Source organism: Podarcis vaucheri (assembly GCF_965113315.1).
Source record: "Podarcis vaucheri genome assembly, chromosome: 13".
In the NCBI taxonomy this organism is placed as follows: Eukaryota; Metazoa; Chordata; class Lepidosauria; order Squamata; family Lacertidae; genus Podarcis; species Podarcis vaucheri.
This window is the reverse complement of record NC_138751.1, coordinates 24,226,490-24,340,268: the sequence shown is the minus strand read 5'-3', so window position 1 is coordinate 24,340,268 and position 113,779 is coordinate 24,226,490. Positions and strand designations below refer to the sequence as shown.

The 113,779-nt window shown below is 46.4% G+C and overlaps 4 protein-coding genes and 2 long non-coding RNA genes across 17 annotated transcripts; 4 read left to right on the top strand and 2 right to left on the bottom strand.

The window, feature by feature from the left end:
• Window positions 1-1,239: 1,239 nt before the first annotated feature.
• Window positions 1,240-20,869, top strand: ZNF219 (zinc finger protein 219). The gene is made up of 5 exons (XM_082196609.1): window positions 1,240-1,823; window positions 10,984-11,092; window positions 12,566-13,967; window positions 17,291-17,410; window positions 18,680-20,869. Exons 2-5 carry the CDS (start codon window positions 11,087-11,089, stop codon window positions 19,501-19,503), a joined length of 2,352 nt encoding a protein of 783 aa, XP_082052735.1. The 5' UTR covers window positions 1,240-1,823; window positions 10,984-11,086; the 3' UTR covers window positions 19,504-20,869.
• A 3,053-nt stretch (window positions 20,870-23,922) lies between these two features.
• On the top strand, window positions 23,923-41,184 carry LOC309517384 (tubulin polymerization-promoting protein family member 2-like). Of its 4 annotated transcripts, XM_082196612.1 has the most exons (5): window positions 24,079-24,147; window positions 28,627-28,716; window positions 37,868-38,048; window positions 39,943-40,093; window positions 40,920-41,184. In XM_082196612.1, exons 3-5 carry the CDS (start codon window positions 37,879-37,881, stop codon window positions 41,103-41,105), a joined length of 507 nt encoding a protein of 168 aa, XP_082052738.1. In that variant the 5' UTR covers window positions 24,079-24,147; window positions 28,627-28,716; window positions 37,868-37,878; the 3' UTR covers window positions 41,106-41,184. The 4 variants fall into 4 exon arrangements, with proteins under 4 accessions (XP_082052736.1, XP_082052738.1, XP_082052737.1 ...); XM_082196611.1 differs by lacking the exons at window positions 24,079-24,147; window positions 28,627-28,716 and adding an exon at window positions 33,055-33,173; XM_082196613.1 differs by lacking the exons at window positions 24,079-24,147; window positions 28,627-28,716 and adding an exon at window positions 34,405-34,527.
• Window positions 41,185-41,472: 288 nt separating this feature from the next.
• Window positions 41,473-42,894, bottom strand: LOC309517388. The gene is made up of 2 exons (XR_014213206.1): window positions 42,792-42,894; window positions 41,473-41,891 (listed from the first exon to the last, which is right to left on the bottom strand). It is a non-coding gene; the product is annotated as an uncharacterized lncRNA (long non-coding RNA).
• A 70-nt stretch (window positions 42,895-42,964) lies between these two features.
• On the top strand, window positions 42,965-46,322 carry LOC309517387 (tubulin polymerization-promoting protein family member 2-like). Of its 2 annotated transcripts, none has more exons than XM_082196620.1 (4): window positions 42,965-43,073; window positions 43,659-43,836; window positions 44,614-44,767; window positions 46,064-46,322. In XM_082196620.1, exons 2-4 carry the CDS (start codon window positions 43,664-43,666, stop codon window positions 46,244-46,246), a joined length of 510 nt encoding a protein of 169 aa, XP_082052746.1. In that variant the 5' UTR covers window positions 42,965-43,073; window positions 43,659-43,663; the 3' UTR covers window positions 46,247-46,322. The 2 variants fall into 2 exon arrangements, with proteins under 2 accessions (XP_082052746.1, XP_082052747.1); XM_082196621.1 differs by lacking the exon at window positions 42,965-43,073 and adding an exon at window positions 43,093-43,242.
• A 4,908-nt stretch (window positions 46,323-51,230) lies between these two features.
• NDRG2 (NDRG family member 2) lies at window positions 51,231-93,480 on the bottom strand. Of its 7 annotated transcripts, none has more exons than XM_082196036.1 (17): window positions 93,348-93,480; window positions 84,352-84,434; window positions 82,062-82,106; window positions 75,194-75,299; window positions 72,541-72,661; window positions 72,374-72,436; window positions 70,628-70,688; window positions 69,609-69,695; window positions 67,642-67,698; window positions 65,331-65,434; window positions 61,172-61,216; window positions 57,357-57,408; window positions 57,137-57,184; window positions 55,864-55,899; window positions 55,039-55,090; window positions 54,440-54,478; window positions 51,231-53,261 (listed from the first exon to the last, which is right to left on the bottom strand). In XM_082196036.1, the coding sequence occupies exons 2-17, from the start codon at window positions 84,427-84,429 to the stop codon at window positions 53,101-53,103; spliced, it is 1,155 nt and encodes a 384-aa protein (XP_082052162.1). In that variant the 5' UTR covers window positions 84,430-84,434; window positions 93,348-93,480; the 3' UTR covers window positions 51,231-53,100. The 7 variants fall into 7 exon arrangements, with proteins under 7 accessions (XP_082052162.1, XP_082052160.1, XP_082052161.1 ...); XM_082196034.1 differs by having other exon boundaries at window positions 54,445-54,478; XM_082196035.1 differs by having other exon boundaries at window positions 54,445-54,478; window positions 93,344-93,463.
• A 55-nt stretch (window positions 93,481-93,535) lies between these two features.
• On the top strand, window positions 93,536-105,858 carry LOC309517044. Of its 2 annotated transcripts, XR_014213129.1 has the most exons (5): window positions 93,536-94,206; window positions 94,441-94,641; window positions 96,046-96,153; window positions 101,164-104,353; window positions 105,755-105,858. It is a non-coding gene; the product is annotated as an uncharacterized lncRNA (long non-coding RNA). The 2 variants fall into 2 exon arrangements; XR_014213130.1 differs by having other exon boundaries at window positions 93,536-94,641.
• Window positions 105,859-113,779: the final 7,921 nt, after the last annotated feature.

Here is a 113,779-nt window from a genome sequence, read left to right as displayed (position 1 = left end):
GCATATAGCTCACTGAAGTTAATAGTACTGAGGAAGGAAGGTTAGCTTGTTTGTGTATTTACACCAGTGTGTGCTTAGTGAGGTCCTTCATTCATCCCCATGCTCCCTCCCCACAAGGGTCATTTTCACCATACTGCCATTTACCCTTTAGCCTGCCCTAGCTGGAGCCTCCCCCCACCCATACCCTGATAAGGGGAGGGAAACAATGCCAGGCTGAAACAGCCCCCTCCCCCAACTGCTTTCCTGTCCTTATAAGTATTTGGCTTGTGTGCTCCTGTTCCCACTCTCTCTGAGGCCTACACAGGAGGTGGATAAAAACCTGACCTGTAGTTGCTAGGCAACCAGAATGTTCCTGTTCCTACCCGCTTTCCCTGAACTGACCTGAGTGGCTAAACAGTGAGAGGCCCATCTAGCAGGCCTCATGCCTGAGACCAATACTCCAGGCGTGCCTATCTGCAAACGCAGCCTGACAGTGCCCATAGACCTTGCTTTTCACTCTATGGTTTGGTGGTGGAGAGAGGCTAGCATTTTGCCCTTCCCTGTCTCTTGGCATCACCACAATCCAACAAAGCAGGCGATGCCACTGGGCACATGCCCTCGCCACAAAATGGTTTACAGTGCCAGGATCTCAACAGCTAGCTGTAAATCCGTAAAAGCTTCTAATCTAGACAGTACCCTCCTCTGCCATGGCACTGCTGTATAGATAGGGACAGGCTCTGCCAAGCTGGCCATGCCAACCCAGCATCCCCTTTCTATCATGGGCATCACAGAACAAAGCTAGGCTGTGTCTAGCTAGTGCCAGGCTAGTGTGCTACTCCCCACCCACCCCTGCCAATGACACTCCATCAACCAAAAAGAGCAGACTGCGTCAGGCTTCCCGCCCACCCACCAGTGTACAGCAGAGCAGACAATACTTGTCTGTGCCAAGATGGTGCCCTGCTCTCCCCCCTCCCTGGCTCAGCAGAGCAGCATCCTGCCACCACAACACAGTGGCTCTTAATCTACTTCCATTACGGCCCCTGTGTGCTTGGCTCTGCCACAGGCAGCAAATTCTTGACTATCACTGACCGGCCCCCCACCCCCAAACATCGCCCACAGAGCAGGCTGTGTCCCTCCGCAGGCCACTAGGACGCACAGGCAACCTGGGTTGTGCCAGGGCAGTGCCACCCATCCTCGTGGCGCAATCTTCCTAGGGGCTTAATGGGGTAGGTTTAATCCCACACTGTTCCCTTCCCGCTGCCCCCCCCCCGCGTTGAGACAGTGCCCCTTCTTCCTACTTATTCCCTGCCACCATGGCAAGGAAGATCCAGATTGCCCTTCGCCGTGCCGGGGCAGCGCTTGCTTCCACTCCCGTGGCGATTTTCGTTCCGTTTTGCAATCCACGGCCTAGCAGAGCGCAGAGAGGCAGCAGTGGCAACTCTAGCCCCAGCGTGCCTCTTTCCCCATATTCCTCTCTCTCTCTCTCCCCATAGAGTGCCCCCCTCCCTCGGGGAAGGGCTGCCCCCTCCGCGCCCGGCCGAGCGAGAGCGCACAATGGAGCCGGGCAATCCCTCGCCGCGCAAGGCTCAGAAATGCAAATCGCCGCCGCTGCCTGCGGCTCCGTACAATGGAAGGGAGGGAGGAAGGGAGCGAGAGAGAGGGAGGGAGGAAGGAAGGGAGAGAGAGTGAGAGAGTGAGAGAGAGAGGGAAGGCGAAGAGGAGAGAAGAGGAGAGGGGGGAGCCCCACTGGCGGGGAGGCTGCTCGCCCCGGCCCAGCCCCGACGACGCGGCGGGTCCCCGGAGCGCCCCCCCTCCTCCTCCGCGCCGCCTCGCCGTGCGCCTTGGTGAGTAGCTGCGCTGCGCCGCGCCGTCCGCCCGCCCACCGTGCGCCCCCCTCCCCAGAAAACCCGCCCGACCACTCGGCTCTCCTCTCTCTCTCCCCCACCCCCGGGGCTCCCAGAGCAGGTGCATGGCAGCAGGGGAAGCGAGGCCCGGGCTCCGATCTTCGTCGCGGGGTGGGGTGGGGGGCAAGTCACCCGGCCGCGGGGCTGCAACCGGGCCAAGCTGTGGGGTTGCGCACCGCCTGGGCGGCGCACGGAAACCGCCCGGCCTCGGCCTCAGGCTTCGTTATCCCCGAATGACCCGGTCGATTTCCTCCATGTCTTTCTCTAATAGATCCTTCTCTCCCCACCCCCAGCCCCACTATTCCTCGCCGTCTCTCTCTCTCTCTCTTCCCCCCCGCAACTCCCCAGCCACGTGACTGTGATTGCAACTTAGAAGGGGGGCTCTGCTTCAGAAATCGGAGTAGGGGGAAATGTGGCGCGGGGGGTGGGGGTGGGCCCGTTGGGACCATTTGGGGTGAAGTCGCTTCTGCGGGAGGAAAGGAGGGGGGTTCCTATAGCAGGTGGCTCGGAGCCATGAGGGGTGGCGGGGTGGGGTGAGGTGGGGCGGGAGTGTGTCGCGGCTGGTGCTGCAGCGAGGAGGGCCAGAGGGCCATGCTCTCACTCCATCTCTAGGGCATCCCCCTCTCCCTCAACCCCCCCTCCCCGCCCCACATACTTTGTAAGGGTTGTTCCGAGCTGTCCCACAATCCCACATTTCTGTACCCTTTCAGTGGCACTAAATGGAATGCGCACGCGGGGGGGGGGGGCTGTCCTCCGATGTAATGACCCAAGATTATTGTTATGACTCTCAGAAGCTTGAAACTTAAGTGGGGAGAGGGGTGTCTAAAGGGTGATGACTCGGTAGCCCTTAATCACTGGAACAGCCCCCTTTACTCATCCTAACCCCCACCCCCCCACTGGAATGTGCACTGGAGCATTTGCTAGGCAGCTGCTCCCTTTGTTCAGGGTGTGTGGGGCGGGAAGGGGGGGTCAGCTCTGTGTCTTGCTGGGACAGTCACTCTCTTGTCTCTTCTCACACGCCAAAGCGGGGCTGTGGTGTGAGTGAGGGGACTGGCCTGCTCCCATGGATATATTTCCCCCTCTCCCCCCCCCATACTCCATCGTGGCCTCAAAGTTGGCGGGAGTTGGCTTGAGGCCTGGCAGCCGCCATCCCTATTCCTGGGACCCAGGGGAACCTTGAAAAGCGGCCCCGTTTTTCCTTAGGGTGCCTTCCCCTAAGAAGCAGCCATCTTGTTTGTTTCTGAATAAGACTAAATGGGCACCCAACACACACACACACACACACACCACCCGTTAGGTACAGTTGCACTCTATTATCATGTACCTCTCCCTCCCCATAGTATGCACAAGCAAGCAAGACAGGACTGTCTGCCTCCCTAATACTGAGTAGGCCCAAAAGACTTCATGGTGTGTGTGTGTGTGTGTGTGTGTGTGTGTTTTAAAAAAAGATTAGTCATTTGGGTACTGCTATAGGCCCAGCATGGCAAGGTGCCAAAATGAATCAGCTATCTTTTATGCAGGCTTATGAATACCACCAGCCTTGCATTGCTGCAAGAGAACAAGGCCTCCTGCTTGATTTTGGCAATACCTAGGGGAAGAACAGGCCCGTAATACTCTCTCTGCAAACTAGACCCACCATTATAAGCAACAGAATGTTCTATAATAAAGGTGTCAGGATAGTACCTGGTGTGCTGTTCCAAAATCACGGCTTAGTGTTAGAACCTGTTTTTATATGCCTCCGGGCACAATCATGTGTAAGAGACACTCTGCACATCGTCCAAGGCACTCTGTTATTAGTTCTTAATAACAAAGAAAAGAGTGCCTCAGAGGATGTGCAGAGTGTCTCTTACACTAGCCACAGCAAGCTACCCTCAGCTCTCCCTCCCTGCCACCACATGAGAATACAGGGCAGACCTGCCTTTTCAGAGGCTGACTTACAAACAAGATTAAGGCCTGCCCATTGGGCAAGTGTCCCCTCTTTTGAAGAGCGTTTGCAAGGAAATAATTAGTCAGTATGGTAAACTGTAAGACTTTCTAGATGGCAAGCTTTCAGGTTGCACAGAACACTTGCAGAAAATAATAAAAAGTTGGGCAAGGCAGAGTCTTATTTTCCATCTGAGAAATGTTTCTATGCTTCTCATATGATTGCTGCCTTACTCAGCCTATATGAACCATTTTAGGGCTTGTTCATACAAGGTTATGTTATCCCGAGTTTGTTACTCTGAAATAATATTATTTGTCTACACAAGCAAAGAATTCCAGGGAGTCTCTGCTCACTCTTGCTTACTGTCTCAGTTCATTCAAAGATTGCTAAATTTGCTCTGAGGCACACTGAATTCCACCTAGCAGCTATCACAACCCTATCTTAGTTTACATGACCTGTTAGCCCAGGACGACATGGGAGTCAAAGAGTCTCTGATTTTGTCACAGGTTGTCAAATCTCATTTCAATTCCTTCAACCCCTGATTCACCCCTTGAACCTGTAACAGGCCAGTGTTTATGGAGAGTTGAAGGGTTGCTGTCCTTGAGTAATGAGGACATTTCTCCAGCACAGCCTTAAACTGTTAAAAATAGTCATGCTATTCCCCACCTGTCCCAGAAACCCTGGGAACTGTAGTTCTGTTAGGAATGCTAGGGCTCTCTAACAGAAGTTTGTATTCTTGTTAGACTGCAATTCCCATGATTCCTGGAGTTCGAGAGCTTTGACAGCTAAACTGGTATAAAACAAATAGGAATTTGCAGTAGCGTAGAGGTCCCCTAAGAAGCTTTAAGGATACCATGGTTCCTTTGGGATAAGAATTGCCATCTGTGTTACAGAGAGTGTAAAAGCTGTGAAAGATACATACATACACAGTTGCCATCAGAAGTGAAGTGCATTCCCAGAGAAGTCTTAACTAAATCTGAGGGTAGAGCCTATGGCTTATTTTTATGTAAAATGTGTAGCCTTTAAAGGGATTCTATAAATATTACTACGGTTATTAGTACTACAGTGGTGCCCCGCAAGACGAATGCCTCGCAAGACGAAAAACTCGCTAGACGAAAGGGTTTTGTGTTTTTTGAGCTGAGACGAATTTCCCTATGGGCTTGCTTCGCAAGACGAAAACGTCTTGCAAGTTTGTTTCCTTTTTCTTAACACCGTTAATACAGTTGCGACTTGACTTCGAGGAGCAACTCATAGAACACGGTGTGGTAGCCTTTTCTGAGGTTTTTGAAGACTTTGGTGATTTTTGAAGCTTTTCCAAAACTTTCCCGACACCGTGCTTCGCAAGATGAAAAATTCGCTAGGCGAAAAAACTCGCGGAACGAATTAGTTTCGTCCTGCGAGGCACTACTGTACCTCTGCTACTAATGATGGTGATGGTTGCAGTGCTGTTCACATGCATAATCTTATGATGCTGTATGAATGCTGTGGTTAAATTTTATTTGTTAAAGGTTATAATCTCCTTTTTTTTCTACCAGGTGCTATGGCACATGTCTTTAGCTGTGAATTATTTCTATAAACAGCAGGTGTGTTGACAAAACTGCTCCTGGGCTCCACCGCTCCAGATTGTAGGTGGCAAGACTGAATGTCCATCCATAGGAAAAGATTTCTTTCAGCAAGGGAACTAGATATGAAGAGCTCAAGCCAAACCTCCCTGATCTGCTGGCTTTTGTAGGTGCAGGAAGCATTCAGCCACGTGCACAGGAAGCCAGTTCTGTGAAAAGTATTGCCTTTCCAGTGTGACTATCAACTCCAGACAGACGATTCTCATAGTTGCTCTCTTTTCTTCTGTGAGGTCTGTTGCCCTTCCGGAGGGGAGGGGGGTGTCACATGATAACTATGAATTCACAGCTCTGATTCACACATGCCAAACCTACAGCGAATGTCATCTAAGGTTTCTACCCCCCCTCCCCTTCACCAGAGCCGACTGTTTTGAATCTGCAGTCCTTGGACCACCTTGCTTCTTGTTATAGTCCTTTTTTTTTTTTGCTGGCTTCTGCACAAATCAAAGCTGCTTCCTTTTCTAAGAAGGTGCTTGCAAGCTGTAAAATTGCATTTGGACATTTTCCTTAGAATGCGGGGGTTTTAAGGCACACACACTTAAAGTGACTTGCTACCTCTTTACACGATTTAACCAACCTATTGTTTCTGTAAATCAGTGTGATTAACAGGCTGGTTTTTCATTTTTATGGTTGAAGTGAAGATTCCAGTTCCTGCTTGTAATTGTGAGTACAGAACCAAGAGGTGGTTGTTCATTTCAGATTAATTAATGCAGGATCCTATCTTACGATTCTGCCGGTGTTTTGTTACCTAGATCTGGGAAGGCTTAAGAGCCAGCTGGGATGCATCAATTGTGCTTAGTTCATCAGAGATCCTTGCAGCCTTGAGTGTTTGTACAGTGTTCTAGTAGTGATGTAACCTAAAGCAGAGGTGAGGAACCCCCTTTTAAGAGTGTGGGTCACAATATCAGTTTGGTGGGCCTGACCAGAGAACACAACACAAAGGCACTTTGGTTCACAGGCAAAGGATTGTTATTTATTATGCACAGAAAATGGGCCTCTTCAAACACTCCCCCCCCCAATCAAATGAGGGAAAGAGCAAGAGAGTGCTGCACCTTTTGTTGTGTCACCATGCCTACAGCCCTTCAGGTATTGGGAGCTGAACCCTGCAATGGGGGGAGCCTGTTGAACATGTGTAGGCTCCCTTGTGTGATTGGGAGTCCTTGGAAGATCAGAAATCTGAATTCTGTGGGGGAACCAACACAAATAGAACAGGCTCCCTGCTGCGGAAGTTCAGCCCCTCAACATGTGGAGGGCGGCAAGAGCAATGACATCATGGAGGGGGTTTGGCAAGGGAGCACCCTCTTTGTCCCATCCCTGCTCATCTAAGGACAGTGGAGTCTGGTGAGCTGCTAACCCAATTTGCGCAGGGATTGTTTCACCACACCAGTCCTGCATCCCATTGAAGGCTACTGCTTTGGGGGAAGAGAAAGGTCATATCCCAAGCCAATCACTGTAATGAAGATCCCAGATCAAACCTACTATCAGCTCCAACCCCTTTATAATCAAATTAGCCCTGAAGCCCAGCTCTAATTCCAAATCAGACTGGATGGGTCAGATCCTGAAGACACTGTAGGATTTATGTCACTATAATAGTTAGGACTGCTCCTAAAAAATCTGGGAGTTGCGAGTTGGGTGAGGGTGCAAAAGATGCTTTTTGTTTTCTTTTTAAAGAGATCCCTCACAAAACTACAGGTTTTGGGGAGGAGGGAATGGGATAATTGCTGTGGTGTAGTGTTTAAAGAGTTAGGCTTGTGGAGACCTGGGTTCAGATCTTCATTCAGTTGTGAAACTTACTGCTTGGCTCTGGGATGTACCATTTCTCAGCTAATAGGACTTGTGTTCATTAAAAGGCAGGAAGAAATCCAGGTACTCTCTGCCTGCGAGCTTCTTTGAAGTTGAGGAGGAGGGCAACAAAAGTGCAATAAAAATAAAATAAAATGACTTGTTAATCCAACTGTTGCATAAATGCACTTGTAAGTCTCTCTCTCTCTCTCTCTCTCTCTCTCTCTCTCTCTCTCTCTCTCTCTCGGCTCCTCCTGAATTAGGGTTGTGGGATTTGTAGGAGCAGGGCATGCCTGAAAACTGGGTAGAGGGCCCATTGCAGAGCAAGGGAATAAGTAGTACGAAGAGCGAGCCGCTCATCCTGTTTCCTGGATTCCTAACATGATATTTACAGTCATCATGTATTTGACTTGGCTCCCTGAATGCATCCATACATACTGAGCTTGGTAAAATATTTTAAATAGCTGGGCTCTGGCAGAGCCAATTTTTCAAGGATTTTGTCAGTCTTCTCTTTCCTTTTCCAGGGAGGAAACTATTGCAGGGAATGAGAGGAGAACACCCGCAAACACACCAGCTAGCCTTACCCCACTGCCACTGCCAACACTTGCTGCAATCTACAGGCAGGGGTGGGGAGCCGTAGGCCTCAGGGCCAAATGTGGCCCTCCAAGTGTCAGCCTGGCCCTTTGGGACTCTTCCCCCTGAACCACATCCCCTCCCCTCAGGCCACACCTGGCACCAGCTCTGCTTCACACCCTCCTTGAGTGGCTTTGTGTGACTGGAATGTGCCCTTGAACTCTGAGGTTGCAAAGAGGAGAATGTGAGCCTGAGGAAGGTCCCTACTCCTGAGACGAGGCCACATCCAGACCTGACACATAGGCCTTGCATCAGGAGGCGGCATTGCTTGGCACTCGCAAAGCCCGCACCCCAGCAGGGAGCCCACTGCCAGCCCCTAGAGCCCCCTGGTTTAGCACTGATGCTCCTCCTAACCATTGCTGCCTGTTCAGCTTTTCGGCTGCTGTGTGGATTGAAGGAAGAAGGCAAGCGAAGGGGAGGTGAACCCACACAGGAAACAGGCCCAGTAAGGACACCTTGCCCAGTGACCATTCAAAGCCTGATGTAGGCCAGAGTACTTTTGGGAGGCAACCCTCTGAAAGTAACCATATTTTCTCTCCCCTTTTCTCCAGTTATTGTCTTCTGGTGGGGAGAGAAAGAGGATAGGAGGGCTGTGATTGTTTGCATCTGCTTCAGGAGAAAGGAGGTTCCAAAGAATCCATATTTTGTGGGGTGTTTTTTTGCCATAAATTATAGCTTGAGTTCCACATGCATAGAATTGTAGAAGATGACAGCCTTGCCTCAGGCAGAGTGGGAGCGAGGTTTGGGTAAACATGTTGATCAGACCACACCTGCTTATGGTATTGGGGCATATCACATGTCTGTATCTTGGTGTGCAGTTAGTTCCCTGGCATTTGTCTTCTGCATCATCAGGATTTTAGACTTGAGGTAAAATAAAGCTATGGAGCTTCTTGTCATTAAAAAAAAGGTGGCAACCAGCACTGTGTCAGTCCCTCTATCCCCACCCAGTTTTGCTTGATCTTTCTCCTCTACTTCTGGCATTGTCTTCTCACATCTCTGTCTCTTCTCCTCTCTCCCTTAGAGCTGTGCTTTCTAGCCCCCCATTTCCTTTCCTTTAGCCACTCTGTCTTGTATTCCCCCACCCCGCAAGAGCTTTTCGCCCCTACTGTCCTTTGCTCAGTGCAAAATGTTCCTCACAGCCAAAGTTTAATTGTTCTCACAGAAGCAGACACCCCTGGACACTTGAATGTTTGTGAACATTCCCTGACATCACAGTAGGTCAACTAATGGTTGTCGGGAAAGGAGTAGGGTATAGAGCACTGCTGTTTTGTTTTTTCCCTGTCTCTTACATGCATGATCCCAATTTATTCCTTTTGAGCTGGAATATCTTGAAATGGTGCTCGCAGAAGCCCGAAGAACACCCTATAGAGTTATGCATTTCAATTTCATGAACTGCAGAGCCAAGTGTTTCTGTTTTTATTAGCTTCTGTGGAAGCGTAGGTTTTCTGTTATTCGGAGCCGTGGGTGCATGTTCTGCTGAACTCTGCAAAAACAATGGGATGTTTTACGTGCAAGCACTTGTACCGTGAAGCATTGAGAGACATTTCATGGTATGGGAGTTGTTAACACACACTTTGCCTGTTTGCATCCCGCTCCTTCCTCCAGTGAGCTCTCCACAGTCAGCATAGAAGTTGAGGGTGTGGGGCCCAGAAGGAGAGGCTGCATGGGAGGTCTCAAAGGGATGCACCCAGCCTGTGAGCTAGAGACTCCGCTGAGGCCATCCATTGAGCCAAACCAAGCGCCCCTACCTTTACCCCACAAATTTTCCTTTGGATGATTCATTGGGGTAAGATTTGATGGATTCGACAGGCAGTCAGATCAGGAAATAAATTTCCCCCAGGGATGTTTTGCCCTTCCCTGCATTCTTGTCAGACTTTGTACAAACTCTGCAGTGAAAGAAGATGCAGTTGAGGCTTTTCCCACACTTCTCCTGCCACTCACTCACTCTCTTGGCTTGCAGGGTGGTGAAATAATTTCCTGCTGCAGAAGGTGGGAAAAGAGAGGTTGGGCAGGGCCAAAGGAGGGGCAGCAGTGAAGAGAAGCCATGGCTACGCCCTGTTTTTTACTTCAGAGGCACTAAGCTGCGTGACAGACAAAAATCTGCATTGCAACCTGGCAGTGTATTATCTGGCTTGGCTTCCTTCCTTCAACTTACTGCTGGACCAGTCCTGCTTTAGCATCCCCAGGAATGTTGGTCTGAGACACAACATGGGCAAAATACTTGCAAGGTTCCAAAGGCTCTGTCCCATAGAGATAGAATAAAAACCACTGTGCTGTCAGTTCAAGGTTTACAACTTTCTCACCTCACTCTCTGGTTCCTAAAACAGGTTAAATCCAACTTAAATCATGCACATTGCATGTGGGAATTAGGGTGGGTAGTGTTCTCAAAGCTACCAGCATGAGTTTGACTAAACTGCGGGAGTGGAAGACAGAAGTGCCTGGCGTGCTCTGGTCCATGGGGTCACGAAGAGTCGGACATGACTAAACAACTAAATGACAACATACTCAAACTCATGTCAACAAATCTCTCTGCACTTGAACCCCTTCCCCTGATGTTTGGGGTCTCTTATGTCAGGATTGGAGAACATGATGGTGGTCTTGCCGACGCTGTGGGCTAAAACTCCCAACTGCCCATTGGTCATGCTGTCTGCGGTCAATGGGAGTTGGGAGTCCCAACTTGCAGAGTTCCCTTCCCTGCTCTTACGTATTCAGTGGTGAGCAAAATGCACCCTGGGCAAATCCAGGGGTACTTCAGTCCTACACTGTATAAGTTCCAGGGTTAAGCCTCGGCAGCAGAAATGTGCCAAGATAGCTCTCTGGATGTGGCACAGATTAAGTCCTTGTGAATGAAGAATTAATGGTATTCGTCAAATAGTGAGCACTGCAAAATGGCAACTGTGCGCAGAAGGCCTGAGCTTTTCTTGTTGGAATTCTTTTTTTAGTAGAAGCACGAAAAGCTGCCTGATATACCAAGTCCTATCTAGCTCAGAATTGGCTGGCAGCTGCTTTCCAGGGTTTCAGACAAGGGAGCGTTTCCTCTCCCTATCTGGATATGTTGAGGATTAAACCTGAGATCTCCTGCATGCAAATCAGATGTTTGACCTCTGAGCTAAAGCCCTTCCGTTTCTCCCCTTTCCTGCAGCTCATGCTCCCGCCTACCTGCCTATCAGGTGTGAGATGTCAGGTCACATCCTACGTGCTGCCCTTTCACCAATCAACGACTGAAGCATGTGATCAGGAGCATCATGGAGGTAAGCCAGAAGACCAGAGTTAGGTGTGGCTGCCTAGGAGAGGGACTTAAATGCCCTTGCATGTCAGCCACAGTCTCATCTAGAGATGGGTAAGCTCTCCCAGGCTTATCATGAATTAGTTTGGAAAGTAGGATCTTCTTTCTCCAATCTCTCCCCCCCCCTTCAAATGGGAAGATCTTGTATAATTTTTTCCAAGCTGAAAGTCAAAGCCTAGAAAAATTACTTCCATTCGCCCTCTAATGGATGTAATGGAATGACATGACTTAATTACTTTTAATAGGGGAGGCCACACACACACACACACACACACACACACACACACACACACACACACACACATTGTTGCATTGTTGCCTTTGATACAAATCCTTCCCAGGCAGGCTACATTCAAATCAAAATATAGCAATGAAATTATAGCCAAATAGTATCCTAGCATAGCAGTTCATCAGGATCCTTCCCACAGGGCAGCTGGTGTCATTTGGTATGATTTTTTTTGTTTGGGGTGAGGAAGGATGGTCCATCTGGGACAGGAGAAGCCTCCAATGCCTTTCTCATCTGCATTCTTACAGGCTTCCCATGGGCAACTATGAGAGGAGGTTCTTACACCTGCCTCGTAAGCTCTTGTTCCTTTCCACAGGGCAGTTGGTGTCAATTGGCATGGGGGTGGGATGCATTCCAGTTGGATCAGGAACAGGAGAATGGGCAAAAGCTGAAAGGAGGAGGAAGCTCATTTCCTGTCAAAGAGTCTTTTGGAATGTAATGAAGCACCGTTTCCCCATCACATTCAAGAGGGAAAAACTGTTCCCTGCTGGGGCAGAGGAAGCCAGCAATTGGGGTAAAATCCAGAGAAAGAGTCTGGGGTTGTAAAGGTCATTTCTCCTTTGGTGCCTATGGGCCATTCAAGGTTCTTTTACTAGCCTAGCTCTGGAGAATGTTTCCTTTATCTCTAGTCTCAGCAATGGGTCTTACTGCTCTTCCCCTTGTTGGGTTCCCAGCGAAGCTCCCTCAGCATGACGTCCCTTTGCAGCAAACCTATAGACTGATTGGCTTTCAGTTTTGCAACCTCCACTGTGGCAAAGGATTAGGTTTGGGCACCTAATCCCTGCTGGAAGAGACACTTGAGTCACCCCTTGCCCGTACAAGCGGAGCTTGGCCTTCATATGAGGGAATACCATGTGGCAGTGTTATCAGCTGCTAGTTTGCAAGCTGCTTTTGTAGCAACATAGATGGCCTTGTCTGCTTCCCCTAGGAGCTTGCATGGAGAAGCAGTAGCAGGGAAGGGTGTCTGCAGACTGCCTGCCTGGCCAGTGCTGCTCTGCATAAAGATTTAGCTTCATTCGCTCCTTTCTCCAGCAGTGATGTGAACACTGGAACAGCAGTGGTGTGAAAGAGGATTTTTTTTGGCAGTGTGTGTGTGTGTGTCATTCCATGCTGAGGCTTCCACTGCCTTTCCGCTCCTTCTCGTTCCTGCAGGGTACAGATTACCAGTTGCCTTCTGCCCACTCAGCCAGTGTGACCCTCTCTTCCCCATCCTCCTCCCCCTCTTCCTGTGATGGAGCGGACACCCTGGCTTTCAACGGGGAGCTGGATCTGCAACGCTACTCCAACGGGCCGGGCGGACCGGGGGGTGAGGCCCGCCCGTACCCGTGCCCCATCTGCGGCAAGCGGTTCCGCTTCAACAGCATCCTGGCCCTGCACACGCGCATCCACACCAGCTCCTCCCCTCTCACCTGCCCCTACTGCGGCCACCGGGCAGGGCAGCGTGCCAGCCTGCGCCTCCACTTGCGCTCCCACTGCCCCGAGGCCCGCGCCCGCCTCAGCCACCAGAGCCGCCTGCTGCTTGAGCTGGAGGAGCGGGCGCTTTTGCGGGGGCAAGAGGAGGAGGAGGAGGAGAAGGAGGAGGAGGAAGAGGAGGAGGAGGATGAAGAGGAAGAGGAAGAAGAACAAGCTGCCCCTGCTCCACCTCCACCCCTGCCCACCTTCCGCTGCCCTTTCTGCAAGGGCAAGTTCCGAACCGCCGGCGAGCGGGACCGCCACCTCCGGATCCTCCACCAGCCCTACAAGTGTGGACAGTGCTCCTTTGCCGCCGCCCAGGAGGTGGAACTCCAGTGGCACAACCAGCAAGCCCATGGGCTCCCGGCCGCCCGGCTGCCCACCCCTCCTGCCCCTGTCCCCGCCGCAGCCGCCCCGCCTGCCCCTCCGGCCTCTGCCCCTGCCGCTCCCTCAGCCGCTGCACCCACTGAGTTCCGCTGCCAGGTTTGCGGCCAGGCCTTCACCCAGTCCTGGTTCCTCAAGGGTCACATGCGGAAGCACAAAGACTCCTTTGACCACAAGTGCCAGGTGTGTGGGCGTGGCTTCAAGGAGCCGTGGTTCCTCAAGAACCACATGAAGGTTCATCTCAGCAAGCTAGGCCTCCAGAGTGAACAACGAGGGCCCGGCCCAGGCCGGTCTGCCCAAAGCTTACTCGTCGGCTGCGAGGCCCTCTACCCTTCCCTCCTCTCCCCTCGGCCCACGGATAAGGCCAGCACGGGCAATTTCTTGGGCTATGGCGATGCCAGCTGCGCCGAGCGGCTGCAGGCCACGGCTCGGGCGGTGGAGAGTGGCCAGCAGTGGAGGGAGCGCTCTTACGCAGGAGGTTCCAAGCTGGTGAGAGAGGACCCAGGAGGGAGCCACCGCTGCCCAGATTGCTCCCGGACCTTCGGCACATTCCAACAGATGGCCTTGCACCGACAGAGCCACCTGTCCCGAGAGAGGGAGTGGAGCAAGGGGCAGTCGCTGGGCTCTCACCTTCTCGCAGGACACTGGCTCCCCACAAATGTCAGAGCCTCCACAGCAGCCAACACCAGTCCGTCTCTGCTGACCCAGGAGGAAAAGGGCAAGTATGGACAAGCAGAGCATAGCTGCTTTGGGATTTGGGGGTGGTTTTTTTGTGGGGGCTACCAAAGTGGGTCTCACATATCACAAAGCAACCTCAGATTCTAGACCAACCCGTGCTTTTGAGCTGCTTCCTCTAGCAAAATAAAAAATGAGGATGTGGGTTGGTTACATTCCATAGCTAGGCTGCTTTTAGCTGAAAACTGCATTTCCCCCTTTGTTTTATAAAAGGATATGTGTGAGGGGTGGAGGAAGAGATTAAGGGATATGTCCAGTTGATGGATATGAATAAAGGTCAGGAATAAACTGATAGAATTGTATCGGTAGGCCAAACCCAGCAAAGGAAGCAACATACTGGATGGAAAATGCTTAACAAAACCATATGTTTAAAATAATGATGTTTAGCAACGGCCTGTGTGGTGGGACATGGTTGCCACTATTGGGTAGCATCCAAGGCAGAAGCAGGGCAAGACCCATGTACTTACTGATGTCCACCTTTCCTCCAGCCCTCTAACAGAACTGCACAGGAGGCTGATGATGCCATTGGATATCAGAGCACATCCCACCAAATAGGATACTACTAAATTCTTTAAAACATTAAAGTAACTAGCCTAAAGGGATAGCCAACATGGAGTTGACCAGTTGCTTTTGGACACCAGTTCCCATCAGCCCCATCCAGCTTGGCCCAGTGGTCAGGAGTGATGGGAACTGTAGTCCTTAAATATCTACAGGACACCGCTTTGGTCTAAACACCGGAGTGCATATAATATAAAATACAAAATAAACCAACTAACAAAAACCTTGTAAAGCTACCATGCGTGGAATTCTGGGAAGGGCAACAAGCCTGGCATGCAGTTATCTACAAATTTTACCTCAGAATGAGCAAGAGTTCTGTGATACCCAAACAATAGCTCTCAGTATTCAAAATATTAGTTGGTGTAACTGAAACATTTCCCCACTGCTCTGCACAATTTTGCATGATTGTACGGTGTCTCACCTCTGCCTCCCAGTTAAAACAAGTTTGGGCAAGGGGATGTTGGTGTCATGAGACCTTGTAGCTTTCTGCATAAGCACCCACATGCACCCACACCCAGATTCTGCATGAGGAAAATTCAAACTCTGTGTCTTGAAGGAAATAAACTGCATTGATGCAAATAAATACTTCCCCAAGTGGTTTTACAACATTCCTTCAAAGCACATATCCGCACAACAAATGCATATCTGTTTCACTGTTCTAGAAGCCATACTGTTTTGCTGTTCTCCCAGTAAACCTGGGGAACTGTGATAATTGTTCTGAGAACTTTTCGGGAACCTGTAACTCCTCCCTCCACAGAACAGCAGTTCCTACCAATTCCTGATTAGAGAAAAGGGCTATTAAGCCATTTTAAGCCTATGATGTAGAAATGTCCTAATTCTCAAGTCTGCCACATTGTTTAGCTCTTTAAAAAAAATGTAAGGCATGAATCACATGCTGTGTCACCGCCATGAGGTGATTTTTACCATGTCATTTTTGCATGGTGGATGTGTTGCTTAAATATGCCCTCAGGTGGCGAAAGCTGGGATTTACCACACTGGTTAGAATAATTGGAAACTAGGCTTTGAGGTTATTATGTTTAGTGTAGTAAATTCCATCTCTTTCCACCTGAGGGTGCATTAAAACATGTTCACCATTCCAAAAATATCATGGCCTCATTTTGTGCTTTGTATGCATTTGTGCGTGCATTTCTTCTTCCCCACAAGACCAGCATGAACCAACAGTCAGGCAGCTAACTTGGGCCTCAGTACTGACAAGTACCCAATACTTCCATCATTCTCACTTTCAGCTACCCACAAATATTACTTCTTCTGTCCTTTGGCAGAACCTTTTACAGGAAAGAGAAGGGAAGGAAGCATGGTGAGGTTGCCTAGCAACTTGGAATGGAATAACTAGCAGTTGTGCTTTCCACCCCTCGCTTCTTCATGCAAAAGTTTGAGCTAAACCATAGTTTGGAGTGATGTGAATGAGCTGAAGTGAGCCTCAGGGTCTTGTGGCCGTGCTCTCCCTCTCCTGCTCTTCCATTAGGATGAGTTTGAAAGCTTTTGCCTAACCACAGCTTGTCATCTAAACTGACAAGTTGTGGTTAATGTTAATTATGGTTTGTTTGAAGCAAGCCAATGTGAAACCATGTTGCTGACTTGGTGTATGAGCGTGCAGTATCAATTTTTCCAGTATATATATATATATATATATATATATATATATACACACACACACACACACACAGTGGTGCCCCGCAAGACGAAATTAATTCGTTCCGCAAGTTTTGTCGTCTGGCGAATTTTTCGTCTTGCGAATCACGAAATCCCATAGGAATGCATTGAAAATCAATTAATGCGTTCCTATGGTCAAAAAAAGTCCAAACAAAGCCAAATTTGGTACAACAACAGTTTATTAACTGCTCTTTAAAGTCACACATACTGTAAAGAGCAGTTCAAAAATTGAAGGGAAAATAAATTAACTTTATAAACAAAACATGTCTTTGTTTTTAGACAAAGGAAACAAAGTCGCGAGACGTTTTCGTCTTGCGAAGCAAGCCCATAGGTGAAATTCGTCTTGCGAGGCAAATCGAAAATGGAAAAACCTTTCGTCTAGCGAGTTTTTTGTCTTGCGAGGCATTCGTCTTGCGAGGTACCACTGTACATATGACTAAGAAAAAATAAGTGGAAAAGATGACAACACGGTCAGATGTTAATATAACAAACAAAATATCTCTTTTTTAAAAATCAAACCAACCTATCAAAGTCAACTTCTGTTGTCACAAATGATGATTTTTCTATTTCCATCTCTAAAAACATAAAAAGCCACCATTTTTTTGACACATCACTGCATGGTGTGTGTGATGTTTGTGAACAGTTGCAATGGTTTATTATTATTATTATTCTAAAGCATTCCGTGTTATCTTTACCCAAGGCAGCCGATCTTCTGTCATTGGTGTTTATTTTCAATTCACAACCCACCCACCCCCGTTTAGAGCAGTCATCATTTTTTGCAGCTACTATGTTGGGCTACATTTTGAAACAAAGGTGACAAATTAAGTACAGATCCAGACCTTGCAATGTAGCCGTCATGGTTGTCTTCGAAGGCATGGTGTTGGGGTGAAAAAGTGAGACACCTGTGGCACTTATGGATGTGTGTGTGGGGGGGGGGTAAAAACTATGTTTCTGTAGCTCTAAAGAAGAGCAAAGGGGGCAGAGAATCCATATGTAAAGCATATAGAGAAGGGTCAAGAAACCATGCAGTCCCCTCATACTAAAAATCTTCCCTCCTTGCTGTGTTTTCCCCAGACATGCAAGGGCAGTCGCGCCTGGACGGCTCCCGGCGGGGCACTGGGAAAGACTGTCCCTTCTGTGGGAAGTCCTTCAGATCCTCCCACCATCTAAAGGTGCACCTCCGTGTCCACACAGGTAAGATCAAGATGCGGCAACAGTGGGGTAGGGTTTGCCTAAACCGGTGGAAATGTGCAATAAGGCTGGTACTTGCTAGGTCCCCCCCCCCCCAGTTCTGTATCTTGCAGAGGCATTGCATACCACACGGGTGGAACCTGATAGCATCAGAGGCAGCTCAGACCTCTGTACAGTTGTACCTTGGTTGACGAACGCCTTGCGAGTCAAACCTTTTGGCTCCCGAACGCCGCAAACCTGGAAGTGGATGTTCCGGTTTGTGAATGTTCTTTGGAACCTGAACGGCCGACAGGGCTTCCGCAGCTTCCCATTGGCTGCAGGAGCTTCCTGCAGCCAATTGGAAGCCGTGCCTTGACTTCTGAACGTTTTGGAAGTCAAATGGATTTCCTGAACGGATTCCGTTCGACTTCCGAGGTACAACTGTACTGCCTGTTCCTTTGCTTTCACCAGACATGCAAAGCAGTGGCACAAGTGGAGACATGGAGCAGCATTCTCTGCTGATCTCAGTTTAGGCTGCCTATCCTTTCCGTATGGAAACTCAAAACTGGTTACAAAAAGCCAGCACAAACAAATATATATTATGTATAAAACTACCAATTAAAATGGTAAACTAGATTAGTAGGCTGATAAAATGTTTTTTGAGCTAACAACTTTGGGGGGCATTTATTTATTTATTATTACACTTTATATCCCACCTTTCCTTCAAGGAGCTCAAGGTAACTCACATAGTTCTCGTCTCCATTTTATTCTCCCAACAACCTTGCGGGGTTGTTTAGGCTAAGAGACAGTGGCTGGTCTGTGAGAGCTTCCTTGCAGGGGACTGAAAACATTCACCACACCAGACCGACTTATTTGCAAGGATGTTTCATATTTTGTCTGTTAATTCCTTGCGAGGCTCTCCACCTTAGAGAGGAAATGCAAAGTTGTGGTGCCACAACCCAAAGGCCCTGCTCTGCCTATTCATTGATTTAACCTCCTCAACAGGTAGAACTTGAAGTGGGGCCTTTCCCCATGTGTCTTAAACACTGGGTGAATATTAAGATTCTGATCTGAAGATCACACAGTAGATGGTTGATGCTTTTTGCACAACTCTGCAAGGTTGGCTTTATTCCTGTTTTATAGTTTGGAGAAACTGAGAGAGAATGATTCCCTTGGTTAGTTTGCCTCAGAGGTGGAGCTTGAACCAAGGGCTGCCAGGTCCAAAGTCAACTGTCTAGGAAACTGCATTTATTCGCTGCCTTTCCAACTTGCCTCTACCATTTCTCCTTGCAGGCGAGCGCCCGTACAAATGCCCTCACTGTGACTATGCTGGCACACAGTCTGGCTCTCTCAAGTACCACTTGCAGCGCCATCACCGGGAGCAGAAGAGTGCTGCGGCTGCAGCAGCTGCTGCGGCAGGAACGCTGGAACGGTGCCACATTCCCCTCGCTCCCACCGCAGTCCCTGCCTTTCCCACCACGCAGCTCGCCAAGAGCCACGGGCCCTTCCTGTCTCTCGGGAGCTTGGGTGCAGCTCGGTCCCGCCCATCCCGCCGCAAGCCGCTGCTCAACGGGAAGACCGACTTCCAGCCCCTGGACCTGTCGCTGCGCCCGGCTTTGGCGGGAGGAGCCCTCCACCGCTGCCAGTTCTGCCCCTTCGCCACCTCGGCTCCGGAGCTCATGGAGTTACATCTCCAAGTCCACCACAGCCGGAAAGCCCGAACCCGCCGCTGCTCTCACACTGCCCCTAAACCCCGGGGGGTGGCGGAGGAGGAGCTGCCCGAACCCCAGAGCCCCCAGCTGAAAGCACCCGAGTCTCTAAGTCCAAAAGGGGAGATGACCAAACCTCAGAACCTCTGGCATTCGGAAGACCAGGGAGAGCTTCCCCGGCCTGAGTTGCCCCGCGGGAAGAGGACGCCCAATCGAGCAATAGTTGCCAGCCTCTCTCCTGGAGCCGCACCAGCTAACCAAGATTGGGAGAACCTGTCGCAAGACTCTGAAGAGCCAAGAGCAGAGGAGGAATTGCCTGCCCCCAAGGTCCAAAAGGGCCCACACCAGGAGACATCTAAGACAGGCCAAGGCCTCATGGAATTGCAGCTGGAGCCAGTGCAGGCCTGAGTACGTCTACTCTGCATATATAAACCAGTTTTGAGCCTGTTTAACTGTCATGGCGGCTCTCAAGCAAGGGACCCTGGGAACTGTAGCTCCTTTCTATGAAGCAGCAATCTCTAATAAAGAATTCTCAAGCACCCTACGAATCTACGCTTCCCAGAGTTCACGGGGAGGGTCTTGGATAGCCCCTAGCTTAGTGGTAGAGCCCATGCTTTGCATGCATTAAGGTCCCCGGTTCAGTCCCTTGTATCTCTAGCCAAAAGAGGCAAGGCTTGGAAAGGCCGCTGCCAGAGACCTTGAATGGACACAGCCAATTAAAGCAGAAAACATGGGGCTCGATGGATCAATAAATAGTCCTGCGCAATAAAAGGCAGCTTCACAAGACAGTTGAACCAATTTTAGACCTGTTTACATTTGTAGTATAGACGTGCAGAGACCAGAAGAGGCAGCTAGTAAGATGCCACTCCACAAATGACAGGGTCATGCACCCATCTGTTGAGGGGCGTCAAAATAGAAGGTAGTAGGGTTGTCTTTTTGGAAACAGGTTTCTGTGTCTTTAACAGCAGCGAGGCAGGCGGAAATTCAAGAGGTGCAGATCTTCTCTGTCATGGAACTGTTAACGGTACAGAAGACCTGTCAGGAAAAGTGCCAACCTTGGGATGTAGAAGGGAGAAGCTGTGATAACGGCTGGGGTGTGGAATTGGTTAAGGGGCAGCGATGCTGTTAAAAGTCTTTTTTAGTCAAACAGGGTTTTGGGGTGAGGTGGCTGGAGTCCATTGGATTCCAATGCCTTGTTCTCGCCTCAGTTCTGGGCCTGATGCTGCTTCCTATCAGTGCCACTGTCTGAGAAATTGGGCCCTTTCAGGACCTCATTGTTGGCACAAACATAGGGTTGATAGGCCCCGTAGGGAACAAGACACCTGTGGTGTATACCGTTTTTGTAAAAAGGGGAGCATTTCTGCGGGCACAGCTTTCCCTCTCCGTGGTGCTGCTGCTATGGCGGGAGAAGCTGGCCCTTTCAAAATCCCCCCTTTAATAACACAGGAGCCCTGTCTCCATCAGCCTGTTTACCCTGTCAAGTGCCACAGAGGCAGGGCAGGCCGCACCAGCCACTCTTGGCCTAAGGGGACTTCAAGCACCTGTGTTGGGGCCTGGTCTCCATAGCAACCAGGTGCTACAGTCTCTTGTGTGCGTAGCAAGCAAGCAAACCCAGTGCCAGTATGTTATCTCCGTAGTGACCCAGGAACAGAGCCCTGTTTCTGTAGTGAACTGGCATGTCAGGGAGCTTGACAACTTCTAGAGTTTTCTATTTTTTTATTGTTTTTCTTGTAGAAAATTTGAAACTGGAAATAAAAATTAAAATGAGAAACAACTAACGCTTCATTCAGTGCTTGTGTGAGTTGTGATCAGTGTTCTCAATGCAATCCTTGTCAACAATTTTAAAAGCTGCTGCTTCACATACCTTAAAAAAAAAACAACAGGAAAAAACCCTAGAACAACTGTAGTACTGCCGTAAGCTGACTGTCCTTTAAATGGTGCAAAAATAAGTTTTACCAGATTTTCTGTTTCTGAACATCTGAGAACTGGAAACTAATTCCTAAAATTGTCTGTTCCTGGGTTTGAGCTCAACTAAATCATATTAAAGAATCTCATGGCGCCTTGAAGACTTAACATTATTTGACTATAGCATAAACTTTATTGGGTGGCTTGATGCCTCTAAGTTTAGAGGAGGAACAGAGCCACCAAATAATACGGTAGTAGTTTCTACATCTTCAATATATTTCCAAGGTATGCAGAAGTATATTTGTATGCATTTTTAAAAAATAGCCTGACAAAAGATCTGTGGTCAATGATTTCCAGGACCTACAGAATGAAGGTGTCAGCTTAAAAACAACAACCACCAAATGCTGGAGGTGTCAGGATTTTTTTATATAAAAAAAGAAAGAAGGTGGGAAGAGAATCTGCTTGAATAAATAAAAATGTACAGTATCCTGGAGCAAGGGATGAGGGTGGGGGATGCATGCAATGATTTTTTAAAAAAAGAAACTACACTGGGCTCCTTACGACCTGTTTATTGAGCATTAATTTGCTTGAACAAAGCATATGAGGAGGTTATGGCGATGTCCGATCTTTATTTATTGAGCATCTGTTCTGATTTGTTTGCAGGAAAGTGCAAGAATAAGCATCCTCATTTGTGCTCATTTACATGCCTTCCTGTCAGTCATTTGTCCCCATACTCACATTTTTTAGTGCACGTCACTGACAGTCTCCTAACCACATTTTGTGCCCCTCTCTCATGTATTATTATTGCATCAGAGCTACAGAGCACTGTAATCCATTGTAACTCTGAAAACCTAAATTTCTAGTGTGCAATTTAATCCCCTCTGCGAAAATACAATCTAGAAGTGACTGATGGCAAAGTTTTTCCTTCCCACCCTCTCCCAATGTGTTCCTTCTCTCCTAGCTAAATAGCACAATTTGGAAAGTTTGAAAAACTCCTCCTAAACCTCCCTTCTATATAGGCTGGAGCTCTATATAGTAAGAGTCATTTTAGGAGTTCTACTCAAACCTTTTCTACGGCATTATATCTTGTATCTATCACAAAAACTTCTCTATGATAATTTTGTCATTTTTTTTATTCATCTTGGTCAGTTTATTTGGTGTTAAATACCACCTGTACATCATTATAAGAGTTTTCTCTTAATGTATAACAAGCAGTAAATTCCATATGCTTTTTCCATAACTTCTCCCAAGAAGCCATTATCAATATTATGACCTAAATCTTTACCCCACAGTATCATTCTTGCCTTAGCTAATTAATCTTTAGTATCCCATTCTCATAACATTTTATAACCTCATTTTGAAATAAGATTTTTGTCATATAAAATCATATCACTGTTAGTTGGTTGAAACCAACCTGATACCAGGTCTTTCCTGAATTTCTTTTTCTTCAAAAATAAAATAAAAAATAAAGTTTATACCCATTTTCAGTATAACTTAATATATCTCTATAAGTCCACAATTCACCTTCATAATTATTACATTTTTAGCACAAGTGTCTATGGGGGAGGGAATCAATTTGTCCAAAGATTTTATATCCTTATTCCTTTTCTGTTGAATTCCATTGGCACAGCAAATGGAGGCCACAAGTGGATCTATGAACTTGCCTTTAAGATCTTGCCCTCCGTGACTGCAGTGAGCAACTGTTCTGGCTTATCCTCCAAAGCACATGAAAATGGTCAGCGGCCTTTCCTCCCCTTGAGGCCTGCTAACTATGATGAAGCGTGAGAGAAGATTCCTTTGAGATTTATGGAGTAAATGCCTCATAAAATAGATTATTTAAGCAGCATACAAAGCAAACAAACCATTAAGCACACATAAAAGCCAAACACAAAACTTCCTCAAATGGCCAATGGTGATACAAGATACACAGTATGGGATTGTTGTTTTTTGTTTTTGAATAATGGTGTGTCAGTGTTATTTACAGCCTTGAGTAATTCAGAGGACCATGGGGATTTTCTTGGAATAATAATTGAAAGGTGTGCTCCAAAGTCCTAACAGCTTAGCCTTGACCATACACATGCCTACCTCAAATCAGCTATGTGGGCCTGACTGAACAAGAAAAAGAGGACATGAAACCAAACCTTTTACTGTATTGGGAATAACATGTTCAAAATGCAGAAAGTGACTGTGGACTCCATGTTTTGAGAAAAAGGGAAAGGCCATTTCCAAGACTCTCTCCAATAATTTTTATTGGTTTTACAAAACAAATCACACATTTATCACATTTAAATTTTAAAATCAATCAAGATTCTTCCGAATCTTAGGACTTCCCTCCTCCCCTCTGTGGGTCCTTTATATATCTAAAAAACTGCATATTCTAGTTCATCTGCACTAGAGTCCTCCAAAATAACCAATGTCTTTGTAACATTGCAGAAGTTATTGAAAGCCTGCCAAAGAGCTCAAGTGATTGCAGTACACTGTTCTTTTAAATACAGTCTGGGCAGGGACTAAGAGATGGGAGTTCTCAGTTCAAAATATCGACTCAGCCTTGGACTCACTCAGTAATCTTAGGAAAGTCATCATAATCCCTCTGTGCCTTAACTTCTCACGTGCAAATGGGGATAATAAAGTTTGCCCAGCTTACAGGGTTGCTGTAAGGAGCAGTGAAACGGCGAGTGCAAAGTACATCCTTCCCTTAAAAGTGCAACGGAAATGCTAAGAAATAGTGTTATAATAAAGGAAGAAATAAACTGCGGGCATGCACTGCTTGAATGCGAAAACGACAATGGAAACCCGGTGTTCAATTAATCCGCTCTCCTTCTCTGGGGGTCTGTGTTGCGGACCAGCATCCGGGACCCCCAGCGACCCGGCTTGGGGGAGGAGGGATGCCGCTTACGTCATGGGGATTCCTGGCGCGTCACGCCGGGGGCGTGACCGCAGGCCGTTTAAACTGCAGCGCGGCCCGGGAGCGGCCTCTTTTCGGCTAAGGCTAAAGAAGTGATTTAGAAGGGAGCCTCGGGCTTGATTCAAGCAGAGAGAAGGCGTGCGAGAGGAGGAGGTTGGGAAGCAGGATCTTGGTCCGCCGCTTCCTCTCCTTTTCCGGTTGAATTCAGGACCTTCCATGATGCACCCATTTGGACAGAACATGTGAGGAGTGTTTATAATATTCTCTTGGGGAAACCCAGTCAGATGGGCGGATGATGGTGATGGTGATGGTGATGATGATTATAGATCAAGGTAGAGACGGGGACATGATCACCCCCTGGGGGGCTCTTTTTGGTTGGGATTTGACGATTTGCGTCAACTGGTAGCGTAGTTTTTTACTGGGGAAGGGGAGGCGAGGCTTAGGGTTTTCTCTCTGTTTGAAGCTCTTACTTCCGTGGTGCACAAATGTATAGGGCTGCTAATATTTTTTCATTGGCCCATTTTTTAAAGATCTGTTGGCGTGAGGGATAGCTGCGCCTCCCTGGCAGCCAGGAGGTTGGGTTAGGAGACCACTGGATCACACCCGTGATTCTTGGGACTGTCCACTATACACGTGTGTTTTATTCTAGAGCCATTCATGCAAGATCAATCCGCCTTAAATACTTTGTGTACTCCCATCGCCTTGATTAAAAATATAACAGAGTAGCTGAAGTTGTTTCAGAGGCAACCTTCCTTTCGCGCAGTGCATCTTTCTTAATGCCACGGTCGCTTTACTCTGCTTTTGTTGTTCTGAATATTGGACTAAGGGTCCATAAATCAGAGGAGATTACCACGCCTTCAGTTGCCTTCCTGTTCTTTTGTTTGGGCGGCATCAAGGAGGTTTTCCTTTCACAGTCTAGGGGCAAAGTGGAGATTATAATCTAAAGCAGATGGTGTTTAATTACAAACTCTGGGGTAATAAACATGAAGCAGGGATGTGTGATTGCCTGGAAGGCCCATCCTTCTCACCTTAGTGGCAGTGTCTAAATTTTCCTTCCTTCCTTGGAAAAGGTGTAATTAGGCTCATGGGCTTTTTGTGATGGATGAAATATTCATTGTGGCGATCACACAAAGAATCATTGTTGAAGGAAAAGGTGGGGGTTTTTTTGTCCTGCCTGCTCATGTTCTTCCACAGGAAGATTTCGGTTGTAGAGAAGAAAGAGTTTTCACTGTGGGGAGAGCCAGCAACCAAAGAAAGGCCTTCTCTCAGCCAAGATGTAACTTGCAAAAATGCTGGGCCTTTTAAAGAGGGTTCGTTGCAGTTGTTACATTTTTACACCCTCTGAACAATGGTATCAACAGGCCACTCACCTCTTTCTCAACCTTTTATTGAAACAAGTGGCCTAGCAGGAAGTGGTAGCTTTGATCTAATAAACGATCTTTACCTGTTCGTATTTATATTGATTATATTGATGCGTCTGCATATTTTTATGCAAAAGAAAAGGAACTTCTATTGATGTTTTGAGAGTACATTCAAATTCAGGTGGCAATCTTACACATACATGGGAGTAAGACTGAATTTAATAATTCCGGGTAGACGTATGTAGGATTAGCAGTCAAAGCCTTGCCATATTGCACTGGGTAAGGCAGATGGTGGGGGAACATTTTTCTTCTTCTTTTGCTATGCCAGTTCCAGGCTGACTTGGCCTAGCATCTGTGATAGGAATTTTGAGGTCTTAGATATATGGTAATGTTCATAAGTGTACCAACCAAGCATGTACATACATCAGCACAGGAAGACCGACCTGAAACCATTTTGATTCCCAAACTGACCAAAAGTTTTCCCTGCAGGGGGGGGGGGGTCAGGGAGCCTTCCCATTGTCTCAAGAATTGAGTAATCAGCATTTTAATGGGTGACAGTCTATCAGGAAAGGCAAGCAGAAAATGGGTGACAATCAGGAAAGACAATCAGGAAAGGAAATCAGATAACCTGGCAAACAGGAAAAACAACATTCAAATTTCTGTTTTAGACCGCCTTTTCTGTGATGTAGGTATGATGTATCTGGGGGGTGGTCTTAGGTTACACCCCTTCTGTGATGTATGTATGATGTTTCTGGGGTGGTCTTGATCTACAGGGTGGCAATCTCAAAAGTCTTTATAAGGCCTTGTGCGCCATTGTTCTGGGTTCCTCCTCTTTTCCTGTGTGTAAGGGGAGCACCCTGTTGCAACAGATCAATAAAGATCAAGCTTACTAGCTGCTTTGCGTCTCAATATTCTCTGGTTGGCCTCTGTTATTTTCTCCTACCAATAGGGAACCTACGTAAGGACTCTATATGGGCTCTTGGATACCCCATAAGGGAAAAGGGCAATTTTTGTTTACAACACTTCTTTGTGGAGGAACTGTGGGGCTTAATTAAGATGCATCATCAGTAAGGGGTGCCTCCTGCCCCCCAGAACTTTATTGGGCTAGTGAAGCTGGGACTAACAGAGGGGACCACACCATCCTACCCCAAGCTATCAATATGGTACAGGCTTATTACAGGCTGACAAACCTAACTTTTAAGGTCCTTCAGCCACAGAACTTAACCTCCCATGCAGATCCTTGCACAAGGTTTGTGCTATCATTTTACTTCCATTACTGTATAATAATTTTTATTCTACTTTTCCGTTTTAAAAAAACTGAACATTACTTACAGGGCTTGGAGTATTACATTGAAATACTATCATAAAATGCAAAGGTAGAAACCATATTAAAACAGCAGAATAGATAGTGATATTTGCTTCCAGGTTAGCAGAATAACAATGTAAGCAATTAAACATTTAAAATATTTATTACTGCAACCTTTTCAGGAGGACCCGGTTGTGTTTGGGTTGGGTATTTTATTGGAATTTTTTTTTTTTTGGGGGGGGGTAAAATGGCTGACATACAGTAGTATCTCGGGTTATGAACTGAATTCATTCTGGAGGTCCGTTCTTAACCTGAAACTGTTCTTGACCTGAGGTGTGCTTTCACTAATGGGGCCTCATGCTGCCAGCATGCAATTTCTGTTCTCATCCTGGGGCAAAATTCGCAACCCAGAGCAACTTCCGTACTTCTGGGTTAGCGGAGTTCGTAACCCGAAGCGTTTGTAAACTGAAGCGTTTGTAACCCGAGGTACCACTGTATTGGCCAAGAATTGTTAACGCAGTGACATTGTTAGAACCCCATTAAAGGTTATTATCAACTACCTTATTAACTTGGTCAACAACAAAATATATTTTATTTTATTTTTTATTTTATTATATTTATTTTATATTTATTTATTATATTTATTTATTTAACAAAAAGTAATTTTATTGTGGGGCAAGGAAATTAACTTATATAATACTTTTCTAAAGTTCTTAATTTTTAACAATCTTTGGTAAGGTTTATGTACCGTATTTTTCGCTCTATAACACGCACCCGACCATAACACGCACATAGTTTTTAGAGGAGGAAAATCCGTAGGCATGCCACCCGTAGGCATTCCCTCCATAACACGCACAGACATTTCCCCTTACTTTTTAGGAGGAAAAAAGTGAGTGTTATGGTGCAAAAAATACGGTAAGTGCAAATGATTCACTAAACAGCTCTTTTTATTTTTCTCATGGAATGCCATGCTAATCCTGAAGAGCTGTGTTTTCTTTTGAAAATGGAAGAGCTTCAACTAACTGACGAATAAAAAACTAAGCACAGTAGCTACAGAATTTTAAAGAATTCTTTAAAATAAATTTTAAAAGAAAGTGTTTGTTAAAAAAGTAATTTTGTGGTTCCTACAGTGACCTACAGGGGTCACCAGTGATGTTTGCCATTGCTGACTGCTTTCCCTCTTGTTTGGAAATGCCTGTACTTATGGCAGTTTACCAGTAGGATAATAATAATAATTTTTTGCCCCGTGCATCTGACTGGGTTACCCCAGCCACTTTAGGCATCACACACACACACACACAAACAAAACCTCAAACATTAAAAACGTCCTGATACAGGGCTGCCTTGAGATGTCTTTTAAAAGTTGTATAGTTATTTATCTCCTATACATCTGATAGGAGGGCATTCCACAGGGAGGGTGCTAATACTGAGAAGGCCCTTTGCCTGGTTCCCTGTAACCTCACTTCTCACAGTAAGGGAACTGCCAGAAGGTCCTTGGAGCTGGACCCCTAAGCAGTGGCGTAGCGTGGGTTGTCAGCACCCGGGGCAAGGCAAGTAATTTGCGTTCCCTAACCCGTGGATTTGCGCCCCCTAACCCGTGGATTTGCCCTAACCCCAGATGTTGCGCCCGGTGCGGCCGGCCCCCCCTGACCCCCCACGCTACGCCACTGCCCCTAAGTGTCCAGTCTGAATGATAGGTGTGGAGACACTCCTTCAGGTAGGGTGTACTTTTTAAAGCTAACATGCTAAATTTGCCCCCTGACTACTGAGTGGGACATGTTGTTGTTGTTGTTCCCTGTCCATCTGACTCGATTTCCAGCACATATAAAAACATAATGATATGACAAAAGGAGTAGACTTCCCTTCTGATCTTGCTAACTAATGACACCAAAATAAAAAAATTTAAAGGTAGGCTGCCAAGTACAAAGATATTCTTGTCTTCATAATAGTCAAATAGTAGACTTTCAGTTGGCAATACCTGGTGGCTGATCAGTAGACCAGCATGCTAACTTTAAATTACCCCCTTCTAATGCCCCCTGAAATCTCTTCAACAGACCTGAACTCCAGGGCTTTCGAGGATCAGGAGCGTAATCTGCCCGCAGTGGCCTGTCTACAGTGAGAAAAAGAGGTTGAACCAACAAAAGGTGAGTTTGTCCAGGGTGGTTGTCTACCAGCTCCATTTGGTATCCTGGCTGAGACCGTTCCTGCCTGCACACTGTCTCATTGGCGTGGTACATGCACTGGTTATCTCCTGCTTGGACTACTGCAATGTGCTCTACATAGGGCTACCTTTGAAGGTGACTTTGAAACTATAACTAATCCAAAGAATGGGAAAGATTTATAATGTTTTTAAGAGACCACTGTAAACAAATGAAAACATTAGCAGGACTTTAATAACACTTGTAACGTAACAAATACTTTGGACAATAGAGAGAGACTTAAAATATGGATGATGAAATAATATGCAGTTGAAAATGTTGACAGTAGGACCCATGGAAGGGATGGAGGGAAGTCATGAGATTCAGAGGAATCTCTAAATTTGAGTATGTATTTGATAGTTATAATTTAACATTTGTAAAATCAAATAAAAAATATTTATGCAACTACAATTAATCCAGAATGTGGCTGCCAGACTGGTGATTGGCAGCAGCCACTGGGACCATAAAACACCAGTCCTGAAAGACCTATATTGGCTTCCAATACGTTTCCAAGCAGAATTCAAAGTGTTGGCGCTGACCTTTAAAGTGTATACCTGAAGGAGCGTCTCCACACACATCGTTCAGCCCTGACACTGATGTCTAGTTCCGAGGGCCTTCTGACTGTTCCCTCACTGTGAGAAGTGAGGTTACAGGGAACGAGGCAGAGAGCCTTCTTGGTAGTGGTGCCTGCCCTGTGGAACGCCTCCCATCAGATGTCAAGGAGATAAAGAACTGTACAACTTTTAGAAGACATTTGAAGGCAGCCCTGTATAAGGAAGTTTATACAGGGTTTAATGTTTAATGTTTTATGCTTTTATATTTGTTGGAAGCCGCCTGGAGTGGCTGGGGCAACCCAGTCAGATGGATGGGGTACAAATAATGAAATTATTATTATTATTATTATTTATTATTACAGGGGTAAAGAGACTACGCAAGGCCAAAGCCAATTAGAAGCAAGCGGTCCAAATTTGTTCGTCCTCATTCCCCTCTATGCAGATTCAAATTTTTGTGAAACTCAAAGCCAATCACTAATCAGAGGGACTATTCCAAGGCCTTGTGGGAAGGAGTTCTGGTGGCCCTCTGACCTTGCCCGACACCTGCATTTTAGGAATACAGCAGCTAACAGTTCCCAGTTGGTGATGAATCAACACTCCCAGCCCAAGAAGTCCTTCAGCTGTGAGAATTGCGGGAAGAGCTTCCGGTGGCCTTCCGACCTTGCTAGACATAAACTCCCTTGCCATAGGAGAACATTAAGGACAAGCAAGAAGTCCTATGCCTGTGAGAAGTGTGGGAAAAACTTCCAGTCATCTACTGTCCTTGCCTGTCATAAATGCTCTTGCTGTGGGGAAAAGGTAAAGACTGACCAGAACAGCCCCTCCAAGGCATCCCACATCTGTGGTCTATGTGGGAGGAACTTCCGGTGGCCTTCAGACCTTGCTAGACATGAACTCGTTTGCCACAGGAGAACATTAAGGACAGGCAAGAGCACCCAGTCCCAGAAGTCCTACGTTTGTGAGAAGTGTGGGAAGAACGTCCAGTCAATTACTAAACTTGCTCATCATAAACACTCTTGCTGTGGAGAAAAGGTTAAGACTGACCAGAACAGGCCATCCAAGGCATCCCACATCTGTGGTCTATGTGGGAGGAAATTCCGGTGGCCTTCCGACCTTGCTAGACATGAGCTCGTTTGCCATAGGAGAATGTTACGGGCAAGCAAGAGCACCCAGTCCCAGAAGTCCTACGCCTGTGAGAAGTGTGGGAAAAACTTCCACTCAGTTACTAAACTTGCTCATCATAAATACTCTTGCTGTCACGAAAAGGTAAAGACTGGCCAGAACAGGCCCTCCAAGGCATCCCACATCTGTGGTCTATGTGGGAAGAACTTCCGGTGGCCTTCAGACCTTGCTAGACATGAGCTCGTTTGCCATAGGAGAATGTTACGGACAAGCAAGAGCACCCAGTCCCAGAAGTCCTACGTTTGTGAGAAGTGTGGGAAGGACGTCCAGTCAATTACTAAACTTGCTCATCATAAACACTCTTGCTGTGGAGAAAAGGTAAAGACTGACCAGAACAGCCCCTCCAAGGCATCCTACACCAGTTGTCTATGTGGGAAGAATTTCCGGTGGCCTTCAGACCTTACTCGACATGCGAACACTCACTCTGGAAAGGCATTAACAGAGCAGAGCACAGCCTCCAAGGAGCTTGACATTTGTGATCACACTGGGGAAGGCTTTGACAGTCTTGCCCAACCTAATCTCAGTCACCCTAGGGGGGAACAACAGATTGAAGCACCCGGGCACAACAGCCAGACAACAGAACAGAGTATCAGTATCCATAAGCCCTTTCTTTGTGACCAGTGTGGGCAAGGCTTTCCGTGGCTTTCTGACCTCATTCAACATTTGATTGTTCATCCTGGAGAGCAACTTTATGGCTGTGACATTTCCCACTTGCAACCGATAAAGAACAATGAATCACATCAGGAAAACAATAAGGAGGAAGGCCAGAGTAATTGTGAGGAAGATGTCTCTGTGGAGAACATCTCTGGAGAGTATCTGCAACGCCTTTCCCCCCTGTGTTCTGGGGAACCTTGCAAACCTTTAGCCTGTCAGAAAGCCTGTGAGTGTGGCAAATGCCATTTTAGAGCACACAGTGACCCTGAAGTGCTTCCACCAAACATTGTGTGGGAAATTGGGGTCGAGGGCTTGCCTCATCCCCTGTTCCAAAAGCAGCCTTCTGAGAGTGGGTACTGTGGGACTGATGGCGAGAACGTCAACCCACAGCCCACCGAGCTGTCTCCCTTCCATGTTGACATCAAACCCAGCACTGAGTTGACCCCCATTTTGAGTTCCCGTGAGGCAGTCTCTGTGGAGTGCACTGTCCCAAGCACCTCAAGGGGGCTACAGAGGAAGGCTTCGACTGAAAGCATCACCAGTTCTACTGGGCAACCACAAGCTGTGCCCAGTCAACACCCTAAGGTGCCCCAATTCCTGAGCACTCCAAGCCTGTTAATGGAGGGAGCTTCCTCACTAGTGGAAGGGGACAAGCCTTATGCTTGTCCCAAGTGCCCAAAGCAGTTCAGCTTGACTTCATACCTGTCAAAGCACCTGCTCACCCACCGGGCAGGGAAGCCATATAAATGTTCCACCTGCGGTAAGGTCTTTGCCCAGCGTTCGTATCTGACCAGGCACCAGGAGGTGCACACAGCGAGCTTGGAGCATGAATGCCTCGTTTGCGGAAGCTTCTTCACACGGTCTTCATATCTCAAGAAGCACATGTGCAGGCATAGAAGGTCGGGCCAGCCCAAATCTTAGGTGGCAGGCGATCTTTAAAGGGCAGCTTTACAGCTGTCGCAGGCCCCCTTTTGGATGCACCAGAACATTTCAGGCCTCCTCTTCTCCTCCTTCTAAGTATATGCATTGTCTTTTTTGTGTGTGCAGTGTGCTAACGCTCTCCCTTCGCTGTTGGTGCATTGTGATTGGCTGAGTGTGTCGAAAACACACATGTCCTGAGCTTGATTGGGTCAGCTGAGGGTCAATAGATATATCCTTGTTTTCAGGGCCCTGAAGCTCCCCTGAGGGACATTAGAGAAACCTCAGACTCATGCCCAGTATGTTGGGGTCCTTTACTCGGCCTCCGTCAAACTAGGGATGAGATGGAACAGAGGCAAGCAAGCAGCCACTTTGAGGACTGTTTAAGTTAATTTCAGATTAATTGCATACCACAAAAAACCAAGGATGCCTTTGTGAGGATTCTGAAGGCAGGAGACAGCTTATTTATTTTAGGTGTGAGATAACGTGACAGTGTAAAGCAGGGGTCAGCAACCTTTTTCAGCCGTGGGCCGGTCCCTCAGACCATGTGGTGGACCAGACTATATTTTGAAGAAAAAAATGAACAAATTCCTGTGCCCCACAAATCACCCAGAGATGCATTTTAAATAAAAGGACACATTCTACTCATGTAAAAACATGCTGATGTAAAAACACTCAATGCGTGGGCCGGATTGAGAAGGCGATTGGGCCGCATCCAGCCCATGGGCCTTTGGTTGCTTACCCCAGTGTAAAGACTTATTACGGACTGTCAGAAGGAAAGACCAAGTTGATTAGCTCCCACTCCATTCCATTTTGGTATGGGGAATGTTCATCAATACAAAAGAAGAGTCATTATTTTAAAAAGTACCATCTCTGGTACTCTAGTTTCAGCAAGTTGTCTCCTTCTCTTCATAACCTGGTCCTCAAAACTACAGGGTCAAGAAGATGATGTCACCACTGGCATCATCAACAAGTCATAATCGTCACCTTAAAATATATGCTTCAACCTTCTGGTTTGCTGGAACAGAGCAGCCCTTCCCCTCCCAGGCAATACATAAACAGAACATACAGGGCCTCGACCATCTGCAAGCCCAGGTAAACCCAGCTTCTGGCTAGGGTTGGAGAGAAAAGGCTCAACTTTCTGGTTTCTATGTTCTATGGATGCAGGAATATTTTTTTTCTTTTTTAAAATGAAAGCTGAAAATTCAGGGGAAAGACCTGAAAAATCCTCGTGGGGATTGGGCTCCAGTGCAATGGCTCTGAGGAAAGAGATGATCCCAAAGTTTAAAGGGACACTTTGGGATCAAGAGGTTTCTGGGTTTACCTTGCAGAAAGTGACGAACATACAAATGGATCTTGGAGACCCTAAGACTTATGCTGCTTAATCATCCTTTGTTATAGGGCAGTCTCCCCTACTTTGTCATAGGTATGAAGTACAGTAATACAAAGCGTTCTGGAGGAGAAACCAAATGGTGTTGCAGCTGAACTGAAACTGCAAGCTATTTGTAATGTGTCTGTTAACTATGAAATGACAGGTTGAGAAAATGCTGTTCTTAATAGTGCTTTAAAATATGTTTATTATTGAGGTGTTTGCCATCTTGCCTCCTGAAGGGTAGTTTACAAATAATGCATTACAACAGATGCACTTTGGCAGCAATCCTGTGCACACTTTCCTAGCCGTAAGCCCTTTGGACAAAGTAGGCATTCTACATAGACACATATAGGATTGCATTGTTCATATCTAGCAAGAGTCTAGAGTGAGATTTCATTATTTCAAAATGCCTCCCCACCCCCATGACCTCCAGAGAGGTAGCTGTGTTGGTCTATTGCAACAAAAACAAAGAGCCTTTGGTACCTTAAAATCATTTTATTATGTTATACACTTCTAGGTGTAAACCGGAGTGCCAATCTGAACCTTTGACATGGTTTATTACTGCAGGTCATGGCATTAGTACAGTTGGTATCATTCAATATGAAATATACCCCTAAATGATCTTTCCTGAGCTTGGTCTAGTTCTTAGTGTAAACATGTCCTGGAAGCCACTCATGAGGAGACTTCCTGAGCTCATAAGACTTTTATGTAAAGGTCAGCACAAGTAATGCACTAGTTACCAGCAAAATTTAAGCAATGCTTCCTGTAAAATAATGGATTCCATAGATTATAACCATTTTAATTATGGCTTACTAGAATTATACTCTTTCAACTACCAATTTAGCAGAGTCCATGAAATAGGAATCGGGCAGAAACTTAATAGCAAATGGGTGATAGGAACAAAGAAATATAGGTATTCTAAGAAATTACTCATCTCAAAGACCCCTTCCCCTTTCTATTAGGATGCATTGGCTAAAATTAGTACAGAACATTAGATTTTTCAGTGGTTTGTTGATCAAGGAGCTCCACTTTACGCAGTGTCTTCAAGAAACGAGCACATACTTTGCATCAAGATAGGTATGGCCTTCCCCTTCCCTTTCTAACTTTACTTTTAACTCACTTCCTCTAAATTTCTGGGAACAGGGATTATTTTACACGTTAGGTGTAAAATTTGTGTTTGTGTTGTGAGATTTGCTGCCTTCTTATTTTGTAACTTTGCTGTCCAAAGCAGCACCCATTTATTCTGTTGTTTTCATTTTGTGTAATAAACCAATTCTCCTTCCTCTGGCGTGAGAATTTCTTGTGGGTATAAGGTTAAGGTTAAACACCTTAACAACAAACACATGTTGTAAATAGCAAAAGATCCCCAAAGTCTCTTGGCTTAATATTAAGTGAGCCCATAAGACAACATGGGTTCTGGACACAGATGCAGGTGTTAAATGCACCTCTTGTAGCACATGGACTTCAGTCCATTGAATACGTGCATTATGCTGAGCTAGAGTTAGATGCAAACAGTATTTTTTGGAGGGCTGGGGGAATTGCAAGCAGTGAGGTCAAAGTGAAATGGAATGAAGAAAAGTACAGACGGTGGCTTATATAATTGTTGTTCTTTAGTCGTTTAGTCATGTCCGACTCTTCGTGACCCCATGGACCAGAGCACGCCAGGCACTCCTGTCTTCCACTGCCTCCCGCAGTTTGGTCAAACTCATGTTTATAGCTTCGAGAACACTGTCCAACCATCTCATCCTCTGTCGTCCCCTTCTCCTTGTGCCCTCCATCTTTCCCAACATCAGGGTCTTTTCCCGGGAGCCTTCTCTTTTCATGAGGTGGTCAAAGTATTGGAGCCTCAGCTTCAGGATCTGTCCTTCCAGTGAGCACTCAGGGCTGATTTCCTTAAGAATGGATAGGTTTGATCTTCTTGCAGACCCTGGGACTCTCAAGAGTCTCCTCCAGCACCATAATTCAAAAGCATCAATTCTTCAGCGATCAGCCTTCTTTATGGTCCAGCTCTCACTTCCATACATCACTACTGGGAAAACCATGGCTTTAACTATACGAACCTTTGTTGGCAAGGTGATGTCTCTGCTTTTTAAGATGCTGTCTAGGTTTGTCATTGCTTTTCTCCCAAGAAGCAGGCTTCTTTTAATTTCGTGACTGCTGTCACCATCTGCAGTGATCATGGAGCCGAAGAAAGTAAAATCTCTCACTGCCTCCATTTCTTCCCCTTCTATTTGCCAGGAGGTGAGTTATTCAAGTTATTCTGAGTTATTCAAGCCCCTTCGCCATGGCAAGGCAGTGATCCATGAAGGGGACTTATATAATTAACTGTGGTCAATAAAACGAAGCAGTTGTGAATGTTTTGTGAATGACCACAGTTAATTGTGCAGTTACTACTGGACCTTTCCACATTTCATTTCATTTCATTTCATTTCATTTTATTTTGCTTACAGTTCCAACCCACTATCATGTGCATATATTCCCGGTGCATCTGATGAAGTAGACTTCAGTCATGAGACCAGAAGAAGCCCCTTGCTGGATCAGGCCAAAGGCCCAGTTAGTCCAGGACTTCATTCTCATAGTGACCAGCCAGATTCCCATGGGAAGCCTGCAAGCAGAACCAAGCCCCCCCCCCAATTTGAACTAGTGGTCAAATGCCTAATGCCACATAGAAGCTTATTCCATAATTGTTGGCATCTATCTTGGGAGACAATGGAGGAGTGCACTTTTGGGGATTATGTCAAACCATTGGAGAGTTATAGCACCTTCTGTGGTTGCAGAGACCAATGCTGGAAAGATATGCTCAGTCCCCCCAAGTGTCCCTATTTTCCAGTGACATCCTTGATTTAGAGAAGCCCTGTCCCTGTTTCTGATTTGATCCTGGAATGTCCCACTTTGATGATGATGATGATGATGATGATGATGATGATTGGCGGCTTTACACAGAACATTAAAAACAGAACAAAACTTCAAACATTAAAAACATCCCTGAGCAGGGCTGCCTTCAGATGTCTTCTAAAAGTTGGATAATTGTTTATTTCCTTGACATCTGATGGGAGAGCGTTCCAAAGGGCAGGTGCCACCACCGAGAAAGCCCTCTACCTGGTTGTCCTTATTTTCATTGGAGAAATGTTGGAGGGTATGGAGTTATCCAGCCCCCAAGCCTTCTGAAAACAATCCTGTATAGGGAAGTTTTTGAGTGTTTTATTTTGTTTTTATATATGTTGGAAGCTGCTCAGAGTGGCTGGGGCAACCCAGTAAAATGTGTGGTGTATAGATAGTAAACTTACCATTATGAAATGGGATGCCCCTATTTTCATCAGAGAAATGTTGGAGGGGATGCATGATTTGTTGCAGCCGGGGGAGATTGAGGCGTCCAGTTCTGCTGCTGCAGGTGCCCCATGGCGTTTCTTCTCTCTGCGCTCCTCCACGTGGTTATTCCTCCTCTGGTCACTGCTATGAATACATGACCTGACTGTCTACATGCGTGAAAGCTGATGCCGTAATACATCTTTGTTGTAAATGTATGCAGGTGTGCTTAACTAAAACAGCCCTGCCAATAACTGCTCATACTCAACAGAGAGAGGCCAGATTTAAGCCTTATCTGGTATTCCTGTTCAAGCATCTTTCACAGATGTATTCAACTATCTGGAGGAAAGGGGCTATCTCAAAAGATGGAGCAGACTTGCTCTCTGTTGCTGCAGAAGGCAGAGGGTGGACATCTTTTCAAGGTAGCCGATTCTAGCTGAGGATTAGAAGGAACTTCCTAATACCATGAGCTACTGAATAGTGACGCAGACGATGTAGAAGGTGGCAAGCTGCCCTTCAAGTAGAGACTGCGTGGCCATCTGTCAGGGAAGCTGTAGTTGTAAGATGTCTAATTGAATGTGGGACTGGAGTAGATGACCTCCAAGATACCTCCTGACTTTAAAATTTTGTGAACTCAGGTTTGGGAACACAGTTGGTTCAGGGAACTGGTCATCTCTAGTATCTGGCTGCATCATGAGATGCATTTTACCACATGCTCACAAGAAATGTGAGGGAGCCGGACTGTGATAACCTGCACTAGGTAGGCAGGTGCAACAGATTACCAGATACCATAAAATATTTCCACACCAAGTAACCTTTTGGGGAACAGGTGTATTTATTTACCTATAAAGCTGTGCAGGTGTAACAAAGCGTGTCCCCTAGTTGTGAGACCATCTGGTAATATATTGAATCAGTTTGGGATTCCTAAACAGTCAATTCTGAGAATTCTGGGTCACTTCCATTTATTACCCGTGGCTCCCATTACCGTCATATAATACAAGGACCTCCAGTCCGATATTGAGAGGGGATAGTTCTTCCACCAGCAATATAGAGCCAGAAATAAGTGCAGACCTCTAAACACCCCACTGTCTTCAACCCCCTTCCTCTGCAGTTGTTGGAAACATGTCAGAGCTGGAAAAAACTTTCCGCAAATTTGCCGTGTACGGGGAAACGAGCAGCAGCGGCAATGAAATAACGGGCAAGAACTTCTCCAAGATGTTGAAGGAGTGTGATGTGATGGACGGGAAGTTTGTGACCAGCACTGACGTGGACATTGTCTTCAACAAAGTCAAGTGAGCCATGGGGCGGGAGAAGCAGTGTCTGGTGAGGAATGCTGCAACCACATGGCAAGGCCACTATATTAAGTGGTCACTGCAAGGCTCTGGCCCAGAAATTGCACTTTCTCAGGTACCAAGCCTTTAAACTCTGCAAATAAAAAGTCAGTGTATTAAATCTTAGGACAGGAGTCCCCAAACTTTTTAAACAGTGGGTGAGTTCACTGTCCCTCAGACACTGTTGGGGGCTGGACTATAATTTGAAAAAAAATCCTGAAAAATATGAACAAATTCCTATGCACACTGCACATATTTTATTTGCAGTGCACAAAACCAATGAGACCAATCCTTCCCTTTTATGTTGACTGAAAAGCAGGCGTGTACCCAGGGGTTGGCCCCAGTAAAAGGCGCAGAACAATGGGAGTGCAAAAATTGCACCCCTCTATTCTGGCTCATCTCTGGCAAGGATGCAAGGGACCGAAATAGCTCCTTGAGCTCCTTGCCAAGGGCACAAGGGAGCCTAGGTATGCCTCTCCTGATAAGCCAGCTCTACCAGGTAGCATAGCAGCTGAACTCATTGCTCCTCTCTCACACCAGCCTTCTGCCTTGTCCCATACTTAACTGACTTGTACATGGTGACAGCTCCACCCAACCCACCTAGGTAAAGTCCAAAAGTTCTCATGCGCTCTGGAGGAAAATCCTTTCCCCTTCGATTCCTTGTCAGAATTCCTCCTTGCCAGGAGACTTAAGCACATGGTGAGGCTTCTGCAGCTCCTCACACTGAGGTAAATCTGGCGCGCTGAGGTGTTTCTGTTGAAAAGAACATGCGTACACGAGCGTTCTTTCCAAGGAAACTCCTTGCCGTGCCGGGTTTACCTCAGTGCGCGGGGTCTGCTCAGTCAGTCCCCGTGTGCTGAGGGCCGGATTTATGAGCCTGGCAGGCCGGATCCGGCCCTTGGGCTGTAGTCTGGGGACCCCTGCCTTAGGAGGTTAAACTCGCGCCCCCCAACAACCCCAGCCCACTGAAGATTGAGCACACTCAGAGGCCACAAAATGCTCTTTCTCTTTGAAAAGACATCTGAAGGCAGCCCTGTTTAGGGAAGCTTTTAATGTTTGATGCATTACTGTATTTTAATATTTTGTTGGAAGCCGCCCAGAGTGGCTGGGGAAGCCCAGCCAGATGGGCGGGGTATAAATAATAAATTATTATTATTATTATTATTATTATTATTATTATTATTAGGCTGGAATTCCCTGTGTAGAGGAAATAATGGAATGGAATATCCTAGAAAAAGGTGGGCTAGCTTGCTGGAACCCTGAACAGGAGCACTCTTAATTGAATCCCAATCTTTATTTCAGACAGACCAGCATATAGGAACACTCTATGCGGCAACATTTTGTTGTAGGGCCCACTTGTTCCTCCATAGTCTGATATAGTGGCAAAGAATGTGCAGTATGGTTTGGGTAGTTCTAGGTTAAAATCTCACCTCAGGCATAATCAAGTCACTCTGCTTTCAGCCTCATCCCTGCAATATAGGGATGAGAATAATGGGCTGTTGAGAGAATTACTGAGGTAATCTCCTGTGCAAAACACTTTGCACACTTGAAATGTACTATATGAAATTATTAGGCCATTTCACACAGAACCCATTTATGGCAATATTTTCACCCTCCATTCTGATTTGTGGTACGAAGAAACTGTTTTGAGCAGAGCTGAGGCAGCCTTCTCAGCCACAAAGCATCTAAGGGTCTTTGACTCTTTAACTCGCCTCACAGGGTTGTTGTGAAGATGAAATGAGATAAGGAACTGATCCAAGAGCTTTAGAGAAAGGGTGGGGCACAAATGTAGTTGAACAAATCAAATAGCCGCAGAGGCTAGGAGCTAACAGCGTTCTCCCTCTGCAACCTTAAGGACCAAAGGGGCCCGCAACATGAACTACATCGAGTTCCAGCAAGCCGTTAAGGAACTGAGCAGAAAGTGCTTCCAGGCAAAGTCCCCAGAGGAGGCTTTATTGGCCACATACCAGCTGATGGAGGGCAAAGAACCAGCCAGCACGGGAACAGTGAGTGTGGCTTTCCTATGAAATGAGAGGCAACCACTTGTTAAAAAAATAAATAAATAATGCATTTAAATTAATTAAGTCAGGGAAAAATACACACACACACACACACACACACACACACACACACACACTGCATTTCTGTGGGAGGGCAGGGGAAATGTACAGAATGTAGTACTGAGAATCCCAGCTTTATTTTTATTTTTTTAAGAAAAAAACAGTTTACAATCCTTATGGCTGGGAATATATGGCCCAAAACTGTAGGAACAATAACTCCTACAATCTCAGAAGGAGTTAAGATGGGGAACAAGGCTTCAGCACCCCGCATAAATCAAAGTAATTCATGTAAAATCGCAGGTCCGTAGCAGAAACCATGCAAAATGAGAGAATATTCAAATTCCACTTGATTTGCCTAATTTATAAAGGCTGCAGAATTCACCTCTCGGTGCAGAATTTGGATAGGAAGGAAGCTGCAGCATTGGCCTACAGACCAGCACGGGAACTTCTTTAAAAATGCCGCTGAAGAGGGGTTTATCCTGAAATTATTTGGGCATCGCAAATTTGACGGTCTCCATTTTTTTTTTCCTGCAGATTTTGAATAGCTTGTACCTGTGTTTATTTTTGCGCATCCATGCCACCCCGCTTTCGGTGCCTGACACAAATGCGAAAGGCTTAGAGTTTAGACATTATCTTTGAGGGATGAGGCAACGAACATATCCACGCATTCCCCCACCTCATTATTTTGCATTTTTAAGCATAAGCTCAGCGCTAACCCCTCCTTCCAAGCACCACCACCGCACCACTGACTATCCACTTGCTTGTCTTGCAGAAATCAACCGCGGCTAGTGTTGTGGAGAGGCTGACAGACACCAGCAAATACACAGGCTCCCACAAGGAACGGTTCGATGAAACTGGCAAGGGCAAAGGGCTGGCTGGACGTACGGACCCGGTTGAAAGCCACACTGGCTATGTCTCTGCCTACAAGGGGGCGGGAACCTACGACAAGTACCACTAGATGTGGGGCACAGCCTTCTGAAAACCCTGCCTGTTCCCACTGCCTTGGGAGGGGAAGGCAATAAACAGCTGCTCTGATATGTTGCTCGCCCCTGGGTGTGTTTTTGGCTGTGTCCAGGCCTAATTTCATGCAGGTGGCAAGAAGTGAAAAAACTGGAATGGAGGAAGGGGTGTCAGAAAGAGAGTGGGGGGGGGGAGGGGAAAGGCCTGCAAGGTAACGTCCCCCAAATTAGGAGTAGAGAACTTCTAGGGCGCTGGCCAATGTTGGCCACAATCAACGGACCCAGATTAAAGCCACTTGAAGGCCCAGGGCTATGAGATCTCAGGAAGCCCAAAATTTAGTAGCATCTGCTCATGAGAAACAAAACCTCGTTCTCTTCTTTATCTACTCAATGAAATTAGAACACTGCCAAAATGTTAGCATTGATAAAAAGCTTGTTTCCTTAGATGCTTCCTGCTTTTTTCTTGTTGGAATTGTCTACGTTTGGGCTTTCAAAATTTCATCTTTAAGAAACTCCCATTTATCTTGGACTTCCTTCTCTCTGAGTATTTCTGACCATGGGATCTCACCCAGTAGCTCCTTCAGCTTTTTGAAATTGGCCTTCTTAAAGTCCAGAGTGCATGTCCGACTACATTCAGCTTTCCCTTGCCTCTGTATCCTGAAACCCAGGATAACATGATCACTGCCTCCCAAGTTTCTGAATACTTCCACTTCTTTGATCAGCTCCTCCCTGTTGGTGAGTACCAGGTCCAATATAGATGATCTGCTTGTTGCTTTTTCCATCTTCTGGGAAATGAAATTGTTAGCAAGGCAATGTAAATCCAGGACTGCCAATGTAAATCCAGCACTCCCTCTCAGGGGGCCAATTTGGCCAATGATGCCATTTCCCCCAAAACATTCCCACTGGTGTGCTGGCAAAGCAAGACCACCCACCTATCAATCTCCTGGTGTCATCACGATCTCAGATGATTAATATGTGGGTGGCTGTACCCAGTTATCAAATTTGGCCCACAGGGTGGGTGGATATTAAGATCTGTCCCACTAGGCCAAAAGGTTTACCATCCCATCATTTTCTCCTCTATAAACCCAACATGGTATATTGTTTGATTTCTTTTATATTGACCTACACTTCACATATTGCTTTGAGATTCCTTTCTACTGTATTTGATTTTTATGTCATGCACACGGCAATCTCCATTTACGCAGGGGTTCTGTTTCCGGAAGACACGCACAAGGGATTCCCTTCTTCTGCTCCTGCCCTGTCCCCTTTCAATGCTGAAAAGGCACACGTGTTGGCAGGAGAGCGTGTGCTGATTGCACACAATTGGGGAAGATGCCTGTGCTGATTTTGAGATCTTGTTTGAGATTTGGTCCCCGTTTTGCACATTGTTTTGACAGGCTTTTGTAAAGTACTGGACCTGCACATTGTATCATGTTTTGAAACTCTTACATATGATTTATATTTTCTGCACACCAATCTGAAATTATTTAGAATCTAAAATGATTAAGGAGTTTTCTAAATGGAATAAAATAACAACAAACAAACAAACAAATTGATAGCCGTTGCTCTAAAATGTACCCAAATTTCAAGAGTCTGTAAACCAGCTTGTGAATCTCTGTATAACCAGCAACTCTCTGGGTGCCATCTCAATTTCAAGTATGTACAAGAACAGCTATGTGAAATACCTTCCTTTCTGGTCACGTCTCTCTGTATTTCTTCCTCCAAAATACTGTGATGTTGGGCCAGAGTTGATAACATGATCCGGAAGCTAGAAGGCTTTCATTTTACATGAAAAAACAACCACCACCCTGCCAATCTGCAATGCAGAGCAAACTATGATGTCATAGAGAACTTGACACAGTCACAATGACCACCACAACTTGCACCATCAAGCCAGTGGTGCTTCTGGCTCAGAGCAGGCTATCCTTCCTAGGAGGAACAGGGCAGGAGCAGAACATCTAACTCAGGTAAGCCCAAGCGCAAATTAGAGCAGGGGTGGTGAAAATGTGGACTTCTAGAAGCTATTGGTATACAACTCCCACCACCCTTCATTCATCATTGACTTTTCTGACTGGAACTGATGGGCGTTGGTGGCCAACAATATCCAGAGAGCCACAGGTTCTCCATCCTTGATCGGTATGCATGATTTTATTTGTTTTGTTTTGCTTTGGGTGCTACTTCAAGTTCCAGTTTTTGGGAGTAAGATTCAGGGCAAGAGCGAAAGGCCAACCCTTGTATACAAGTGGTACATTTCAACAGCATTTGTACCTCCTAATATACCTCAGAAAAATAGGTTCTTTTAAGGAATAACCAGGTGTGTGGTTTTATAGACCTATGTGTGCATGAGAGGGGGAGATTTCACTCCAAAATATTTATCCCTGGACCTTCTTACACAGCTGCCAAGGAAGCACAGCATAAAACAATGACACCATCACTACAACATCGCTCACCCTCTGCCTTTTTTAATAACTCAAAGAGGGCTTTCGAGATAGTCTTGCTGGAGGGAACCAGAAACCCACGTCCCTTTTCATTCCCATTTCCCACTATTGCAGGAGGCATGGCATCTGAGCTGGAAAAGGCCTTCCACAGATATGCTGTGTATGGAGACACTGCTGCCACTGGAACTGACATGACGGGCAAGAACTTCTCCAAGATGTTGAAGGAGTGTGGCGTGATGGATGGGAAGCTCGTAACCAGCACTGATGTGGATATCCTCTTCAACAAAGTCAAGTGAGCTGAGGGTGTGAGGGCTGGGTGGACAGGCGTTTTGGGCCAAGCCCATAGCTAAGGGCCACTGGAAGGTTGTCCTGGTCCAAGCCCTGTGTCCTCTCTACTGTGGAACGGCTCAACAATCCTGCAAGCAAAATCAGTTCAGCTGTTATGGAGATCTTCAGTAAGATCATAAGAACCTGCTGAATCAGGCCAGTGACCCACCTAGCCCACCATCCTGTTCTCACAGTGGCTGATCAGATGCTTATGAGAACCCAAAATCAGGCCTTGAATTTGGCAGGAAGCCCATAGGTTAACCCTACTCAGAGCTGACCTAATGAAATTAATGAATCTAAGTTAGCCAGGCCCAAGAACTCTAATGAGTCTATTTTTTAGTAAGACTAGCTTTGGATACATCCCATAAGCAATCCTACACAGGAAGCATAATGAGGTGGCAGAGTCCTGAGCTGGACAGATCTTGGAATGCTTCTGGGTTGTTGTTTTTGGGGTTTTTTAAATTCCTATGCAAGTAGAAAATGAGCACATAAGGAAAACTGCAAGCCTGGAACTTTCCTCATGGATTTACTGGTTTCTACATTCAGGGAGCTGGGTGGTTCCCCCCCCCCCAAACTTGGGATGCCGTTAAAAATGGTTTCTCCCACCTGCGATGTAAAGTGGTGCAAATCCACACCAAGATTCATGTCAGCTGTGGGTATGACACTGTGTGTGGATTTGTGAGCAATTGGGAGGGTCTGCTGTAGCTGGGGCTCAAAGATGATGCTGTTCTCTTGTCTCCAGGAGCAAGGGTGCCCGCAACATCACGTTTCCAGAGTTCCAGGAAGCCCTGAAGGAGCTGAGCACAAAACGCTTCAAAGGAAAGTCACCTGAAGAAGCTTTGGCAGCTACACACCAGATGCTGGAAGGCAAAGAACCAGGCAATGTGGGGGTAACGGTGAGTGACAAGGAGCTTCCCTGTGAAGGAAGAGCACATCCAAACAGTCCTGCTTCCATCCCCCACCCCCAAATTATTGGGCTCTTTTGGGCAAAACCACCACACAAACTGCCAAGGGTGGACCCTAAGGACCTGTCTACAAAACCAAGTTGCCATGAGGCAGGACTGGGAACCTCAGCTCCAGGGGTCAAACGTGGCTGGAATGTGCCCTTGAACTTCAATAATGCCTCTTGCTTATAGGAATGGGGGACAGGCAACAGTGGGTGTAGAAACTAGTCAACTGCACTATCACAGAGCTCTCCTGATGGGGCATTTTTGGTGGTCCCACAGGACCCTGAGGTTCAGCTGACCTTTACCAGCAGCCAAACTCTTATTGTGGCAGGCCCTGCCCTGCAGAACACCTTGCCAACAGAAGTCTGGCAGGAGCCATCCCTGCTCATTTTTGGACTTCTTCTAAAAACTGTGTATCATTCAGACGGACCTTTCGGATTTGCCAGGCAGCTCCTCCTGATGTGCTTGACATTGTTCTTGTTTTTGCTGTAATGCTTTGTTTTTCATCAATATATTTTAGATGAAAGTGCGGTTCATGAATATTTAAAGAAATAATTACATTTGTTGTGGTGCCCACATTTACCTCTGGTTTGGCCAGCCATTGGCATGTGGCCCTCAGAAAGTTTCCCAGATGGTAAAATGGCCCTCAGGCTGAATCCACCCTGCTTTACTATCTCTACATTGGCAGGTGTCAGCACACATGTTATCATCAGGCAGCTGCCAGGGTCCCTACTGTTGTGTGTCCTAATTCACCTCCATTTCCCCCCTGTCCGTTCTTAAATTTTCCACAATGCTCCTCAGCAAGCATTATATGTGGCACAAAATGAAATTGAACAGATGGCTACTTCCAGCCCCTTGGTGCTGCTAGGGTCACTGCCACAACAGCCAGGCCAATTGGGCCTCACCAGACCTCTTCCCCATTATTAGACCTCTTCCCAACATAGAGCAGGAATGGACTCAGTGCAATCCTTAGAGCCCAACCACTTTAGGGATATAGTTCCATCCTACCCATGAGCCTTTGCTGTACAGTCAAGGGTTGTGTGAACCAGCAGCAGTTTGTGCACGTAGTTACCTGCCCCATCCCTAAACTTTCCATAGGCTGGTTTTATCCCATGACTCAGGCCTGCCAGCTTGGTCCAGTGTTGTTGGGGCTGGAGCACCCAGCCCACCCAGCACCTATGCCATGACTAATCAGCACCCACCACAACCATCACCACTTAAGTGTTCTGCTTGCTTGTCTTGCAGAAAACCGTCGCGGCTGGTGCAGTGGACCGGCTGACAGACACCAGCAAATACACAGGCTCCCACAAGGAACGTTTTGACGAAAGCGGCAAGGGCAAGGGCATCGCAGGACGTGCTGATCTGGTCAGTAACAGCGGCTATGTGGGTAACTACAAGGGGGCTGGAACCTACGACAAGTCCCACTAGATGTGGGGCACAGCCTTCTGAAAACTCTGCCTGTTCCCACTGCCTTGGAAGGGTAGACAATAAACATCTGGCCTGATCTGTTGCTCTCCTGCGTCTTGTGTGTGCCTCTGGTGCCTGAAAGAGGAGAGTGGAGGGAAACCCAGCAAGCAGGAGTCAACCACAAGAGCGCTCTCGTCTTCCGTGATTTCTGGTTGCTGGTATTCCAAAGCATCGCTGCCTCCCAACTGTGGTGAAAGAGCACAGTGATCACGGCTAGTAGCCATCAACAGCCATGAATTTACCAAATCCATCCTGTGGGAGCGAGTTCTGTAGTTTAACTATGCACTGGATGAAAAAGTACTTTCTGTCCTGATTCTTTCGACCTTTCCCAGTTGGGTGTCACCTGTGAATTTGATCAGCATCCCCTCAATTCCTTCTTCCAAGTCGTTTATAAAGACGTTGAACAACAAAGGGCCCAGGACAGAACCCTGCGGCACCACACTTGTCACTTTTTCCGAAGCTGTGTGCGGCAGACACCAGCAAATAAAACTTTCTGCATGTTATGCTGCAATTGTGGGGGTCCCTATGCCCCTTTTTGCTGTGCTGTTTCCATCATGGCCAGCAGAGAGCAGCAGCCTACCACCAATAACCCTAGGCAATAAGCGCTCAAGTCAAAAACATGCCAGTACTGGTCTCTCATCTCCATAGGGTGTGTCTGCAGCAGCTGTTTTCCATGGAACAGCTGGTCCAGTCTTTAGCTCATCTTTGTTAGTGTCCCTAATTAGGGCTCGATTTCTTCTGCGGCTCATCATCCCCCGCCCCAATAATGTGATTAGCATTTTTAATAAGGAAATTGCTTTTTCCTGCACCAACAGAACATTTACCGTTCAAACGGACGTATAAGCGAGTGCCAGCATTGCTTCAAGAAAAGCTGGGAAAGGTCAAGAAAAGATGGAAACTAGGGAATGAAGAGTAGAGGACTTTCTACAGGCGCTAGCACCATTACGGTTAAATGCTATGAGTTGTATCTAGTGTTAGACTCATTGGGATTAAGGGGCCTAAATTAGTAAAGTCTGTTAATTTCAGTGGGTATACTCAGTAGAATTGACATTGGATACAGTCAATGGTTGTCCATGAATACTCAGAAGTAAACACCAGTAGAAGTGCCAAGAGGCTTAGTCTCATGATGTAAGTGTGGCTAGACGTTTAGCCATAATTGGCTTCCTCATAGTTTAAATGGACTTGTTCATATTTTGAAGATAAAGCTATTCTGGGGTGTTTGCTAGATTCAATGAGAATGGGAGATACAGCTGTTTCTTCTAACCATGGAAGAAGATTATTTATTAAATTGTAGATGACATTTCCTTTCATATATGTACCTCAGAGGTATTGATACTGAAGTTTTGAGATACCTATTTTGAGATAGGAATAACTGAGTGGTTTTAGAAAATGGAGGATGAATCAATTAAAAATTATTTAATTAGTTAATAGCATAACTTCCACATGACATGCAAAGCATGTTGGAGCCCATGCAGGCTACCTACGTTTCTGTGCGCTGCTCTGGTTCGCCAGAAGCGGCTTAGTCATGCTGGCCACGTGACCCGGAACAGTACACCGGCTCCCTCGGCCAATAAAGCGAGATGAGCGCTGCAACCCTAGAGTCGGGCATGACTGGACCTAATGGTCAGGGGTCCCTTTACCTTAGGCTACCTATTTGGAGACAGAACATGGAGGAGTGTGATATTTCTTTTCACTTTGTTGAGCTGATACTTTAGCTTGATTTGAGCACAGCTGCAGATGAGAGACAAATGCTGTAACATCAAGGCCACCATCCTATACAGTGTTAAGGATGTTTAAGCTCAGGGATTTCAATGGCTTCAAGTGCAAACTTCTTTGAATTGCAGTGGCTTGATCTCTGACAGAACATTACATTCCCACCTTTTCCTTCCTTCTGAAGTGTCAACCCTGCACTCCAGTCTGCTTTTTGGGAAGCTGAGGGACCCTTGTGAATTAGGCAGGAAGATGCAGAGAAGAAGGAAATTGGCAGAAATAATCTTCTCCCACTTACATTAATGGGGGGAGCAGCTAGGATCTGGAGCAAGCCAATGCATCTAAAAGGGAACATAACTCTATGGCTGATTTCCCCTCAAATATACAGAAGCGCCACTTTTTGACTCAGATGGTGGGAGTCGGGGAAGCGTGGTGCCCAAGCCAACTCTAGTTGCACATGGTTAAATGGAAATAGTTGTGTGACAATATAATGCAGATAAGAGGACACCTGCATTCCTTTGTGCTTCCGCAGACCTGAATCAAGTGCACAGCAGCCCGATGCAGATCAATGCAGATTGTTTCCCTACCCCTCATTCCTTCCACTTGCAGATACCCAAATTATGGGTTTGCTAGTCACAAGGAAATTATGCCTGACTGGAAATGGATTGAGCCTAAGAGTCAGGGGATAAGCTGAAAGAGGCTTGTTTTTCACCCATGGCCTAATTCAAAGGTCTCCAACAGGACTGCCTGCCCCCCACCCCCCCAAGGATACCATGGCTTCAGAGGACGTTGTTTGGCATTCCAATCTCAACTTTTTTTGCGCCGCTGCCTTTTTAAACAAAAGGCCTTCCAGCCTTCTTGCTGGAAGCGGAGATGGGGCCCAAATTCAGTTTTTAGTGAAAACATTGGACACAGTCACATGGCCTCGATCTGGGATGAAGGCCCAGGCCTTTGCGGAGACAGGTTCAAAACTTCCCCATTCCACAATGATGGATACTCCTTTTGTTCCTTGAAACTAACAACTAACAAAGGCTTTGACCCTCTCCCCCCCTCTCTCTTTTTGGAAGCAGTGGGGGAGAGGGAGCACTTGGCAGCATGAGTGGTGTTTTGGTCTTGGAGCTGCTTGCTGGAGCACAATGGCAGAGGGAAAAGATTTACACTTTTGGCTCTTGGTGAAAGGTTAGCCCTGCAAAGAGGAATGTCAGCTCCACTGGGAGGAAGGCTTGGATGGAAAACAGATCTGCAATGGGGAATTCTGCTGCAAGGGAGTCTCTAAAATCCCTTCCATGGGTGAGGGTTCTTTGAATGCTCACCTACATAATAAAAACATGCGTAGTAAATTATTAGCTCAGGTATCTGGGTCCAAATTTGCTATCTGCAGGGAGCGTTTTAGTAGGGGGGAGCATTAAACACCCCGTCAACCTGCATGGTACAGTCCAAGCAGGACAGTATCATATTGCTCTACAGGCTCATCCATTCTTTTGTTTCCCTGTGATTTCTAGTCACAGGTCCAAGAAGTTATTCTTTTGTACTGCTGCTTTTCCTGGGAAAACTTGCTGTTTACTACTGAATCAGAATAAATGTCAATCAAGTTTTCTGGGGATTGTCATTTGTTCTGATTTACAAGTAAACAGCGGGTTTCCCTGGGGAAAAGCAAAAACCTCTAGAACCCGTGACTGGAAATCATGACACAAACAGGAGTGTGGATGAGCCTTACCTCTTCCAAGCCCAGATACAATAAAAGAGAGCTTTGGGATCTCCTACAGGAATATCGGCAAAGTTTTTGTTTGCTCATTATTAGACCCGTAAGAAATGATTTGAAGATCAGCAAGTTAAGTTCCCTAAACTTAACACTCTCGTCAAATGAACTGGCTATTCAGATGATTCCCTCACCTGAAATCTGCACGTGTACATGTCTCTCCCCGCAATTCCGTTGCTTAAATAGCACCTGTGGGGCTGAGGTGGTGGGGAAAAGATTTGGAGAAGGGCATGGTGTTAAAGGTTACATACTGCCTTTCAGAGCACCAGATGCCAGTGCTGAAAGCAAAACAAAATGAATTAGCTAAGCATGACATGCAGATCATTGACTTGTGGTCTTCCTTGATGCATCACATCTGGCTTGGCCACCAATTCTATGTAGCATGTACACCAGGCACAGGGAGCCTTTTGCCCTCCAGATGTTGCTGGAACTACAAATCCCATCAGCCCCAGCTAGCAATACCAATGGTCAAAGATGATGGGAACTGTAGTCCAACAGCACCTGAAGGGCCATTGGTTCCTCACCCATGATGCAGACTGTGAAGATGAGCTTCAGTTTTGATGGGAAAACATAGGGGAGTGGATTTCCCCAGCCTTTCATGGCAAAGTGGAGGTTCTAATCACCACTGAGGGTTGTGAGCAATGACCAGTTTTAGATTATTTGGTCTGGGACCAAAGTATTTCCTGCCCCCTCGCAGCATATGATCTCAAAGCCATAAGGAGGGCAGCAGAAACTTTTTGAGTTCTGTGGAAAGAAAAAAAGGATCTGGGGTTTCTATAGAGTCATGGGTAAATGTGGGCAGGCAAGTCTTACCCTACACATCAGTTTCCTACATGGCCTTACCTCTCTGCCTCCCTCCCATAATATGGAGGTAATAATATAGAAGAACTACCTTAGAGACTGTTGTGAAGATAACTGAATGTGTACAAGCTAAGTCTCATAGGTGGCACCTGCAATGAAATGTTAAGAGTGCGCATCCTTACCTCCCAGCCCAAGAGCTCCTGTTCAAAGTTCAGGTCAACTAAGTATTCCTTTAGGATATGGTAAACTGTAAGGGGCTCCATGCTTCCACCCAATTTCCCTTTTCCATTTGACATTCAATATTTCCGGGCTACCAAGCATCCTCAATCTTCAGTGGGCTGGGTTGCCTGCTAATGGGGTTTTGTTTATAGTGTACTTCTGCAAACCTCAGGAAGCATGCTTATTTGGGACTACAAAGCCAGTAGCACTTACCACCAGCTTCACTACTAGGAGATGTGAATTGCTTGTGCATTTCCCCCGAGGCATCCGATTGGCCAGTGCAAGATGGCGGCATGGTGAGGCTGAGCCTCAGTCTCTGTCTCTGACCCACCCTACCTGGCATCTTTGGTGTTTCATTTTCATCACAGTGTGCTGGGAACTTCCCTGTTCTGCAGAAAATGGCCCTGGCTTGTTGCATGAATGGGCCACCTTGGCCATAAGAAAAGAAGCAAAAACTCATTCCTCTAGAGACTTTATTGTTAAGAGTCAGAATTCACCATCAATGGCTCTGGGGGAGAAAAAAAAAAAAACACAGAGCCCACACATTCTCAAATACAACAGGATCCCATTACATTATGGAGTTTAAATTCCAGCTGGAATCCATTTCAAACAATGCCCGTATATACAGGCAGCTGAACCGTTAACCCCCAGTGCCTATTCAGGTTTGCAGAATAGGTAAGGTGACTTTCTAACTGGACCATTGTCTTTTGGGTTCACAAACAACTCTTTATTCTGGGTTTTGACGAAGCGTTCTGTGCCACTCAGAAGTTTACATACTGAATACCCTCACCTACAGCTGATTCCAAGAAAATATTTTACCTTATTTGTTTTGGATTGCTTATTCTGTGAGATCAACATGGCAAACACTATTGATACATTTAGGTTTGTTTTTTTTTTAATACAGCTGATAACATTCAGAGAACTGATACAGTTGGAATCCCGTTACAGAGTTAAGCTGACGCAAAGTTTGCCCTCCACGGCACCACAAGAGCCCTGCTCAAAGCCAGCACCCAGAACCCACTACAGTCAGCCCTTGTTGCAAAAATAATAATTATAATAATAATAATCACAGCCGATAACAATCGGGAGTCTCCTCCACTCATCTCATTACACAAAGCCAGTATAACTGTAGCCTGTTGACATCTGTGCCTGGCACAGTCACAACAAAGCAATCTGGCTCAAGCCTCCAGCAAGTCTCCCCTCCCAGCATCCCCCCTGAAACATCCTGAAAAAGGAACAACCCCACCCTCCCCAACCCCTAATTTTAGCTTTGCCCAGCCTCCCAAAATGCCCCTAACTGCCCAAATCACTCGCTGTCGTAGCAGGAACCGTACATGCACATCACAACGCAGCTACCATCTACAAGGGGTTTCAGGTGGGAAAGAGAATGGCTAAGGTGAGGTGTCTGCATGGGACGGGCAAGGGGAAGATGAGAAACGAAAGCGAGAGAGATGATGGGCAAGGAGGAGCGGCTGAGGGCTCCGTTTCTATTTAAGTGAGAATGGGGAAGAAGAGAAGTTGTCTAGGCCCTGGAGAAGGAGCTCTAACCTCCCAAGACAGACGGAATGGACAGAAATCTCAGGAGATGAGGCGGGTAAGGAGGGCAGAGGGGTGATGGGGGTGGGGTGAAGCAACTGCCAAGCTGGGGGGCACCACGTCAGCATGACAGGAGCATGACAAGTCCTTCTAAGGGGGGCTTGTGCGTCTCTCTTGTGAGGTCCTGCTTTTTTTGCCTACGTACACTCCGGAGGGGACAAAGAGAGAGAGAGCTAGCAAGGCAATCTGTTGCCCATCCAGGCTACTCCAAGAACGAATCACTCAGAAATCAGGGGGAGGAGGAACCATGGTTAGTTATGATCTAGACAGGAGAGAAAGAAAGAAAAAAAGAAACCCAACGCTAATCCAGACTTCCCTTATTAAGGAACCTAAGTGTGCAAAAGGAGGGAGGATTGAGGAGAAATTCAGAACAGGTGCAGGATGATCTAACAGTTTAGAAAATGTATAGTATTCCATCCATACCTCCCTAGGTGCCGAGGGGGGTCACTAAGGGAACCGGGGTGGGGGGCCGACACTAGTCTTGAGGTTACGGGAGAGAAGAGGGCAGGGTTGGCGAGGGAGGGTGTGTATGTGTTGGGTGAGAAGGAAGGGTCAAGGGGAGTTAATGTTTGTTTTAAAAAGAGTACAATTGCATCCCATCTGGGCCTCCCTGGACGTTTAGTACCGTTAGGGGAGATCGTCACATGGCCCAGTGGCCGGAGTGCATTGTGGGATAGCAGAAGAAGTCCTGTTTAGAGGTGGGAGGCGGCCTCGTCCCCTGGCCCGGCGCTCAGCAGGACACCTCCATGGTGGGGGCTGGCGGCTGAGGTGCCCCCGCCTCGCTGCTCTGGGACAGCGTGCGCGAGCGGGAGCGGTTCCCGTCCCCTGAGGCGGCACTGGACAGAGAGGCGGTGCGCGAGCGGGAGAGGCGCGTCATGCAGGACGAAGCCACTGTGGGGAGGAGAAAAGAGAAAGGGGCAGAGTCAGACAAAGCTCCTGCATGTAGCCAGACATAGGTCGCTCCTCCCAGGTCTTGCTCCTCCAAGGCAGGGTGAGCAATCAGTGCAAGGTCAGCACAGTCTTCACATGGCCACTGCAGCTTCTAAGACACATTTGGGACTGAGCACCTTTGGGTGTGAAATACGGATCTGGAACTACCAGGGAATTGTGCAACACTTGCTGGTTTCATATATGTGTACAAGCTCACCTTTCTTCAAATTCCCAGCACCTGTGTGCACTGAGACCCGCAGAGCAAGTTAAGGGCTGACCAGGGCAGTGGGAAGTGAGAAGCATAGACACCATCTCTGGGGGACCCTGGGTTCTGGGGCACCCACAAAATTTTCACTGTGGTTGCCCGTTGGGCCTTTTGGGGCCTATCGCAGTCACAGGAGGGTCTGATGGGGCCCGTTGAGTCATGTGTGCCTCACACTGTGTGATGTCACACACGTGACATCACGCACGCACACCAGGCACCCCCAATGTGAGGCAGAACCCAGTGCAACTGGGTGGGGTAAGGGAGAAAGACCTTGAGGCAGACTCCGCTGGGAAAGGCTCATGCAGCAGATTTCAGATCATGTGAATAACTGGCATAGTCCTCAACAAGGCCTGCGGTCCTGCTCCCTCCATCACTTATTGCCATTTTGCATTGTATCCTTTCTCCAAAACAAAGCCATGCATCATCACCACTTTCTTTCCCCCACCCCCAAATATTTTGCACAGTCAAAGCCTAGATTGGGGTGCAAATTGATCGAATTTGTACATAATTAGGTCATTTGCATAACATGTTGATAATGTGAGCAATTTTGTTTTGGAATGCAAACTTAGGGTTTGCATGGTGCAGAACTGCGGCAGTCCTTGTTGTCCGATAGTGTCGTACAGCATACGACATTATACAAAGGCACATCACCAGCCTTATTGACTTAGGTGCACAACAGAAATCCAAATAAACCAAATTTTGCTTTCTCATTGTCACAGCAAACAGCTCGGTGTGTCCTAACTGGAGGTGGTGTAAGTGTGAGTTTTAGAGAACACGGGAGTGAGGAAGTCACAAGGGAGGGTGTGCAGGCAAGTTGGGGAGAGAGTGTGTCAAAGGGTTATAGGTGGTTGGGTGGAAATACCACAGAAGGTACCTGACCCCTGACTCAGTTTCTTGTCCAGTACATAAGGGACTGAGGAGAAACAGGAAAATATACCTCAGTCTACAAAGAAAAGACACGCCCCCCCACCCGGGACAAGAATTCACCACTGGCCACTTTTCAAGGGTTTTGGTCAGAACTGGCTTCAGTTTCTGGACACCCCCAGTTCCCAGGCAACTTAATCTAAGAGGCCCCCAGGAATGTCACAAGAAGGCGAATGTCAGCTGGGGGAAGGATGGAGGGAACATGGTGCTTGGAAAGAGACAGATCCCTTCGTTACTGCAAGGGGCTATGGGGAGCGCTGTAACTGGGTGCAGGGCCCAGTCAAGGTGGAGACAGTGAACAGGGTCTTCAGATGCTCACAAAGGAAGGAAGAAGATGGATCTCTTAGTGGGTCTCAGCCCTGGCAATCACACAATTGGATCAGCCTCTGATGTTGGCCCTAGTAGTAGTCACAGGAAACCACACAGCTGAGGTATTGAGGGGACGGGTATTCTGAGAAATCTCTGCTCTGGCTCAAACATTCCCAGTAATGCATGCCCTCTGAGGGATGTATGGAGGACGGGGCAGAAGGTCTAAGATCCAATACTCACTGTATCCCATGCCTTGTACGAAGTACTTGAAAGCCTCAGTCAGTTTACCAGGCTGAAGGACGGAAGAGAGGGAAGAGAGAGAGAGCCAAGGAAAACATCAGAGGTGTGCTAACGTCAAGGTGGAAACATAACCAGCCAATCCCTTTTTGCATCATATTTGTAATCTTGCCTCCCTCTTACAAGGTAAGTACTTAAAAAAAAACCCCACACCAATGCTTGGGGTTGGAGGCAGAAGAACCCACAATAAGTTGGAAAATGTCTGGCATGTTACCTCTCCAAGTCAATTTGGGTAAAAACAACAACACACAGTTAAAAAGCAACAATTGGACATAAGTTCAGTCACATTTTGGGAAGGGGTCTACGCCCAGTTTCAGGACAAATACAATTTTTCTATGAATGTTGAGTTTTATTTTTTCTTATCCCAAAAAGTCTGATATTCTGGGGAAGCAGGTTTCTTGTACAAGATCTGCCAATCTATTGCAACTGATTGGTCCTACTAGAAAACAGCAACCGTCCAGAAGCACCCACAGGTATAGATTTGCAAGTTATTGGGACCTTGAAAACTTTTGTGAGATGCATTTGGAGCTGGAGAAACAGCAGCAGGGAAGGGGAAATTAAGCGCTTGCTCTCCAAACTCTATACCACCACTTCCCAAAGTGACTTTTCTATTTAAATTGAAGAAGTGTGCACAAACTTTTGAAGCACGTCCTAGCAGTAGGTACAATGCATTGAGGAACATTAGGGAGGGTTTAACTAAGTGCAGCAGAATAGACAGAATCCAGTCCTGCCCCCAACCCTCCCACCAGTCATGCCAGCCTGTCTCACCTGGGTCAGCTGTGGTTGTCCTCCAGAATCTGCCATCTGAAAGAAACAAAGAGAAACCTAAATGGGGAGCAACTGTCTACAGGCTGGAGAATATGCAAGACTAAGGAGGAAGACCTGGCCATCTCTCTTAAGTGGCCGCCTCCCACTCTTAATGATTCTCTGCAAAGCACAGGTTGTTGTTCAGTGACAGCAGAGGATGAGGAAAATTTGAATTTGGTTAGTATGTGTGCGTGGGAACCTGAGCTGATTTCTGTATAAACATGAATAGACACACCAAAGCTTTGACACCAGTGGAACCTCAGTCACAATCTACCAAGAATACTCCTGTGCCCTACCGCCTAGCACAGAGAATCTGTGTTCAGAAAAATCCTGCCCCTCTCCAAAAGGAAACCTTAAGAAAGCATTTATGCATTCATCCTTCAAAGATTTAAAGTTATATAAACAAAGAAGTAACTGTGGTGTGTGGTGTGTGGGAGGCAGCAAAAAAGATTTAGGCAAACTTTAGGAATCTCAAAAGTGATGTTATGGGGATGGTATCCAAGCCCTGAAAGACAGAGGTAGAGGAAGTGGGAGGTGTCGGGAGACAAAATGATGGTCATAGAAGAAACATGGAGCAACCGGGTTTTTAACACTGAATTTCATGGGTATTCTTAATAGGTTAAATTGCTTTATGTAAGGTGCTTAGAGATTTTTGTTGGTGATTGTATATAAGTCTAGCCTAATGAAATAACAAATGGGAGAAGTGATGATAGAATATTTGATTTCTGCACTTTTTGCCTGTCAAATCTATGAAGACGACCAAATCGGATTGGTGACTTGTATTATCTGAAAATTTCCAGGCAGGACTTCTGAATGGTAACTGGCCTACCTTTAGGCAGATGCAAACAAGTTATTAACAGAGATTGTGGCTAGCTTTCTCTCTCTGACGACAAAGCATGAAAGGAAATCTCTCCTGATCAAACCTATCCTGTATGGCTGCTGTTTCTCATGCATTACAGTTTTTAATCTGGTTATGTTATTTATTTTGTTTGGCTCACATTTAAGTTCCACATTTTAAGGTATCATGTTGTAGATCTCATTTTAGACATTCCTGCTATTTTATATCATTTATGCATTGCAACCCACTGTAATGTATTTTGAATGTTATGCTATGTATCGCTGTTGGCTTAATTTTGTTGAGGTCTACAAAATAACAAAGGTACAGCAGCAAAGTTAATGGAAGCCAAAAGCTAGACTGGCATCCCCTGCAGTGGCCTCGAGAGGCATTGCTTACCTTGAGGAAAGAGGTCTGGGTAGGGTCCAGTTTGGAATTGCACTCCACCTGGCGGGAGAGATAATGGCAGCGTGAGGATAAAGAGCAGAGCCAAAGTGAGACAATAGGCATCTTAGTTCCTGTCAAAACCAGAAAGTAGAGGATGGGCAGAAGGTCCAATGGCTCCATAGTTTTTGGGTGCTGTGGAATTTTTGAGAAGATACCTGGCACCATCACTCACCACTGCATCTTCATGAGGGGCCTGGTCTCCCACCACCAGCATGACAGGACACCTGGCAATGTGGAGAAGAAAAATGTGTCAGAAAGTTAAAGCTGCTGTAAAGGTTGCAACTCAGCTTACTTGGGTCTTGCAAACAGGTGAACAGCTTTTGAGTTGGGGCATCAAGAGCCCTACTTTACATTTCATGAAAAGCTAGACAGCCATGGTGATTCGTAGAAGGGGGTGGAACCCAAACCACAGTATGGTAGTACTTTTATTAGGACCAAGAAAATGTCAAAAAAAATAGCAAGCAAGCTTTTGAGTTCTCCACCAGTCTTGAGCAAGCTAAGCAGGATGGGGGAGCGAAGAATAGAAGAAATGTTTGTAGGTTGAAACAGTCTGAAGATGGGATTCCAGCAGTCTGGGCCCTCCCTTGCAGACTCCTGCTATTTTCAGGTGGGATGCAGTCACAGAGTGGCAAATTCAGGTTGTGCAATCAAAGCCGATAGGGCACTTTTTTTGCACAACGAACTCTGGGATGGGAAAATAGACTTGAAGTATCAGATCACATTTGCTTCCTGCAACACCACACCCCATAATGTCCCCACAAACAAATAAAAACGGATGATCATTAAGCAGGCTGCCCGGAAGCGGCCTACAGGCTACAACAGCCTCCTTCAGCCTATGCTCTCCAGATGTCTTGGATGGCTGCGCTGGCTGGGGCTGATGGGAATTGTAGTCCAAAACATCTGAAGGGCTCCTGAGGTCTCCGGGTTGGGAAGGGCTGTGTTACACTGTCCACAGGAGAGCAGCTGCACTGCAGGAGAACTCTGAAGACTCCCCTCTCCCATACAGGCAGAAAAAGCCAGAGGACAAAAACTGCAGTGAAGGAGTAGCTGTTGGCTGCCTTCCTCCCGCCCTTGCCCCAAGTGACTAATTTTTCCCAGGCACTCAGAGGAAGAGAAGTCGGGGAAGTTAGCTGCTAAGAAAAAAAATAAAATAAGAGGAGATAAACAACAGAGGGGGAGAAGCAGCCAATGATTCCTCCTCCACTCCAATTGATCTCTATCACCTCCCACTCTCTCTGACTCTCGGTGCAGAAGCCATTAGAAATCACAACAAACAGATCTCTCATGTGGTCAATGTAACATGTAGTTATGCTCTCAGGTACTGCTGGTGATATGTCAGGCCTCTCTGGGTGGTGGGGACAGCAGGAATCCTTGCCTCAGTGTCAATCCAGGGCATGTCTATCCTGGAAGTTTGTGGAAAAGGGGACCTGGCAATCAGCTACACACTCTTGCACACTCCATCAGCTCAGACCCAGCCATTTTGTTTGGGGTGCAGAGGTGCTTCCTAAGGTTGCTTAGCAACCACAGTACACTACTGATACCCTCCTGTCTCAGGGTCAGCTCAGACCTAGAGGCCATACAGACCATTTTGGGTGGGTGGAGAGTGGCGTCAAACTTCGAGAGCCACACAGTTTTACTGTCAAAAATCCTCAAGGGAGGACCACACTACCCGCCATCCTGCGAACATTTGAGGAAGCAGGGCAGCCGCCATTTTCCCAGTAGCAGCTCCATCTGCTCCCTCCATCCAATTGTGAACCAGGGGTACAAGACTGCAATTGGGAAGACCCTTAAGGAAGGACCGTAATCTCCCTGCATATAAGGTGTCAATATTGGGAACAGCAAAATTATAATTACTGGTTATTATTCGTTATTGTTGTACTATGTATTTTGGGTCTACAGACTGCAATAAGGCTGTGTGTGAATTTTTCTTTTGCCTGGAGAAGCAATATAGCTTGAGCCAGCCCAGGCCCCTCATGAAACCTGGCACAAGAACCAAGGCCTATATCCAAATTCTACAGAGATGGAGGTCCTCCTTCCCATTAACTTCCCATTCCAGCAGAGTTTTGCTGTTATAAAAGGGTGTGCAGCTGAATTTTGTGTCAATTCAGGGCGTTGGTTTCTTTTTGAAAATAAAATAGCTCAACCAAAAGAACAGCTCGTGGCTCCTCAAAGGAGCAAGGATACAAGAATGGGAAACTCATGAAGATGAGCACACACACAAAAATCAGGGTTATAAACAGCTTTTTCTGGGTCCCTCAGAAGAACATAGTCAGGGCCCCTCCTTTTTATTGTGAATTCATGATGTTGTTGGGGATGTTATATGTGATTCCATTTTCAATACTGTTTGTGCCTGCAAGTTGCAAGGTGGACATACTGCTTCATTTCTAATTGGTGCATGCCCTGTGACTTCCTGCTGAAATCCTTTAACTTTTTATACACAGATTTTCCACTTTATTCCCCCCCCCCCACTTAATTGCCCTATAGCATAAGAGTGACACTCCAAATGGGAATGCCATAACATCAGGGAAGCACTGCAGAACAACTTATCAATGTGTGAACCTCTGGTATATATTCACCACTATTGCACTATTATTGTGCCAATGACATACAGAAATTTAGGAAGCTTCCTTGTACTGAGTCAGACCATTGACCCATCTAGCTCAATCCTGTCTACACTGACTGGCAGTGCCTGTCTAGGAGATGCCAGGGATTGAACTTAGGATTTTATGCATGCAAGACTTTACCACTGAGCTATAGCCCTTCCCAGTGGCAAAATGCACCTTGGGGAATCTGGAGGCGCCCCCCAGTGGCCCTTCTGTGTAGCCCCTGCTTGATGCCTGCAGAATTGGCTCCTTTTCCTCACTGGTGTGCCCAGAAAGCTGGCAGGTGAGCATGTGACAGTAGCGAGGATTTTTGGGGTGGCAGTTACTGGGGTCTTGACAGATGCCCATGGACGCTGACCCACTAAGTTGGGATCAGTGAAAACAACAAGAAGGAACAAAAACTGCAATGCAAGATTGCCTTCGCTCAGACACAACATAAGAAATTGCTGTTTTTAGCATCTCTCTTTCCACATCCCTCTTGCCACCCCTGGGAGTTATTCACAAGGTCACACCTTTTATTTTCGATTAATTAATCATGCAAGCCAGTCCCTGAAGTTTCAGAGTGAAGAAAATAAAAGAATTGCTGGGAAAACAGAGCAAGCTTGTCACTAATTAATCTAAAATAAGATTAATGAGGATGAGAAGCAATGCAGGAATAGGTGGGAAGGCACTGACGCATCTTAAAAAATTCTGCTCTTCCAGCTTTTCCTCCTAGAGATTCTAAAGTACTTATATATGTTTGAATGCAGAAGTGCTTTAAAAGTACAGTCATACCTTGTTGTGCAACCGGGATCCATTCCGGAGCCCCGGCCGCTAGCCGAAAAGGATGCAGGGCAAAGCGCCGCGCCTATGCACGCGTGTGGAGCAGTTTGGGCTTCTGCGCGTGCGTGAAGCGCGATTTATCGCTTCTGTGCATGCATGAGCGGCAAACCCGGAAGTAACCCGTTCCGGTACTTCCAAGTTTGCAGCGGACATTCGCCGGAATGGACGCTAGACAAGGCGGATGTTCGCAGAGGTATTACTGTTCCTATGCCACTGTTCCTATGCCTTTAAGCAATGCTTAATCTGCAGGCTTTAGAAGGTAATAAATTTCACATCCAGTTTCATGAATAGCTGCACTGCTAGCACCCCAAGCCGCTGCTCAAAGGCACAAGAGCAGGCCAGACCAGTTTTCCTGTTCAGCTGGCAACCCTCTTAATGTGCATCTTTTTCAGTGCTGTGCTAGGATGAACTGTGCATCAAGTGTCAACCCGAGCCTCTAATTTGTATTTAAAAAAACCAATTCCCTTTGCTGCTGACAGCATGTGAGCCCTACCAGAAGCAAAGGTGGCAATTTGAGGACACAAATGTGTGAAAGAAAATGCAGGGGCTGGCTGGCACTCACTTGAAAGTGATGTCTCCTCCGCGCTCCAAGCTCAGGTCTCTGCGGCTGTAAGGGGGGAAAGAAGGGAATTGTAAGCTTATTTTTTTTCCAGCCTCCTAAACAAAGACCTCCTTATGCAACCCGCTCCCTGCCCCTGCATACCAATACCATCACTAGGCTCTCCATATGCTGGGCTCCCTTGTTATATAACTCTAGGTCTAAGAGTTGCCAACCCCTAACTCTTCAAAAAAGTGCTCCTCTGTCTTGATCACTGTGGCCCTTCCAAACATCTCCTCTCCATACAATTGTTGAAGGCACATAAATATCCCTCTAACCAAGAGGTTGGCAACCTTGCCAACTTTCAGGACTGAGCGTACTGGTCAAATACGAAGAAAACAAAACAATCCCAGCACAATCAGTCTGAATTCTGCAGCCAATCTACATCCTACACCAAAGCAGAGCATAATTCTCTAACCTGATGAAAATTTGCATCATCCTCTTATTTTGCATTGTTCAGTTGCAACTGTTTTAAAAAGTTTGCATCACTGAGGATACGATCCTGATGCTTTACTCAACGGGTGGGAAGTTGCCACTGGGGCATTTTGGGGTGGCATGCTGAAGCCTTGACTCTCGTGTCACATCTGCATCATGCATTGAAAATACATTGAAAGTGAATGGCTTCCCCCCAAAGAATCCTGGGACCTGTAGTTCACATCTTGCAAAGATACAATTTCCAGCACCCTTAACCATCTACAGTTCCCACGATTCTTTAGTGGAAGCCATGTGTTTTAAAATAGGGTTGCCAAGTGTCCTCTTTTCCCAGGACACACCTTCTTTTTCAGGGGTAAGATTTGGGGCAAATTGCATTCATTTGCTTTGAATGTCTGTCATAGGATCCTCTATTTTGCTCTTCAAAATATGCCATCCCTAATATATGCTACATTGGACCCCTCAGCTGCATTCACCTGGAGCTAGCCCAAGGGAAAGGAAAAAAAACATCATTCCCACCTTATATCCAGGCTTGCAGGGCTTTAGATGTGGGATTGCTTTGCCTTTCTGTTTTTACTAGTCATATGGCGAAGCAAAGAAGTATGCAAGCCATACTCTAATGTTGGGAAATCTTTTTCAGCCACTCATCCAGCACCTGAGATTTCTCAGACCTTCAAACATATTCTCGCAGCCATGAGGCCTGGAAACTTGCTTCTTCCTTTTTCTTTTTATACATAAAGTTAAGATTCTCTGAAGATTGAATTCTACCACCAATATAACATCCTGCATTCCCCCCCCCCCGAGCTGCTGCAGAATGCCAACACACACACACACACTCCTCCCTGTGTCTCATCCCTTTCTCTGGGCCAACCAAATGGTCCAGTGACTAAACAACTGCAGTTATTATTTATCATTATCCCATCTTTTCACAACCACGCACAAGGCAGCTTACGTATGACTGAAATAATACAAAGGCTTCAGTCATCTGCCTTTTAACTTGAACAGTCCATCAGTTCATTGATTTACGTTTAAATAATACACACCAGCATATTGTCAAAACCTTTAAACAGAGCAGCCTTTCTGAGAAGCATGAGGTTAAATTTATGAGTGAGCAAACCCCCCCCCCCCACAAAAAAACAAGTAGCAAGTTCATTAGAATGGCAACTCCTTAAACTGTGTTCCATGAGAGGAAATGAGGATTGAAGGAAATTATTAAGGGCTTCCGTGAACCTAAACCATCTACCCAGGCCCAGGTTCAGAAGGCTCCTTTCAGCTCTGGTACACCAGCAGAACACAACTGTCAGAGCTGCTACCAGGTCCCAGCTCACATAGGACCACGCCACACAGCGTCCACTTTAAAAGAGTCTTTATTGAGTTACAGGTTTCATTTCCGAACTGCAGCGTGCAGCTCTACACCTTCTGCTCTAGGTCGGCGAAGACCCGTCTGAGTCCCCGCCTCTTGCACACCAGCTTAATACCCTAGCCTTGCTCCACCTCCTTCGCCTCTCCCTACGTCTCTGGGTCCTTCTGCCCCCCTGGGCCTCCTCCCTTCTACTCTCCTCTGACGCTGACCCCCCTGATCCTTCTGCCTCCTTGCGGCGGGCTTTAGGACCTGGCTCACTCTCCGGGCTGCTTACTGCTCCAGCTTCCGCTGCATTTGAACTTGGCGCGCGCGCCCAACTCTCTACTTTCCTCTTAACCGTTGCCTCGCTCTCTGAGGAGGGCGTGACCACCCCTGACTCGTGCCCTCCCTCCTGCTGACAGCCTCCGGAACCCGATGCCTGGCTACCTTCCTCCCTGCTGCTCTCAGTGTTGAGCGTGGGTCCCGACTTCCAGCTGCTGCCGCCCTCAGTTATTAGCGTGGGTCCCGACTTCCAGCTGCTGCTCTCTGAATCTCCTCTGTTCCCTTCCTCCTGGGGTGTCCCCCCGGATCCCCCCCTTGCTCTGCTCACTGGGGCTCCCTTTTGGGAGTCCTCTGACTCACTGCTTAGGCTTGGAGATCTCGGGTCGTCATCATCACTCATTCTCCCTTCGGCTTCCTCCCCCTCGCTCTCTGTTTCCACCCTTCTCTGCGTCTCTGCTTCTGAACCCCTGACAACAACTTACATTTAAATTAAAACATGTGAGTTCCCTCAAAGAACCCTGAGAACTATAGTTTTTTGAGGGTGCTGGGAACTGTAGTTCTGTGAGGGTAAATTACAATTTGCAGGATTCTTTGGGCAAAACCACATGCTTGATATATGCTGTTAAGTGTATGGTGTATACACAACATCACTGTGGGTGCCTGTTTTGGGCCCTCTTTAGACTAACACTCATATTGACATCAGACGGTGGCTGTGTTTTTTTACAACAGTGCCCTGGAAGTTGAGTTATGGTGAAATAAAAGGCAGGGTCGTCATCCAGAACTACAAAATTAGCCACACAGAGGCCCTATCCCCAAGACCCTGTAGGAGTGGAGCGGCACCAGATGGCACTTCTCCAAGGGCTCCCTCAACTTTGGAAACAGCCACCCCTTTCCAATCCATTTCAACTGGAGACGGGCGATTCTACTGTGATTCTGCATTGAGTCTGAATGGATGTTCGGCTATTCCCCAAAGGAGAGATGCAGCAGAACCACCCATTTCATCCTTGCATGAATCACACTGCCCTGGGCAGTCAGGAGACATCCTCAGAGCAGTGAGCCATGTGGTAACACACAGGGTGTGCTTCTCTAAAGGCAAGTAGTTCTTTCAATAGAAAAAGCAAGCAGTTAATACAGAACAGAAAACCCGTAGCTGTCAGAAGTCCGAGGAAAGCCTGTGTGGGAATTAAAGAGCGTTTCAGTCACAGGGGGCCTTGCCATTAGGCAGAATGAGGCAATTGCCTCAGGCGGTAAGTGCTGGTGGGGGGAATTTATCATTCTGAGCACCCCCTGGTTGTACCCTTCTGTCACTTGCTATGCAGCCAGTGCTGTGCAGCCACAATGAGCCTGCTGTCCTCAGTCCTTAGTACTGTTAGAAGTGCTAAGCAAAATTGAACTGCCAGCCCAGTTAACCTCTGTATGTGGAATTTCGTGTGCATGCAAATGTCTTGTGCCAGTCCTGGTTCCAGTTATTTATTTAGATACCTTAATATTTATATCCCTGCCAACTACATAACATTGCTAAATTCTAGTCTGCTGGAGAACTAGAGGCCACCAGGGCTTGAGAAGGGAATCTTCACCTATGTTATTGTTATGATTATCATCTACAGCTTTGTTGTTGTTATTCATTTCATTTCTATGCTACTTTATATTTTTAAGAAAAACACCACAAAGCGCTTTACAACCCAAACTAAAACATCGCATGAAACTTTCCAAAATCAAGCATTGCATAAGAAGACAAAATATAGAATAGATGTTCAAAGCAACATAATTGACAAGAAAATAAAATGTCTCTTAAAATTCAAAAGAAGACATTACAGAGGGAACATATTCCTGCGCAGTAAAATCTTATTGGTGTCTGGATCAGCCTTGCCTACCCAGGCTGGCCACTGGATGTACCTAGGCAGGAAGAGGTCTAATAAAAGACTTCCTGCTTAGTCTGGATCTGTTTCTTGCACAACAACTATCTTTCTTGCTCTGGATTGCTGCTGCCAACACAACCGTGACATGCCCTCACGCTGGTCTTTGATGCTGTGTCCCCACCCAGGTAAGTCCTGCCCACACACCCACCTGTTGTAGCTGCTCCAGTAGAGCTGGATATTGGGCAAATTGGTTGCATGACTCAGGACATGCCGCTGTTGTTGCACCAGCTCAGTGTTCTTGGACAGTTCCTCCTGTGGAAGAACATAAACGGGGCGTTAATGCAATATCCTAATCCCACTCAATTAAGACATGCCGCAATTAGTACATGGAAATGCTTATTTCTGTGCTATGAAAAGCTCTGCTATCTGATTTCCACAGATCGGAACAGGCACAAGAACAGACCAAGATATTTTCTTTGGGGAGTTTGGCAGCCCCAATCATTTCTCTCAAATGTAAATTACATTATTATTATTTTGCAAAAATGCAAAGGATGCCAAACATCCCCTCCCCCTAAAAACAACAACACTGGCCTGTCATCAAATCTACACTATTTTTTTTATAAGATGCATAATTGGACACCAACTCCAGCCATCCCTTGTTTAGAGAAAGCAAAACCATCTTCATTCATTTTCATCAAATTTGCAAAACAGGCCGTGCTCTGACCCTCGAGTTTAGATGGTGATTGTTGAGGTAACCGAAGCTGACATTGTGATGTGCCTCTCTTCTTCCCCTTGTTCTCCAGTCATGATTCTGAACACCCAAGGTTGCTAATCCTGGCAAAACTGAGAAATGTGTGTGACATGGATAACACAGAGCCCCTCAGTTCTTCACTCAAACAAGGGAACTATGCTGGCATTTCCCCACATAGAGCCATTTCCCCACATAGTGGCTCAATATTATCATTCTCTATCATATTTATATCCTGCCCTCTTTCCCGAAGGAGCCCAGGGTGGCAAACAATAAGTGACAAAACAAGAAAAATGTCTTTAAAAGCATCTTAAGAAATCATGAGGTAAAGTGAAGTGGTAGCCAGATGGTGGCCTTTGGAGACAGAGACAGCTTCTCCACTGAGGAAGGGTCAAGTGGGAAGTTCTCCTGAGCAAGCCCTATTGAGAAGAGTGGGGACTACCCGAGAGTGCCCACCCTTCATTTGAATGGATCTTTTTCAGAAGAACAGAGGACATTCCATATTTTCTATTCCTTCTGCCCACTTATGTACAGGCAGATGCTATTCCACCCATTATTCTCTTTCTACAGTTTTGTGTACCCTTTCCATCTTTCTTCCCTTTGTTGTTTTCTCCACTTTTTAGAAATTTAGATTTTACTTAGTTCCAGGTTTTTGGTCATAATGCTTAACCCCCCCCCCCCCGGTTTGATAGCATTGATTCCCCACCCCCAACTGTAGTAATTATTACCAATATACCAGTCAACCTGAATACAAATGGAGTGGTGGTGGTACCTAACATTTAAATGTTGGAACAAAATAAATATATGTTGGCCTTAGGTTCACTGAATAGGTCCAGCAAGGCTATTTTTTAAAAAAAAAATATTGAGATTTCTTTTTGTTTTATTACTCTGTAAAGTAACATGCACAACAGTTATACATGCGATTACTTTTGTTATTAAAATAAACACACCCACATAAAACTCACAAATATTACAATCAGTGAGGGTAATTGGGGAAATGCAAGCACTATAGAAAAATTACATAGTTTGGAATAAGGTGCAGGGTAAAGCACAACCATATAATTTCCTGGTAATTTTGCAAAACAAGAGAGAAAATACTTGGAAAGATAATGTTGGGACATTGACGATGGAATGCCTTCTGTACTGATGTGTGACTGCTGCTGACATTATTAGCAGTGCCAGGTTGAAATTTTATTTACCCAGCCATTTTAACGGTTCACATTGATTAGTCTGCCTTATTGTTTTAGCTGCTTCTATACTGACTATACTGAAGATGTCTTGTTTTATTTATGTTATAAAGGTGGCCAATTTTAACCATGCTTATTATATACTGGTAAAGAGCTGTCTATACAAATATGTGATAATGTACATATAGCAAAAAGTGGATTTAAAGTATGAAGTAAAGATACAATAACAAGACAGTGGTTTTTAATCAATAATATTATTAATAATAATAATAATCCATCAAGTTCTAAATCCATGAATTTTAAAGAATGGTTTCAGCTTGGTCCCACACAAACCTTAACCAGTCTGCTGCGCTCCAAAGCTTTTGGGCTATAGGTCCAATCCACTCCAGACAGCATGGCTGTGCTGACTGAGGCTGATAGGACTTGCAGTGCAAATAATCTGGGGGGTACCGGGTTGGCGAAGGATCTCACATCACTAGAGAGCGCCTTCTCAGACAGGGGGGCATCCCTGGTCCATTCTATCTCAGACACACCGCTCCATGCACCAACTACTGTCACCCTTCTCCCCTCCTGCACATGCTTACCTGGCTGAAGAGATGTTGCAGAATCATCTCAGAGTTGGAGGACGTGAGGCCAGTCAGCTGAAGAGAGAAACAGAATGAGATCAGAGGAGATGCAAAGGTAGACACTGGTTTGAATGGGCCAGATTGGCACCTGCATGAGAATTATGGGGAATGGCTTATTCCCCAGAGGGAAAGCACAGATCTCTGAGAATCTATTGCCTTCCAGAGCTCAGCCAGTACTCAAAAGCTAAAATCTCCTTTCAGTACCATGTCTTCATCCTGGAACATGCAAAGCAATCAGAATTAAGTGCTTCTGAGAATATGCAGAATGCATTTTATTCCACTGCTGAATTACTGTATCCCACCTCTAAAAGACATCAAGATAATGTGAGATGTGTTATGTATTCAGTGGCCTGTGTTCGCCTGAGCTTGAGTCTGGACTAAGGATTCTGAGCTCCTGTGTTCTGATTCGATATATGATGTCCAATCATTGAACATTTCAGGATTTTGGCCTCTGCCATTGGCCCTTGAACTCTGAGTCATGATTTGCAGCTTGGAAGTTTAGACAGCCAATCACGTTGGGAGTGGAAGTGGCCCAGGCTTTCAGGAATCTACATAAGCAGTTGCTTTGCCCCTGTCTCCCAGTTATGTAGTTCAATAAAGGTTCTTGCTGTTTTTGCTGTGTCTTGCCTCGTGGGAACTCACCTATACATCAAGAGGGATAGCTTTTATGTAAGTCGCAGCCCTTGAATTTTTTCCCTTCAGAAATTGGCCTTTACCCTTCCTATCTCCCAAGTTCCCAGAGCCAAAAATTGGGAAAGAGGAGGCTCACTAGAAAGCTTAGCCAGGTGGTGCTACCTGGCCAGAATTGTCTAAGCATCCTGCCCTTTAGGTTGTTTGGGGGAGAAGTAGGTTTCACACCTGAGTCTTCGATAAACTTGGGCCAAATGTGGAGCCATATAAATTCTTTTAAATTCTAGGAAATGTGGCAATTTATGTTTGTTTATATTCAAATAAAGTAACACAGAATATGGAGGAAAATTCGGGGGGGGGGGAGTAAAGTGCTTGGTGAAAGAAGGCGAAGAAAGAGTTGAAGAGAAACCAGAGAAAAAGAAAGAGGGAGGGAGGGAGAAATGCAAGCAGATAAAACAGGGCAGCAGACAGAGGAAGAAGAGTATAAATGGAGGTTGCTTTCAAACAACCTGTTTATGGAGCACTCATCTTGGTTTGTTTGAACAAAGTTTGCAGGGAAGTGATTAGATGTCAAGCAACTGTTAAGCATTGTTTGTGGGGAGATTATACATCCCATATAGTAACTGTTATCCTCCACTTTCCAGTTGCATCTTCTCACCACTTTCTTTTTATTTTTTTTACCAAATTAATTTTCCAATATACCCCAATAGTAGCCAAATTATAACAATAACAATGAATTAAGCCTCTCATCACTTTCTTTAGCACAAAATTTATTTTCCCCCCTCCCCCCTGGAAATGGGCTTGTTGTGCTGAAGTGCCACTTTAATTGTATGACCTCAATTTGCTGGTATGTGGTTGAATCCCATCCGCAAAAGTGCAACAGTCTAGAAGTGCCTGCAGCTGAGTGGTTGATAGACTGAAAGGAATTTCTGCTATCTAGATAGCGATGGGCAACTGGCACCAACACCAATGTTTATGGGCTTTTTTTTGTTTATTTGTCATTATAAACAGTCAAAGAATAGGTTGTGTTAGCTGTTTAAATTTGTAGAAATAAGAACAACGATTCAAGTGCCCATTGGACCAGCTTGCCACAACTGTGAGCCTTCCGAATGTTTAGACTACAATTCCCATCATCTCAGCCAGCATGGCAATGGTCAGGAATGATGGGAGCTACAATCCAAAATATCTGGAGGACACCAGCTGAGCAAAGGCTGCACCAGACCCCTTCACTTCATCTGCAATTGATTACTAGGTGCATTAGACAGTGGTAAGCCCCTTCCCTTTCCCAGTCTCACCTTGTGAGCAGCCCAGTCCATCCAGCCCTTGGCATTGGGGTCAATGTTGACCAGAACCAACCCCTCCACGGTGTCTGCATGAGAGAGCTGTGGAAAATCATAATAACACTCATGACTAGCGGATAAAATGTTCGCATGGCGCTCACCATACTGCTTATGTATGATTTCAGGGGCATAAAACAGAGGCTTCTCAGTGCCTCAGAGGCAGCTGGCTGGCCAGGGAAGGAAATAAGACGTGGCATTTGCAGAACCCTTGGCCTGATCCAACAGGCTCTGCTTATGCTAAACTTTTTCCCCTTTTTGGTTCTGGCTGAAGTGAGATCTGAACCAGAGCATTGCTTGTCCTCTCCTCCTCTTTGTCACACTAGCTCTCATAAATAGCTTTTGACACATATTCGAGTTGCTCTGTGTACATCATTGCAGCAATCCCTACTGAAACCAGAGAGATAGGGTGGTGCGTTTGGAGCATCAAGCTAAGCCTGAGGTTCAAATCCCTGCTCAGCCATGAAGTTCACTGGGTGATTTTGGGACATGTACTCCCTCTCAGTCTAATCTACCTCACAGGTTGGTGTGAAGATAATAATAATAAATTTTTTTAAAAAAAAAGGGAGCGGGGAGCACACATGCAGATCTGGCGTCTCTGAAACAAATTAATCAATAACATCAGAATGAAGTTTCCCCATTCATCCTGTGGCAAAGTCTTGGCCTCTAAGAGAGAGCCGCTTATGCAATTTCACCACACGAGTTCATGCCTCCCCTGAGATTTGAAACAGGAATTTCCTGTCTCTCAACTAATTCTCTTAATTACTGCAGCACATCACACTTGCTGGAATCAAATGTTGGGCCCATCCTTCCTCTGTACTTCAGCTCAGGAAACAACCGAAACGCTGCTCTGTGGTGTTAATAGGAACACAGAAGTCAGCTACTCTGCAGCCCTGCTACTTTCGGAGAGGTTCAAACTGGACACGGAGAACATTTACTTAATCCGACCACCACTCATGGGTCCCCCACCCACTTACGCTGTAGCGTGCCAGGATGTAGGCGCCAGCTCCGACTCCAATTCCGATGATGCTGGTGAAGCTAAAGGAGGGAGAAAGAGGCCAGTTTCAAAATACGCAAAGGAGCAGGAGCTGCCTGGCACTTTTCTGGCACTTGGAAGCAGAAGTGGGCCCCAGCCATTTGCTTATCTTGTGCCTTTGGAAGTTTCTCTAAAGTGAACACTTCGAAATGGCACAAACTGTGTGCCTCATGTTTTCATGCCCCGCCGCCAGGCTCCAATTCCCTTCCCCCTCTCTTTCTCTTTCTCCCATGTGTTAAGTGTGTGTTCAGCTACCTATCTATATTTATCTGTATATATTTAATTTTAAATTTCTCTCTCTCTCTGTATATATCTATATCTATATACCTATATATCTGACACACCGAATATAACACTTCATGATGAAAAGGTGGGAAGCCTAGGCCACAATCACTCTGTTACATGTTTAAGATGCCAAAAGACCCTTGCATTTCCTGTAACAGACACATGTGGCTGGCTATCCCTCTGGAAGAATGATAATAATGGGAAATACCCAAGAAGGAATCTTACTTTGGTAGGCTACCTTGGGTCCCCAGATGTTGTTGGACTACAACTCCCATCATCCCTGAGCTCTGGCCTTGCTAGCTAGGGATGATGGGAGTTGTAGTTCAACAACATCTGGGGACCCACAGGTTGAGAAAGGCTGGCTTAGAAGAAGGGGCACAGTTTCCCATTTTTACCTCCAGGGTGTTAGGAATAGGCAGGAAACAGCTGGGGGACAGGTGACTTGTTTTCTTTCCCCCTGGATTGAGAGTATAAAGGAGAACTGAGAGGAGGGGATTTCCAGTGCTTATCCTTAGCTCCTCAGGGTTTCATGGAACTAGGAACTAGTGAAGAGTCTAGGAACAGTCTGGGTTTTAAGGATTAAAATGAGGAATACTTGGAGCCAGGGCTCCTGGTTTTGGAGTGCTATGGGGTCTGGGGAATGGAGGGAAAAGGGGTGTGTGGAGCAAGTTTCGAGTTTAAATTGTTAAAATAACCCCTGGCTGGTGGTGGTGACTGGAATGGTGAGAGAAAAGTCTCTAAATTAATAAGCAGATGGGAAAATAAACCTATGGTTGCTAAATCTATGTTCTCAGGCTGCTGGTTGCATGAAACATATTTTACTATACTAGGGGGTATATAAGCAAGCCAGAAACCAACAGATTAAGCCCTTATTGGTAAATTTACCTGGAAACTCCGATATCTTTTATCTCAAGTATTTCCTTGAAGATAAGAAAAATGATATAACCCTGGCTGTGGCAAAATTTCTTTCGGGGGTAGTAAGAATTAGAAATCAACATGTCTTGGATAAAACACAGCAACTGCCTAGTAATGCCTTTTCTGTATTTCTGCTGTACTTTGCTTTTGAAACTGTTTTCGCGGGTCTTTGGGCCGTAATAAAGAATGTGTGTGAGCCAAATTCCTGCCTGCCTAAAATCTGTGAAAGGCACTGAACCCCTTTCAGAGAATGAGGTAGCAACCGAACCAACAGGCTAGGAGGTAGTAGAATCTTCCGGGTTTTAACCCTGCCCCCCCCCCAGCTGTTTCTGTGCTTTGTTTTGTTTGATTGATGTGAATGCAAGGCTGTGCCTTTTCTGATTTTACACTCCAGTGCAAAGAACCCTTGTTTGAGAAGGCTGACGGGTGACCCCGTCGCAGGTTGTTGTCGCAACCCACCCACCCGTGTGATCTCGCCCTGACTCACTTCACATATTGCAAGATGCACGGGATCATGTCAGCCAGCTGGTCCAGCGAGGGATACTGATACCTAGGAAGAGAGCAGAGAGCAGGGGCTGTGTTAGACTGCTAGGCTGTTGTCCCCATCACACCCAACGATGCGGGTGGGGCAGGAATGGAGGCTGCAAGGCTCACCCCAGAGGGAAGGCCGGGGCCCCCTCCTCCATGCCAGGCGCGTCCACATGTATCACCACGAAGTTCTTTATGATCTCTTGCATGTCCTCAAAGTGGAAGAGGGTGTCGAAGCACGAAAGATCTGGGGTGGGGGTGGGGAGACAGAAGAAGTGGGTGTCAGGCTGCAGAAGGCCAAGCGGTAGTGCCGTCGAGACTGGCGAGGTGCAAATCAAGACAGCGGCTGCCGTCTTGCTCCAGGAGTCAGTAAACAGGGCAGCAAACTGACTGTTGTTGCTTTTTTACACTGGAAGGTGCTGTTTGGATTCCTCGCCTTACCATGAAAGCCTATGCAAGTTTACAGTTGTACCTTGGTTGTCGAACGCCTTGGTACTTGGACGTTTTGGCTCCCGAATGTCGCAAACCCGGAAGTGAGTGTTCCGGTTTCCGAATGTTTTTTGGAGGCCAAATGTCTGACGCAGCTTCCGATTCAGTGCAGGAAGCTCCTGCAGCCAATCAAAAGCCACGCCTTGGTTTTCGAACCGTTCCAGGAGTCGAATGGACTCCCGGAACGGATTAAGTTCAACAGTCAAGGTACCACTGTACTCAGAAGTAAATCCCACTGTGTTCAGTGAGGCTTTTCCGCCAGGTAAGTATCCTAAGGGCTGCAGTCTAAGGGATCAAAATGTCTTCAGCTGGCCTGGCAAAAGAGCAAGAGATGGGGGCATTCAGACAAGCAAGCAACCTTGAATAGGAGAGAGCTCCTATGGTCTCCTTAACATGCTGGCTGGGGCTGATGGGAGTTGCAGGAAGGCACCATGATGGGAAAGGCTGGTCTAGATGCTTTCAAAACCAGGAGATGATTGGCCTCAAGGGATGGTGGGAAATTCTGGAACAGAGTGCAGATCACTTGGGAAACATTAACGATAAATAGTACAATGTTTAAAATTTCAAATCAAAGTTTTAGAATGGAATCTGGCGATTCTAACGTCAAGGTATGAATCCACTTTTTTTAAAAAAAGAAGAGTTAGGGAATAAAAAGCAGGCCTTTTGGGGGGTATGAGAAAGTAGACCAGAGTGCACCAAAATGCAAAGCTGCATGACTGAAAGCTTTCCTCAAGTTTTCTTCTTCTTCTTAGCAGTGATAGTTTAAATGGTCCCTTGGCTGTGGAAAGAATGCAAGACAACCCATGTTTCGTTCACATTCACAACCCAGTGAGGAAGACCGCTATCATTCCTGTTTTCTAGGACCGGAACTAAGGACTTGGCTAGACATTACACTCACCCTGAGAGAACAGGCTCCGCCATTCCATGGGGAATTTTGGAGACTCCCTCGCAGACCAGCATAAATGGTTAGAGGGAATAAAAATGTCACACGTGCTGGAGGAGGCGCTGCTGGCTGCCTTTCTCTGCCCCTTGTTTATCTCCCCTACTTGGTGGCTATTTTTCTCTAGGAGTTGGAAGGGAGAGTAGTAGGGGAAATTAGCTGCTAAAGATAAGGTTGAGATAAACAACCAAGTAAGAACGAAAGCCAGCAGTTCCTCCTCCCCTGGATGAGTGTTTTCTGTCTCCTCCAGCTTTCAATGCCTGTTGCAGAAGGCAGAAGGCAGGCAGGCGGGTGGGTGGGAAACTTCAGAGACAGCAGCAGTCAGATGCCTGCAGACAGACTCTGAGGCAGAGCGACCGACTTGCTTGAGAGTCGACCACCGAGCAAGCCCACAACGTAAACTCGAGCATCCTCAAAGGCCACAAAGATCTGGTATTCTAGAACAGGAGAGTGGAAACATGCTCACAGACGCCTCTCCCCACACCCCCGCCCTCAAGCAACCCAAAGGCATGATCAGAGTTCAGGGACATATTCCAGCCAGGCAACAACTCTCAAGGACAGTGGTGAGGGGAGTGGCCGAAGAGAGGTGTGGTCCAGGGAGAGTACTGAGGGGCTGTATTTGCCCCTCCCCCATTGGGCCTGAGTGTCCCCCTCCCTCCTCTACATTGTTAGGAAGTGTTGGTTCTTCGTCCTCAAGCAGCTATGGTAGGATTGATTGTGATGGGTGGGGTAGAGTGCATCCCCAGGGGGCGGGCAGATCAAGGCAAATTAGGATCCGCCAGTAGATCGCAGGATGATTTGCAATCAGAAAGCAAAGGCTTTTTATTCCCCATTGTTCAAGAACAGTGTCCACAAATGGCTCTCCTTCCTTACATTAATCTGTTAGAATTTCTGATCCACACAAACTTAGATGTAGGTTTGTGCTCGTACATGCAGGACTTCCCAATGTTTTGTTCACGGGGGGCAGCAGGTACCTGTCTCCAGTCTCCAAATAGGCCTTGAGATCTGTTTATACTATTCTCCAAATAGGCCCTTGTATTTTGCACCTGATTGGTGGACCTTGGGGTCGTAGCCTGAAGTTTGCCCACACCAGTGGTATAGTATCAAGGAACCTCCACACAATAGGAGACCCAGTGAATGTGTGTGTTGCATAGGTGTGAATTTGTGTTGGGACCCCACGAAAACAAAAAGTTCTTGGGGTTCTTCCAGAATGGCAAGATCCTTGACGCAAATGTTCTACAAACTGGACTGTAGGGCAAATGGCTAAGTTCTCTCTTGGGGTTGCACCGTTTGGAAAGCCCCCAACCTCCCCTCCCTCCTGCCCCAACCAAGTGGGTGCTCCAGTCTTACGGTTTTGTCCCACATCATGGTAGGTGAGGATGGCTGGACGTTTGGGCTTGGGTGTCCCATGGATGGTGATTGTCACAACCCCATAAGGTGTCTCCACTGTGTGTTTCTGTGGACGGGGGAAAAGAGAGAGAGATAGAAAGAAAGAAGGGTGAGCAAATGTGACATCACAGGGCTAGACCATAACCCAGTGCAGACAGCCATAACCAGACTTATGCTGAGTGTATGGAGGGAGAAGTCGGGTCATAAGTGGTGGCGGCCCCATCTCTGACTTCTGTGCTTAGATGGTTCCTTGTAACTCATAAACTGATTGTATATGTGTGGGCTTCCTCTGTGAAATCTGGGATCCAGCTAAATGCAGGGGTTGCACATCACATGTTCATAAAGATTTTGCACGCATAGATTCTACGTACAAGGCACAATCAACATGGGGGGTGGGGAGGGAGCTGGTTGATCATAGCAGCTGTCTGCACAGAAAACATACAGTGCATGAGTAAAGACGTAGTTCAATCCTAGTTTGTTTGCACTTTTTAAATTAGGGTACCTCAAGGGACAGGACTGAGACTGGGTTCAGAGACAGCAGAGAAATGGGCCGTCAAAAGACCACTCAGGGCCCAGTCAGTTGTTGCTTTCCCATACATCTAAGGCTGTGTGTGGTGTGTGGTTAAAAACAAGGAGTGGGAAATGAAAATTACATGTGTGCACACAAAACTGGATATTTTCACTTATTTTGCACAGTTTATTCTACTTATGCTAGTTATGGAGTGGTGAAAACTACTATGCATGTACTATGGCCCACCCCGGCTGCTAGAACTTCTGCTCAGTACTTGAGTCCCCAGCATTGCCAACAATGCACAGCAATATATACCGTATTTTTCACTCTATAAGACGCACCAGACCACAAGACGCACCTAGTTTTCGGAGGAGGAAAACAAGAGAAAAAATATTCTGAATCTCAGAAGCCAGAACAGCAAGAGGGATCGCTACGCAGTGAAAGCAGCAATCCCTCTTGCTGTTCTGGCTTCTGGGATAGCTGTGCAGCCTGCATTCGCTCCATAAGACGCACACACACATTTCCCTTTACTTTTTAGGAGGGAAAAAGTGAGTCTTATAGAGCAAAAAATATGGTAATCACCAGGTGGACCTTATCACAGTACGGAGATAAAATATTATCCCCCTTCTATTATCTGCACATCATGATACTGTTAAAGACCCAGTTACCAGTGTGATTAAAAATTGATAATATTCTTCTCTTCTAGTCCACCACCCTCAGCTTCTGATTTTCTGACCCTTCTATTTTTATGCCTATCTTCACAGCCTTGAGGACTAGAACCTTGGTGTTTTGTTTCAAAGAAGACTCTGATTCGTGGGATGCTCACTTTTGTTCCCCTGCCCAAGTACCCGCCAAGTCCATCAAGATCACTAGTTGCTTACTTTGTCCCTACAACTACTTCAAGACAACTCTATGTTTTTTGACCTGTAGATTAATATCAGCATCCCTTCCAAGGCTCTCAGGATAAAATTGAGAATAGTAGCCAAACCATGGTTTAAAGATGAGTTAGGAATCAAACCCAGAACATGTTGTTTATATGGTAAAGTCCAGTCCAGGAATATGCCAAGTAAGATAGATTATTTGTAGCTTTGAGTATACAGGGTTTATTTTCTTCTCATCCCAATTTGGAATTTTATGAAAGGACATATATTATAATCCACTTTCCTCTGTGCTTTTTCCTAATGTACAAATCATCTCCAAGCCATGTTGTAATCTTGAAATACATCTGAAGCGTGTGCAAGGTCAGGCGGTATGACTCATAAGTGAAGACTATGCTGGCACTCGCTGCCTTAAAAACGAAACACTGCCCACAACATTCCAGAACAAGTGCAGAATTCAGTGTCAGAGGACTGATCGTCTCCACCTTATCATTCCCATGATACACTGGGAGAAACCTGGGCCAATATTCAAAACAATCACATTTCTTCTCTCTCTCTCTCTCTCTCTCTCTCTCTCTCTCTCTCTCTCTTTTTAAAAAGTTCCTTGTTTATTCTACAAGCCCTTCCTGCTAAGGCTTTCTCTTATAGCACACAAGGGAACTCAATGTATTCAAAAGCAATTGGACACTCGGAGAAAGGTTGAGTGATTTGGCACCGGCAGATACTCCTTTCCAGAAAGGCAATAACACAGGCGTGAAAAGGGTAAAAGGTGGAGATGAAAGAAACAGTTCAGAAGAGAGGCAAGCGACTGCGAGTCTAGATTTAAGACTTGCTGGCAAGACTGCCACAAGCCCAAAGCGGGAAACGTTGACTAATGGTTACAGATGATAGTCTGGGACAGCACCCACTGAGCCAAACAGAGGCCACCAGCCAGGCATTGTGGCTTGCCAGGAAGGTTGTTTGCTGAACCCTGAGTACTGTATTCAGGTCCTACACAACCCCTATTCAGGCGTTCTCCTTGTCCTGAGCCCACATGCACAGGGGAAGAAGAGTGCTAGTTCCCTCAACCCGTCCCACGGGGGTCAAGTGAGACAGAAGCAAAGAGTTAGTTGGAGGGCAAGCTTTTGAAGCAGGAAGTCTTCTCTGCTCATGCACCTTTCCTGGCATACAGCCCATGAAATCAGGTTCTGGATCCCAAAGAAAAGCTATCCCTCCAACTCATGGAGAATGACAGCGATGGCAATGGGTGGGGTGGGGTGGAGGAGCTGTCCTTGCCTTCCCCCCCTCACACAACGATTAAACACAACAGAAGAATGCTTGAATGAAGCCCCTGTTGGTGTACAAACTGTGGAAGGCAACTAAGAGGCATGTCTAATGGGGTTACAGTGGTACCTCAGGTTACATACGCTTCAGGTTACATATGCTTCAGGTTACAGACTCCGCTAACCCAGAAATAGTACCTCGGGTTAAGAACTTTGCTTCAGGATGAGAACAGAAATTGTGCGGCAGTGGTGGGAGGCCCCATTAGCCAAAGTGGTGCTTCAGGTTAAGAATGGTTTCAGGTTAAGAATGGACCTCTGGAACAAACTAAGTACGTAACCAGAGGTACCACTGTATATACAGCTCCCTGGTAGGACTCTTAATACAGTCCTGCAGCAGGGTTTCTACTAAGCCAGGGGTGAGGAACTTATTTTAGCCTGAGGCTCACATTCCCTTCTAGGAAACATCAGGTGGTTGTGGCAGTGCAGGCAAAAGTGGGCAGGATGTCAAATGTTAACTTACTCTCACACCCCTCTCCATCCTCCACCCAGGCATGGGAAAGAAGGATTATAAGAGTTTGGGGACATGTTCTAGCCAGGCAAAAACACTCCAGTAAAGGAGCCAGCGAAACATGGCCTGTGAGGAACAAGAGTCCCAAAAGTCAAACAGAAAGGCCTGGAGGCGGTTCCTGGACCTGAGGCTTCCCATTCCTGTCCTATGCCAAAGGAACATGGCAGAATGGAAGTCTGGCTTATACTTAAGGGTACAACATGTAGAGAATGGGCTGTGCCTAAACACAACATACTTGGCAGCTTCTGTAGTTTTGCAAACCCAGGCAGGAAGTCAAAAGAGGAAATCCCTTGTGGCCTCTGCTGCTGCTGCAGAAAAGTGTTGGGCTGTGTTTGGCTTGGTGGGTTTTCAGTCATGGTACAAAGGCAGACATTGCTCCCGTGTCTTTAACAGCTGTGTATGGCTGGCAAATAATGCCAGTGCAGGAGTGCGCAACATGGTACCAGCTGACAACACACAGAGGCCTCTTTCCTTTTTGCATCTGGTCACTCAACTAGCCATAAGCCCCTTGGGAGGTTTTTGTTTCATCCATGTCGGCACACCAGCTACTGTTGTTTATTGCAGCCTAATCTAATCTTACATTTTCTTATCTACTCTCCTGCATTCTGATTTGTTTTATGGGTTGTAGTTTTATTGCTTTTGTGTTGACTTTGGATGATTTGGCACCTGTGTGCATGTTTGTGTTCCCAAAAACATTTCAATAGAAATATTGTGATTAATGCAGCAGTGTGGTGGAACAGGGAGGGGCAGGGTTGTTGGCGTCATCTCTGGGGGGGGGGCATTACTTGCCAATTCGTTATGTGCCAAATAATTAAGCTTAACTCAAAGAGAAACCCACCAAATAAACTAAACAGAGGAAGAGGGAGGTAACCTTAGGAAGCATAGCTAAGAGGCTAAAACCAGCACTTTTCTTTCTGAAAGAAATCCCAGATCCCTATATCATGACCAACCAAAATGCCACAAAATACTGACCAAGACTTTGAGCCCACCCAAACTGTACAAAGTGGGGGATGGGTTGAAGGGAAAAAATGCTGTCAAAAGTTTTGCTTCTTCTTTTGTACAGGCTTAGGAGGGGCTTGGCTATCAGGCCTGTCATGAAGAGTACATGAACATCAGCATTTACCCACTACACCACTGAATGAATGATCAAAATAATAAATAAAGTGGAACTGCAACAAAATTTTGCAGTACATCCTCCCCCTGACAGCTTGGACTGGTGGTTTTTTGGGGGGTTTTTTTGTCCATCTAGGTTGTCTTTTTCTCTCTCTTTTTGGTCCAACTGGGTTTTGTTTCATTCCTTTAAAATATATTTTTGGACTTGGGAAAACATCAGGGCTACCAATACTGCCTCTCCTGTTACTCAGCAACCTCATTTTGGCTCCATTTTTCTTGGCACACCCCACCTCCGTTCGCTCTTAGAGGGAGCAATAAATAAAGCTCAACCTTTCACCCACCAAGTGCAGCTTAGAATCCTAACAGCTGGTAAGGTCTGGAAGCCAAGCCTCCAGGAGTCTGCCTCTAGCTCTGGGATGAAATGCGAATATAGTTTAAGAATTTGACCTGTCCAGGGCTTGACCCTGTCATGCTGGGTGGTCTTGGACAGACCTAAGTTTCCTGATCTTTAGTTCCTCGTTTGGAAAATGGGCACAAGAATGACTTACCTTGCGTGTGGGTGGACTGGTGCAATAAGATTTTTGCAATCAGGAAGAGCAGCTATTATTTGGCATTTCCATTATGTAAAGGGTTGCCTCTTTCCGTTTACACCTGCTGTGTCACCAAACCTCGTAACAACCCTATAATTATATTTTCCTATTTTACCAAATGGGACTTTGCCTTGCCTAAGGCTGATCAATGAGGTCATGACTAAACAGAGAAGAGTTGCCACCTTTTTAGCTGGATAACGAGCAGGGATTTCAGCAGGTGCAGCTTTCCTCAACATGGTGGTGGTGGTGACAGAACTTGTCCCAGCTGCTCCTGCATTTTTGAAAGCAGCTTGATTTACAGAAGTCAGCAGGAAAAGCTTTTCATAACATAAGGGATGAGCATGGCTGGACTTGCTCGTTAAAGGCATAGGAGCAGGGATATTTCTAAGACCTGGCAACCCAAGTGATGGAATAAGCTGCATATGTTGAAGTTCTGCACATCCCACAGCCATTTAAGGCCACAGAGTGGAAGCAAGGATGGTAGAAGCTTTAATTCAAGCCCATCATGGTCCTGGCACTGACCAAGGAACTGACTGGTAGATGGCAAGGTAGAATAGTGTTAGCCTGCTGGAGTTGGCAAAGGTGCCTCCTATATATCTTGAAGACAAGAAACAAGAAACAGGCTGGGCCAGAGCCAAGATTCCATGGGAGAGCTGTTGTGCCTTTAATGATTATATAATGGAGAAATTAAAGGTGGCTCATTGCGAGATCTTGTGCAAGAGGTCTTTTGAATCTCCAAGTAAGGCTAGGAAAGACCCCTGCCTGAAACCCTGCAGTATAGACAAGAGCATAGTCAGCAAGCATAGGCAATAATAAAGCTAGATAGACCAGTGCTCTGACACACTCTACGGCAGTGCTCTGTTTCAGTTTGACAGAGGCATCTTTTCTCAGCATACAGAGAAAGGTGGCAACCCCAGAAGTGCCCTCAGCTCCTGCTTACAAGGCCTTAAGTTGGTTACACAGAAGTCATGACTCCATTATCTGCTTATGTTAGATGTGGGGAACCTTTGTCCCTCCAGATGTTGCGGAACTACAACTCCTGTCTTCTCTAGCCATTGGCTATGCTTGCTGGGGCTGATGGGAGTTGTAATTCTTCAACATCTGGAGGGCCAAAGGTTCCCAACACCTGGCTTACACTGACTTGCTAAATAAACCGTGGGGGTGTGGACCCTCCAGAAGGACTCCAACTCCCACCAGCCCTGACCAGCATGGCCCATGGTCAGAGGTGATGGGAGTTGGGGGTCCAACAACAACTGGAAGGCCACAGTCTCTCCATCCTTGTGCTGTAAGCTCACTCTTCCTTCACAGACTGGGGTTGCTGCTTCTCCCTCAAAAAGGACTCAGTGTCTCATCCCAGAGTAGCAAATCAACAGTTGTTGGAAGGAATTCAACAGGAGTAAAACCAGGGGCGCCAACAAAAATTTTGTTGTGGGTGCTCAGCACCCACACTGCAGAGCCCCCAATGCAACTTCTGGTGCCTTGAAAGCACCAGAAGTCATGTCCAAGGTCTTGTGAGACCCTGGTGATGCTGTCTGAGGCCTTGCGAGATCTTGGTACCTGAATTCTGGTGGCACCAGAAGTCAGGTTCCGAGGCCGGGGCACACATGATGACATGACGTCACGGGTACCCATAACTTTGGGCCCAAGTTGGCTCCCCTGGGTAGAACTCTGAAACTCCAGGCTGAGGGAAAGGTGCACTTGCAGGATTTCTGCTCAATCAATCAGGCAGCAACTGCAATGCTTGGATGTACAGTATACCCAGAATGGATGGAACAAGGAGAGAAGGAACGATCACTGAGGGGTTAACACAGCTTCTTTCTGTTTGGCATTTTTGGCATCGGGGCATTCTGAGGGTTCGGGGCACCAGTTCTGTCCCCGTGAACAAGAGGGGAAGGGGTGGTGATTACCTGGCCTTGTTCCTGCAGAAGTTTGGCTGCTATCAGTTCAGCATCCTAGAACACAGAGAGAGAGAAAGAGAAAGGAGGGGGGAAGACAGACAGACAGACGGAGAATGCAGGGTGGGAAGTAAGTGAGGAAAAAGAATCAGAGTTATGGGAATAGCGCAGGGGAGCGGAAATCAAGGGGGTGCAGAGACTTCCTGCTATAGATAGGGGCCCTTTTTACCGGCACGGGCAATGAGCAGACATTGAGCAAAACTGGACTCACCAGAAAGCTAACTGCACTGTAGAGCTGTAACGCTAAGGGTTCAACCTGCTTCCTTACATGCTTTCTGCTAAATGATATATTGTTTAGCTGAGGTCATACTGTGTCTTTGGGGAAAGGCAAAGGCCTGCTCCCTACCCATGTTTCCCCAAAGAAACTAGCCATTTAGACTGTATAGTTCACCAGAGCAGTCCCGGCAACCTGTGTCCAATGGTAAGGACACCTGGGCTAAAAGCACACCTGTGCCAGATGTTTTCCCTGCCACATATCCTAGGACTTCTATGATTAAGAATATGACTTCCTGGGAACATTTGCACACACCCACACCTTACTTAACCCAGGTGATTTCACAGTTTTGAGATCAGTTGCTGGGAAGTGATTAGCACCTGAGTAAAAAGGAATTAACTGGCTGCACCGTCCTTTGCAAGGGCTGAGCTGCTTTCGCATGGAACACAAGCTTCGGGGGGGGGGGGGAGATCCTTTGTTGACAGCACCCCTAAGTATTGAGTACGACAAAGCAGATAGCGCCAAGGCATTTAGATACAAAGCAACCTGTTGATCGTATAAATCAATGGTTTGATTTCTATCCAAATACACTCTGTGGCTTATTAAAACAGATATTGCATCACCTCTTCGGTCAGGTCAAACTCTGTTGCCTCTGAAAATTAAAATAAGTAGTCTAAGGGCTCCATTCACCTAACTTTTACTCAAAAGGAGACCCACTGAAGTTAATGTACCTATGTTATCCATTTTAATGTGTCTACTCTGAGTATGACTAAGACTGGTACAGTTCATAATGTCTGTGGATTTGCAGTGCAGCTCCAGAAACATAACAACAGGCTGGACAAGTCTGCACCAAAATCTCCCCCAGCAGCATGACTGCAAAGGATTGTAAGTGCAACATTTCTGCAAGTGTTTTTTGCTGTTTTATTTACTGCATTCATTCATATTCCAGCATTTACGTCTGGAAACTCAAGGCTCTGCTGGGTATCCAAGAACAGGCCAGCTTTGGCAATCCTGATAATGCCCTGGACCTGGGATGTGATTCTCCGGTCAACCAGTTTATATAAATGTCTCACTTCATCATCAATGGAAGGCAAAACAAGCCCTCTGCATAGACCAAGGGAGGATAAGGGTTTATACCACTATTCATAGAGTTAAAGCTCTCAAATAGCAACAGCCAGGGAAGGGCTACAGCACAGTGGTAGAGCATGAGTGTCTGAATTTCCCCCCTTCCTCAATAGAGGAGATGGTCCAGCTGTTGCATCTCTGTCCTGCAGTGCTTTGAAAGAGACATGCTTCATCTCTCAGTAGAGCTCTGTCACCTCTATGGATGTGGCCAGCTGAATTGGTGGATTGGCAGAGGTTACAATTTTTAGGTATCTGGAGGGGCCATGGATTGGTGGTAGAGTCAGTGGTGGTGGGTGCCCATTGGGATTGGTAGGGTGAAAGGCAGGGAGGCCACCAGTAGGTGGAGCCAGAGCCAGCGCCAAAGCCAGGCGCAGCCAACTAATTCTGGTTTTGTCCCCCTCCTGTTCCCTGCCGCATTCTACAAGGGCAACACTTGAGATTGAGGGGGGAAGAAACTGACACCCAGAGCTGCCCCCTGGACTGGATGTAGGGAAGAAGGCAGGCAGGCAAGGTTGGTGGGGCATTTGCGATAACGGACCAGCCTCCAATGGGTAGAGCACATATTTTGCACAGACTTTGCACATGAAAGAGCCCAAGTTCATTTGCCAGCCTCTCCAGCTACAAGGATGTAGCAACAGTGTGATGGGGAAAAACAAAGCAAAACAAAACAAACAAAACTTCTGCCTGAAGCACTAGGCCCTTCCACCATTGGGCCAGATGGACTGACTACTGAGCTCAGTGTAAGGGAGATTTTTTATGCGTCTGCTTTGCCAATCTGCTTCAGACGGAAAGGAACAAGGAGAGAAACAGGCAAGACTGGACAGCTTTGGGTACACTGGTGAGAAGGAGAAAGAGGGATGGCAAGGAAGGGGAGAGTCAGGGGAATCCTGTCCTTTTGCTGACCTTGCCCGGATCAGGTGCTCCTGGGGCTCGCAGAAGCGGCTTCTCCTCAGTTATCTGCACTTCCTGAAGCTCCGTCATGGCTCCTGAAGCAAAATATAAGAGACACAGACATCAAGGAGTGTATTAGCTGGGGCACAGCCACATGCATCTGATAAGTCACTGGCTGAGGATGGGGCTCCTGTCAGGACTCTACTCATGGCAGAGCCAGAGTTAGGGCAGTACAAGCAGTTCCCCTGCACAGAATGCAGAGCCAAGGGGGCACAAAATGATGGTGAAAATAACCACCTATATTTATACGGATACCTACTGAGAAGATTGATTGAAAAAGCAATTGTACCAAAAGGAATTATTGTGAAAATAATAAATATTTAGGGTCTCTGTGTGTGCCAGATTTTGTCCTTGCTCAGGGCGCTGTATTACCAAAGTACACCGCTGCTCATGGTTTTCCTCAAAGCTTTCTGCTGTATCTTAGTGATGGCTCACACAGGAATAGTCCTCATCTGATGGCTATTCCATCAAGCAGGGATGGCAGATGTGAATCAGTCATCCTGGACCAAATGCCAGCCAATAGAATTCGCATATTACCCAGTGTGAACTCAACTGTTATGCTTTCCAATGTGGCATCACTTTACAGTGACACATTTATCTGCTGGCCATTAAGTGAAGAGGTCAAGAAATGTATCTGTGAACCAACCAAGAGTCTTGGCTTCACTTTAACAAAGAGATGAGCCTCATTGTCCATCAAAGAGTGTTTTTGAACACCACACATAAAACTGCCCATACTGTGGATCTCCGGCAGGTTGTATTGATTTTATCGTATATCAGTTGATTGCATGTGTATTATTTCTGCTAGATGCTTTTGAGACTATTCCTCAGAAAGGCAGGATACAAATTTAAATAATAAATAATTGAAAACAAATGTGTGCCAAGTTGTGAGTGTGGGATTGAAAGTGGAACAGAGAACATATGAGGTAGGTGTCACTTTAAAATTACTGATGCAGGTGATGCAAAATAAATTTTAAAATCTCAAACACTCTGCATCATGATTACTTGTGAAAATAACTGAAGCCTATAAGGATGCTATTATTTTGGTTTAACTATCACAGAGGCAGCTGCAAAGACAAAGTGTAAGAACAGAGGACATAACACAAGTTGTAAAAATATCATACCTAAAATGGTGTTCTGTGTTTTGTTGTTGTGGTTGAAATAATATCTTTTAAAAGTCTGCGGGTATGTGTGATATTTTGCGGCACCGTGCTGTTGTTTAATCTGTGGCATTTATGTGACTGTGTTTTGACCAATGGCCCTATGCCTAATGCAATAAACCTCCCATTTTACAGGTTGGGGGACTGAGGGAGAGAGACTCGTCTAAGGGTACACAGGGGGTCCTGGACAGAGCTGAAGAAGTGAACCCAGCTGTCCTAGATCCAAATCCTCTGGTTATGTAATGGAGTGTAACTTTATATAAAGGACCATTCCTTGGCAGGGGCCCAGGGTCAGCCTGACATCAAAAACAACCCAAGTGGTATCGCTTAGCTTAAGGGTTCCAATTAAAAAACAGTGCTCTGAGAGTTGCACCCCAGAATCTTTTGCAATAGCCCAATGGGTGTCAGGATGCAATTCTGACGAACGCCATTGCACCCCATCATTCTCGGCAAAGGAGCAAGAGATTGTGGGGAGGCACTTCTTGAACTGTGCCATGCCGTTGCTTCCTGTGGCAGTGGAACCCCTTGACTAAGCCCTGCTGCTGGCACAGCACCAGCCCTGATCATTCCTGCTGGGAGTGCAATACATGATCAAGCGCTACAGTAGTTAGCGAGAGCCGCTGTGACATGTGGAGCAGAGCGGTACACCAGCAGAGACACTGCATCAAACCATAGGTGCACCCAGCTCAGTATTACCTGCACTGACTGGCAGAGGCTCCCCAGGGTGTCGGGAAAGCCCTACCCAGAGATGCCAGGGATTGAACCTGTGGCCTTCTGCATGCAAAGCAGATGTTACAAGCGTGCATACACTGAAGGTGTATGCTCTGTGGTGCTATCCTCCCCAATCCAAATTTTGCACTGAGGGAACCTAATCTCTATACACAGCACAACTGTGATCTTTCCAATCATACAAAAAAGAAATCTATGCTTATATTTCACAATTTATTTTCTTTTTTAGTAACTACCTGGAGGGGCCAGAAGTAAAAAACTTAAAAGCCTAGCTGAAAGATTAGCTCTCCAGCCCCATGCATATCCGCACCCTAAATCCTGAGGTTTCCTCAAGCCCACGTCATCCTTTTCCCAATTCCTCCCTTCCCCCTTCTCTGGACTGGTATGTTCAGTGGCTAGACTATTCCCTGTTCAGTTGATGCGGAAAGCTACCCCCCCCCCTTCAGGATGCATAAAAATCAGTGTGATTGTTTTTAAAATTGACTTTTTAACAAAACATTTCAAAATACATCATGGGTCTCCCCCAACCCCCAAGTAACCCATCTAAAATAACACCTGAATGGAACAGGTTCCAGTTCATACTGCCAAACTCTTAAAACTGAATCACGGCCATCTATCAAACAGATTACTGTATAAATTAAAGCCTGGTTTGTTTAAAAAAAGCTCTGGTGGGCAGAGGGCGCTTGACTGCTGAGGTTAAGCATCATAACGATGCATTAAGTTTTGTGTATCCCGTTTATTGCCAAGGGCTTCCTAATGCACCTGGTGACTGTAAACACTAGGATACAGATGTGCTCTCCTACATACCACCAGGATCATCCATGGGAGACCATATTGGTGATCTTGGGCTCTTTTATAGTGTGCACCTTCCAACTATCAAAGCTCTTCAGAGTGTCCCAGTTCTCAAATTATGAATATTTGTGCATCGGCCTCCACAAATCCACTCGCCAGCTCACCTGGGATGAGCGCCCTCCGTCCTCTAGCAAACAGGACATTCAGCACGTGACAGAGGTTCAATTGCCAGTGCAGTTTCTGAGCAGGTAAGAAACAGCAGGAGTGCCTTCCAATCAGCATGAGACTTGAGTTGTTTCTTGTCCTCTCCATACCAGGCACAGACAACAGATGATCCTGCATTGGACTAGATGAGCTTTGGGGTCCCTTCCAACTATACAATTCTATGATTCTGTGACCCTGCCTCTCCTAAAGCCCTCTGTGCATGCCAGAGGAGTCAAGGAAGGGAATAGTTGGCGACTGCATATAATAGTTGACTAGTAAGACACTTGTTTTTGAAGCTGCTAAACAAACTACATGGAGATTTATTTTCCATCTGATGGGCAAACAGTGTATTGCCCAGCAACGACTAACCTATTTTTACAGAAAGCTCTGGACATTTACAGCTCAGTCCTATGCTTGTTTACTGGAATTATATCCCACTTTGTTCAACAGGACTTAGCTCCAAATAAATATGCACATGACTGCAACCTTAACTTCCAAGTAAGTGATCTTGCTTAGTATCCTCACATAGCACAGAGAGAGTCCAAAAGAAATTGATCTTCTAACAGATGTAGTTGTGCTGTGCATGTGAATACCATGACCACGCATTTTGGATCATGTTCCTAGCTGATATTAAGACTCCATTTAGTTTCAAACCAGCAGGTTAGATCCAGACTTAAGTTGACTGAAGTTAGGCTGCAGCTCTATGCACATTTACTTGGGAGAAAGTCTCACTGAATTCAGCAGGGCTTACTTCTGGGAATATGCATTGCAGAGTTAGGTGCCACTGAAATCAATAGGACAAGTTAGCTGTGACTTAAATTAAGCCTCACTGATTTCAGTGGGAATTAAGGGTGCCAAAGGCAACCTGTTTGAGCATTCCTCCTGATTCATTTGCAGGAAAATTAGACAACGTAGGCCATTTAATAAGCATTTGTACATACTCATTTGTTTGCAGAGAAAGCTTTATCCCACACTTCCCAGTGCAATTAAAAAAATATATGCAGAAAGTCCAACCACTGGGGGAGGAAGTGTGTTTGTTGCGCAAGCTCTCCCAATCAACTCTAATTGCACTACCCAAATTTGCCAGTACGCGATTGAATTCCACTTGAGAATAGCAACAGCCTGGAAGTGCCCAGAGTGCAACTGACTTGAGCCTGGATGCAAGCCAATGTTTGAATTGTGCTACAGCAATCCGCCAGCTTGCTCATGCCTGTTCAGGAAATATGTGAATTTCAAAATGTAGAAGTTGATTTATTTAAGTCAATGATCTGCCTGCCTTCTTCTTTTCTTTATAATTTAAATCATCCTGGCCGTGCCTAGGAAAAAAATGCTGTATGGGAAATAGCCCTAAGCTACTACAAAGTTCACTGGGTGGTCTTGGGCAAATCTCTCTCCCAGGGCTGATTCACACATGCAGGTGTATCAGAATTTCTCTCTGTGCCTGCAACATGACATAATGCATGTTAGTCCCACTATGGGGCTAGTTCAGTAATACAGGGACAGCCAAAGTAGACTACAACTCCCATCATCCCTGATCTTTTGGCCATGGTGGCTGGGACTGAAAGGAGTTGGAAGTCCAACAACATTGGCCATCATGGTACACGTGTTGAGGACTGCAGCCTTTATTACTGTTCATGTGGTGACTGTCAATGTATTATGTGAACATACACACTACAGTGGTACCTCGGGTTACAAACACTTCGGGTTACAAACTCCGCTAACCTGGAAGTAGTACCTTGGGTTGAGAACTTTGCCCCAGGATGAGAACGGAAATCGTGCACCGGCAGCACGGCGGCAGCAGGAGGCCCCATTAGTGAATGTGCGCCTCAGGTTAAGAATGGTTTTGGGTTTAGAACGGATCTCCAGAACAAATTAAGTTCATAACCAGAGGTACCACTGTACTGAGGAAGACAATCCCTAAAGGAAGTTCTATCTGAGAGGAGTTAGAACCACAGCAGCTCATTCAAACATGCAAGTCATCCCTTGATGGTGCAGGCATCCCTTTGAGGAGTAGCCCATGGGGCTGTTGGAAGGATTACAAAGAAGAAGAAGAAAAAAGGCAGGAACTGTGAAACTCTTTGGACCATTCTGGAACATGCAGTAATGAACTGTGCTTGTAAGGGGTGTGTCTGCATACAGTCTGCCAACACTCACATATTTCGATGCATCTGAAAAATGGAACCATCCTCCCTCCTGCCCCAGGGCACTCTGGAGAAGGGGAAAGTACATGTGCGGGTGTCTGTGTGTGCATGCCCCCCCCCACAGAGAGCGAGAGAGAGTCCAAGAGCACACCAAACGACCACCATGAACACATAGACCCCCTAGAACCATGGAAGGGCCGGTCCCCATTATCTGGCAGCTAACCAAAGACACAGGAACCTGTGACCCAAACTAGAGGTTTTTATCCAAACTGGGGCAACATCTATCTCCTCTCTTCTCCCTGGTAGATACCTTCAAGTAAGCCTTACCATGCTATTGAGGGTTTGTTTGTTTTGTTTATTTTGCACTGGAGTTAAATTTTATGAACAGAAAAGAGAGAGGAGCAATGAGGGAGCAGGATGGCTAGGCATCCTCTTCCCTGGCCCTCTTTTGCTCTTTCAAACTAGGCTACTTTCCCCTTGCTGAGATGTGAACCTTCCTTACTTCCCTCCCTCCTTCCCTCTCTCCCACCACCAGGTGCCACTCCATTGCTGGCACAAGCAGAGGGGCTGCCAGGAGCCCCATAAAAGCAGGAGGTCCCCCCTTTTCCCAGGCTCCCTCTCCTCCTCCTCCTCCTCTCTTTCCCTCTCTTCTTCTCCCTCCCAGGTGCTGTGGCTGGTTTCCACTCTGGCCTCCATCCAAGGATCCCCCTCCTGGGCCATAAATAGCTGTTTTGATCACCCTGGCACGGGCAGCGATCCAGTTCCCCCGGGGTGCTCCTTGTCACTCTGGGGCCCTTAACAGGGCCTGGAAGGAACAGGCATCCAGGAGAGAATACTTCCAGCCAATCACTGAAGCAGCAGCTGCACACAGAGACCTTCCCAGGGCAATGGGCAGAGAAGGCCAGGCCGAAGTGGGGGAAGCCAGGATCTCCCCGGTCCCTGGCTAGGAAGGTACAAAAGGGAGAATGAGGTTTGCAGAGAGAACGGCGGCCGATCTGATGGCACAGAATGCAATAAAGTACTTTTGGGGCTAGGTATTCTACTCCTGACATTTAAAGCACATATCCCCCTTCCCTCAAGAATCCTGGGAATTGTAGTTTGTTAAGGGTGCTGGGAACTGTAGCCCTGCAAGGGGTGAACTATCATTCCCAGGATTTGTGGGTGGGTGGGTGCTTTAGATGTATGCTGCATTCACAGATTGTGTCTCACTTGCTGTATAGTCCTTTCTACAGTCACTGTTTTTTGTTGTTGCTATTCTTCTTCACCTTGGTAGGGCTCCAGTGTTTTCAGGTGCTGAATGGTAAGCCAAAAAATCGGACAGGTGCAGTTTCCCTGGCACAGAGCTGCTCTGCTGGAAGGAAAGCCCCACCTGTTGAATATACGCCTGCTGCACAGCTGTTAAAGACACAGGGAGCCCTGTCAGGAAGAAGGTTTCCATTCACCAAGCCAATACTGCACAGAACCTCAGAAGCTGTGGTTAAAAGGCTGCTTAGCTGGGTGGGGGTATCCGCTCCCCCCCCTTTTCTCTTTCTCTCTCTCCCACTCAACTCACACAGCCAGATTTGATCCAGGGTTGAATAAGCCCGAGAATCTCCCTCTCTCCCCCTGCTTTCACAACCAGCCTTTCTGAAACGTAAAGAGTGCCTCTGAGCACGTGCAGTGATTTTTCTACCCCACTTCTCCCAAGGCAGATCTGAGCCCTGGCAACACCTATTTTAGAAAGGAAGTGCTACAAGGGCCTTCTCATGTGCTTGTCAACCCCCTCCCCGTTTTGGAGGTCCCAGGACAGCAGCAAAACTAGGTTTACTGAGCCCATTGTGGGTTGTGTACTTTGTTTAGCGGCTCAGAGGCATAGGCTATGCACATATCATATCCAGACCCCAACAAACAGGTGCTCCAATTTTAAAACAACAACAACAATAGCTACTTGTGTATACCAGGACATGTGTGTTTGTGTGTGGAGAGTCTTAATGTCCATGCACGTGAGATGTTTCGACTAAAACTGGTCTGTTTTCCCTTCACTGCTTGCTCCAAATAAACCCAATTACTCCCAGACCTTCTGTTTGGAAAGTGGACAATGGGGGTTCCTAGATGTGCTCACATCTAGTACAGTCAAGAGGTTATGTGTGAGGAGGTGATACATGTGGGAAAGATCCCTGGTGTCTTCAGCAGTAGAACCCAAGCACATGGCAAGGGGGCGGGAGACTGTGCTGCTGCTGCTGCTCTGCTGAAGACTGTGGAAAGCTGAAAGTTAGCTGCAGGTAATGTGGGCTGCCACAGAGCTTCCAGGTGCCCACAGATGCCAACACAGGGAGGGCCCTACGTGCCAGGGGGCCTTGGCACTCACACCAGAGGATCTGGAAACACAGGCACACACCTGCAGCTGAGGCCACGTGAAGCCCCACCAGGCTTGGGGGCTGGGAACATGCAGCAAAAAAAGGGAAAAAAGCCCAAACCCAGTCACCCTCCTTGCTCCGAAGGGAATGAACGGCTTCCCTATCTCTTTGGGCCCTGACCCCATGAGACCCGGCTCCCTTCCCAGAGCCAGGAATAAAAAATCCAGGCACCCCAGCCTTGGACTTCAAACCCTCTGACTCTTCTCTCAACAAACCAGGAGCCTCGGCTGAACTCCCAGCACACAGCTTTGACAGCACGGTATGCCTCTGGAAGTCTTCTTCTGCACAGCCAGGGCAGAATCCGGACGCTCGCCCCACTGCCTCCTCTCCCAGACAACCCTGGGTTTTATGGTCCTTAACATTGGATGCCAGAGAGCCCAAGGCGGCAACATCCACCTGCTCTCACCTGATCACACACCTCCCAGAGAACCCAGGAGTGTTGACTCCACCACCGACTGCTCTCCAACCTGCCAAGCCTTGAAAAAAGAGCCCCAGAGCTCCTTGCACTCTGCCTCCTGCCTCCCAGATCCATCCATCTTGCGACCCACTAGCATCCTGGCCCCCTCACCTGGAAGCTTGACCTCCTAGCCCCACCCCCCTTGCTTCTACCCACTGGGGCTTACTGCTCACTCCCAGAAATAGGACCAAGCTGCCGGCGGATTTGGGACACGCACATACAGACCTCTCCTCGCTTCCAGCAGAGCTCAGGGACCCTGCAGCTTGCAAATCCTCCTCTGGTTGCAACCCACTTAATCCTCCCACAGACCCCCCCCTTTCCTTCTCCCTCTAGCAGAAGGCAAAAATCCCTCAGCCACCCCCCGTCTTTCCCAATTCCATCCTGACAGACCCCCCCTCTCACATGGAGACCAGGGGGTGGGTCAACCTGCCTCCCCTTCTTCTCTCTTTACCCCCCTCCCCAATACGCATAAGCAATCTGGCCCTTCGAGGGCTTGGGGGGGGGAGGCAGGGGTGCCTCCCATCCGGAGTGTTTTTCCATTTGACATTTGAGTCTGTTGATCGTGTCAATCGCAAAGCGAATCGAGGAAGCGGGCAGGAAATCAAATCAAAGCAGCTCATGGCGCGGGCGAGGAGGAGGAGGAGGAGGAGGAGGAGGGAGGGGGCTCCTACACACACAAGACATTTCCCCGAAAATACTCACAGCAATAGCAACGAAAAGCAACAGAGGATTCTTCTTGTTTTGGTGGTGTTTTTTTTTAAAGAGGCGGGGGGCGGGAGGCGGCTTTTGTATAGTTAGCTCTAGGGAGGTTAGGCACCCGATTTAGGGGTGTGCGCGGGGGGAGGAAAGCGGGAGATTCTGCCTACAGGGGCATTTAATCTCCTATAAAACTAGGCAACATCTGGCAACAGATTTCTCCTCCCTCCCTTTCGGGGTGCTCGCAAGGGATCGGGGGAGGTCAGAAGCGAAGAAGAAGAAGGAGCCGGGGATAGGAAAAAAGGACAGCCGCGCTTTGCAGACTGGCAGCCCCTCCCACCCACAAAATGTCACCCCCTGTTTTTCTGGTACCCACTGTCCGCGCGTCTGTCTGTCTGCCTGCCTCCCTCTCGTCCGCGGCGGCTGCGCTCGGTCGCTCCGTCTGTCTTTCCACCTTCACTTGCCTTTGACTCTCTGACTGCAAACACCACCTCCCCCCACCCCCAGGGAGAGACCCCTCCCCCCAGATCCCCTCCCCCCAGCTCCGCCTCTGCCAATCCAGATTGCCAACAAGGAAGGGAAAGGGGGTGGGGGGAGGAAATCAGGGGAGGGGAAGAAGGAGGGGGAGGAGAGACCGGCAACCATCTTTCCCCAGATCCTTGGTAACAAAGGGGGATCCCTAAAAAGGCAGAGAAAGACCCCCCTCTCCTCTCGGGGTGACCCGAGCACCTCCCTCCCCGCTGACATCCAGATTCAGTTCGAGCGCAGTATACTTTTTAAAAAAATGTACGTGCAAATGCAAAATGGGGCGAAACAATGTGTGGGGAGCGGAGGCCCTGCGCCCCCTACAGGGCAAAGGTCCTCGAATTCCCCCTCCCCCCCGCAACCTATGGCCAGCCCTAGGGGGCGTTCCCGAAAGCAGCGAACAGCCAAAAAAAAAACCTGTAGTTAATCCGGAACTAATAATGAAATAAAATAATAATCGCTCAGTCGCACAACCGATCCCGTCTCCCCTTGCAGTAATCTCAGCGAGGATTACAGAGCTCCAGTTAAGCGCCAGGCTCAGCTCAGGGACAGAAGAAGCAGCTATTTTGGAGTGGGCGCCCCGGAAAACGTGGAAGAGGCGGCACCGCCGAGCATGTGCAAAATGCATTTCCGCTCAGCTGTTAGCAACCGGAGCCCATCTTCACAAATCTTGAGATTAGGTAGCAGGCCGCGCTTGATCTTTAAAATAGGTGATGCTTCAAAATCTAGATTGAAGTAGCATCCCCTCCATTTGTCAGATATATGTTGTTTGCGGGGGGGGGTGTGTGTGGGACTGCCCAGGATTCCTCCATAGGTTTCAGGAAATACTCTGCACATGCTCTTACCTGCTCTCCAAGAAAAAGGGTTCCAGGAGAGAAGGTCTGATTTCCTAGCAGGTTTGGCGTCTTGGTATAACTCTTCTTCCTCCTCTTGCTTTTTTAAAGTTAACTACAGGGTACCAATTATCCCCCCTATGATGAACCTGGGTCAACATAAAAGATCCAGAGTCAGATTTCAACTTAACCATCAACTCGCTGAATGCTGCCAAGCATGTCTCTCTGGTCTGCTGCTTCAATCTGCCCATCAAAACTTGCAATCAGATGAGACAAGAAAAATCCCTCTTTGCAATGCATGTTTATTCAGAGGTAAGTTCCACTACTGACTCCCAGTGAAGGATTTTGAAGCTTTAAAATCCACACGTGCCTTCAAACAAACAGCAATTTCATGGTAGTCGATTCCTAGCTCTAAAACACTCCATAAGACCATCAATACCCAGAGCCTAAAATTACTTAACTGCGTCTTAAAGCAACCATCTTGCCAAATTCAGTTGGTCTTCCCCCACCCTGCTGGGTTCATCCCCAAGCCATATATCCAACAGCATCCATAACCATGGACATAGCTGGGGGGTGGGCAATCAATCAAAATCAATGCAAATCTGAGGTTCTGCCCCCCTAACAAAAGCATATCCCCCCAAAAAAATCCTCACTACGCCCATGTCTATAACTGGGAAGACTGAAAGCCATTCAAAGCAGGAGAGCATACATTTTAATTTTTGAAAGCCAATACAAGAATTTAGGAAGCTGCCTTTATCCGAGTTAAACCACTAGTGTAAGCTGTGCATTGTTTGCACGAAATAATCAAATTATTATTAATAATAAACTATGGTTTTGCTTACTGTTAGATGCAAAGGAGTTCTCAGGCAAACCTGGATTTTCCATTTAGGGCTGGAAATGTCCCTGTCTGAAATCCTGGAGATCCCTTGCCAGTCAGTGGAGGAATTGTTCAACTTGATAGACCAATAATTTTACAGAGGGTCCCCGTCTTTTTTTGAAGTGCCAAGGTTTTGTTAATTACATCAGTGTAGTTACATTCACTGGCCAGACTACTGGGAGATAGGAGCAGGTTTGCTTTATTTTTATTTTTAAAAATGAGCAGCTGTGTAGCAGGGTGCCTGTATCTTTCCCTTTATCTACCTTGGTTAGTTCTGTTGCAATAACTTTGAGGTTAAGCACGTTTCTGAGCCAGATTGACTAACTTTACCAGGGGGAAAAAAACCGTTCCCAGCATTTGGTTGCAAAAAGGCATGCTCAAAACACAGAACCTGGGACGCAGCCATGATTTTTAATGTCTGGAGTCACCAAGGCATGGGGCAGGTTCAGTTGACATCTCAAAGGAGTCTCCAAAGGGTCTCCTTTATTTTGCACCACATAAATCTATGGGCTCCATTCAGCTCTGCGGGAAAAGACCTGCATTTTAGGGACAATGTTGCAATGCAGGCAAAAGCTGCATCCCAGCAGTGGATGGATGACCCAGCTATCTGGAAGGATGAACACCCACCATCTATCACCCGGTGGTTTGAAGATCTCACCGCCCTTTCTTACAATCACCCCAGTTTCATTTAGGCACCTGTTTGGACTGCTTATATTAATGTATACGTTTAAATTGATGGGATATTCTTATTTTCCACATCATCTGGAAAAGGACTCCCTCTTTTTAAAATTATTAACATTAGCTTGTATTTTTCCTTCTTCTTTTCTGTTGCAAATTAGGGAAGGAGGCAGAGATTGAGGGAGAGAACTGAAAAACCAAGGCCCAGAATATCCTGGGCAGGGAAGCAGTTCTCTGTGGAGACCCATCCCTTTGGCTTTCCAAAGGAGGTTTGTTTGGACCCTTCTTTTCTTGATGCTTGGTGGGACTCTTTTTGAGGTTGTTCTATTTTATAAATTAGAGCCTCTGTTTTAGTGCTGTTTTATTATTGCCGTGGATTTGTTGCTGTTGCTTTTGAACTGTAGCTTTGTATGTGTTATATATACAAAACTAGTCTTGTATGTGTGTGTCTGTCTGTCTCTATCTATTTGTCTCCGCCTTGAGTATTCCTTGAGTGAGGGTGTGTGTGTGTGTATACACACACACACACACACACACACAACTACCTTGAGTAGCAGGATGTAAATACCATAAATAAATATTATGAAGGAAATTCCTTGTTGTTTCACAAAGCTTACAGGTGGGCCTTGGGCCAGTCACTGTCTTTCAATTTAACCTTGCTCACAGGACTATTGTAAGGACAGAAGATGGGGGCAGGACTGCACATACTCCCTTGAGTGTCTGTTGGAAGGGTGGTATAACAAATAATAGCAAATGAAAACTATTATTTGGCCTTGTACTAACATTTTCCACAATCCTGCCCTAGGATAAAACACCCAAGCCCATAGCCAGGGTCTCCCCAGTGATCCGTGTCACTGCTCTTAATAGAGTCCCACTTTATTGTCATCTATCAGGTGCTAGATGACATCCGCCCCAGTTTTTGCACTCCTGCAAATGCAGTGAAAACAATAGGATGCTGGAATCTTTTACTACCCCGGTAGGTTGCTGCCACTACAGCACGGCTGTGCACGGTTGTTACGATAAGAGAGGCGCTATGCCTCTCTCGTGCCCACGTAAAGCAGCACACAGAGCGAACTCTGTGTGACTGTGTCTCGAAGCATAACCTCTTCTCCGCAGCCCTGAGTCTCAGAGAGCTGCTTCTCTCCTAGCTTCCTAACTTTTCTCAGTTCACAGCTAGTGGCTGCGTTCTGTTCTTAACCCACCCACTTAAATGTTGCTTTTTCTGGCAGGGCTGGGTGGGACTGTTTTGCCTGGCACATTCTTTGGGCAAGTCTAGCTGGTCAAACCAGTTGGGCCCTGTACTGCTTGCATCCTGGACTAATCGTAGTGAAGGATCACAACACACACACACACACACTCACACACACAGAGAGCGAGAGGGCTGCTATACATAGCTGCCTCTACTAACTTTCCGGCGTTGGTGCAACCCGACATCCAGCACCCCTTACAAACTTTTCTATTTCCCTGCTGAAATACTTTGCTTGGCAACCTAAGAATGGCAATGTTTGACTGTTGGTATTGAGCCCCTAACCCATACCACCCCAACTTGCTATCAATGTGGAGTTGAAATATGAATTGAGGTCCACACTGTAGCCACAGCAGACATTTAAAGCCCATGACTTTCCCCAAAGAATCTTGTGAACTGGGCTTTGTTAAGGGTGCCTGGATATTGTAGCTCTGTGAGGGGTAAACTACAGTTCTCAGTCTCAGGTTTTTTTTGGAGAAGCCATTTGCTTTAAATGTGTGGTATGGATGTGACTCCAGTGTGAAGTTAAATGCTTCAGGGCATCCAAAATGCAGGATTCTCTCATATTTGTCTATCTATCTATCTATCTATCTATCTATCTATCTATCTATCTATCTATCATCTATCTATCCATCTATCATCTATCTATCTATATCCATCTATCTATTTATCGATTATCTATCTATATCTATCTATCTATCTATCTATCTATCTATCATCTATCTATCTATCTATCTATCATCTATCATCTATCTATCTATCTCTATCATCTGTCTATCATCTATCTATCTAATCTATCATCTATCTATCTAGTGCAAATAACATCAACTGGAGAGCGACTCAGATTAATGGAATTGGAGCAGGCATGGTGGAGGGCCTTTAACCCTTTAACGCCTTCAGAATACAGAGGGTGCCAACCCCCGTTCTCTCTCCCCTTCCTGCCAGCGTCCGAACCCAGTGGCTCCCCTGCTGTGGTCTAGAGCAACACCCCTATTCCAAAGTTGATACTTGCTTTGGGTCGCTTCCAGACAACCTCTTTAATGAGCCTTCATCCTGATTTGTTTTAGGAGAGATTAGGCAGCCTTGCATCATCAAGCAAAGTGTTGCATCAAACTTTCCAGGGCATGTTCCCTTCCGTTCTGCAAAAAAAGTCAGTTGTTTGGGAGAAATGAGTTTGTTTCACAAGAGCCCCAAATCAGCTAGAATTGGGCAGCTTGCTGGGATGTGATGGGATACCATTTGAAAATAGTGACTGGAAGCCCCTTTTGGTGGTATTAGTGGGGCAAATCCTCCAATTCATTGATATTTGCTTTGGGGCGCTTCCAGTTAGTCGCTGTTTTCGGGCGGGATTCCATCCTACACTGGCAAATTCAGGTTGTGCTATTACAGTTTATTTGGGACTCCTGCACAACCAAGTCACTTCCCCCATAGATCAGGCTTCTTTGCAATAAGGAAAATGACAAAAAAATGTGTGAGATCGCACTTGTTTTGACAGAATGTCACCCACTCTCTCCACATAAAGGATGAATAGCCAACATGTCATCTAATCTCCCTGCAAACATATCAGGGTGAATTCTCAATACACAGCTTGTCTCGAAGCACCCTTGGTGATCCTTCAGAGGATGGGTTTTCTTCAGGGTTGTGTTAGCAGGGAAGGAAAGTGTCAAATTTGCTTTCTCATATGCCTGCTCTGATCCAGGTAATTCTCATGTGCACAGAGCTGATACAATTTGCCTTTTAAACAAACCTTAAAGGCATAATAATAATAATAATAATAATAATAATAATAATAATAATTTATTACAGTGGTACCTCGGGTTACAAACACCTCGGGTTACAAACACTTCAGGTTACAGACACCGCTAACCTGGAAGTAGTACACCGAGTTTAGAATTTTACCTCAGAATGAGAACAGAAATCGCGCGGCAGCAGCGGGAGGCCCCATTAGCTAAAGTGGTACCTCAGGTAAAGAACGGTTTCAGGTTAAGAACGGACCTCCGGAACAAATTAAGTTCGTAACCAGAGGTACCACTGTATTTATACCCCACCCATCTGGTTGAGTTTCCCCAGCCACTCTGGGCAGCTTCCAACAAGAGATTAAAAATACATTAAAACATCAATCATTAAAAACTTCCCTAAACAGGGCTGCCTTCAGATGTCTTCTAAACATCAGATAGTTGTTTATTTCTTTGACATCTGATGGGACAGTGTTCCACAGGGCGGGTGCCACTACCGAGAAGGCCCTCTGCCTGGTTCCCTGTAACTTGGCTTCTCGCAGTGAGGGAACCGCCAGAAGGCCCTCGGTGCTAGACCTCAGTGTCCAGGCTGAACGATGTGGGTGGAGATGCTCCTTCAAGTATACTGGGCCAAGGCCATTTAGGGCTTTAAAGGTCAGCACCAACACTTTGAATTGTGCTCAGAAACGTACTGGGAGCCAATGTACATCTTTCAAGATCTTGGTCTTGGTAGCTGCTCCCAGTCACCAGTCTGGCTGCTGCATTCTGGATTAGTTGTAGTTTCTGGATCACCTTCAAAGGTAGCCTCATGTAGAGCATGTTGCAGTAGTCCAAGCGGGAGATAACTGGAGCATGCACCAACCACTCTGGCGAGACAGTCCGCGGGCAGGTAGGGTCTTAGCCTGTGTACCAGATGGAGCTGGTAGACAGCTGCCCTGGACACAGAATTGACCTGTGCCTCCATGGACAGCTGTGAGTCCAAAATGACTCCCAGGCCGCACACCTGCTCCTTCAGGGGCACAGTTGCTCCATGCAGGACCAGGGAGCTCCCCCCAAAACAGTACTTCTGTCTTGTCAGGATTAAACTTCAATCCGTTATCCGCCATCTATCCTGCAGCCGCCTCTAGGCACTCAAACAGGACCTTCATCGCCTTCACTGGTTCTGATTTGAAAGAGAGGTAGAGCTGGGTATCATTTGCATACTGATGAACACCCAGCCCATACCCCCTGATGATCTCTCCCAGTGGCTTCATGTAGATGTTAAAAAGCATGGGGGAGAGGATGGAACCCTGAGGCACCCCACAAGTGAGAGCCCAGGGGTCTGAACACTCATCCCCCAACACCACTTTCTGGACACGGCCCAGGAGAAAAGAGCGGAACCACTGTATAACAGTGCCCCCAGCTCCCAGCCCCTCAAGACAGTCCAGAAGGATGTTATGGTCAATGGTGTCAAAGGCCGCTGTTGCAAAGACACATTTAAAGTCCAGTGGAGTTTAGCCCCAAATCATGTCACATCTTGACTGTAGCATGGGACCAGGCCTGGCCTACATGATTTCATAGGTATATGTATTATCCCTGAGCACACGAAAAATGCTTCCCCTTCACTAATGAGTAACTAGGACCAGCTCCCTCTTCATCCCTGCTGCCACATATCTGAGATTGCAGGCAGTAGGTTTTTGAGGGCAGCTGTGGAGCCTCAGCGTCACTCGCATTGGGAACTTAGCACAAAGAGTGTATCATCTGTAGCGAATTCTTTTTAAAGCGAGACAAAACAAACGTATACCTCATTTTTGCTTTTTTTTTATTTGCAAGGTTTATTACCGCAAAAAAGAGATCAAGATGACATGAACAAAAGTCCAATGAAGCGAACATATTAAAAGCCCATTTGAAGCATTCTGAGGATTGGTAGCAGTGGCGTCACGGTGCAAATTACGTATTTAAAAGTTTAGAATTCAAATGATTCAGCCTCATATTCCTTTCAGTCAGCATACCAGGTTTATGGAACAATGCAGATCTCGGCCTCAGAGGACACCAGAGACCGGGACAAGACAGCCTGACTTTAGCAGCAGAGTTCTGGGTACCATAAAAGGGCAGGGAATTGTTAGTTATTTAGTTTAGATTTTTACCATCTTGGGGGCTTCCTGCTTCTGGCACCAAAGCATCTAGAAACACACAAATACGGATATCTGGCACTGGGCAAGTTCACATAAATCTGTTTGAGGGATGCAGTATCTGGTATGAAAACACCTGGGATGTGGTCCCATTCTTTTTCTCTTGCCCATATCCCCACCAAACAGAAGGCCCCATCGCTGAAAGAAGTGAGGACTGGAACATCACAGTAGTGGCCTCATGGAATTCACTTCCTCCTGAGGTGAGCAAATACTCTTCACTGTTGTTCCTCAGAAGACAATGTAAGGCTTTATACCTTTCAGCAGGCTTTTTAGCAAGCCAGCAATTTCCTGAGAGCTGAGGAGAACACTTTTCTACCTGAATTGAAATAAGCACATTCCACTCTTGTACCTGAGAAAAGTTTGGTTTTTAAGAGGGAGAATGAACTACTCGTAGCGGAGAGCACCCCTGTGATTCTGTGTCAGTCACTTTTCTGAGCAAGTTTTCTGATTGGAAGGCTCAGAGCACTGTGTTACGCAGAGATACACCAGGCAGCTTCCTCTAATTTTGTTGCATCTGTCCACAAGGGAGTACACCTTCCGATGCAGAGGTGCAGCAGAATTTATTGTTCCAGCCCTGACTCCTTTTCATGAGAAGCTTGATTTAAAGAAGGCAAGGCCAGAGCAGTAAATCATACAGAGAGACAGTGGGCAGCCTCCCCTGTGAATGGGTGTTTCAGGCTCATAAAAAGTCCCTCGTTATTTAATAATTATCACTGTGGCAGTTGTTTCATGGCACGCAGTCTGTGAATTACTGCACTGAACCAGTAAGCCATGGTGGGTTGGAACTTGGTTGTTAAGCCAGGGAGTTTGTGCTTATTATCATTCTTCTGAAGTTTTATTTTGTGCTATAATTTTTAAGGAAGATTTTTCTTCACCGTAAGTCGCTATGAGCTGAAGTAGTCAATGTAAAAATTCCTCATTAATAAGCCTTCATCGTCTCTCCATTACAGAAAGAGGTTGCCTACACCAGACACTCTTTGAACCAAACACTTTTCAGTGTAAGCAGTTCACACAATCTGCGCTGTGCTGCTGAGTTGCCATGACTGGTTTCTCAGTGCTCACTCAGTAACAAAGTATAAACGCAGGTGACCCTCATGTCTCCCAGTCCATCACTGAATAATTCTGAGAGGTGTGAATGCACACAATATTTGGAAATTTTTTTCTGAAGGAAGTGGATCTTTATTTTTATTTATTTGAATATTTGTAAATGACACATTCATATAAAATGCCACAGGATGAGATGAGACGTAAAAAACAATATAAAACATGTCAAGCACTTAAACAAAAGCTGGTTTGCAAATGAGCACCCCTGGCAATGGGAGCAGGGCTGGAATTATTGGTGGTGGGGAAGCTGGACTTGATGAAATCCACAAGGCCCACCCTTTGATTTCCATTTAATTTTATCTGAATCAAGCACTCCCACAGTTTTACAGAAGTGTCACTAAGGGGGCTACCACAAAAATACCCCTCCATCCCTTCTGTAATTTGAACGTTGGACTAGAGGCCATCTAGATATTTTGGCATTTGAGTTAGAAAACCCAAATGGCATCACCCAGCCAGCGGGGAATAAATCCTTGGCCATGTGTCTGATAAGCCTAGTAGTAGGGGCGGCCCTGCCTCTCATTGTCAGCATCCAATTTTGGAGTTGGAATCTGGACCTTCGTGTCTCTTCTCGGAAACACCAACCTAGACTTTGGAGAGAATTCCTCGCTCTTCTTTCTCTCTTCCTCGCACCCTTCCACCCCACTTTTTTCTCTTCTTCTTGGACCTGCTTCTGGGACATTTTGTTCCTGACCTGCAATGCAACAGAAGCCTGCCTCAGCTGGATTCTGCTCTTTTCTCCCCCTCCTCCTCTTGCTCTTTAGCTCCAAAGGGGAGCACCCGAAGAAAAGAGAAGGCCTCTGGTTTCTACAGGACACACAACAATACATGGTTTGTGGTGGAACCTCCTCCCTGGCGGATTTGAAAGGAAGCGGGGCGTGCAAGCAGTCCTTAGTAAAGAGTGAGTGGCTTGGGCTACATTTGGAAAAGAGGGAGCAGCCAAGGGCTATCTGGGGAATGGGCTGTGTGTGCAGTAGATCCAGCCCTCGAGGTGGACCTCCTGGCAGTTCGCCAGTGTTGCAGGGACACGTGGAGGGTGGGATGCAGAGACATGGAGACGGAGGGGGCAGCGTTAAGGTGGGTAATGCGGTTGGCACTGGCCTCTCCCACCCCCTTGGCTCAGGCTCAGAGAGGCTGGCAGGGGAAGCTGCAAAACAAGTCGAGGGGGGTCGGATCGGAGACAAGGAGCGTCTCTAAAAATAGGACACTTGGCAGAGCATGTGAGGCAAACAAGGATTGATTTAAAGAGACACCAGAGCAGGCATGGGGCGTGGGAGACACCAGCCCTTTAAAATGGAGCCCCAAACACACATAACCCCCCACGCGGGGCAATGGGCAGAGCTTATCCCTCCTCTGGTCTACATGGGCCCATCTGTTCCCAAGGCACAAAAAGGGGCATTTTTATTGGAGAAAGAGTGGGAGGCAGCGAGATGCTTGAAACTCCCCATGGCACTTGGATGAAACAGGAGGAAGTGGGGTCCACAGAAGGAAAGATGGGAAATTCATCCCTTGAGTTCCCTGGGATGGGAGAGTGTGACCTAGTGGGTAGTGCAGGTGTGTATGTGTGTGTGTGTGTGGACTCCAGGGCTCTATTCCAAGCTTGGGCTTAGCTATGCATCATGGTGGGTGGTTGGGCAGACAAGGGGTACACAGTGTAACACCAAGATACTGGACATGGATTAGATTTCGGCTCCTCTTAATCACTTTGCTGTGGGTGTATTCTTCCCCTACCCTTCCAGTGTGTTCCTATAAAATGAGGCTCGTATATCCACAGGGGTGCGTGGTTTTAATATGGCAACAGGTGACAGTAAATTGTTCCAGATTAAATAATGGGCTTATTATTTTAGCATCTGCAGGCTGGAAAGTATGAACCTATCGCAAGGGTGGGAAATCCTCCTTCTATCAAGCCCCAGTGGGTTGTATTTCAGTGTGAGGCATAATCAGAAGAGACCCATTGAAATTAATGGGCATGTCTAACTAGGGTTGTCCATTTTTCTTGATTTTACTCTTTTATCTTTTGTAAACCACTTTGACTCTTTTTACAGCCAAGTGGTGTATAAATTTTATGAAATAAGTAAATAACTGAGGTCCATTAGCCTACAAGGTTAAGTGAAGAAAATGAAGGACAGCGATGGGCAAATCTGCCAATTTCGATTTCTCACAGTTTTTCATTTTTGCAATCTTTAAGTTCAATGCTCCCACATTCCCACATCAGGTTGGTTGTTTTTTTAATTCCTCATGAAAATTCACTAGCATTTTACTATGAATTTTTATCCTAATATAATCATTTCTTAATATACACAGAGTGGCTGGGGAAACCCAGCCAGATGGGAGGGGTGTAAATAATAAAATTATTATTGTTGTTATTATGTTGGGATGCAATTTTGCCTATTATACACATTATTGCAGAGCAGTTTTCCCCAAATGAATGCATTTTTGATACGTTGTTTTCACCGATCTATTCATTTTTATGCATGCTTCGTCCTAGCTGGTCTATGCCTTTTTGGTATACATTACTAGCAGGCACTGCAAAACTTGGAGAAGTGTATGGCTGTTCTTGTGTTCATGCGTCCTTTGGGGAAGAGAGAGAATGAGGTACGAGGTCCTCCTTTAAATGTGAGCTAAGTTTAATTTCTCCCTATTCCCAGCGGAGGGTCGAGGTCTTTGACTTGGCACTCCTGAGCTCCATTTAAGCCTGAGTGAGTCCGACGCAAAGGAGAGCAGTGCTCCTACGCTTTTAACAATCACGAAGGAAAGAGGAGCTTTTGCCAGGGGGTGGGAATAAGATGCAGCAGCCCTGATGTGCCCTGTTCTCAACAAGCATTTACAAGATGCCCATTAATTATTTGAAGAGTGAAACTGTCTGGAAGCCAGGACCCCGTGTCAAGTGATTTTAAGATCCTGTCCCAATGAACCACTCCTGAATACCTTTTAAGCACTCTTTAATAGTGAAAGAGGGATAGAAGGCAGCTCTTTCAGACTTTGGCAATTAACTCCTACATAGGTGGATTCTAATCCTTATTAATAACTGGAAGCACAGACCCGGCAAATGGTAGCTGTACTCTAACACAGAGTACAGGAATGTGCTTATTTATACATAATTCTTGCTCTCTTGGTGTTCCGTCCACAACAGACATGCTTCCTTGAGTGAAAATATGTTGAAGAAGCAGAGTGCCCAAGGGATATTCTAGATCCAAATATTTAACAGAGAGCACAATCACTTAGGGAGTCGCTGGATAATATCTTGCCTTATGCAGTGCAGGTAATGTGGAGGCCTTTCCCCTAACCCAGGCATAGACAAACTTGGCCCTCCAGATGTTTTGGGACTACAACTCCCATCATCCTTAGCTAACAGGACCAGTGGTCAGGGATGATGGGAATTGTAGTCCCAAAACATCTGGAGGGCCGAGTTTGCCTATGCCTGCACCCTTATGAGATCCTCTGTTTTTGCTGGGCATGGGAAGGATCTCTTTGAGGAGTAATGCTGGGGGGGGGGGTGAGGAGGCAAATCTCTCTATGCCTTGAACAGCCAAGCCCTTAAGAGGTAGCAATTCAACAGGTATTCTTGAGGAAAACTTCACCTGTTGAGCTTCTGCTTTCGAACCTCACTCAACAGGCACAGCAAGGCAAGGGCCGGCTCTCAACGGAGGGAACAGTTAGCAGCTGCCCTTGCAAAGATCCTCCGTTCCCGACTTCCTCCCACCCGTGTGAGGCTTTGGCTGGTCACCGAGCCAGGGCTCTGGGTAAGGCGACTTTTCCCAGTGAAGAGAACAAAAGATCTGATGCCAAGCGCTATGAAGGGGTGTGTGTGTGCGCAGGAGAGCGAGCGAAAAGACTTCTCAATGCCCTATTGTGCACCAGGGCTGGCCTGCCAAGGCGTGGGGCTGGCAGGCTCGACAAACAGCAGCCCCCTTATCCTATTCTTTTCAGCTTAGGTCTGGCCCTGGGGCTTCCCAGCGACTTGACAAGGGGGTCCTCCGCTGAGGGAAGGCCTCTCATGCGGGGGTAGGGTGGAGGAGAGAGAACCTTTCGAAAGGGTGGATGAGGAAGGGAATCTGGATAGGCCTCGCTGTGGGGATGGTTTCCATGGCAATTTGGGGAAGGGGGTGGTGGTGTATGAGTCCAAAAGGAACTGGCTTTGAGCCTGGAAACGTGTTGGCACCAAGTGGCAAGCAGCCAGGAACAGCAGACCAGAGCTGGATCTATTCCACTCCTCTTGCAGCCTCGGGCCGCCCCAGGATCAAAGCTGATAGGGGGGGGGGAGCCCCTTGGAGTGCTCACCTTGCTCCGATTTGGGAACGGGCGGATGGCGTGGGGTGGGAAGGGTTGTGTGTGTGTGTGTGTGTACGTGCATGCATGCACACAGTGGTTGCTTAGTTCCTTCACCAGCTTCCTCCTGTGCCTGCCAGACTTTTAAGCCCAGGTGGGAGCATTTGCCAGAGGTGGATGAAATCTTCCCTCACTTGAAACATCCGGTTTTGCACGAGGGAGGAATTAACTCCTGCTGCCTGCTGCAGCGGCCCAACTCGGGGTCATGGAGTCACTCACCACTAAGCCAGAGGGGCTTGCCAACTGTACCAATCTCATAAGCTGCCAGCCTCCTGCAAGATTCAGGTCGCACGGTTACAAATATTGTTGTGTATTTATTTGCTTACTATCAGTGTCAGAGTTAAATCGTTTTAAAAGCAGGCAGCTGACCATATGGAACAACCTGTTTATACATAACAGGGGTTTGACAGAGGAGCAGTCATACCAGCAGGGCCCTGCAACAAAATGTTGTGGCGTAACCCTGATGTGTGTATGTTACCACACCCGGAAGCTGAGGGATTTGAAAATTAATAGTATACTCGATAGAATTCCTGCTCTAACTTGGAGTCTTACTTGAGGTACCTTTTTTGGAAATACGCCCAGGTGCAATCAGTCTGCATGCAAGTCTATGGAGTCTCCATGTAACTGACGCTGGGTTGCTGGGGAGGATATTTGAGGGTGCAATTGAAGTAACCCCTCCTCTAGCCTGGAAAATCACATTGCAGGGCTTATAAAAGCTACTACTGTATATTTCGACATAGTCTTCTAACGTTCAGCAGGGTTATAGTAGTGAACTACATTGCAGGGGTGTTGTGTTTTTTTGTCTTTTTTTGCTGTATTTCTTCCATCGAAGCAGCTTACATGTGGTTCCGAGGCATTGACCTAGGCCCAGCTTCAGCTAGGTGGGAGCATTGTGTATATTCAGACCATATATTACTCTTCTCAGCCCAGTCTGTAATATGGGTGCTAAAAGCAATTAATTACAATGCAGAGGTAGGTGTTGGGCTGGAGTATTGTTTATGTTGTTTTGTTGACATGTGTTTTGTTTTTTGTTTATTGATATTAAATTTTTGCACCTTTATTTTAGAACTTATGGTTTATGTGGAAATTGTTCAGTTTGGTTTTGCCCTTTTTGATATTTTGTCTATTGTTTTGTTACTTTTGTTACATGTGATATTATGTATTTTTTTATGTTGTAAGCCACCTTGAGCACGATTTTAATTATACAAATAAAAATGATGCGTGTATGTAAGTTGTTTTCCGTTTTCCCAATTTACAAACATGGAGAATAAGGCTGAGAGTTTGGAACTTTCCAAAGGTCCTACACAAGATTCAGCAGTAGAGCTGTGCCTTGATTAGGCTCTTCCAGGCCAAACCAGATACTCACTTAGCGATATTGTTTGTGTGACCTTACCATATTCCCTAAGTGGCAAATGTGTTGTGTATCTTATCTGTGCCTGTGTAGTATGTAATTTATACCAATAACGTGTGCTTGGAGAACCTCTGTCAACTAAGCAGTACTCAAGCAGTATAGCTTAGCATAAGATGCTTGGGGACCTTAGCTTTCAAATTCTAAAGCCTTGTTGCCCAATTCAAAGTTTTTGCAGACTCTCTGTGACATCACAGCAGGTAAGCTAATGGTATTAAGAGAGCGGGCAGAGAGAACATAGAGGTTGAGTCAGCCACTGACTATAAAAACACTGCTACTACAGGCTCCAAAGACTGTGTGAATGAGCCCAAATTCAAACGAATTTCATAGTCACTGGCTCTCAGCTAGGGAACTCACAGCCTATCTGTATTCTCACAAAACTATTGTCTGCAGAATTTTTTGGGGGAGAGCAGAACTTTGATCGTTGAACAGCTTTAAACTGAAGTATATGGCTATGGTTTAATCATAGAATCACAGAATTGCAGAGTTGGAAGGGACCATGAGGGTCATCTAGTCCAACCCCCAGCAATGCAAAAATCCAGTTGCCCAACATTGCTCATTTAAGAATTGTAAGGCATGAAAAAACCAGAGCAAGAGAGAAAGCAAGTACAGGCTCCTCTTCCTAGCAATTTAAACACGTCAGGATAGACAGTGAGAGAGAAAAAATCCTTGCCCTAGTCTTGAGCATTAATTTGCTTTTGGCAAGGGGATTACTGCCTCTTTTCCTTTTGGTGGTTTTAATACCTGCCTGGCACTGAGAAGTTCAACAGATTTAGATTTTTCTTAGGAAAACAGCACTTGTTGAATTCCTCACCACCATGCAGCTGGTAAATGCATAGAAATCTTCATCAGGAAATGCACTTCATATTACAAAAACAACAACTATGCAAAGCCAATATAGTTTCTGTCTGCCACAACTGTGTGGGCAAGGATAATGTAATAGATCTTGTGAAAAGCAAGCTGTTTACATCGTTCCACTTGATGTACTTAAGCGTCAACTAAAGGAACACGGTTTGGAAGGTGTTATAATGCAGCTCAGCTGGTTGGAAAGCCACACCCAAACAGGTAATGAATCAGTGTCTGGTTGGGAGGAGTTACCTGGTCCTGAGTTCAATGACCTTCAACATATACACTGATGGATGAGCTTCTGAACGATTGGGAGGGATTTACTCACCCACTTGAACGTGACATAAAACTGTAAACATTTAGAAGACAGGATTAGAATTCAAACCAACCTCACTTATACCAGAGCTTTGGGCAGTAAATCATAAAGGGAAATTTATGGAAGTCAAAAGTGAAGTACACTACAATATGTGCTTTTTTTTCAAAGCTAGAATGAAACTGTCTAGAACCTGTGCCCTCCAGATGTTGTTTGACTTCTGTCCCCATCACCCCTGACCATTGGCAATGCTGGCAGGTACTGATGGGAGCTCTAGTCCAGGCATAGGCAAACTCGGCCCTCCAGATGTTTTGAGACTACAATTCCCATCATCCCTGACCACTGGTCCTGTTAGCTAGGGATGATGGGAGTTGTCCCAAAACATCTGGAGGGCTGAGTTTGCCTATGCCTGCTGTAGTCTAACATCATCAGGAGGGCCACAGGTCTAGACTAAAGACCCAGCCAATGGGATCTTCAGGTAATGCTAATAATAAAGAATTAGTGGTACAAGGCAGCAACATGTCCCTGTTGCAAAAGGGACAGGTTACTGTCAACAACGCTGTGTGCAGGATATGGGATACAACTGAAATGACTCGGAAATTAAGCTCACTTTTCTTGCAGTACCTTAAAAACTAGCAAGTCTGTTATGGTATAAGCTTCAGGAGATTCAAGCCCACTTCATCGGATGAATGAACTGAATTCTTAAATGGCAACTCCATTCCTGTTAGTGTAGTTGCAAGGCCTTGATTTCTGGTGGGCATCAAGAAGTGGGGATGCTCTGGCACCACAGCAGTCCTGCACCACTGGTATTCTGCATCTGCCATCCTAATTCTGCTGAAGGGGAACTCGCCACCAGCTTTTGAGGAAGCACCATAGCCCAGCGGTGGAATATATGCTCTGCACACGAAAGGTCCCAGATTGAACCCCTGGCTTCTCAGGTAGATCTGGAGCCTGGGAAACTGCTGCCAGTCAAGTGTCAACAGCTAGACGGAGTGGCAGTCTGACTTCAGATAAGGCATCTTCCTTCGCTGCACTCATGCCAGGCTGAGGCTCTTACTCTTGGCCAGTGGCTATGAAGGCTGGGCAACTAAAGGACGAAGGCAAGGTAGCACTAATAAGTGGCCAGGCCAGAAAGAAAACATAAGCCTTTGGTAACTGTTTGCATACTTCCCTAAACAACTCGACTGCGTGCCTGTAATCATGCCTTTTCTACTGCTGTATTTTACTGGCATTGGCAAGGAGCCCAGGCATGTGATGATAATCTCAATGTGTCGAAGCCAAGTTTATGTGTACTGTGTAAATTAACCTTCCAAAGAAAAAAGTTTCAAAGGAGACTATTCTTCAGCAGGTCCCTACCTGCTACACCTCAGTATATCTACACAGAAAACAAGAGCCAGGGAGGTGTGGTGGTTTGAGTGATGGACTGTGGCTCAGTGCTAGAGCATCTGCTCCAGGTTCAATCCCCAACATCTCCAGACCCAGCAGGCAGAGACCTATGCCTGCAACCCTGGAGAGCTGCTCTCAGTCAGAGCTAGATGGAGCAACAGTCTGGTTCGGCTTCCTGTGTTCCTATGACCCACAGGTTCAAATCCTCACTCAACTACAAAGTTCACTGGGGGACCTTCAGCCAACAAGCACTATCTCTCATTGTAATCTATCTCACGGGGTCGCTCTGTAGATAAAATTGTGGGTGTGGGTAAGAACTCTGCATGCTCCTTGGAGGAAAGCCTGGCTATAAATGGAATAAGTAAATCTATATTTATTTGTGGGACACCAGTGGCGTACCGTGGGGGGTGCAGGGGGGGCCGGCCGCACCGGGCGCAACATCTGGGGGTTAGGGTTAGAGGGCGCAAATCCACGGGTTAGGGGGTGCAAATCCATGGGTTAGGGGGCGCAAATTACTTGCCTTGCCCCGGGTGCTGACAACCCACGCTACGCCACTGTGGGACACTGATGTTTTCAAAGGGGAAACAGCAAAAAAAGACCCCGTCCCCCTTCCAACTGACACAAACTTTCTGGCCCAGTTGCCTAATGGTAATTCCCACGTGACTAATGTGATAAGCCAAGCAGCCATATTGGATGTAAAAGGCTTGGTGTACAGTGGTACCTCGGGTTAAGTACTTAATTCGTTCCGGAGGTCCGTTCTTAACCTAAAATTGTTCTTAACCTGAAGCACCACTTTAGCTAATGGGGCCTCCTGCTGCTGCCGCGCCGCAGGAGCATGATTTCTGTTCTCATCCTGAAGCAAAGTTCTTAATCCGAGGTACTATTTCTGGGTTAGTGGAGTCTGTAACCTGAAGCGTATGGAACCCGAGGTACCACTGTATTTAAAAGCTGTTTGGCTGGTCAAAATGTGACTGGGTGGCAGCTTTCAAGATGGACTACTCTGCATTATCAAGGCCTTAACTGGAACAAACTGGAATATGATGCTAAGTTTTGATTGCCACACTTAAAGGACGACACAGACAACGTGGAGATCTAGAGTGTTTCCAAACAGGAGCCTTATATTACAAGAGCTAAGCTCCTAATAATTTATTTTTTCTGGGTATGTTACACTTGGTATGTTAGAGCACTTTCGGACTGTCAGCATTTTGGGGTGGGATTCAGTCACAGACCAGCAAACTGAGGCTGGCAGTTAAAGCTGGAAGTCTTGCGAAAGAAACCCGCTTGGCTGAAAGATTGGGAAATGAGGAAAGTAACAGGGAAAATGCGCTGGAAAGTGTGGGATAACGCAATTGCTTGACGCATTGGCTAATCTATCCTCAAATCAGGATGAGTGCTCATTAAATAGCTAACATTGTCTAATCTGTCTACAAACAAATCAGGATGAATGCTCATTCAAACAGGTCTGGAAGTAACCTTAGTTTCCACAAACACTTGATGTCCGCCCCCCCCCCCTGGTCGTGGATATTCCTTGCTATTCCATTGCTTGTCGTCCACACCAGTGGCCAAACCATGACAGGATGTTACCTGGGTGGTATCATTTGTCCTTCTCATTCACTCATTTCCTGCCCTCTGCTACTTTTCCCCATGGTGAACTTGTTCACATGTATTTATGTACCTATGCTTGCACACACTATATATATATATTTATCTATATATAGATATCACAGGAAGTGTACAAAAGCAGATGTTACCTACCCTAATTATCAAAGTTCACAGTGGCCAAGAAGGAGGCTGGTGGTTTTAGTGGAGAACAATATCCATTTCCTTTTAAAAAAAAATACTGAGGTTTGCACAAGAGCAATATTTACATGAATTATATAAGACTTGTCCAAGAGTGAGAGGTCTTGCATAAGACATCTGTATTATTTTTTTTTAAAAAAGACTGATCTTGTGTTCATACGATCACAGTCTCTGAGGTAATTCCTCACATGTGCTTGAGGTAACAGTTTCTACAATCCGAGTTGTTGAAATTTGGATGTGGCTTCAACATGCTGCAGTCAATGTAGATTGACACATGTATACCATTTGGGCCACTTGAAACAAAGTGTCTTGCGCTCAGAATCAAACCGAGGAGCAAACAGAAGTAAGGGTTTGAGAGACAAACTGCCCTCCCCCCCCCCCAAGATATGTGTTAATGAGCTCCCACGCCAGTGGTATTGTTGGATGTATAACAGCTTATTTTTACTTATTGGATTTTCTGCATTAAAGGGAAAGAGATTAAAATGCAAACAAAGTGCATGCTAGCAATTTGATGACATTGTGTGGTTGCTGTGAAAAACATTTGTGCATGAGCGGCACAGATTCCACAATAAATTCCTATCTGGAAGCACCCCTGGTAAGGATGGAGCAGGGTTTGACACACACACAAAGCGGTTAAAAGGAACCAGGCATATTTAGCTTAAAGAGAAAAGAAAACGAAGCAGGGATAGGATGGCAGTTTTCAAGAATCTGAAAAGCAGGTTTTGTAGCTTTGCATGCCAAGAATGACTAAATCATGTGCCAAGGAAAACTAAGCTAGAAAGCGCATGCTGCATATTAAAGCTCAATTAAACAAAATGTAGGACATTTCCCCTCACCGATCATTCTTAGCACAGCCTTTGAAAAAAAAAAAAGAGTCAACAAAAAGACGACTGTCATGAAGAGGGTATGTTTGCTACAGCACTGAATAGAGATAGAAAGTCCATTAAAGTGACAGGGGCATTGTGAAGCAGGTTGGGGGAGGGCAAGCAAGAGGTATTTTGAGCCGGGCCCTAGATTTTCTGCTGCTTTCCTTCTCTTTTTAAAACATTTTAAAAAACCAAAAACTTTGCTGGCAGGGGATCTGGGCTCAGAGTGCTGTTGAGACCCCAGCAATGTCTGTGATGACTGACCTTGTTGCCCCTCAAACAGAAGACAAAGTTCACCACCTGCATACTGTGGCCTGGCCAGGAGCCAAACAGATTCATGTGACTTGCAGGCCTGGTCTATGCACAGCTTCTATAAAAGTAGACAAACTTGTCTTTTCTTCTTTTTCTTTTTTGAGAGAGGGGAAAATCTGTTTTTGAAAACAGCAAATAAAGAGAGCAATGGTTTCTCAGGGTCACAGACAGAACAAGGATCAGCCGGTCCAACAGACAAGAAAGTAGATCATTAGGCTGCAAGTTGGGTCACACTCACTTGGAAAGAGGTCCCATGGAACTGGGTGAGACTCTGAGGAAACATGCATAGGCGCAGGCCTTGAAAACTGGGACGGCTGAAGTCTGGGGAGGCCCATTATTGAATACATTTGGAGCAGATAACTCTTGACAGTGTAGATCCTT

Bases quoted from the DNA above. Each gene is read 5' to 3' on its own strand.
- ZNF219 (XM_082196609.1), top strand. The intron at 13,968-17,290 runs GCAAGTATGGAC...TGTTTTCCCCAG, and splicing joins GCTGACCCAGGAGGAAAAGG to ACATGCAAGGGCAGTCGCGC. The intron at 17,411-18,679 runs GTAAGATCAAGA...TTCTCCTTGCAG, and splicing joins GCACCTCCGTGTCCACACAG to GCGAGCGCCCGTACAAATGC.
- LOC309517384 (XM_082196610.1), top strand. From the start codon at position 29,910: ATGAATCAACACTCCCAGCCCAAGAAGTCCTTCAGCTGTGAGAATTGC.
- LOC309517387 (XM_082196620.1), top strand. From the start codon at position 43,664: ATGGCATCTGAGCTGGAAAAGGCCTTCCACAGATATGCTGTGTATGGA. The intron at 43,837-44,613 runs GTGAGCTGAGGG...TCTTGTCTCCAG, and splicing joins ATCCTCTTCAACAAAGTCAA to GAGCAAGGGTGCCCGCAACA. The intron at 44,768-46,063 runs GTGAGTGACAAG...CTTGTCTTGCAG, and splicing joins CAGGCAATGTGGGGGTAACG to AAAACCGTCGCGGCTGGTGC.
- NDRG2 (XM_082196034.1), bottom strand. From the start codon at position 84,429: ATGACGGAGCTTCAGGAAGTGCAGATAACTGAGGAGAAGCCGCTTCTG. The intron at 69,696-70,627 runs GTAAGTGGGTGG...GATTTTCCACAG, and splicing joins ACATCCTGGCACGCTACAGC to CTCTCTCATGCAGACACCGT. The intron at 57,409-61,171 runs GTGAGTGCCAGC...CCACATTGCCAG, and splicing joins GGAGGAGACATCACTTTCAA to GTGTCCTGTCATGCTGGTGG.